This window comes from Lepidochelys kempii, chromosome 15 (genome assembly GCF_965140285.1).
Source record: "Lepidochelys kempii isolate rLepKem1 chromosome 15, rLepKem1.hap1, whole genome shotgun sequence".
Classification (NCBI taxonomy): Eukaryota; Metazoa; Chordata; order Testudines; family Cheloniidae; genus Lepidochelys; species Lepidochelys kempii.
The window spans coordinates 1489087-1630312 of NC_136394.1; the positions used below are offsets into that span (position 1 = coordinate 1489087).

The window sequence follows — 141226 nt, forward strand, 5'->3', positions numbered from 1 at the left end:
ACTTTCCTCTCATGCAAGTGCATCAGGATTGATTCTTTGAGGACCTGCTCCATGATTTTTCCAGGGACTGAGGTGAGGCTGACTGGCCTGTAGTTCCCAGGATCCTCCTTCTTCCCTTTTTTAAAGATTGGCACTACATTAGCCTTTTTCCAGTCATCCGGGACTTCCCCGGATCATTACAATTACAATTATTACAATCATTGTAATGTGTATTTGTAGGGGTTTTTGGCAGACTCAATAACAAAAATAATGCTACCTCCCCCCTCAGACCCCTCTGTCCAGGGCTTCGTGGGTCCTGGGGCTTGCTGTGAAAGGTGACATTTGTATGTTTGTTAATATCACAGCACACTAAGTCCCTACCTGGGAGGCTATGAAAAGTGATAAGTGATATTAACAAACATGCAAGTATCACTTTTCAGAGATGGCTAGTAAATCTGCTGTGAAAAGTGATACTTGCTTTTTTGGTCATATCGCTCTTCTCAGCAAGCCCCAGGACCCATTAAGCCCTGCATGGGGGGGCCGAAGAGGGAGGCAGCAGGGGCCACAGGCAATTGTGGGATGGATGCGGGGCAGGGGAGGCCCAAGAAATGGGGGGGAATGGATGCAGGGCCGGGGGAGGCAGGGGAGGCCTAGGGCAGTGGGGAGAATGGATGCTGGACAGGGGGGCCCCAGGGCAATGGGGTGGTGTGGATGCAGGAACAGGGAGGCAGGGGGTCCTGGGGCAATGGGGGGGTGGATGCGGGGCTGGGGAGGCTGTGGGAGCCTGGGGCAATGAGGGGGTGTGTGGATGCCGGGCAGGGGGGGCCTGAGGGCAATGTGGGGGGTGGATGTGGGGCCAGGAAGGCAGCAGGAGACCAGGGCAATGTGGGAGAATGGATACATGGCCGTGGGAGGCAGCAGGGGCCAGGGGCGATGGGGGTGGGTGAGGAGCCCCACTGTTGTGTGGCCAAAGCCAGGGCCTGGTGTCTGCTGCCATGCAGCCAGGGCCAGGGCTCAGTGCCCGCGGCCAGAACCCAGAGCTGGGGACGGGAACTGCGTGGCTGAAGCCAGGGATCGGAGCCTGCGACCAGGCAGACAAAGCTGTGGGTCAGTGCCTGTTAGGGGCTTATTCCTTCACCCACTTACTTCCCTGGTCCTTCTCGCATGAACAGAGAGCAACAATACCCAAAGTCCAAAGGTGCAAACAATTCAATGTTTATTGGGGGGAGCTTCCAGCAAGCATGATTCCAGTTTCCTTCCTTAGTGTCCCCCTTCCCAGCTCTGACACCACAGAGCCTTACACCTGTGCCCCTGTTCCCATTCCTGACCTTAGCCAAACATGATTCCAACTTCCTTACTCCCATTCCCTGTTCCCATTTCCCCCTTTAGCAAAATATGATTCCAATTTCTCCACCCCCATTCCCTGTTCCCATTCCCCCACCCACCCACCCACCACTTCCTGATTGATTGCAGACTATATAGCAAAACTTGAGTTCTGCTTAGCTATACCTTAACCAATCATTTTCCTGAAATTTAACTAACCAATCCTAACATATTGTAACATGATTATTTAACCAGTTATATCCCACCACCTTAATTAGTTTACACCCAGCAAAATCAATTATACAGCAGACGAGAACAATCACAGAACCAGACAGAGATTATACAGACAAACAATGGCAAAGTGGTTTCAGAGTAGCAGCCGTGTTAGTCTGTATTCGCAAAAAGAAAAGGAGTACTTGTGGCACCTTAGAGACTAACCAATTTATTTGAGCATGAGCTTTCGTGAGCTGTAGCTCATGCTCAAATAAATTGGTTAGTCTCTAAGGTGCCACAAGTCCTCCTTTTCTAATGGCAAAGTGGGAACTATAATGACAAAACAATACAGGAGTGAGGATTTCACATCCCAGCTATTGATAAGTGAGTTCTTGCCAGACAGGATGCTATCAAACTAAGTTTCCTTTAAATCTTCTAGGCACTTCCCTTTCTCTGGAGGTGATAGGAATACAATCCTGTCCTGATAATGCCTAACAGCCCAACAGCACCTTATTTTAGTGTGACTGGTGAGGAGGTGACCCGTCGCTTCCCAGCTTATGGCTGCCTCTGCTGCTTAGCCAAAGGCCTTAGCCTAAGAACAGGGCCTCAGACTGTCACAGTGAGAAACGGCCCTTACACTGGCAGACAGTGATTTTGATTCTTTCTTTTATACCTCTGTAACTAGCTAAATGATAAACATACACCTAACTTCTTAAAGTCTAGGCCTTTGCAGACAGGCCTGAATATCTATCTTCTAACAGCACCCAGGGCTAGTGCCTGCCGCCACACGGCCAGAACCCGGAGCTGGGGACGGGAACTGCGTGGCTGGAGCCAGGGATCGGAGCCTGCGGCCGGGCAGACGAAGCTGTGGGTCAGCGCCCAGGGCTAGTGCCTGCCGCCACACGGCCAGAACCCGGAGCTATGTGCCGGAGCCCAGGCGTGCGTGGCTGGAGCCAGGAGTCAGCGCTCGCTGCTGCGTGGCCAGGGCCAGGGCCGGCACCACGTGGCCAGAGCCTGGGAACAGAGCTGTGGGTCGGCGCCAGCTGCTGTGCAGTGGGGCAGGGGATCAGCACCAGGGGCTAGGCAGGAGTGGCTGGAGCCTGGGGCCAGCGCTCGCCACCGCACGGCCGGAACCGGGGGCCAGAGGCCGACTGAAGCTCTGCGGCCAAGGGTCAGTCAGTACTTGCTGCCCTGCAGCCAGAGCCAGGGGTTGGCGCCCAAAGCCCCATGCTTGGAGCCTGCTCCTGTGTGGCTGGGGGTCGGCGCCTGGGGACAGCGCCTGCCATTGCGCGGACGGAGCTCGGGGCTGGAGCCGGGAGCCAGCACCTGATGCCACGCAACTGGAACCCGGGGCCAGAGGCTGAAGCCCCGCAGCTGGAGTCCAGGGCCGAGTGGCCAGAGCTGCAGGTGGGGGGGCAGTACCTGCTGCCCTATGGTCTGAGCCTGGGGCCCCATGGCCAGGTTCCTGAATTCCCACTGCTGGAGCCTGCCGCCCAACCCCCACCCCCCAAGTGGGTCAAGAACTCGCCTTGCTCCTGCAGCGTTGTGCCCCACCTTTCTCCAGAGGCAGCGCAGGGCGGCGCATCCAGGAGCAACAAAGAAGGAGGGAAAGGGGCCGATGCTTTGCTTCCCCGCCCCCATCGCTGCCCAGGAGGCTGTTGTGGCCGCACGAAAAACCCCTGGTGGCCGCAGTTGAGAAGCGTCGCTCTAGAGGCCGGTGTTGGTCCCCCACCAAAGGTACTCGTACTAACATACCAGACTCGCGGCACCTCCGAGACCAGCCCGTTTATTTGAACAGAAGCTTCCGGAGCCCCAGCTCCCTGCACACAGTCCACTGCAGGCACCCGATGGAGTGAGCTTTTACTAAAAAGATCCATCACAAAATGGGGAGCCACTGAGCAGCTGTGGGGGCCTGGCAGGGAGTTCCAGGGTCCCCCAGCACCATGAGGGCTTGGAGCTCCAGGTTCTCCCTCCCTCTCAGCCCTGAGCTGTGGGGTCCCCCACCACCAGAGGCCAGGAACTGCAGGGGCCAGCCAGGAGCTGTGGAGTTCCCCCTTCCCTCTGGCACCTGCAGTGGCAAGAAGCTGCGGGGTCCCTCCTGCTGCCTACAGTGGCTGGGAGCTTCCGGGTCCGCCCCACTGCCTTGGGTGGCAGAGGTACCCTGTAGCTTCCAGCCGCCAGCAGGTGAAGTCATGGAGGTCTTCGGAAGTCTGTGACTTCTGCGACCTCCGTGATAAAATCGTAGCCTTAGTCATATTTTTACAGTACTGCTAAACTGTTTTTAACTTGGATATTTGCACTTTGTTTCCTGTCTCTTTGCACACAATAAAATATTTTTGGAAACTCTGAGAATATTTATTAGTTTATACTAAGCATAAATGAGACATTACAAAGTTGATTATGGGAGTCAGTAACCTTGACATATTTAAGATCTTTACACACCAGGCTCACTAATTCATAAAAGTATCACACAACACTACTATAGCTGACTGTTAAATACTCTTTTTAGGCCTTCCTTAGCTGTACAGCTCTACGGTTGGCTTTTCTAACAGCTGTTGTGTACTGTGGAGCAGGAGATGCTTAATGGCATTGCACACTTGGATGAGACTGGCCCTCACTGTGGATTTTCTGGACTGACTGCTCACTGACTCTTAGCAATCTGGTGTTGCAAGTTTCCAAGGTGTGATCGCCACTTGCTTCTCCACTGTCCTTGCAACTCTCTTTTGGTGTTCATGCGCTGGGATGAGCTCGGCACACAGATCCAGGAATATGGCCTTGTGCATGCGAAAGTTCTGCAGCCACTGCTCATCGTCCCAAACCTGCATTACGATGCAGCCCCACCAGTCAGTGCTCTTTTCTCCGCCCCAGAAGCGCTAAACCCCATGGAGATGCTCTGTGAATGCCAACAGCAACCCAACGTTTTCATCTGCAGCATCCACCAGCACCCAGTCATCACCCTCAGATCTCTCTTCTTCCTCCTCACCCCACCAGTTGCAACAGTACTTGTTGAAATTCCACAAATACAGTAGAATCGAGTGTCTGGTTAAAAAAGTGTATTGGACCTGCCAACAATCCAGCTTTCAGAAATGGAAATATTTTGCTCTCCAGAAGGCTGCTTGTAACAGGTTCCCCAATGTTAAGGTTCGTTCTGGAATGTCTGATTCCTCTGGGTTTAGTGTGCGTTTATAAGCTTGACAAGCCTAACCTGTTCTTTGACTTCAGTTGGGTCTGTGTTAACTGACAAGAATGGTACTTGTCCTGCAATGTCAGGCTTGTATTGTACAGGAATCGCCTCAAATACCCGAGAGAAAACAGAGCTTAAGAAATCAGTGGGTGGAAAGTTTAACTGCAGATATCTGATTCTGACAGGCACTGGCTTTCATTCTGGTAACCAGATCCCCGTGGCTCTCCTGTAACAGGATAGGAGACATGTATTTTTGTATTTTACACCAGCTGTATTTTCACACCATGTGAACATTTGTGACACCCTTTTACAATGAAAGGGTTGTTGTGAAAAAAGATGTTAGGGAAGTGTGGCCTGGTGGCCCTGGGCACAGGCCTGGCATCCAGGAACATTTTGGTTCTGGCTTGGACACAAATTCCCTCTATGGTCTAAATCAGGGGTCGGCAACCTTTCAGAAGTGGTGTGCTGAGTCTTCATTTATTCACTTTAATTTAAGGTTTCGTGTGCCAGGAATACATTTTAACCTTTTTTAGAAGGTCTTTCTCTTTAAGTCTATATATAACTAAACTATTGTCGCATGTAAACAAGGTTTTCAAAATGTTTAAGAAGCTTCATTTAAAATTACATTAAAATGCTGATCTTATGCCGCCGGCCCGCTCAGCCTGCTGCCAGCCTGGGCTTCCGTTCACCTAGGCCGGCAGGGGACTGAGCGGGGCCTGCGGCCAGGACCCTGGCTGGCAAGGGGCCGGCAGCCAGAACCCCAGACCGGCAGTGGCCTGAGTGGGGCCGGGACCCTAGACCAGCAGTGGGCTGAGCGGGGTCAATGGCTGGGACCCTAGACTGGCAGTGGGCTGAGCCACTCAGCCTGCTGCCGGTCTGGGGCTCCGTCCGCCGGCTCCTGCCAGCCAGGGTCCTGGCTGCCCACCCTGCTCAGCCTGCTGCCGGTCTGGGATCCTGGCCCTGCCCACATAGAGTGGGTACCTACCTCCTCCCTGGCTCTAGCCCATTCTCTTCCTCTCTCTCTGCACTGAGCGGAGGATTTGAGTGCACTGAGCACAGGGCTGCGGGTGAAGAAGCAGACTGGGGATTGGGGTGTAGGATCTGGCCAGGAGCTAGAATGAGGGAGGGGGCTCAGGCTTGGGGCAGGAGGTTTAGGTGTGGAGTGCTTACCTGGGCAGCTCCCATTTGGTGCAAGGGGTGCAGGTGGGAATGTGGAGGGGGTGGGTGCAGGAGCTCCCTTTGGTGTTCAGGGTGGGGGTGGGAATGTGGGGGGTGCAAGAGTCAGGGCATGGGGCTGGAGGCATGTGAGGAGGGTGCAGGAGTCAGGGCATGGGGTGGGGGGGCTGGGTATGTGTGGGGGTGCTGGAGTCAGGGCTGGGGATGTGAGGGGGTGAAGGGGTCAGGGCAGATGGCTGGGAGGGTCTGTGAGGAGGGTGCAGGGGTCAGGGCAGAGGGCTGGGTGTGCTTGGTGGTTGTAGGGGTCAGGGCAGAGGGCTGGTAGTTTGGGGGGTGCAGGGGTCAGGGCAGAGGGATGGGGGTGAGGGCTAGGGTCGTGGGGTGTTCGAAGCCCCCTGCCCAGAGCAGCTCACAGCATGGGGCTGGAGGGGATATGCCCTGATTCCACCCGCTTCCCCAAGGTCCCGGAAGCAGAGAGCGCGCTGCGGCTTGGCTTCTCCCCGTCCTGGGCCATCAGCTGGTCCTGGGCCATCAGCTGATCCGTGGCAGGGAGGGAGTGGAGGAGGGGCAGGACCCCAGCAGGGCGGGGGAAGAGGCAGGGGAGGGAGGGAGCGGAGGAGGGCCAAAACCCCAGCATAGCAGGGGAAGAGGCGGGGGAAGGAGGGAGCGGGGGAGGGGCAGGACCCCAGCAGGGCGGGGGAAGAGGCGGGGGAGGGGCAGGACCCCAGCAGGGCGGGGGAAGAGGCGGGGGAGGGGCAGGACCCCAGCAGGGCGGGGGAGGGGCAGGACCCCAGCAGGGCGGGGGAAGGGGCGGGGGAGGGAGGGAGTGGGGGAGGGGCAGGACCCCAGCAGGGCAGGGGAAGAGGCGGGGGAGGGGCAGGAGCCCAGCAGGGCGGGGGAAGAGGCGGGGGAGGGAGGGAGCGGGGGAGGGGCAGGAGCCCAGCAGGGCGGGGGAAGAGGCGGGGGAGGGAGGGAGCGGGGGAGGGGCAGGAGCCCAGCAGGGCGGGGGAAGAGGCGGGGGAGGGAGGGAGCGGGGGAGGGGCAGGACCCCAGCAGGGCGGGGGAAGAGGCGGGGGAGGGAGGGAGCGGGGGAGGGGCAGGACCCCAGCAGGGCAGGGGAAGAAGCGGGGGAGGGAGGGAGTGGGGGAGGGGCAGGACCCCAGCAGGGCAGGGGAAGAGGCGGGGGAGGGGCAGGACCCCAGCAGGGCGAGGGAAGAGGCGGGGGAGGGAGGGGGCGGGGGAGGGGCAGGAGCCCAGCAGGGCGGGGGAAGAGGCGGGGGAGGGAGGGGGCGGGGGAGGGGCAGGAGCCCAGCAGGGCGGGGGAAGAGGCGGGGGAGGGAGGGAGCGGGGGAGGGGCAGGAGCCCAGCAGGGCGGGGGAAGAGGCGGGGGAGGGAGGGAGCGGGGGAGGGGCAGGAGCCCAGCAGGGCGGGGGAAGAGGCGGGGGAGGGAGGGAGCGGGGGAGGGGCAGGACCCCAGCAGGGCGGGGGAAGAGGCGGGGGAGGGAGGGAGCGGGGGAGGGGCAGGAGCCCAGCAGGGCGGGGGAAGAGGCGGGGGAGGGAGGGAGTGGGGGAGGGGCAGGACCCCAGCAGGGCAGGGGAAGAGGCGGGGGAGGGGCAGGACCCCAGCAGGGCAGGGGAAGAGGCGGGGGAGGGAGGGAGCGGGGGAGGGGCAGGAGCCCAGCAGGGCAGGGGAAGAGGCGGGGGAGGGAGGGAGGGGGGAGGGAGGGGCAGGACCCCAGCAGGGCGGGGGGAGGGAGGGAGCGGGGGAGGGGCAGGAGCCCAGCAGGGCGGGGGAAGAGGCGGGGGAGGGAGGGAGCGGGGGAGGGGCAGGAGCCCAGCAGGGCGGGGGAAGAGGCGGGGGAGGGAGGGAGCGGGGGAGGGGCAGGAGCCCAGCAGGGCGGGGGAAGAGGCGGGGGAGGGAGGGAGCGGGGGAGGGGCAGGAGCCCAGCAGGGCGGGGGAGGGAGGGAGCGGGGGCGGGGCAGGAGCCCAGCAGGGCGGGGGAAGAGGCGGGGGAGGGAGGGAGCGGGGGAGGGGCAGGAGCCCAGCAGGGCGGGGGAAGAGGCGGGGGAGGGAGGGAGCGGGGGAGGGGCAGGACCCAGCAGGGCGGGGGAAGAGGCGGGGGAGGGAGGGAGCGGGGGAGGGGCAGGAGCCCAGCAGGGCGGGGGAAGAGGCGGGGGAGGGAGGAAGCGGGGGAGGGGCAGGAGCCCAGCAGGGCGGGGAAAGAGGCGGGGGAGGGAGGGAGCGGGGGAGGGGCAGGAGCCCAGCAGGGCGGGGAAAGAGGCGGGGGAGGGAGGGAGCGGGGGAGGGGCAGGAGCCCAGCAGGGCGGGGAAAGAGGCGGGGGAGGGAGGGAGCGGGGGAGGGGCAGGAGCCCAGCAGGGCGGGGGAAGAGGCGGGGGAGGGAGGGAGGGAGCGGGGGAGGGGCAGGAGCCCAGCAGGGCGGGGGAAGAGGCGGGGGAGGGAGGGAGGGAGCGGGGGAGGGGCAGGAGCCCAGCAGGGCGGGGACAGAGGCGGGGGAGGGAGGGAGCGGGGGAGGGGCAGGAGCCCAGCAGGGCGGGGGAGGGAGGGAGCGGGGGAGGGGCAGGAGCCCAGCAGGGCGGGGGAAGAGGCGGGGGAGGGAGGGAGCGGGGGAGGGGCAGGAGCCCAGCAGGGCGGGGGAGGGAGGGAGCGGGGGAGGGGCAGGAGCCCAGCAGGGCGGGGACAGAGGCGGGGGAGGGAGGGAGCGGGGGAGGGGCAGGAGCCCAGCAGGGCGGGGGAGGGAGGGAGCGGGGGAGGGGCAGGAGCCCAGCAGGGCGGGGGAAGAGGCGGGGGAGGGAGGGAGCGGGGGAGGGGCAGGAGCCCAGCAGGGCGGGGGAGGGAGGGAGCAGGGGAGGGGCAGGAGCCCAGCAGGGCGGGGACAGAGGCGGGGGAGGGAGGGAGCGGGGGAGGGGCAGGAGCCCAGCAGGGCGGGGGAAGAGGCGGGGGAGGGAGGGAGCGGGGGAGGGAGGGGCAGGACCCCAGCAGGGCGGGGGGAGGGAGGGAGCGGGGGAGGGGCAGGAGCCCAGCAGGGCGGGGGAAGAGGCGGGGGAGGGAGGGAGCGGGGGAGGGGCAGGAGCCCAGCAGGGCGGGGGAGGGAGGGAGCGGGGGAGGGGCAGGAGCCCAGCAGGGCGGGGGAAGAGGCGGGGGAGGGAGGGAGCGGGGGAGGGGCAGGAGCCCAGCAGGGCGGGGGAAGAGGCGGGGGAGGTAGGGAGCGGGGGAGGGGCAGGAGCCCAGCAGGGCGGGGGAAGAGGCGGGGGAGGGGCAGGAGCCCAGCAGGGGGTGGGGAGACCTTGCCTGCCCTCAGCAGCAGCTGCCCCCTCCCGCCCTGACTCCACCCTTTCCCCGCCCCCACCCCCAACTCTGCCCCCGCCCTGCCCCATTGGACCCCTCCCCCACATCCCTGCCTCTTCCCCTCCTGCCCGGCTGTGTCGCGGCCTGAGCGCTGGGAGCGAGGGGGCAGCGGCAGGCTCAGGGGAGGGGGCGGGCCGGGGCTGGGGGCGGCGGGGAGCCGCCGGTGGGTGCAAAGCACCCGCCCGTTTTCCCCGTGGGTGCCCCAGCCCCGGAGCACCGGGGGGTCCGCGCCGAGGACGGAGGGGAGAGCGCCGCACCCTGGCGCACAGGGGAAAACACCAGCGTCCCGGCGGCCTCCCCGGGCGCCGAGTCCAGCCCCTGCGGCTCCCGAGCGCCCAGCTCCCCTGTGCCCTGGAGAGACGCGCGCTGCCGGGCCAACGGGGGCGCGGCGGCGCCGGGAAGAGGAACCGGTTTCTTTGGGCAGAGCCCCCGGCGGGTCCCCCCCGCCGCGCCGCCCGGGCCGATGGCGGCAAAGCGCCCACCAGGGCCCCGCTGCGCCCGCCCCGAGCGCCCCGGCTGGTCCCTGGCCCGGCGCTGGGGGCCGGGCCCTGGCCGGGGCCGCTTCGGGATCGGGGCACAAGCCGGGGTCGGTCCTGCTCGGAGCGCGGGCGGCCCCGAGGGCCCCGCCAGCCCGGCTCTTCTGGGGCGGCTCGCCCGGGGCGGGATCCGGGGGGACCCTCCTCGGAGACCCGCCGGGGGCCGCGGCCCTGAGGGAGCGACGAGGACCCCGCGGGGCCGCCTTTCCGGCCGGTGGCGGAAGCGCCCTTTGACCCCGGAAGTGCCCGGCCGGGGGAGGCGGGGCTGAGCTGTCAGAGCCGGACGGGCCGGTAACGGGCTGGAGCCGCCGGTCAGCGCGCGGGGACCAGCCGGGGGGGGGCGGAGCCTGTGGGGGGGCAGGGGAGGTGGGGGGCAGCGGGGTGGCTGGGGGACAGTTGGGGGGCAGCGGGGTGGGGCAGGGGAGGTGGGGGGTAGCGGGGTGGCTGGGGGACAGTTGGGGGGCAGCGGGGTGGGTCAGGGGAGGTGGGGGGCAGCGGGGTGGCTGGGGGACAGTTGGGGGGCAGCGGGGTGGGTCAGGGGAGGTGGGGGGCAGCGGGGTGGCTGGGGGACAGTTGGGGGGCAGCGGGGTGGATCAGGGGAGGTGGGGGGCAGCGGGGTGACTGGGGGACAGTTGGGGGGCAGCGGGGTGGGTCAGGGGAGGTGGGGGGCAGCGGGGTGGCTGGGGGACAGTTGGGGGGCAGCGGGGTGGGTCCGGGGAGGTGGGGGGCAGCGGGGTGGCTGGGGGACAGTTGGGGGGCAGCGGGGTGGGTCCGGGGAGGTGGGGGGCAGCGGCGTGGCTGGGGGACAGTTGGGGGCCAGCGGGGTGGGTCCGGGGAGGTGGGGGGCAGCGGGGTGGCTGGGGGCAGGGGGACAGTTGGGGGCCAGCGGGGTGGGTCCGGGGAGGTGGGGGGCAGCGGGGTGGCTGGGGGCAGGGGGACAGTTGGGGGCCAGCGGGGTGGGTCGGGGGAGGTGGGGGGCAGCGGGGTGGCTGGGGGCAGGGGGACAGTTGGGGGCCAGCGGGGTGGGTCCGGGGAGGTGGGGGGCAGCGGGGTGGCTGGGGGCAGGGGGCCAGTTGGGGGCCAGCGGGGTGGGTCGGGGGAGGTGGGGGGCAGCGGGGTGGCTGGGGGCAGGGGGACAGTTGGGGGGCAGTGGGGTGGGTCAGGGAGGGGGGTAGCGGGGTGACTGGGGGCAGGGGGATAGTTGGGCAGCGGGGTGGGTCAGGGGAGGTGGGGGGCAGCGGGGTGGCTGGGGGCAGGGGGACAGTTGGGGGGCAGCGGGGTGGGTCCGGGGAGGTGGGGGGCAGCGGGGTGACTGGGGGCAGGGGGACAGTTGGGGGGCTGCGGGGTGGGGCAGGAGGTGGGGGGGCAGCGGGGTGATTGGGGCAGGGGGACAGTTGGGGGCCAGCGGGGTGGGTCCGGGGAGGTGGGGGGCAGCGGGGTGGCTGGGGGCAGGGGGATAGTTGGGCAGCGGGGTGGGTCAGGGGAGGTGGGGGGCAGCGGGGTGGCTGGGGGCAGGGGGACAGTTGGGGGGCAGCGGGGTGGGTTGGGGGGCGGAGCCTGTGGGTGGGGGTGGCTGAGAGGAGTGGGACAGTTGGGCAATGTGGTGGGTCGGGGGAGGTGGGGGGCAGCGGGGTGGCTGGGGGCAGGGGGGCAGTTGGGGGGGCAGCGGGGTGGGTCGGGGGAGGTGGGTGGGGGGCAGCGGGGTGATTGGGGCAGGGGGACAGTTGGGGGGCAGCGGGGTGGGTTGGGGGGCGGAGCCTGTGGGTGGGGAGGTGGGGGTGGCTGGGGGGAGTGGGTCAGTGGAAGGAGTTGGGGGCAGTGCCTGCATGTGGAAGCGGGTGGGGTGTTTCTTTAACAATATGTGTGATCTGTGTAACATCAGTGCAGGTTTGCAGCCACTTTCACAAGTCACTGGAGCTGTACCACCAAGTCCCTTATTTTAATCAGCATTGTTGTGTTATTTGATGCAGCATATGAGGACCAATGTGACCTCTTGTCCCCCAGGTGTCTCCTGTCCTCTGCACCTGAGGGTACATCTCCTGGGATCCCTCAGGAGATGCGTGACAAATAGCATTTCAGTGTGACAGGAATAAGACTCTCACTGGAGAGCAGTTCAGTCTCCCCTTGGCAGAGTTGCTTGGCTTTTACACTAGTCCCATCTGCTGATGCAGCCCCAAAGCTATACACAGGGAGTTGTGTCCTCAAGGCTTAAACCAAAATGCATAGAAAAATGCATATCTTACTCGTCTTTTTCCTGTTTAGCTCAACAATCTCTTGGTCAGCAGTCTAACTTTTGTCGGTACTGAGCATCGGTAAGTCCTGTTGACATCAGCTGGAGTTCTTGGTGCTTAGCACTTCAGAAAATTAAGCTGCTGCTTGTTTGTCTGTTTGTTTTTAAAGGTATGTGTATAGTAGATTTTTAAAAACAGTTTTTAGAAATGCAAGTTCACAATTTATTTTGTGTCAAAGACTGAAAAATAACGTAATTTGTCTCACAATAAAAGCAATATCCTTGTGGTTTTTCAGCCTCAGTGATTTATCATAGAAATGTGAAAATTCCTGCATAGCTATATTTTTAAAACACTGGTGTGAAGCTTACCATTTTAATTGCTTTTAGAATGCTGTAAATAGTTCTCTCCCCCTTCCCCCCTTCCACACAAGTACCGCACTGGTTGTATATTGGGATTAGCATGGTGAAATATATTTTTTGTTAAATGGATTTTATAAGAAATCCATTTGTCATAAGATCCATTTATCTAAAAGGTTAAACATTAAAGGTTTTGTCATCTAAAATTTCACGTGGCTAATGGACAAAAGCCTCAGCCTTTCAGGGTATGTCTACACTGCACCTAGGAGCAAGTCTCCCAGCATGGGTACACAGATTCACCCTAGCCAGGCTCAAGCTAGCGTGCTAAAAATAGCAATGTGGATGTTCTGGCACAGGTGGAACCTCGGGCTTTCAAGCCCATCTGATCCCAAGGCTTCTGAGCCTGAGCTCCAGCCTGAGCTAGAATGTCCACTTGGGCATTTTTAGTGCACTATCTTGAGCGCAACTAGTGCAAGTCTGTCTGACTGGCCTGGAGGTTTACTTCCAGCTGTGGTTGAGATATACCCAGAGTCTGTCATTTCCAGCTTACGCTTGGATGCTGCACTTGGATCCACTTGGGTGAACATGGCATAAGTGTGGTTCTGCCTGAGGATAAGGGTCCACAGACATCCATCTAACTTCAGGATCAGGGTCTTAAACTTTAACTTGAATACAACTTTTTAACAGCATTTGAAATAAATGATCGTACTTTTATAAAATCACAGAAATTAAAGTACAAAAGCTTTGTTGAGCTTGCAGGTTCCAAGCTTTTTAATATTTGAGACTTTTAAGGGTGTTTTTAATGGTACATCTTCTCTTGAATTGCCATAGCAAGGTTTTTCATTTAGTAGAACTAATTTTATAATAACAGTATCTGTGAGAATACAGGGGCTTGTACAGAATCAAACAAGCAATGGGCATAAAAGAAAAGTGAAAGCTCGAACATCTTTTCTAGTCTAATCTCATGTCCTTAAAATATATATATTATGTATATAATCATTTAATAAACTTGCTTCATAAGAACACAGAATCTTCTTTTGATAACATGTTAGCAGGATGTCTTATGACCGCCCTTAGAATTTCTGAAATCTGGACATAGACTATGGCGACAGGGCTCTACACAGGAGAGGTCTTAACAGGACTTTTCAGTAACCATGTGAGAATTTTAAGCATTTACACAAAAGAAACTACACCAACAAAAATTCTTTTTGGTGCTCCTGTGGATGTCTTTGTGAGTGCTTCGTGTAAATGCTGTAAAGAAAATATGGCTGTACTCTAAGTCATGGGGAGCTGCTTTTTCTGTGCCTATGCACCTAATCCTTGGATGTCTCCTGAAGTCTGATGTTTGGTGGTGTAAAGGTTTCCTTTGTTTTGATGGGGTTCCAGACTCTAGGGGTGCTTTTTATAGAAGGGGTGCATTTTAAACCTGTCTTGTTTTGTTGTTGGTTAATTGTTTCTGTAAACAGTTCCTCATATTGCTTTTATGTTGGTGTTTGCCAAAGACAGAGAGATCTCAGCACAATGCCAGTATTGCCCTTGGATGAACTCCAGCTTAGAGAGGCGGATCCAAAGACAGGGAAACTGAGGACTTTACCAGCATTGGTGAGCTGTGTAGTTTTTTAAATGAAAACATTCAACAAATCATTCTCTCATTTCAAGAAGCGACTTTAGCAAAACTGGCTCTGGGACCAAAATACAGTGAAACCCAAACAGCTTCCCTATAGGAGGAGGTTTTATTTGAAGTGAAATTGAAGTCTGCATGTTGTAGTGCATTGAAACTATTTGGGGCTTTTGTTCTATGGTGTATCCAAGTTTATTATAAATGTAGTCTTCATTCCGAGAATTGCTTGATGGATAGTGTTGATATTCCTGTAGTGGAGAGGAAACTTACTGATATTTGAAACTCAGTTTAGAAGTTTAACTCTGAGGTGAAGCATCAGTGTTGGTTCCTCTGTGCCACCACGTTCTGTGCCCTCGCCCATGTGGATTTGCAACCACAGGCTGAAGTCAGAGCTCAGTGCAATGCAAGCTGCACTAAAGGATGATAACCTGTTTGATTTCTGTATTGGATAGTCCAATCAGCTTGACTCTGGAAGGAGCTGAAGCAGCGGTATTGAAAGGGAGCAACATTTCAAAGGAATGACTTTGAGCTGCTGCTGCTGTTTCTTTTGGAGGTGTGGGAGAGTTGCTTGTCAGTGATTTATCTGAATGGGATACAAGGAGCAACACATACTGAACTGTGCAGGATTCTGAAAATATTATTGAAAAATAAGGATGATGCAGAACCACTGATCTGCAGTGTTTTAAAGATTAAAGAGCGGGGAGACCTGCCAGTGAACATAAGAGGATGGATTCCTGATAACTACACACCAGTTTCCTAAAAATATGAGAGATGTCCCTGGCTGCATAAATGGTTAAGAGGAATTCTTGTTGCTTGGTCCCTAATTTGTTAACACATTGTCTTTTTGCTTTCTGTAGCATCCAGAACTGAAAGCTGATCGGTCTTTTGTGCTATATAAACCACCCCCTAAAGTCAGAGACCCTGCTCTAGTGGAGGAGTTCTTGGAACGAGCAAAGTTCATTGCAGATGATCTGAACTGGCTTCTGGCTTTGCCTCATGATAAATTTTGGTGCCAGGTAACATTACTGAATAGATAATAAATAAAAACCTGTGACTTATATGAGTGCTTAGAAAAATAAGTAGGTTTAATTCATGTATCTGATGAAGGCTCATAATTGCCTTTTGTTGCTCGTACCCAAACATCTTTTTTTGGATCGTGTAACATTAAGATTGTAATATTTCCTTAAAGATTTTTGATAATGAATTTTAAAACTGTTAGTTTGGAATCAATGGACCATGGACTCCTCTGAACACCTTTGATTTCTTTGGCTTACTGTTGAATTTAAATACCATGCACTGCATATGTGTCATGTGATGTTGTGTACCACTGTGCATGCTTCATCTTTCCCTCTCCCCATTTGCCTTTGTTCTGTTGTATTAGGTCATATTTGATGAGACACTTCAGAAATGCCTGGATTCATATCTGTGCCATGCCCCTCGCAAGTTTGATGCATCGTTGGATTTCCCTCTGGAGGTGAATGACATCCAAAAATGCCTTCATCGGAGTGTCTTCCTAACCTTCCTCAGAATGTCCACTCACAAGGAGTCCAAAGTAAATACCTCTTCTTCTTACCCTCACTGCACACTGTATGGCTTACAAAAATTGATAGACATTTTGGGAAACAGACTGTGTTTCCTATTCATCTCTCCCGGCTGCCTTCCTTTTTTAGCCCCTATTTTTCTCATTCCAATAGTTTCCACAAAGATAGTCCACCAATCAGCAAAGGACAGAACTATCTTAAGTGCGTAATGATTTCATTAATCTGCTTCACAAAGGAAAATGCTACTCTTAATAATAGGTTAGCAAGGTGTGGCATTATAAATGGATAGTATAAGAGAATCTACAGTAAGTTAGCCTTTGCAGGGCTTCATAAAAGGTGTGAGAGACTGTCGGAGGCCCCTGTAGCCATGTGCTGGTGACCACTCTCATGCCACCTGCCGCCCTGGTCCAGGCATCAAGTCATGCAACCCAGACTGAGACTTCTCCCATTGTACTTTCTCCAAGTTTCTGCCTCTCCCTATGGTTGATTTAAAATTGCATCCAATTACAGTTTTCTTTGCATCATGATAAAGGGTGTGTGAGTGCAATGCTCATTAGCAGAGGTGGAAGTTTCACAAGGGCCTTAAAGAAACTCATTCTGTCCTCAGGTTTTAATAATTACTGACCTGAAATCCTCCTTGGTTTATGTCAGGGTTCCCTCCCCTCCCCCCTGATTCTGAACTCTGGGGTACTGATGTGGGGACCTGCATGAAAGACCCCCTAAGCTTATATTTTACCAGCTTAGGTTAAAACTTCCCCAAGGCACAAATTCCTTTCCTTGTCCTTGGACGGTATTGCTGCCACCACCAAGTGATTTATACAAAAATTCAGGGAGGGGTCACTTGGAATCCCTGTCCCTCCAAAATATTCCCCCAAGCCCCTTCACCGCCTTTCCTGGGGAGGCTTGAGAATAATATACCAATCAATTGGTTAGCAATATGAGCACAGACCAAACCCTTTGTCTTTAGGACACTGAAAATCAATCAGGTTCTTAAAAAAAGAACTTTATAAAGAAAAAGTAAAAGAATTACACCTGCAAAATCAGGATGGAAGGTAACTTTACAGGATAAATAAAAGGATTTAAAACACAGAGGATTCCCCTCTGGCTCAGCTTCACAGTTACAAAACAGGAATGACACTACCTTTTTAGCATAGGGAAAATTTACAAGCTAAAACAAAAGATAGCCTAATGCATTTCCTTGCCTACTTACAATTTCCGTAATTTTAGATGGATCATTCCAGGTATATTTTCAGGAAATATTGTACCTGCTTGGTCACTCCCTCCATACAGAGAGGGAACAAACAAAGAGAGCCACAAACAAATTCTCACCCCAGATTTGAAAGTATCTTCATTCCTCATTGGTCCTTCTGGTCAGGTGCCAACTAGGTTATTTGAGCTTCTTAACCCCTTACAGGTAAAGCGATTCAGTATAGCTGCCAAGGAGGGATTTTATGCTACCCTTTTCTTTATATTTATGACCGTTTATGCGTTGTCATGATGGTCAATTTCAGTCTGTTTTGAGAAAAGATCTCAGTGTGAGTGTTGGAGGAGTGGGAAGAGAACAGGTGAAAGAAGTGCTGTATCCTGTAGTTAACATCAATAAAAGTACTCCATACTTCTGCAGAGCCTTTCATCTGAGAAGGAATACTGTACAGACATTAATCAATTAAACCTCACAGCTCCAATGAGGTAGCTAAGTATTTGGGTAAATTGAAGTCAATGGTTTGCCTGTTGCCACACAGCAAATTAGTGAGAGTGCTAGAAATAGAACCCAGCAATCCTAACTCCCTGACCAGGGTATTAACTGGGAGAACACATGCTTTGGATGGATAATGTTTGCCATCATAAGCAAATCTTTCTTTTATTAGTCATTGCTTCCACTATTATTCTTTAAATTGCATACTTTCTCCATTTCAGAAGCAAAGAGAATTTTAGTTTGAAGACCTTTGTCATTTAGAATTTTAAAAACATTTCCAGCCTAACATGTTAGTTACATGAGTTACATCTGGAAGATGGAGTTGGTGTAGGGGTTTGGCGCACAGAGATGTAAATCAGGAGTCCTGGGTTCTGTTCCTATCTGTGCCACTGATGAAGTGATTTTAGGCAAGGAACTTAATTCCTCAGTGCCTTGGCTTCCAAATCTGTAAAATGCTTGCCTACCTCCCGGGGTGGTAGTCTTGATATCTTTGAGGTGCTTGGGTTAAAGATGTTCGACAATGCATAGGTATTACTGTAAATGCTTTAATCCTTGCAGAGTTAGGGTTACCATACATCTGGACATTTTTTCTTTTTTGATCCTCCACCCTCTGTCTGAGTGGATTTTTCAAATAAGAGGCAACGTCTGGATTTTTGTGACCTAACTAGCTGATGTTGCATCTCAGAAAGAGCTGTCTCCATTCCATGATTGGTCGCTGCAGCTGATTGGTTACTTCCTTGCAGCCACAGCTGCTGGATCCTGCCCACCCAGGCCCCAGCTCCCAGCCTTGGGGTGGGGGAGAGGCTGGGAGGTGCTGCATCCTGGGCCCATGCCAGTTACCCTGCCACGGTGATAGGGAGTGACACTGCCCCCCACCTCGAGAGTGAGGCTACAGGAAACCCCTGAAGCATCCCCCTCTTCCAGTACACACACACCCCTCCAGCATCCCCCAGATACCCCCTCCTCCCAACTCCACCTCCCACATTGTCTTCTTTTTGGGAACCTGAAATATGGTAACCCTATGCAGAGTAGAATATGGATTCTCTTTCAAGTTGTTAGAAGTTTATTTTGTCTTTTTTTTTTTTTAATCTGGTTTCTCTTGTTTTTAATAGGAACACTTCATCACACCTTCTGTTTTTGGAGAAATTCTTTACAATAACTTCCTGTTTGACATCCCTAAGATTCTGGATCTGTGTGTGCTCTTTGGGAAAGGAAATGGCTCCCTGCTTCAGAAGATGATTGGTTAGTCAAAGCTGGGGACAGCTTGTTGCTTGAGGCTTTCTAGTTGTTCTCTGAAAGGCAGGCATTGAAGGGGGTGGGATTGCTACTGAGTGAAGCAACCTCAGAACAAACTCTTCCTTCTAAAATAAGAAATTGGGATTTCTGAATAAGACAAGTTTTCTTTTACTTTCTTGTGAACCATCTTTATTTATGGGTGATGTGGAGAGGGGATTACACTTTGCTGTTTGGGAGAGCTAGGTTTGTTTCATAGTCCCTCTTGCTTCCTAGGGTAGATCTGCTACAGGGTCTCTTTATTGCTCAACAGTAACTCCTCTGGCTAGTTAAAATGCAGCTCTGAGACTGTAAAGGGACTCTGTGCTTCCACAAGGAACATGGACGATCCTGGGGGTGAGGAGAAAGTCCAGAAAGCCTTATTCTTTGCAGGATGAGGGAAGGGGGAGCAGTCTGACTGCTAAGATTGGTCCTTTTGCTCCTGTAGCTGGCAGCTAGACAAAACACACAATGTAATTGTTCTGTGACTACAGAGAACTTGAACTGGAAAAACAGAACTTGATTTTCATAGAGTCCCTGTTAGTTGCAAAGTATCTCAAAGCACTTTACCCACTGAATTCATCACTGCTCTGCCTGTGTCTGTGTCAGCAAACACAGCAGCAATTATACGTTTAGCAACAGCTCAGCCTTGGACATTAGAACCTGTTTTATGGTCAGAGGACGAGTTGGTCTGGACACTGCATTTATCCCTATTCTTTTCATAAGGGGCCATCTGCGATCCTTAACTTCCACCTGAGCAGGGCTGGTGGAGCACGTAGTTTTGGATACAATAAGATCTAGAATCCTTCATCTAAAATTCAAACCCAGACTGTTCTGAAGTTTGAATAATTTAACTTTTTTCCTTCCTTTGAAAGATGGCTATTATTGGATTTTTCATTCAATCCAAGCTAAAATGGGAAGTATGAGAAATCTTCTGACACAGGCTGTTCAAACAAGATTTTTGCCAAATTTCCAGGCCTCAGCACTTTGACTTTTGAATGCTGATCTTTCTCCTCTTTTTTTTTGTTTTTCTTTTTCTTTTTTCTTTCCAGGGTCTCTTGACATAAGCTCACTCTACTGTGCCCCAAATGCAGGAGACACCCCCCCAAAAAGGCCCTTTAGAGGAGTTATCAAAATGTTCTTTTTTCTTTTCTTTTTTTTTAAGTCTATGTTTCAAAAACCTAGTCTAAATAGTACATGCAATTACTGTGATTGTGTGTGCAACAGCAGTAATTGTGCACACAGATGTCCTGTGACATGTCTACCTGGCTGTTTGTGTATGCAATCATGGTGTCTGCATGTGCAATTCAGGTGTGCAAATGCATAAAATCAGATTTTTCCTGTCCTTATTCTTCTCTGTGAAACATTTTTCACAGGTCTTACACACATGTGTAAACTCTGCAAGAGGTTTGTCCTTGTGGTGGAACCATGGTAATCTGTACAGCATGTCTGGTAATTCATGGAAAAAGGGCAATCAATGTCTCTCCACTGCTCAGTTAAGATTTACAGCACTCTGCTATTCTGCAGAATATTTTGAAAAGATAATGAGAGCAATACCTAGTCTTATGTTATTAAGATAAGGCCTTGTTACCTTTAAAAAATATGCTACAGAACATTTGCTGGCATACATGGAATTAGCAATTAAAACTCAACTACAGCTGTCAAATAAAGGAACTAGGAGCATTTAGTGATATTATTTACTGACTCAACCAACCGTGCAGTGCTTGAATCATCTAGCGTCTTGGACAATGTGTTCTAATGAACATTCTCATTACCAGCCCTCCAAAGGCTCTTAAGCAAAATAAGATGTGATGGGATAAGAGGGAAGGTCCTCTCATGGATTGGTTAAAAGATAGGAAACAAAGGGTAAGAATCTATGGTTAGTTTTCAGAATGGAGAGTGGTAAATAGTGGTGTCCCCCAGGGGTCTGTACTGGGCCCAGTCCTATTTAACATATTCATAAATGATCTGGAAAAAGGGGTAAGTAGTGAGGTGGGAAAATTTGCAGATGATACAAAACTGCTCAAGATAGTTAAGTCCCAGGCAGATTGCGAAGAGCTACAAAAGGATCTTTCAAAACTGGGTGACTGGGCAACAAAATGGCAGATGAAATTCACTTTCGATAAATATAAAGCAATGCACATTGAAAAACATAATCCCAACTATACATACAAAATGATGGAGTCTAAATTAGCTGTTACCACTCAAGAAAGAGATCTTGGAGTCATTGTGGATAGTTCTCTGAAAACATCCACTCAATGTGCAGAGGCAGTCAAAAAAGTGAACAGAATATTGGGAATCATTAAGAAAAAGCATAGAAAATAAGACCGAAAATATCATATTGCCGCTATATAAATCCATGCTATGCCCACATCTTGAATAGTGTGTGCAGATGTGGTCGCCCCATTTCAAAAAAGATATAATGGAATTGGAAAAGGTACAGAAAAGGGCAACAAAAATGACTAGGGGTATAGAACAGCTTCCATATGAGGAGAGATTAATAAGGCTGGGACTTTTCAGCTTGGAAAAGAGACAGCTAAGGGGGAATATGATAGAGATCTATAAAATCATGACTGGTGTGGAGAAAATAAATAGGGAAGTATTATTTACTTCTTCTCATAACACAAGAATTAGGGGTCACCAAATGAAATTAATAGGCAGCAGCTTTAAAACAGACAAAAGGAAGTATTTTTTTCTCACAATGCCCAGTCAGTCTGTGGAACTCCTTGCCAGAAGATGTTGTGAAAGCCAAGATTATAACAGGGTTAAAAAAAGAACTAGATAAGTTACTGGAGATAAGTCCATCAATGGTTATTAGCCAGGATGGGCAGGGATGGTGTCCCGAGCCTCTTTGCCAAAAGCTGGGAACGGGCGACAGAGGGTGGATCACTCAATGATTACCTGTTCTGTTCATTCCCTGTGGGGCACCTAGCACTGGCCACTGTTGAAAGACAAGATACTGGGCTGGATGGACCTTTGGCCTGATCCAATATGGCCATTCTTACGTTCTCCAGCTGTACTGAACTGTTAGGAGATGGTCAGCTATATAGGAACAAGCACTGTACTTGTGGTGGGTATAGGTCAATAGTTCCACCCTGGGTGGTTACAAGTCTTATTTTTAGAGAAGATGCTGTGGATAGTACATAAGGACGTTGCTTGGTGTGAGGCTGCTTGTTGGGCTGAACGTTTGAATTAATCTGGAATGGATTTTTTCCTCCTCTTCTTTCAGAAAACATCTTCACTCAGCAATCAAGTTACTTCAGGGACTTGAATGAGACGGTGCCCACAATCCTACAGGTACTGCCTCTTTATCTGGCTTGGGGTGGTTTTCTGAGCCTCCAGGGGAGGCTCTGACACAGTCCCAGGAGGCATAGTTGCAGGCTGGAAGAATTGTTTGTGTTTCTTTGTAATTGATCCCCTGAATTATACCAGCCGATGTTAGATGGCTTTTATCTACAATGGTTTACTCACAGCTAACCCCCTCACATCCTACCTGTTTATGACACTATCCTTGCTGCGAATCCTTGGGACTTCCTGTGCTAGATAGTTCATATAGGAAGTGCCCATTTCCCCCTGCCCAAGTACAAGAGACTGAGACATTTACACTTGTGATCACACCCAGTAAGCTCACAGGAGAGAATGAAAATATCTTTGGGACCAAGATACATAAATTGCTCCTATACAGATATTAGCCAGGTCCAATGTTCTGAGCTTTCGTTGCTCTGAGCAATAAGAATTTCCCCACACTGACGTGGCTATGCTCGTATTTAATTTGAATATGAATCAAGGTACCTTGGCATCATTGCAATGGGAAAATTTGTGTTTTAGTCCTCAAACAAATAAATTTTAAAAAGTAATTTTGTCGAGACAGCTGGGATGGCTTTCTGTTCTCTCTGGTGTCTCCATCTCTATCACGCTTCGGATGTACTAAACTCAGCGGTCCAGGAGCACTTGTGTGAGAGATGGTGTCACATGTAAAAGTGCTCTGTGATGCCAGATTATCCATTCAAAACAGTTATTTGAAGGGCAGTGAAGATTCTGCCCATTGTATGTGGTGTATGTCTTGAAGCAATTACTTTGGGTTTACAGAGCTCTGCTTTGCATACTGTGTGTTAGATGTTTTGTTAATTAACACTATCACAGAAAGAGCATCGGGATATTTGCATGCACGCATATACCAGTCCAAAGTCCACTTGGTGATTTAAAGGAAAAGCAGTATAAATCCAAATACTCAACTTCAAAAATGCCTGTGGCCCCTCTGTTCATCTTATAGTCTGCTCTGTTGGAGGGAGGAGGATGGCAAATCTCCAAAGATGCAAATGTAATAGTTGTTTCTTAAGTTCTAGGCTGAGAGAGAAAGATACAGATAAATTTGTCCCTGCTTTCAGGTTAGGCAGCTCTCTATTGTGTGTAAATAGCAATGTCTTTTGTTCAGTTCAGCTGACAGTCATAAAAGGACTGCTGACGAGATAGAACACACTGGGTGCATTTGCCTGTCTGATGTAATAATGGTTTGCTCTTTGTGATCCAGGTGTTCAACAACGTTCTGCAGGAGTGTGGCTTGCAATGTGATGGGGCCTCAGCCAAGCCCCAGAAATTGGAAGAAAGAGTCAAAGTGACTCCTAGTACCATGCCTCTCCAGGTGGAGTTATTGCTGTAACCTTTCCCGCCGTGTACATAGCTTTTTTGCTAAGCTAACCACAGACTGTTAACCCGCATTGAGTCAAATGGTTCCCAGATACTTAGGTCTCATTAAGCATATGGCTCCTAGACATTGTTTCAGTGCTTATCATGTGACGGAGTTCCATATTCTTTGTTCTTCTATTCATTTTGGGTTGCCTTTCCCCCGATAAATTCTGGTATGACCTTTATTTCCTTTCCTTTCCAACCCCTGCTAAGCAGTGTGAAAGGGAATATTACGAAATAAAGCAATATCAAGGATCTGAGTAACTGCAAAATCGCTTTATGATGACGACCTTGCATTAAAATAGCCCCTTCCTTCAAAATTATTAGTTGTATAGCCATGGTGCAGGAAAGGGCCCCATTGGGCTAGGTGCTGTACAAGCGCATATTAAAAGAGTTTATAATCTAACGTAAATCTCCAGACATTTTAACAGTACAAACCATATATAGGATTAGTTTTCAAACTGTGAGGCCCACCCCCCAGTAGGGGCATGATGAGGTTATCGGGGGCACGAGGTAGGTGTGGGGTTGCAGCTGGCTAAGTGTCCGGGAGAGGGGAACAGCAGGGAGAGCACACAGGGAGTCCTGGTAGTGGTGGTGGAGTGCAGGTCTACCCCAGACTCACACCACGCTACCCTGCCCTGGCAGCAGCCACTTCCTCCCCTCTCTGACCACTGGGGACTCCCTGCGTGCTGTGCCCACTGCTACCCAGCCCACAGGGCCCAGATGCCTGGCTGGCCACAGCTCCATGTGTTTTTAAATCCTCTGAAGCCTGTAGGAGCGAGGGACTCTGGACTTGCGGGAGGGAGGGTGAGGAGCCCTGGTTGGATCCATGCCATGGTGTCGTCTGGGGATCATAGAATATCAGGGTTGGAAGGGACCTCAAGAGGTCATCTAGTCCAACCCCCTGCTCAAAGCAGGACCAATCCCCAACTAAATAGTCCCAGCCAGGGCTTTGTCAAGCCTGACCTTAAAAACCTCAAAGGAAGGAGATTCCACCACCTCCCTTGGTAACCCATTCCAGTGCTTCACCACCCTCCTAGTGAGAAAGATTTTCCTAATATCCAACCTAAACCTCCCCCATTGCAACTTGAGACCATTACTCCTTGTTTTGTCATCTGCCACCACTGAGAACAGTCTAGATCCATCCTCTTTGGAATCCCCTTTCAGGTAGTTGAAAGCAGCTATCAAATCCCCACTCACCCTTCTCTTCTGGAGACTAAACAATCCCAGTTCCCTCAGCCTCTCCTCATAAGTCATGTGTTCCAGTCCCCTAATAATTTTTGTTGCCCTCCGCTGGACGCTTTCCAATTTTTCCACATCCTTCTTGTAGTGTGGGGCCCAAAACTGCACACAGTACTGCAGATGAGGCCTTACCAATGTCGAATAGAGGGGAACAATCATGTCACTCGATCTGCTGGCAATGCCCCTACTTATACATCCCAAAATGCTGTTAGCCTTCTTGGCAACAAGGGCACGCTGTTGACTCATATCCAGCTTCTCGTCCACTGTAACCCCTAGGTCCTTTTCTGCAGAACTGCTGCCTAGCCACTCAGTCCCTAGTCTGTAGCAGTGCATGGGATTCTTCCATCCTAAGTGCAGGACTCTGCACTTGTCCTTGTTGAACCTCATCAGATTTCTTTTGGTCTAATCCTCAAATTTGTCTAGGGCCCTCTGTATCCTATCCCTACCCTCCAGCATATCTACCACTCCTCCCAGTTTAATGTCATCTGCAAACTTGCTGAGGGTGCAATCCACGCCAACCTCCAGATCATTAATGAAGCTATTGAACAAAACCGGCCCCAGGACCGACCCTTGGGGCACTCCACTTGATACCGGCTGCCAACTAGACATGGAGCCATTGATCTCTACCCGTTGAGCCCGACGATCTAGCCAGCTTTCTATCCACGTTATAGTCCATTTATTCAGCCCATACTTCTTTAACTTTCTGGCAAGAATACTGTTGGAGACCGTATCAAAGGCTTTGCTCAAGTCAAGGAATAATAAGTCCACTGCTTTGCCCTCATCCACAGAGCCAGTTATCTCGTCATAGAAGGCAATTAGATTAGTCAGGCATGACTTGCCCTTGGTGAATCCGTGCTGACTGTTTCTGATCACTTTCCTCTCCTCTAAGTGCTTCAGAATTGATTCTTTGAGGACCTGCTCTATGATTTTTCCAGGGACTGAGGTGAGGCTGACTGGCCTGTAGTTCCCTGGATCCTCCTCCTTCCCTTTTTTAAAGATGGGCACAACATTAGCCTTTTCCCAGTCATCCGGGACTTCCCCCAATCGCCATCCGTTTTCAAAGATAATGGCCAATGGCTCTGCAATCACATCCGCCAACTCCTTTAGCACTCTCGGATGCAGCGTATCCGGCCCCATGGACTTGTGCTCGTCCAGCTTTTCTAAATAGTCCCGATCCACCTCTTTCTCCACAGAGGGCTGGTCACCTCCTCCCCATGCTGTGCTGCCCAGTGCAGTAGTCTGGGAGCTGACCTTGTTCGTGAAGACAGAGGCAAGAAAAGCATTGAGTACATTAGCTTTTTCCACATCCTCTGTCACTAGGTTGCCTCCCTCATTCAGTAAGGAGCCGACACTTTCCTTCACTTTCTTCTTATTGCTAACATACTTGAAGAAACCCTTCTTGTTACTCTTAACATCTCTTGCTAACTGCAACTCCAGGTGTGATTTGGCCTTCCTGATTTCACTCCTGCAGTGTCCTGCTGACACCTGAGTGGGAGCTGTCTGCTCCCCTCAGTCACTTCCCAGATGGGTGGATGTTGGGGGTGGGGTGGAGTGAGGGCATGTTATGTGACTCCCATGTTGAAGGGGGAGCACAGCAAAAAAGTTTGGGAACCTCTGATGTAGAAGAATCATAGACTTTAAGGTCAGAAGGGACCATTATGACCATCTAGTCTGACCTCCTGCACAACGCAGGCCACGGAATTTCACCCACCAACTCCTGTAACAAACCCCTAACTTATGTCTGAGCTATTGAAGTCCTCAAACTGTGGTTTAAAGACTTCAAGGTGCAGAGAATCCTCCAGCCAGTGACCTGTGCCCTATGCTGCAGAGGAAGGCAAAAAACCCCCATGGCCTCTGCCAATCTGCCCTGGAGGAAAATTCCTTCTTGACCCCAAATATGGCGATCAGCTAAACCCTGAGCATGTGGGCAAGACTCACCAGCCAGACAACCAGGAAAGAATTCTCTGTAGTAACTCAGATCCCACCCCATCTAACATCCCATCACAGGCCATTGGGCATATCTACCACTAGTAGTCGAAGATCAATTAATTGCCAAAATTAGGCTATCCCATCATAACATCTCTTCCATAAACTTATCAAGCTTTGTCTTGAAGCCAGATATGTCGTTTGCCCCCACTGCTTCCCTTGGAAGGCTGTTCCAGAACTTCACTCTTCTCTTGGTTAGAAACCTTCGTCTAATTTCAAGTCTAAACTTCCTGATGGCCAGTTTATATCCATTTGTTGTTGTGTCCACATTGGTACTGAGCTTAAATAATTCTTCTCCCTCCATGGTATTTATCCCTCTGATATATTTAGAGAGAGCAATTATATCTCCCCTCAGGCTTCTTTTGGTTAGGCTAAACAAGCCAAGCTCATTGAGTCTCCTTTCAGAAGACAGGTTTTCCATTCCTCAGATCATCCGAGTAGCCCTTCTCTGTACCTGTTCCAGTTTGAATTCATCTTTCTTAAACATGGGAGACCAGAACTGCACACAATATTCCAAATGAGGTCTCACCAGTGCCTTGTATAACAGTACTAACACCTCCTTATCTCTACTGGACCTTGCCTGATGCATCCCAAGACCGCATTTGCTTTTTTGACGGCCATATCACATTGGCGGCTCATCGTCATCCTGTGATCGACCAGTACTCCGAGGTCCTTCTCCTTCTCTGTTACTTCCACGTAATGCGTCCCCAGTTTATAACAGAAATTCTTGTTATTAATCCCTAAATGCATGACCTGGCACTTTTCACTATTAAATTTCATCCTATTACTATTACTCCAGTTTACAAGGTCATCCAGACCTTCCTGTATGATATCCTGGTCCTTCTCTGTATTGGCAATACCTCCCAATCACTTTGGCTGCCACTGAAAATGGACCATGTCAGCTCCTTACGTTCAAACACTAATGTTGTGCAACCATTTAGGATAGAAGGGGAAGAATTCTGTATCCAGCTGGAGTTCCAGAGGGACTTAAGGAGGTAAATTGCCATTATGCAAAATGGGATTTGGTCAGGGCCCCCCTAATTTAACAAAAGTGCCTTAGAAACTTTAATGAGCATCAATAGTCAGACACTTTCATTATGCCTTCTGAGGGAGAAAAGGGCTAATATAGTTGTTGTCCTAAATTTTTGTAGACTATCTTATTTGTGCTGTGAGCTCAGACTCTCTTCCCACCCTCAAAAGAGCAGCTTTTCCGTGAACTCAGTGCGTTAGCACTAGTCTCAGAATATTAGGCTGCCAGGACAACTTGATGTGACTTTTTCCTCTTTTTGGATAATGAATAGTTCTTTCTCTACCAGGCATTGAAGGATATCGTGCTGTACTTGTGTGACACTTGCACTACCCTTTGGGCCTTTCTTGATGTCTTTCCCCTGGCCTGTCAGACTGTCCAAAAACATGACTTCTGTTACAGGTACGTGTCTAGCTCCTGACAGCTTGGCTTAGGGGAGTATAAATGCCGAGTGTGCTGTTTTGTCCTTTCCCTTTACATTTATCATTAAAAGAATAGGCTGCTCAGTTTATTCTGATGGTAGAGTAGTCTTTTGGAGAATAAAACAGGTCACTACAGGGGTTGCCCAGAGTTTCCCCAATTGAGGAGTACCTTGGCAATTTGCCAGGAGGTTGGCTTGTACCTAATTTCCATAAAATGGACCAGATTGCAGCCACTTCCTCAGTAATATTGCAGTGTGTCCTATAAAGATTTCAGGGTTTAGCATGCCATCGTCATCTGGGTGTAGGCAGCACTGTGTACAGGGATCGGTGGTCTCTGCAGGCTGTCCCTTTAATAAGGATGTGGGCAATCACACGCTAAGTCAGTCGCTTTGGCCACAATTGCCTTGATTGTGGATATTAATGATGATGTAGATTTAAAAATGTGGCTCATTACATTTGGTAAGATAAGAGGTTTTAAGCTCTAAGAAGTGTAGGTTGCTGGAGGGTTATCCCCATTGTATGTCGTCATGCTATTTACAGTAGTCAGATTATTGGACTGTTGGTGAATGTTTAGACTGGCCAAACAGCTGCACTATGGTGATTGGTAACCCAAGGGGAAAAAACAGTTGCTTTTAGTTCTGTTGTTGTTGTCTGAAATACACTAAAATGGCCCTGCCCTCTTTTAAGGGGATAGCTGCATTTTATTAATGCACTGTCTATCTGGACTAATCACTGGTTCTTTTGGGTATGGCAGGTGAATACTGATTTGCATGTGTCCCTTTCTGAGAATCTAAAAGGTTTCTAAATCATCCTCTTGTCACTCTTGCTAATCTTCTGTGTCCTGACCTAGAAGTATGAACTGGTTTCTGCTATGTTGTTAAACTGGTGTCCTTGAGGCATGTTAACATCTTGATATGAGACCAGTTATGAGCAGTGTGTGTGTATCCTCTACACACCATTTTGCAGTCTTAGCCTCTGTACAAAGAACTATAAACCATCAGTTGTAAACCCCTAGCAAATCATGAAGCAAACCCAGTTGTTTCTCGGTGAGGGCAAGTATATCTGCATCCCATGATGCTTTGTCTCTAGGTAAAAATGGTGTGTATGGGCTGTCTAGCTTTCAGAACCAGGTACTAGGCCAAAGTGGTTCCTTTGTTCCTTCCCAAGACCCAAAAGGAGCGTGTGTTCTCTCTCCCTGCAAATGGGACCAAGCATGTCTGCCGTCAAAGCCTCTGTGTCTAGCTCCCCTGATCTCTGCAGTATTGGAAAGAGGAGATCTAACAGAAGTAAGAAGGGAGTTCAGTTTGGGTGCATCAGTCTGTCAACTCTTCATGGGCTGCAGATGTGAGTGCAGAATGCTCTAGAGTAGCTCAGACCATTTGCCTAGTCAGCAGCAGGATGCTTTGAAACCATCTCATTCGGCTGCAGCTGTAGCATAAGTGCTGAACAGATCCAAAGGGAGCTGCTGTTTGCCAGCCTCACATCTATTTAGTTGTATTTCTGGGAATAAGCTATAATGAAACAAAGGTCAGAGCAGGAACTGAGGATCAGCGCTGGAACTGCTAGTAATGAGAGACTGGAGATATCGATATCAAGATTCCCATTTGATATGTTTTTTAATGAAGTGTTCTAAAAACATCTGTTGACAGTTCTTGTTTTATTACGTGTTTTTGCAGACTGGCTTCATTTTATGAACTCGCGTTTCCTGAGCTGGAATCTGCAATTAAGAGGAGGACATGTGAGGATAAGAGGTAAAAAGTGCAGAGAAGATTTGCTCATTCTTTTCAGAGAGAACCACCCCTACACTAAATTAAAACACTATTTCCCCTTCCACATCCATCTCCTTAGTCTCTCTCTGCCTTTCTTGGCTTCTTCTCAAGAGTCCTGAAGAAGAAGCTTTTCTGACTTCAAAAAAAGCCTCTTTCCCATCTGGTGGGATTTTTAATTAAATCCTTCCCTCCTTTCTAGGGAGAGGCTCGGCATAGTGCACTATCCCAAAGTAGTTGCATCCTAAATCTGTAATAAAGTGCAAGCATGTAAAAGAGCCGGTATACTTCCATTCATAGATTTGCCCCAATGTGTTTGAAAGCAGAGTTCTTGCTAAGGTGGTTTAAATACCATTTGCTTAGCTAGTGAGAACCAAGCGTAACAGTGCTTAAAAAATGTTTATAGAGCAACTTTGTTTAGAATATGTATTCAAACAGATTGTGAAATGGTTCTGTCTGCTCCTTGCAGCAGAGACAGACTGTGGGCTTGTTTACATGAACAGTTAGATCAGGGTCTCAAACTTTTATATGGCTGACCCCTTTCACACAGGAAGTCTCTGAGTATGACCCCCCCTTATAAATTAAAAGCACATTTTTTATATTAACGTTATTATAAATGCTGGAGGCGAAGCAAGGTTTGGGGGTGGAGGCAGACAGCTCGCAACCCCCATGTAATAACCTTGTGACCCTCTGAGGGGTCACGACCCCCAGTTTGAGAACCCCTTAGAGCAGGGTTGGGCAAACTTTTTTGGCCCGAGGACCACATTGGAGTTGCGAAACTGTATGGAGGGCCTGGTAGGGAAGGCTGTGCCTCCCCAAACAGCCTGGCCCCCGTCCCTTATCTGCCCCCTGACTGCCCCCCTCAGAACTCCTGACCCATCCACCCTCCCCCTCCCCCCCCCGGCTCCCTGTCCCCTCACTGCCCCGACCCCTATCCACACCCCTGCCCCTAACCACCTCCAGGGACCTCACCCTCTATCCAGCCCCCCCGCTCCCTGTCCCCTGACTGCCCCGACCCCATCCACACCCCCACACCCTGACAGCCCCCCCCCCCTGTCCCCTGACACCCCCCCCAAACCTCCGCCCCATCCAACTGCCCCCCAGGATCCCCTGCCCCTTATCCAACCCCTCCGCTCTCCACCCCTTACCATGCTGCGCTGCCCGGCAGGAGCTCTCAGCCCCACCGCCCAGCTGGAGTCTGCCACGCTGCCTGGCAGGAGCTCTCAGCCCCACCGCCCAGCTGGAGTCAGCCACGCTGCCTGGCAGGAGCGATGGGCCAGAGTGTTGGTGGTGCAGCGAGCTGAGGCTGCGGGGGAGGGAGGACAGCAGGGGAGCGGCCGGGGGCTTGGCTCCCTGGCTGGGAGCTCAAGGGCCGGGCAGGACGGTCCCAGGGGCTGTAGTATGCCCACCTCTGCCTTACAGTCTGGCAAATTGGGGTGTGAATCTACCCCATACTAGCCTGCTGGAGTCTGTCTGTGTGAACCCTGCTGATATGTTTAACAATTCATTAGAGTGCTTTGATCTAGTCCAGTTTCAAATTTCAGAGTGCTCGCCGTGTTAGTCTAGAACGAGGAGTTCTTGTGCCACCTTAGAGACTAACCAATTTATTTGGGCATAAGCTTTTGTGGGCTAAAACCCACTTCATCGGATGCATGCAGGGGAAAATAAAGTAGGAAGATATATATACCTAGAGAGCATGAAAAAATGGGTGTTGTGATAGCAACTCTAACGAGACAAATAAATTAATAGCGAAAAGAACGAGGAGTACTTGTGGCACCTTAATTGATAAGTCTTGTTAGAGTTGGTATGGCAACACCCATTGTTCCATGTTCTCTGTGTATATGTATTTTCCACTGCATGCATCCGATGAAGTGGGTTTTAGCGCACAAAAGCTTATGCCTAAATATATTTGTTAGTCTCTGAGGTGCCACGCGCACTCCTCGTTCTTTTTTGAGTTTCAAAGAAGACTAGCTCAAAGTGCTCTAACAGACTGTTAACACATGTCAGCAGGGTGCACAAGGTCAGTTAGAGTGCGGCAGGCTGGTGCGGGGTAGAGTCACACCCCAGCTCACCCTGGTCTAATGGTTCATGTAGACTCAGCTAATGCAGCTTCTCCTCCAAAGGGGGCAGGGCCCAAGCCACAGAGATGGGTTTTTTCTTGTGTTGAGACTAACTCCGTGCTCTCGCACTCTCGCTCTTTCTCTCTCTGAAGCTTACTGGCTGACTTGTGGAGGAGGCTCTCTCATTCCAGGAAGAAGGTGGTGGAAATCTTTCATATTCTCATTAACCAGATCTGCCTCCAGCCCATCTTAGAAAGCAGGTACAGGCACTATGTGGCTGAGACTGCAGGTCTACTGGTAGGGTGCTATCCTTAGGAGTGACCCCGTTACTTAATTGCTCCGTTGAAGAGTCCTGAGATTTCCAGCCTTACTGGTGAATTATTTATGATTTATATTGGGGTAGTGCCCAAAGGCTCCATTGGAATCAGAGCCCTGTTGTGCTGGGTGCTGTACAAAGATCTAGAATGAAACTGTCCCTGATCCAAAGCATTTACAAACTGGGCTTTGTTTTGACCCCTCCAGAGTGGGATAAGGCCATGTCCTAGTGGACATGTTCTTGTTGGCTACAGGATATTTTGTGACTTCTAGGCTAGTGCTTAGATATCATGGGGCTAAGCGCCTTAGCAACACCTGAAACACACAGAAATCCACATGGTGTTGTAGCTCATTGAAAAGAATGTTTTCAAATCTAGATATGGATGCTTTTGCCCTTATTCCATTTTCACCCCAGTGAAAAGCTAGCGTGTAATGGTCCTCATCCCTAGATCTCCAAGTGCTGTACAAAGGGGGGTGAAAAACGAGGAGTACTTGTGGCATCTTAGAGACTAACAAATTTATGTGGGCGTAAGCTTTCGTGGGCTAAAACCCACTTCATCGGATGCATGCAGTGAAAAATACAGTAGGAAGATATATATACACAGAGAACATGAAGCAATGGGTGTTGCCATACCAACTGTAACGAGACTAATCAGTTAAGGTGGGCAATGAGCAGAAGAAAAAAAACTTTTATAGTCATTATCAGGATGGCCCATTTCAAACTAGTTGACAAGAAGGTGTGAGTAACAGTAGGGGGAAAATAGCATGGGGAAATAGTTTTTACTTTGTGTAATGACCCATCCATTCCCAGTCTTTATTCAAGCCTAATTTAACCTTGTCCAGATTGCAAATTAATTCCAGTGCTGCAGTTTCTCGTTGGAGTCTGTTTTGGAAGGTTTTTTTGTTGGAGAATTGCGACTTTCAGGTCTGAAATTGAGTGACCACGGAGGTTGAAGTGTTCTCCGACTGGTTTTTGAATGTTATAATTCTTGACGTCTGACTTGTGTCCATTTATTCTTTTGCATAGAGATTGCCCGGTTCGGCCAATGTACAATGCAGAGGGGCATTGCTGGCACAGGATGGCATATATCACATTGGTAGATGTGCAGGTGAAAGAGCTTCTTATGGTGTGGCTGATGTGATTAGGTCTTATGATCATGTCCCTTGAATAGATATGTGGACAGAGTTGGCAACAGGCTTTGTCACATGGATAGGTTCCTGGGTTAGTATTTTTGTTGTATTCCTTTCCAAATACAACCAGATGGACATCATACCAAAAGGACTGAAGGTAAAAAATCCTTTACAATCTACATACCACACAGAGTATGCTGAGAGATTGTGCCACACACTCTCAAAGAAACTGCGGAACCACCTATCAACATCCCATACAGCAAATAGGGAAAGATTAAGAATGAGCTCTCAAAACTGCATAATCTCATAAAAAGCCAACCTTCCACACAAAGTTCCTCGTGATTGGACTTTACAAAAACTAGACAAGCCATTTACAGCACACACATTGCTTCTCTACAAAGGAAAAAGGACACTAAACTATCTAAACTACTATATGCCAAAAGGGGCCACAACAAGTGGTTCCCTTAACTCACCCAACAATATTGTTAATCTATCCAGCTATACTCTTAGCCCGGCAGAAGAGTCTGTCCTATCTTGGGGCCTGTCCTTCTGCCCCACGAACACGATACAGTTCTGTGGTGACCTGGAATCCTATTTTTGATGTCTCCGGCTCAAGGAATATTTCCAACACACCTCTGAACAGCACAGTAATCCACAGAAACCTTCCTACCAACACTACAAAAAGAAGGATTCTGTGTGGACTCCTCCTGAAGGTCAAAACAACAGACTGGACTTCTACATAGAGTACTTCCGCCAATGTGCACATGCTGAAATTGTGGAAAAGCAGCATCACTTGCCCCATAACCTCAGCCATGCAGAACACAATGTCATCTACAGCCTCGGGAACAACTTTGACATCGTAATCAAAAAAGCTGACAAAGAAGGTGCTGTCGTCATCATGAATAGGTCGGAATATGAACAAGAGGCTGCTAGGCAGCTCTCCAACACCACAATTCTACAGGCCATTACCCTCTGATCCCACTGAGGGTTACCAAAAGAAACTACACCATTTGCTCAAGAAACTCCCTGAAAAAGCACAGGAACAATCTGCACAGACACACCCCTAGAACCCCGACCTGGAAATCCTGGACGCCCCATCATCTCAGGCATTGGCACCCTAACAGCAGGATTGTCTGTCTATGTAGTCTCCCTCCTCAGACCCTGTGCTACCAGCACTCCCAGCTATCTTCGAGACACCACTGACTTCCTGAGGAAACTACAATCCATCGGTGATCTTCCAGAAAACTCCATCCTGGCCACTATGGATGTAGAAGCCCTCTACACCAACATTCCACACAAAGATGGACTACAAGCCGTCAGGAACAGTATCCCCGATAATGTCACGGCAAACCTGGTGTCTGAACTTTGTGACTTTGTCCTCACTCACAACTATTTCATGCTTGGGGACAATGTATACCTTCAGGCGACAATGTATACTGCTATGGGTACCCGCATGGCCCCACAGCATGCCAACATTTTTATGGCTGACTTAGAACAACGCTTCCTCAGCTCTTGTCCCCTAATGCCCCTACTTGCGCTACATTGATGACATCTTCATCATCTGGACCCATGGAAAAGAAGCCCTTGAGGAATTCCACCATGATTTCAACAATTTCCATCCCACCATCAACCTCAGCCTGGCCCAGTCCACACAAGAGATCCACTTCCTGGACACAAGAGATCCACTTCCTGGTGCTAATAAGCGATGGTCGCATAAACACCACCCTATACCGGAAACCTACAGACTGCTATACTTACCTACATGCCTCCAGCTTTCATGCAGACCACACCACACGATCAATTGTCTACAGCCAAGCCCTAAGATACAACCACATTTGCTCCAACCCCTCAGACAGAGACAAACACCTACAAGATCTCTATCAAGCATTCTTAAAACTACAGTACCCACCTGCTGAAGTGAAGAAACAGATTGACAGAGCCAGAAGAATACCCAGAAGTCACCTACTCCAGGACAGGCCCAACAAAGAAAGTAACAGAATGCCACTAGCCGTCACCTTTTGCCCCCAACTAAAACCTCTCCAGCACATCATCAAGGATCTACAACGTATCCTGAAGGACGATCCCTCACTCTCACAGATCTTGGGAGACAGGCCAGTCCTCGCTTACAAACAGCCCCCTAATCTGAAACAAATACTCACCAGCAACCACACAACAAAAACACTAACCCAGGAACCTATCCTTGCAAGGAAGCTCGTTGCCAACTGTGTCCACATATCTATTCAAGGAACACCATCATAGGACCTAATCACATCAGCCACACCATAAGAGGCTTATTCACCTGCACATCTACCAATGTGATATATGCCAACATGTGCCAGCAATGCCCCTGTGCCATATACATTGGCCAAACCAGACAGTCTCTACGCAAAAGAATAAAGGGACACAAATCAGACATTCAAAAACCAGTTGGAGAACACTTCAACCTCCTTGGTCACTCAATTTCAGACCTGAAAGTCGCAATTCTCCAACAAAAAACCTTCCAAAACAGACTCCAACGAGAAACTGCAGAATTGGAATTAATTTGCAAACTGGACACGGTTAAATTAGACTTGAATAAAGACTGGGAGTGGATGGGTCATTACCCAAAGTAAAAACTATTTCCCCATGCTAATTTTCCCCTACTGTTACTCACACCTTCTTGTCAACTGTTTGAAATGGGCCATCCTAATTATGGCTACAAAAGTTTTTTTTTTCTCCTGCTGATAATAGCCCACCTTAATTGATTAGTCTCGCTACAGTTGGTATGGCCACACCCATTGTTTCATGTTCTCTGTGTATAATATCTTCCTACTGTATTTTCCACAGCATGCATCCAATGAAGTAGGTTTTAGCCCACAAAAGCTTATGCCCTAATAAATTCGTTAGTCTCTAAGGTGCCACAAGTACTCCTGTTTTTTTTTTTTTTTTGCCGATACCGACTAACACGGCTACCCCTCTGAAAGGGGGGGTGAGTATCCTCATTTAACAGAAGGGGCAATTGAGGTACAGAGAGGTGAAGTGGCTTACTTAGGGCCATGTGTGCTGAGTCACGAGAAGGATCCAGACCCTGGGACTTTTAGGTCAGTGCCCTTTCCGCTGGACCATGCTGCCTCTATGCTGTTGGAATGAATGTTTGTAGACAACCTGCACCGAGCTGTTGATGTCACTGCAGCTCCTCTGATACTTGAATACTAACCCCAAATTATCATCAATACAATCTGTTCAAGGAGACGACATTCCGGTGGTTGAGGTGGAGCTGGGTTCAGTTCCCTGTGTGACCCTGGGCAAGTCACTTAGCCTCTCTGTGCCTCAGTTCCCATCTGCAGAACAGGGATAACAGTCCTGCCTTTCCTCAGAGGATAAGTGCGTTGAAGACTGTGAGTGCTCAGGCACAGTACTGTGGTAATGGTTGGGGGCCATATTAATACCTTAGAATTCAGGGGTTCTCAAACTTCATTGCACCGGGACCCCCTTCTGACAATAAAAATTACTACGCGACCCCAGGAGGGGGGACCGAAGCCTGAGCCCGCCTGAGTGCTGCTGCCCCAGGTGGGAGGGCCAAAGCCCCAGCCCCACCTCCTTAGGCGGGGGGACCAAAGCCGAAGTCCAACCTGAGCCTCGCTGCCCAGGGCTGAAGTCCTTGGGCTTTGGCTTTGGCCCCAGGCCCCAGCAAGTCTAAGCCAGCCTTGGTGACCCCATTAAAATGGGGTCGCAACCCACTTTGGGGTCCCGACCCACACTGCCTTAGGTAGATGGCAGCAACAGCAGCAAATGACAGAGCTGGGTAGTCTGGGCTGTCAGGAGCTGGGGTTATTGTGCAGGTGACACATCCTGCTTCTAGAGGGGTGTCTGTATGGCACCAATACACTGGCAGGAGCATTCTGGGAAGGGCGGCTTTCAGCCGTCACATCCGTTTGGCTCTGTGGTGATGCTCAAGGCACCGGCACCAAGTGGCGTTTGAGACTGTACAATAAAGTGGGCTTTGTTTGGCATATGCCCTCACACAGGTGAGCAAAAGAGAGATCACACATTGTCTGGGAGGTTCTGTGCCATAACCTTATATGGAAGGGTCAGTCTTGCAGGAATCTCAATGTACTTAGGAATATAAGTACCTGCCCCTCCCCTCCGCTCCCCACTCCGTTTTCACTTCTTTTAGGGCCACACACTGCAATCTCACTTGCCTTGCAGTATGGTTGCAATCCTATCAAAAGTCCTATTTCCTTAAGACCAAGTTCAGCTTGCTGAAATGGTCACTGAAGCCTCATGAGAAGGCTGGGTCAGTTTCATGATTTGCTGCTTTTTAAAACAAAAAGTCTCAAAAAATCCCACTGGAATGAAATCTGTTGAACAAGTGGGATTTGCTGTGGTGTAAGCGTGGTCCTCAGATGTGGCAAACATGGCTAGCAAGGCAGGTCACGGAGGTTCAGAAGGAGGAATGTGATGTTCTCAAAAGTACAGCTCGAAATTCAATTTCTCACTGTTCCATGGCGTCCTCTCTTACAGCTATGAGAATATTCAGCCCTTTATTGAAGAGTTTCTGCAGATCTTCACCTCAGTGCTTCAGGAGAGGAGGTAAATCCAAAAGAATGGGACCCAAAGGAGGAATAACTGTCCTCCCATATCTGTTCCCAGGACTAAAAGTGCGGAAGACATTGGTATATGAGGGACTTTGATGCATGTGGGAATTAGAAATCTTTCAGTCTAGCTAGGAAACGTTCTGTAAGAGAGAATTAGAACAATCTTTATTGTAGTGTTGCAGCGGATGCTGTGTGGTGCCAGAGGCTGTTATAATGCTTTGCACTTCTCCAGCACCTCTTGCTGTGGGCTCTCAAAGTGCTGTATGCATGTTAAGTATCGGGGGGAGCTGTGTCAGCAACAAGGAGTCGGGTGGCACCTTAAAGACTAACAGATTTATTTGAGCATAAGCTTTCGTGGGTAAAAACCCCACTTCTTCAGATGCAACAGATCTTTCTTCAGATCCCACTTCTTCAGATCCTTGTATGTATGTTAGTGAATTAACCATCATAGCTGCCTTGTCAGCTACCTTGTCAGACAATTATTTATCCCCAGTCTACAGATGGGGAAACCGAACCATAAATTTAAATGACTTGTCCAAGGACACACAATGAGTCAGTGGCAGAGATGGGAATCCAACCCAGATTTCCTAACTCCCCCAGGTCAGGTGTTTTAATCACAAAATTGTGCTCCTCTCTAACTGGGCATTGGGTCATTGGAGGGTCACAGCATCATGTTGAGGGTTATAATTGGCTATTGCGGTGCGGGGAGGTTGACTGGATTATGATGGAATGCAAAACTAGGCCTGGCGATAGACTCTGGAGTTTGTTTCTGGGTGTGAGATGAAGTGTCTGCAAGGTCGTGGGGTTCATGACTGCGTGCTGATGAGGTTACAGCAGTGCGTTAGGGTTTGCAGCAAGGGAGCCCTGCAGTTCATTCACTCCTCAGTTTGATTGATATACTTGCTTTTGTGTTTTCAGGTTTCTTCGTGACTATGATGAGCTGTTTCCTGTGGCAGACGATGTGAGTCTGCTTCAGCAGGCATCCTCTGCCTTGTATCCTTTTCTCTCTGCTGGTGGACACTGCACTGTGTTTTAAAAATCTGGTGGATGTTGTTAGCCCTGTCTACATTGGCGCACTCACACTTGCTACCTCTGATTAAGCTGCACCCGTGCCAGTAATGGTGGGGAAGCTGTTAGAAAAAGCCTAGTGTAGGCACAGATTTGGAGTCTTCAAAGAGCACATAACTACTCACATGTGGTGTCTGAACAGGTGCATCTGGACTAGAGCACAGAGAAATGCCCTTAATGCAGTCTTGTAGGGATGACACCCGGACAGCATATATCCTCCAAGCAGTGGAAAGTGCCTGGGAAGGTGTGGAGAGGAGAAAAACACCAGTCATTAAAAGCCCACCTCCACCAATGGTACCTGATGGAGCTTCAGCGATGGTGGAAAATGCTCCTAAGGACTCAGAAGGGCTTGATGGTGCATACCACTTGGAGTATGATGTGAGTATGGAGCTGCGTGGACAGGAAGGGTAATGGTTCTCCCCCACCGTCTCTACTTAACTGATTGTGCCTTGGTGGGGCGAGGAGTCTTGTTTGTTTCTTGGCTCTTGGGCAATGGCTGTATTCCAAATCCAAATGGACGAATCAAAACTGAATTGCTCCCACCTGTTCAATGCAGCATGGTGAATAAGCTCGGTAATGAGACAAACTGGGTTCTACTTTTGGCTCTGCCACTGGCCTTGGACAGATTGCTTAATTCCTTTTGTCTTGGGTTTCCTATCAACGTAATCCACCTAGTACTCATACAGCTCCCATCACTGACATATCTGAGCCCTTGAGTTGCTTGTAAAGCATTTTGAAGCTATAATGCATCATATACCTGTTAATATTATTTGAGGAAAAGATGCTGTAAAATATCCCAGCTCTCTCTGATTCAAAGAGCAGCATACCTAATTCTCAAAAATAAAAGGAGTACTTGTGGCACCTTAGAGACTAACCAATTTATTTGGATGCACAGTATGCATCCGATGAAGTGAGCTGTAGCTCACGAAAGCTCATGCTCAAATAAATTGGTTAGTCTCTAAGGTGCCACAAGTACTCCTTTTCTTTTTGCGAATACAGACTAACACGGCTGTTACTCTGATACCTAATTTTGTACTTGATGGACTCTGCCTAGGGCCCCATTTGGATTCTATTCTCATAACCCTAACTGCTCTCCTTCCCGGTTTCCATGCACACATGGCCTCTCTGTATTGTGATCCCTTTTCAGTAATTCCACCCCTTATGTTTGGTATGTACAGTGTGCTGGAGCAACTGCAGCACCCGCTGCCAAGGTCTCAGGGGTGGAGTTGGATTCTTTGATTTCTCAAGTGAAAGATCTGCTGCCTGACCTAGGGGAAGGCTTCATATTGGCCTGCCTGGAGGAGCACAGCTACAGTGTAGAGCAGGTGATCCACAACATCCTGGAGGATAGGCTGGTACCATCCCTGGACAAACTGGAGCGAACAATGCCAAGGTGGGCATGAGGTTTTAGTATGTTTGGTGCTGTTTTATTTCCAGTTGTGGGTTGTTAAAGGGACTGTTCTGCGTGATGGTTACTAACCACCCTGTGCCTGGGAAAAGGAATGAGCGGATGTTTCCCTCGGCAGGTAGCTGCAGTGCTAGCCGCCCAGTTCTGTCCTGCCTCTTCCCCGGTTTCCCTGCAGAGGCCAGAGGTTTTTCCACCCTGAGTTGTTGTACAACAGAGGCTGGGTCGTGTGTTGTGAAGAGACACACAGGATTGTCCACTGGACACTAAAATGAGACCTGTCAAAATCACGTGGTGGGAGACAATAGCTTAGCCCTGTACTAGGCAATAGTGCTGCCACTCTTCTATACAGCAAACCCCCAATCCATTACCTGCAAACGTTACTGATCGGCTGCAGATGGCCATAGTATGGTCCTTCATGAGTAAAATCCCACCAGTCCTGCACGAAGGGAGTATCTTCAAAGAAACTAATTCAAGTGGAATTCACCCTGCAGGGCAGAGTAGTTAAATTGTAAGGTACTAGAATTGTTCTCTGTGCAGAAATTGAATTTTAACCAAGGAGAAATTACAATTCAAATCCACTTTTATCAGAGTCCACAGAGCTGCCTAGCCTCTGCTGCCTTCTGGATGTTGCATGTGGGGGCTTAGGAATCATCCTCAGCAAGGGAACCCGCTTGGTTTTAGCTGCCTTTGCAGCTATAGAATATGCATGTACAGTTTCCAGCCGTGGTTCAGGATGTGAATGGTACGCTATGCCCAGTCATGCTCCAGAAAGGCATTAGCTGACTGGGTCTGGTAGGTCATTCAGCAGTGATGCAGTTTAAAAAAAAATGCAACCCTTATCAGAACAGTGATTATATAAAATGGTGGTTTTGTACATAACACCTTGCTTTTTATTCTCTTTTAATCAGATCTGCTGACTTTTCTGGCACAAACTACTTTGTATTTCTATTAGCACTGCAGAGCTAACACGGTTATGGGAGACTGGGTGGATTCTGTTTTGTCTCATGCATCATCAACAAAATTGTCAGCTAAGCGGCAAAGGCAGAATTGTAATTCCTGGTGATCTTAGAACAGAGCGCAGCTGAGTTTTTTCAGATTCCAGGCTAAGTATACAGCACCAGAAAAAATAAATGTAAAGATAATCCTCTTTTGACTTGTAAATTGAACAAATTTAATCTGGAAATATTTGAGACAGAATGAATATGGAACCATAGGGAGACCTACCTTCTGAAACCATCCTTAACAAATTATTGGGATCTCCTCCAAAGTGTAGCCCAATACATACATACAGTGTTGACTTTACCAAGTCACTTTGCTGAGCATAAGCATGCTTCAGTATTGAATACTCCAGCTTTGTACATTCTTAAAAGAAGGATTTTCTCCCTTTGCTTTCTCCTAAATGGGTTTGAGCCTCCCCATGGAGATCAGCCACATGGTTTGAGACTTCTATTCTAGACCAACATAGTATTGGATGTTACACTGGGGCTGTGAAACAGAAAATGACTGGAGCTATTGCAATCTGATGCCGTTCAGTTTTGTACTTTGTGCTGCTATGTATGGTTAAGGGATTGATGGAGTAATGGAAATCATGGCAAGAATGCACATCGACTGAGAGAATGTGGCCCTTCTTAGCTTTATCTTAGCGGCTTCTGTTGTGTCTCCTTTCTGACAGGCAGGTGAAGACAGAACCAACCCCTCTGGTTACTTCTCGATACAACATCTTCCAGGACGATGAGTTTGATATATTCAGCAGGGACTCAGTGGACATGTCCCGGGTACAAAAAGGCAGGAGGTGCGTATCACAGCTACAATCAGTTCTTTTGGACAGGGTGGGATAAAAGTCCATGGACTTACAGCAACAAATTTGATTAAGAAAATCCCATTGCAGTCCTTTGACAGTATATTTGTATGTCTGAGGCCAACTGGTAAAGTTATTTTCCTGATCACTTGTCCACAAGCAGCTAAGGCTAGAGATTTAGTTGGTTTTAACAAGAAAACATCATTGTCCCAATTTTTGGGCTGTGATCTCATTCTCGCTAGGAAATTAAAATGAAATAGTGCTGTGGCCTTTTTCTCTATTCAGCTTGTACCGTTTAACACTACAGCGCCATACTGCTTTTAACATCTGACTATGGTTTGGACTTTTATGTTTTCTTTTCTTTTCTCCATAAATTGCAAGGCCACTACTGTCACCAGTCTGAGCTCTGTGAGTCAGAAATGAGGCTAGGTAAAATTTGTTTCAAATTCAAGTACAAATATCAATAATGTCCATCTGGTTTGAAATCTAGCTCCGATAACACAATCTCAGTAATCTAGTTCCTCCACTAGGAGTTCCTGCCTCTGTTTCTCACATTGCTTAGCATGCAGTGCTGTGTCATGTACTTTGTTTGTTCAACCCAGTGCTTTTGGTATTGCCCTCCGTTGATTCAGGTTGTTGGGGATTTTCGCCTCAAAAGCCCAACAGAGTGGATCGATGCGTTCAAGGCATTATTCAAACATTTCTTTTAAATCAACCAAGCCTGTGTGTGGACCTGTCTTTAGATCTATACATAGCTGGGGAATGAACGATCGATTTGTAAATTAAACCGTCTGGCTGTGGCAGCATCAGCTAAGTTTGCAGCTCCAAGACTGTAACAAAGTCTTGGAGGAAAGGTGGGTATGCTAATATCTTTTATTGGAGGAAAGTCAGTTCCCTCCTTAAGTCCAATCAGACTGGGATTTGCAGCAGCAAGTAATCAAATTTATAGCTTCTTTTACTACAAATCCTACTCTGGCTTGGCTGTGTCAAGCTGTCCTGCATATAACAATCTGCTCTTTATACTCAAGAGAGTGAGGACCAACCTCAGGGCAGACTGTTAAGAACCAGGGCACAAACTCCAAATTGGCTGAGTTCTACACTTCAATTTCACCAACCAGTTATCAGATGTAAACTCCTCAGGCTCTATAACAGCCTAAACATAAAGTCACAGACAGTCCCCTTGCTGCCAGGTAAGACTACCTTTGTGATAGATGGTCCCTTGCACCAAGTATCACAGCAATATGTAGGGCAGGTCCACACTTAAAATGCTGCATCAGTGCAGCTGCAGCACTTAAGTGAAGATGCTCCTACACCAATGGGAGAGCGTCTCCCGTTGTCATAGTTAATCCACCTCCCCGAGAAGCGGTAGCTATGTTGATGGGAGAAGCTCTTCCATTTGACATAGCGCTGTCTACGTGGTGGTGGGTGGGTTTAGGTCAGTATAAGTATGTCACGCAGACTGTGGATATTTCACACCCCTGAACGACCTAGTTATAATGCTATAGGTCTGTAGTATTGACCTGGCCTTAGGCTGCTCCCAGTCCCAAAGGACCAATTGCTTACCTCAGGTCAATTGCATCTTAGATCTCACACCAAAGACAACACTCATAGTCCATCCTATAATAAACTATATACGGATTTAAGAAAAAAGGAAACATGAGAGTTATTTAAAAGGTTTCAAGCAGGGGAACATAGGTGCACACAAACACAGGTGCACACAAATTAGTTCCAATCTTAAGTTTCAAAAAGTAGTAGAAGCTTCTATAATAAGCAAGATCTCTGCGTTCTTTAGGGCTGACCCATGCTGGGCATTGTGGTTCTTTTGTTGATGCCTAGTAATCCTTGCCTGCCCCCTGCCCTCTCCTCAAGTCACAGCAGCAGAAGTTAGGGGGTTTTATTCCCTTCCCCCGTCTGCTTTGAGCTGCTGCTTCCAGCGATGAACTCAGCTGGTGGGAGGAATTTACTTGCGAGACTCATCTTCCTGAAGCGGGAAGGGTGGAGAGTAAACAGCAAAGTTGTTGGTTCTGGTTTAACATTCCCCTCTGATCTGCTGGTGTCAGTGGGCCTTCCTTGCGGGGCAGGACAGACCACCCTCTCTTGCAGACCAGCATTTCACACTAATCAGTGTCTCTCTTCTGTCTGAGACAAGGTGAGTAAGAAGTGGTCCAATATAAGGTATTACGTCACCCACCATGTCTCTCTAATATCCTGGGACTGACATGGCTACAACTACATCTCTCCTGTCTGGTGACTTACACAGTTATCAAGGCTTACAGTGCAAATGCTCAAATATTACCTTCCAATCTGGGATACAGATGTTATAAGTGAGTCCAGCTATGTATTGGTCAGTATTGAAGCGTGAGGATCTTGGCCTTAGTTGGCACCTGATCTGCCAGCATCACAGGCTGTCAAACGAAATTGTTGCTTGCCTCGCTGGCCAAAATACCTACCTTTGAACTGTCTCACTACAGCTGGAAAATCCCCAGACTCAGGTTATGTCTGTGCTTGTACCATTACAGCAGCACAGCTGCAGTGGTGGTTTAAGTGTAGACATTTCCAGCAGTTGACAAGAATGTGTGAGGAACAGCGGCCGGAGGGAGGGAAGGGGGGAATAGTTTTACTTTGTGTAATGACCCAGCCACTCCCAGTCTCTATTCAAGCCTAAGTTAATTGTATCCAGTTTGCAAATTAATTCCAATTCAGCAGTCTCTCGCTGGAGTCTGTTTTTGAAGTTTTTTTTGTTGAAGAATTGCACCTTTAGGTCTGTAATCGCGTGACCAGAGAGATTGAAGTGTTCTCCGACTTGGTTTTTGAATGTTATAATTTGTGACGTCTGATTTGTGTCCATTGATTCTTTTACATAGAGACTGTCCAGTTTGGCCAGTGTACATGGCAGAGGGGCATTGCTGGCACATGATGGCGTATATCACCTTGGTAGATGTGCAGGTGAACGAGCCTCTGATAGTGTGGCTGATGTGATTAGGCCCTATGGTGGTGTCCCCTGAATAGTATGTGGACACAGTTAGCAACGGGCTTCGTTGCAAGGATAGGTTAGTGGTTCTGTTGTGTGGTATGTGGTTGCTGGTGAGTATTTGGTTCAGGTTGGGGGGCTGTCTGTAAGCGAGGACTGGCCTGTCTCCCAAGATCTGTGAGAGTGATGAGTTGTCCTTCAGGATACATTGTAGATCCTTGATGATGTGTTGGAGAAGTTTTAGTTGGGGGCTGAAGGTGATGGCTAGTGGCGTTCTGTTACTTTCTTTGTTGGGCCTGTCCTGGAGTAGGTGACTTCTGGGTACTCTTCTGGCTCTGTCAATCTGTTTCTTCACTTCAGCAGGTGGGTATTGTAGTTGTAAGAACGCTTGATAGAGATCTTGTAGGTGTTTGTCTCTGTCTGAGGGGTTGAAGCAAATGCGGTTGTATCGCAGAGCTTGGCTGTAGACAGTGGATCGTGTGGTGTGGTCTGGATGAAGGCTGGAGGCATGTAGGTAGGTGTTAGGGGGCTTATTCCTTCACCCACTTACTTCCCTGGTCCTTCTCACATGAACAGAGAGCAACAATACCCGAAGTCCAAAGGTGCAAACAATTCGATGTTTATTGGGGTGAACTTCCAGCAAGCATGATTCCAGTTTCCTTCCTTAGTATCCTCCTTCCCAGCTCTGACACCACAGAGCCTTACACCTGTGTCCCTGTTCCCATTCCTACCCTTAGCCAAACATGATTCCAACTTCCTTACTCCCATTCCCTGTTCCCATTTCCCCCTTTAGCAAAACATGATTCCAATTTTCTTACCCCCCATTCCCTGTTCCCATCTCCCATGCCCATGCTCACCCACACCCACACCCCAGTCACTTCCTCATTGACTACAGATTATATAGTAAAACTTGAGTTCTGCTTAGCTATACCTTAACCAATCATTTTCCTGAAATTTAACTAACCAATCCTAACATATTGTAACATGATTATGTAACCAATTATATCCCACCACCTCAATTAGTTTACACCCAGCAAAATTAATTATACAGCAGACAGGAACAATCACAGAACCAGACAGAGATTATACAGACAAACAACAGCAAAGTGGGAACTATAATGACAAAACAATACAGAAGTGAGGATTTCACATCCCAGCTATTGATAAGTGAGTTCTTGCCAGACAGGATGCTATCAAACTAAGTTTCCTTTTACATTTTCTAGGCACTTCCCTTTCTCTGGAGGCGATAGGCATTATCAGGACAGGATTGTATCCTAACAGCCGAATAGCTCCTTATTTCAATGTGACTAGTTTGGGATGTGAGGAGGTGACCGGTCGCTTCCCAGCTTATGGCTGCCTCTGCTGCTTAGCCAAAGGCCTTAGCCTAAGAACAGGGCCTCAGACTGTCACAGTAAGAGAAGGCCCTTACACCAGCAGACAGTGATTTTGATTCTTTCTTTTATACCTCTATCACTAGCCAAGTGATAAGAATACACCTAAATTCTTAGAGTACAGGCCTTTACAGACAGGCCTGAATATCTATATCCTAACATAGCGGTCAGTAGGTTTCCGGTATAGGGTGGTGTTTATGTAACCATCGTTTATTAGCACTGTAGTGTCCAGGAAGTGGATCTCTTGTGTGGACTGGTCCAGGCTGAGGTTGGTGGTGGGATGAAAATTGTTGAAATCATGGTGAAATTCCTCAAGGGTTTCTTTTCCATGGGTCCAAATGATGAAGATGTCATCAGTGTAGCACGAGTAGGGGCATTAGGGGAGGAGAGCTGAGGAAGTGCTGTTCTAAGTCAGCCATAAAAATGTTGGCATACTGTGGGGCCATGCAGGTACCCATAGCAGTGCCGCTGATTTGAAGGTATACATTGTCCCTAAATATGAAATAGTTATGGGTGAGGACACAGTCACAAAGTTCAGCCACCAGGTTTGCTGTGACATTATCGGGGATACTGTTCTGACGGTTTGTAGTCCATCTTTGTGTGGAATGTTGATGTAGAGGGTTTCTTAATCCACAGTGGCCAGGATGGTGTTTTCAGGAAGATCACTGATGGATTGTAGTTTCCTCAGGAAGTCAGTGGTGTCTCAAAGATAGCTGGGAGTGCTGGTAGCGTAGGGCCTGAGGAGGGAGACTACATAGACAGACAATCCTGCTGTCAGGGTGCCAATGCCTGAGATGATGGGGCATCCAGGATTTCCAGGTTTATGGATCTTGGGTAGCAGATAGACCTTACCTGATCACTCTCGTTTCAGTGTGTGTGGTAACACCCATTGTTTCATGTTCTCTGTGTATATAAATCTCCCCACTGTATTTTCCACTGAATGCATCCGATGAAGTGAGCTGTAGCTCACGAAAGCTTATGTTCAAATACATTTGTTAGTCTCTAAGGTGCCACAAGCCCTTCTTTTCTTTTAACTTTTTAGTGTGGACCTGGCCCCAGGTTATCCCCCATCCCTCCCATCCCCATTCACCACATTCCACTGATCAGAGCACCAACAGACATCACATGCATGTGAGACTCAGCAATGCTCTATGTCTTCTCCCAAACCATTCCCTGCTGGCTGACCTCAGCTATGCCAGTGGACACCAACCGGTTGATCGCAATTGACTGGTTGATCCTAGAGGATCTCGCAGTCGATCGTGATCTCTGGTGGTGCAGCGGGGCGGCACTAAGGCAGGGTCCCTGCCCACCCTGGCACCACGCCACTCCTGGAAGCAGCAGCAGCCGCCAGCGCGGCCCCAGGGGCGGCGAGGCAGGGGTCTCCCTCTGCGCGCTGCTCCTGCCTGCAAGCACCGCCCACCCAGCTCCCATTGGCTGGGAAAAGGGAGCTGTGGCGGCGGTGCTTGTAGAGGGGGAAGCGGGCGGAGCGATGTGCCCCCCCGCCCCACCAGGGGCCCAGGGGTGTGTTGGTCCCTTCCAGGAGCAGTGTGGGGCCAGGGTAGGCAGGGACCCTGCCTCAGCTCCAGCCATGCTGCACCACTGACCAGGAGTCGCCGGAGTTAAGTGCTGCCCGGTGGGAGGCTGCACCCCAGCCCTGAGCCCTCTCCCAGAGCCAGCACCCCATATACCCTCCTGCACCATGAACCCCCTCCTGCATGCCAAGCCCTAGCCCTGACACCCCTCCCAGAGCCAGCACCCTGTACTCCCTCCTACACCCCAACCCTCTGCCCCAGCCCGGAGCCCCTCCTGCACTCAAACTCCCTCCCAGAGCTTGCACCCCTCACCCCCTCCTGCACCCCAACTTCTTGCCCCAGGCTCAGCCCAGAGCCCCCTCCTACATTGCGAACCCCTTGGCCTCGGCCCCAGCCCACAGCCCGCATCCCCTCCCAAACCCCTATCCCAGCCTGGTGAAAGTGAGTGAGTGTGGGGGGGAGCGAGTGACTGAGAGAGGCAGGGATGGAGTGAGCGGGGGCATGGCATCGGGGAAGGGGCGGGGTAGATCCTGGGTTGCCCTTAAATTCAAAAAGTGATCTTGGGTGTAAAAAGTTTGGAGACCACTGAGCTAGAGCCATTCTTTTCCCACCTGTTTGTCAGCACACGTCTTTTGCTCAACTCAGCCCCTTCACCCTCCACCTTGCAGAGACAGCTCAGATCTCTTGTGCCCTGCTGCTCCTTTGGTTCCCCATGTTGCTGTGGCCATCACTCTGCTCTCCTGGCTGTGTCTTCACTACAAAATAGGTGTGTTTTTTAGATCAGTTAAGCTAAGGCTGGGAGTTTATCACGGAGGGCATGGATTCCTTGACTTTCCATGACCTCCATGACTTCTGCAGCAGCCGGTGTGCCTGGCTCCGGGGCAGCTTAGGCAGCCCTTGCGCCGGGTGCACTGGCCACTGCTGGGGCAGTCTCGGGCCCCTGTGCCCCGCATCTCTTCCCCACAGCTGAGTTTGGGTGTGGGGGGGAGGGGGTTGGGGCAGGGTGAGGCAGGCGCTCGGTGGCTCCCTGGAAGCGGCGACATCCCCCTCGCTCAGCTGCTCAGCAGAGGCGTGGCCAGGTAGCTCTGTGCGCTGCCTCTGCCCAGAGCTTCGCAGCTCCCATTGGCCGTGGTTCCCCTGCCCCCTGCCCCCTCCCAAACCCAAACTCTACTGCTACTGGGGTGGGGGGGAGAGGAGGCGCAGAGCCAGGTAGGGAGCCTCGCAGCCCCGCCAACTTTCGCCCCCCCAGCACCAGCGCGGGTCCTGGGCCACGCACCGCCACCTACGTCTCACCCCCAAACAGCTGGACCGCCCTCCCAAGGGGCCCGTGGGCAAACCCCCCCCCCCCAAGTTTTTTTCACTGGCGTTTTTAGTAAAAGACATGGACAGGTCATGGGCTGTGAATTTTTGTTTACTGCCCATGATGTGTCGGTGACTTTTACTAAAAATATCCATGACTAAAACGAAGCCTTCGTTATAGCCCTTTTGATGTAAAATCCAAGTGAAGGTAGCTTTTGGTAGCTAGTTGGGCTCACCCATATACCCTCCACCTAGGGTTGACCTTGGCTTGGTACGTCAAGGTAAGAAATACAATGTCTTGTCTTCACTAGGAATTTATATCGAGATAGCTGTTTTGATGCCAAAACCATGCCTGTTTCGTGGTGAAGACATCCTCTGCCTCCCCTGTTCTCCTTGACTTGCAGGCAGAAAACTTGATACTTGCCCAGGCTTCTGAGCAATAGGGTTTCCTCCAGCCTCATCTGAGGCCTGATTTGGGTCTCAAAGATCTCTACTCTTTTTGCCTCCCTCCTTAAAACCAGAGAGATGTAAGTGTGGTGCTTGCTCTTTATCTTATTAGAGTTCTGTTGTTGTTGTTTAACATGATATTGCACCTGAAGACCACAACCTGGCTGGGCCCCATTGTACTAGTTCAAGGGTGGGCAAACTTTTGGCATGAGGGTCACATTGGGGAATAGAAACTGTGTGGCGGGCCAAGAATGCTCACAACATTGGGGTTGGGGGGCGGGGGGCCGGGTACAGGCTCTGGGGTGGGGCTGGGAATGAGGAGTTTGGGGTGCAGGAAGGTGCTCCAGGCTGGGATCGAGGGGTTTGGAGAGTGGGAGGGGGATCAGGGCTGGGGCAGGGGTTTGGAGCGTGGGGAGAGGCTCAGGGGGTGCAGGCTCTGAGTGGCGTTTACCTCAAGCAGCTCCCGGAAGCAGTGGCATGTCCCTTCTCCAACTCCTATGCGGAGGCACAGCCAGGCGACTCTGTGTGCTGCCCCGTCTGCAGGCACCGCCCCTGCAGGTCCCATTGGAGCGTGTAGGAGCTGGCGTGGGGCTATGCTGCGACTTCTGGGAGCTGTATGGTGCAGCCCCAACCCGGCCCCGACTGTAGCAGGGCCGAGCCGTGACGTTGATGAGAAAGCTGCTAGTCGCTCAGGCTGTTACCCCAGGGTGGATGGGGACTTCCAGCTAAAGCCTGGTTGCCCCCTGGGCTCCTGGCTCCCCGCTCCCAGACGGGCTGTGCCCTCCCAGCTCTTTGCTGGGAGCCCAGCTACACTGAGGCTCCCTGCTGGGAACCTGGCAGCTGTCTAGGCTCCAGGCACAGAGCTCATCGGTGGGAGCCCGGGTGGCTGTCTTACTCCCGGCGGGGAACTGAGAGCCTGGGGGGCAGCTGGGGTCCCAGTGGGGAGCAGAGAGCTGAGAGCCCAAGGCAGGACAGCTAGGCATCCAGCGGGGAGCTGTGAGCACAGGGGGGCAGCTGGGGTCCCAGCGAGGAGCTGCTTGTGGAATTGAGAGCCCAGGCTCTCAGCCCTTCTTAAGTTGCTGGAAGCACTCCTGGTGAGGATGTGTACGGACAGAAGGAGGGCAGTGTGGACATGAACCACCACAGTAATTACTGTAGTGGTTGTAAGTTGACCTATGTTAGGCATGGTCCACACTTAAAGGTTAGGTCAACATAGCTATCTTAGTCAGGGGTGTGAAAAACCAGCCCCGGACCGATACAGCTATGCCAGTCTAAGCCCTATGGTAGATGCAGCTCTGCCGACTGAAGAATGGGTATGTTGATGGAGCGGACTTGGTTCGGGGAGGTGGCGTTGCTACACCGGGGGAAAACCCCCTTCCGCTGGTGTACGGTGTCATGGTAGTATAGAGAGGCGGACACAGCTCTGTCAGCCTTGTTCACTTCAGTGCAGCTTTGTTGCAAAGCCATCAGGTCGTCTCAACAGGAAACAATTCCCGAATGCCTAGTCAGCCTCGTTGCTGAAAACCAGCAGGAGCTCCTAGCCCATCCTGCACGGTACACGTGAGTAAAGCAGAACATTTGCAGGGTCATTTCGAATTGATTGTAACTAAATTTAAGCACAGCAACAGAAACAGCGGTAGAAGCAGTGACTCATGGAGTAAGGGGAAGCAAACATTATCTAATTTGGGGATCCTGAATAGGAATGGAATTGATGGTCAGGGCAGAGGATGGCTTTCCCTACGTTTGCAAGAATGTCACAGGAACCTGGCAATTCTTGATATACCTGTTCATCAGACAGGTTCTTCCACTAGTAATATGAAGAGACTATGCAGATTCTGAATAAATTCTGGATTCAGATGTGAATTCCTCCTCAGGCTTTGGGAGCTGCAGGTTGTCCTGAGTAGACTGAGAAAGGGATTTCCCCATAAGTCTGCAGTAAGTTCTCATATGTGGTTTACAACCTCAGCATCACAAGGTCTTGATCACTGTACAGGATCAGTGGGTGCTCAGCATGTCCGAAAATCCAGCGTGAGGTATCAGGTCCCCGTGCAACTGAGGCATGCTAAATCAATGGCTGTATTTGAATATTGGCTGTACCTCTGTGTCTTGATTTCCCTGTCTAGAATATAGGTCTAACGCTAATATTACTTGCCTCACAGGGGTTGGATGAGGCTTAATTGATGGGTATATAAGTGATTTGAGATATTTAGATGAAGTGCAGTAGGAATGCAAAGTGGTGTTATTGTGGGGCTCTGATTTCCTGGCTGAGGCAGATCTCCCTGCTTGGTGGTTTTTTCTGCTGTCCTTTCCCCTCTGAATCCTGCTTTTCTAGCCCCTGTTTAGTGCAATACTCATAATCTCTCTGTGTAACCTTGTGCGCTCCTCATCTGTTTGTTTGTATGCAGCGGCTTTCTCTCATCCTACGCTTAGGTTGGAGGCTTTTTGACTTGAGGGAGTGTACAGCACCTAGTACAGAAGCAGTGCTGAGCCCTGATTTGTGCCTTTGGGCGCTACTACAATGCAGATACCTCACCACCATGAACCAGCGCTGCTGTAGCCTAGTGCTAAAGGGCACCATGCACCTGGACATGCTGCCACTCAGCTGCGACAGGTTCCAGGCCCTGACCACCTGTAGTTAGTCATGGTCCATGGTACTTTTGGGGAGAGTTTGGTCCTGGTCCAGCTAGAGTAATTGCATTTGGCTATTCTTAAAATCTCCTCTGCAGTCTCCGCCAGAGGTGGCAATCTCCATTCCTGTTCTGACCTGTTGCACAATCTTGCTGGGTGCTGTTGAACAGCGGTTGTGTTCAAACCAGAAGTGGCTGTTTTCGTTAGTGGGTCAAATAATCCTTTTGCATCTCCAGTACTTACCTCAGGAGGGGAAGCAGTGAGGCTTATGTTTGTGAGCTTCTTTGAGATGAAAGGTGCTAGAGCAGGATGAATAAAATGTAATCACCAGATGGTGCTTAAATTTCCATTTATTTAGAGTTGCTCTTTACAGCTAGATTTTTTTAAACTGCCTTTATTTCTTTCTGCGCCCCCCCCCCCCCCCGCCATGCAGGAAGGACAAAGATACGACAAAAAGTTTACTGAATGACAAGCGCCTGATAGCTGAGCAGAAGGAACGCTACAGCCAGTACAGTGTGATCGTAGAGGAGGTCCCTGAGCAGGAGGGGGAAGCCCAGTTCTATAGGGTTGACTATGAGGATGAATACGACGACACCTATGACGGCAACCAGGTGGGGGCGAACGATGCTGACTCAGATGATGAGCTGATCAGTAGGAGGTGGGTACAGCATCTTTGGCCAGCAAGAAGAGGATGGTTGGTATGTCCTGTAAGCCATGTGTCTGCACACTGGCACAGAGCCTGGGTGAAAATGCATGTCCTGCACAGAGGTCTCCACTGCCCATGCTTCTGCTCTCACCCCAGACAGAGGGGCTCAGAGACACCTCTCTGCTCTTTCTGCTCCCAGCCTGGAGGAGGGGTTTCTGGGTCTCCCCTTTCCCCTGCTGGCCAGGAAGCTTCTCCCAGCCATGGGAACAGGGAGTTGTCATGCTCCCCCTTCCTCCTGTACCCCTTCCCTCTCTCCATGTGTGGAACCAAATGCTGCCGGAGCTCAGTTTTAAAACCCGAGCGGGAGGCTTTGCTCAGAGAGGTTAAGCTTGCACTGAGAAAGTCCTTCACTCTGCACACAGAGGGGAACGCTGGTCATTGGGGACAGAGGGTGTGAATTGGCCTCTTATAGCTGTTTCTCCCCCCACCTCAAGGCAGAAAAGCCGTTGGGCAAACAGTAAGAAAAAGCTGGCCCCTGTTCTTGCTTGTTTGGCAATTCCTTGGGCACAGGCTCTTCTGTGATCTAGTGATTAGAGCATGCAACTGAGAGTTCTGGGCTCCACTCCACTGACTCGGCATGTGACCATGACCTCTCTGTGCCTCAGTCTCTCCATCTGCAAAATAGAGCTAATACTGAGCTGGCTCCCAGGGTTGTGAGGGTTAGCTGAGGTTTGGAACTGCAAAACATTAATTCTAAGAGCGTGGCTAGAGATGCGTTGGGAAAAGGAATGAGATTTTGACAGACAACCAAGTATGCACACCCACTCTTTCTCCCTATATCTCCATCTTTTGGAAGCTGTAAGCTTAACATTTCTCTGTGATTTACAGAGTAATTTTCCATCCAAAACAGCATTTTCAGGAAGCAGGAATTGTAAGATGTTAACAGACAGAGCTAACCCCATTTAAAAACAAAATATTGCTCTTCTCTACTTCTTTCTTCTTTTGGAATCTTCCTAAAGAGTTCTAGAGACTTGAATAAAAACTTTCTTACAGTTCACCTGTAACACCTTGGGGCTTGGTCTTCAGAAGTTGTGAGCACCCACCCTTCCCACTGGCTTTTCTGGGCGGTCTGAGGGTGCTCAGCATTCTGAAAATCAGGCCTGGGCGTCTGACATAAAACCAAGGCTCTTGTGCTTTTGGTTGTAAGTTTTAATTTCCTCAGTGACACGACCACAGATTTAAAATCAAATGGAATCCTTTAGAAGAACTACATTGGAGGCAGAAATAAGGGGATAGTTTTTCTCTTCTTCGCTCCAGGCCCTTTGCACCGCTTGAGATGTGCCAAGGGGCCATAAAGCCAGTGGGTTTTCTCCTGTGTGAAGGACTCCCCAGCGGGCGCAGTGCCGGCATAATGGGTGCAACTGAGGATCAGTGGGATAACCTCTGACCAATCGCAGCAGTTTTAAAGTGGGGACTGTTTTGAGCAGATACCTGATTTTAATATGGTGGCACATAAGGTGAGCTGATATGCCTACATACAACCCCCAGCCCCATCGCTGTCTGTGTGCTGAGGTCTAGAGAGAATTAACCATCAAATGCCATTGCTCTTTGCACAATGCTTTCTGGGTGGTCTCCTAGAGGAAGGCATGTTTTCTTTTGTGCAGCTCTGTTGTCCCTTGCATGTCTCAAGTCTTTTCTGCCTTTCTCCTCTCCCTTGCAATTTACCCAGTGCATGAAATGCCATCCTATCCCTGCCTCGAGGTGGCACTGGATAGTAAGTGTTTTAAGCTCCCTTTTTAATTTAGATTTGACAGATGTGAAAAGAACATTCCACAGGGAACTGAAGATGTGCATGTATAAAAAGGGAGAACTAAACAAAATACACAGCCCCAAATTCAACCTGGGGTAGTGTTGCTGCCTGTCCAGGTTTTCCCAGGATCATCCCTTTTCTGAGACAGCTGTCCCAAGAAATCTGTAAGGGAGCTCAGTACACACAGCCAGCTGGCCAGTTTTATGGCCTCAGGATCATCCTGGATGTCTGGATTTTTTGTACATCAGAGGTGGTGCCTGGGGGAGATCTCCATTGACCTCTGTGGAATGACAGTCGGGCTGCATCAGTGTATATGATCCTACAGGTGATGAAGTATTAAATATGAAATCAAGGATACACGTTCCACTAAGATACTTTTCCCTAGTAGTCTATATTCACCAATTGCAGATCTCCCGGAAGTCATTGGAACATGGCAAATTTGTCATTGGCTGCTCTCTTTCTTTCTAGATTTGCTAATTCTTGCTAACACTTGCTTTACAAATTAGGCAGGTCCATAAAAGCTGTGGATTTTACTTCTTGAAAGAACTGCCCTTCTGTAATTCAGAAGTGTCTTTAAAATATTCTAGTATCAGAATTGCCCAGATGAAATAGTACTGAATCTTTCACCTTTCTCTCTCAAATTCCCAGGCCATTTACCATCCCTCAAGTCCTGAGACCCAAAGGACAAGAGGAGGAGGAGGAGGAGGAAGTGGAGGAGACTGAAAAGGAAACAACAAAGGTTACTAGCTTAATTTGTAGGCTGATGGGAATTGGCACTAAGTTCTATTGTGTGCCCTGTCTATTTCACCTGTTGAAGCCCTGACCAGTAACAGTGTGGAAAGGGTTTCCTTTTCCAGAACATGAATCTGTTCGCATAGCATTGAGGCAGCTCTGCTTTTCTGGACTGTGAAGTGTCCCCCGAGTACAATTGCCCACAGCCTCCCCACCTAGGCATGTCACATGACTCTTACTCCTTGGAGAGGTGTGCATGTATCTCTGGAAGAGAGGACAGTGTGTGTGGGGCAGAGGGGAGGATCATTAAGGCTCTATTATTTTTATGGTTGTCATGGATTTAATGGAAATGGGGGGGGAGGGATAGCTCAGTGGTTTGAGCATTGGCCTGCTAAACCCAGGATTGTGAGTTCAATCCTTGAGGGGGCCATTTAGGGATCTGGGGCAAAAATTGGGGATTGGTCCTGCTTTGAGCTGGGGGTTGGACTAGATGATCTCCTGAGGTCCCTTCCAACCCTGATATTCTATGATTTGGCTGTGATGGCAGGGGGGAGACCCTAAAATCTCAGTGAAAACACTTGCAATTCAAATTTTTGGATGCTTTCACTTTGATTAATTTGGCATCTCACTTCAGTCGCTCCGTCACTGATCCTGGGGGACTACTTGGCTGTAATTAATAACTTCAGCTGAGGGATGCGGGGGACTCTCCCCACACCAGATAGCCACAAGAAGTCAGGCTTGTGTAGCTCCCCAAGTCATGCTGAATGCTGGTAAGACGATAATGAGATTAAAGACTTTATTTCCATCCCACAGCAGGACCATTTTGTGCAGGACCCAGCAGTGCTGAGGGAGAGAGCTGAAGCCAGACGGATGACTTACCTTGCAAGGAAAGGGTAAGACGGAATCCCTCTCCATGGGTGAATCGTGGCTCCATTGAAGCCAGTGGGAAAACACTCCGACAGTTGCACCTGGTCAGAATATTCCTGTCTGCCCAGGGCTCCAGCCACAATGGTATGTTGCATCTTGAGTTGACGAGAAGCTCCAGGTCTTAGGCTATGTCTACACTGCACTTTCATCATTAAAACTTTTGTCACTCAGGAGTGTGAAAAGAACAAACCAACCCCGAATAACAAAAGGTTTAATGGCAAAAGCGCCGTTGTGGGCAGCGCTCTGTGGGTGGGAGACGCTCTCCCGCCGCTGAAGCTGCCGCCTGTCGTCAGGAGAGCGGCTCCACGACGTGCCGTACGATGGCCGTGCTGCAGTGACTCAGCCATGCTGTGGTGAGGGGTTCAGGGTACACGTGGCCTCAGACCGTCCATCTTTTGAAAAAGTTGTTGGGAGTGACACATTTCCAACACCTTACTCAGCTTCCGCTTCGCTGCCTAGAGTGCAGCTACACCAAGTGGCAGGGATGCCTGGCAAGTCCCCTCGCTGGCATAGCAATGCTGCTGCTGCAGTTATATGGGGGAAGGGAGAGCAGGAACCTGCATAAGATTAGTAAGATTTTGGGGTACAGGAGCTTTCTAGATCCTCAGTAACTACCACAGGGGATGTCTGGACAGTACAAGGCTTCAGTGCAATATCTGGCTGGCTGCTGGCATGCTAAAAGCAGGAAGAGTGAGCTGTCATCATATGGCTGGTGGATAATGTTCAGATACTATAGAAGCGCTGCATAGCTCACTCATCAGGGGAGATGGCTGGGTGGATGGACTCCCCTCAGGTGTGCTCTCCCCACAGGATCCTTTGTCTTAGAAGGAGAAATTAGAGTTGTGATCCTGTGTGCCTTGTGCAGAACTTGTGTGATTCCCATTTTTATCTATACTTCAGGTACAAGTATGACAACACCCCGGCTGTTGTAGGGAATGTCAAGGGGCATGGACAGAGCCGGGATACAGTCCAGGAGCGAAAGAAGAAGGAAGCCAACAAAGGGGCAAGAGCTAATCATAACCGCCGAGTCATGGCTGACAGGAAACGGAACAAAGGCATGATTCCTTCGTGAGGGACTCTTAGCCCAAAGCATTGCGTTGGATTCAGGCCTTCACTTCTGAGGGCCTCCTGATCTTAAGTTACGGTGCAATACCCAGCCCTTCAATGTTAACTGGGATCACCCAGCCCTTCGGAGAGCTTTCCGTTTACAAATAGGAACTGCCCCTCAGGCAGGCTTGCTGCTGTGCTAGTTGTCAATACAGCTAATGCAGCAACCGCCATTCAGGATTTTTTAAAACTATTTGTAATGATTCTGTGAGAACTTTATTTTCATATAAGAAACACCCCCCCCACCCCCACCCCCCCAACTGCCTGGGGCATCCACTCAGCACAGCTAGGAGCACTTAGAATGAGCACTACGACTGGCAATGAGGTTTGCCTGCACCATTAGCTACAGCTGCCCACTCCACACACGTTGCCTTATCCTGCAGGAGACTCATGGGATGCATAGAAACCAACGCACAACAGCCCATTCCTGTTGCCGACAAAGCCCTAGGAGTTCAGCTGTATGGTGATGTACTTTAAATTCCTCTCCCTCCAGCGAGAAATGTGTATAAAAACATGCAGATAAAGAATTTGAATCTTTTGGCTTGGTGTTTTATACAGTTTCCGTCAATGAACCCTATCTAATTTAATCTGTCTGTATCTGTTAGCAGTGAACTATTATATGTCTGCAGTTAGGAGCTTGTTTAATGAAGTGAGGTGTGCAGTGGATATGCATGGACCAAAGCCCCTTTGAAATGCATTCATTATCAAGGCATCTAAAGCATGATGATTACAGTTTGCAAATAAGGGGAAGGCATGCAGTGATTTGCTTCTGCAGTCATAGTCCCCATAGCTACCTGTCACCACTCATTAAGCAGAACAGCTCAGATCATACCTGTCATGGGGAATGCTATGAGCTAGTAGTAAATAGCAATCTCTGCCTGCTGACAGAGGGCTCAAGAGAAACAATCTTGTCATAGAAAACATCACTTCTACAGAATGAGACTGTTCCTGAGGTCACTTTAATCTATTTGTAAGGTGCTCAGATACCATGGTGAGGGCTACCTTACAAGAGCCTAGACAGACATTGGAGATTGCGCTAGCTGTCTGTGATACAAATATCATTAATAGTTGTCACTAAATATCTGCACATTTAAAATGTGTTCTGCTCACCAGTAAACTTATACTATTTATTTTCAAATGTAGGATGAGTACATTAGCTCCCCACAAAAACAGGTAACAAATGGGTTGTGGTAGATTAACCTGCTCCAAAGAAAGTCAAGAGCAATTTATTTGTGGTGTATTACTGCCACTTAAAATGCACTGAGTTCTAAGGTTTCCAGCATTCTAGCCCTTGTTTCCGCATGTGTCGTACATGTTGCTTTTCTCCAAATACTGCAGAAGGCAGGCTTTCGTATTAAGCTTCGAATGCACATCCCTCACTGCCAAGTTATACGCAGGGGGAGGAGACTGTACAGCTATGTGACTAGTCCTCTAACACTGGGGTTGCTTTCAGAAAGGATGGAAATGGCTGTCACCATTATGCAAATAGATTAAAGCCCCTCAATGTTCAGAGGATAAGATTTTCTGCTCTATTCAACAGCCCACTAGGACATGGGGTAAAAGGAATTAATTTAACACTTGTGCTTTCCCAAAAGCCATTGTCAATAGCCATGGGAAACTACTTAACCCCTGTACTTTCAGTTATCCCGTTGCCTAATAATTTGCTTTTTGCCAGACTTGCTACTACACCTCCCCCTCTAATATGTATTCATTGCTAGGTAACTCTAGCTTCAAGGCTGCTGAAACCACCATCACTAGTTCAGCATAGCACGAAGCTATCAGCACTGCAGGTAGAACTTGCACTAGAAGCAAAGGTGGGCTTGGAGGTTTTTTTAGGTTATGAGATTAGCCCAGCAAGGCCTGAATCCTACCCCCTAGGGTGCCTCTATAAAAGTAATCTAGGGCTGCTAGGAGTCTACAGCAGCCATTTTTACTCTAACAAAATATTGGCAAATCCTCCTTACCCAGCAAGTGTAAACAGCACCCATTGTGGTTAATCTATTTTCAAAAAAAGAGGACTTGCGGCACCTTAGAGAGTCTCAAAGGAGCCACAAGTCCTCTTCTTTTTGCGGATACGGACTAACACAGCTGCTACTCGGAAACCAATCTATTTTCAGTATCCATAAAGCTTTTCTCCAGTTCATACTACTGCTGTAGCAAGCTTCATTCCACCTCAGTCATCCATCAGCAAAACATCAACTGCACATTATTAGTGGAAATGTAACAAGTAGAAAGACAGTTCAAGTGTAAGCTGCGTACGACTGGCAGGCAGCTTGGTTTGTACAGTACTGCACTGGACGGACAGGAGGTAGCTGTTTTCCATCATCCCCGTGCACTAAAACCAGATTCCCACTTTTCTACTTTTAAAGGAATCAGGTAGTTAGATAATGCTTTGTAACTTCAATTCCTGTGAAGGAAGAGGGTTTTTGGAAATAGGCAGCAAGGGGTCATGGGAACTGATGGCACTGCTATGAGTTAGGATGAGAGTGCTTCCCACATAGACAAAGGCACTAGTGCTGCTCCACCTAGCAGGCTAAGAATAGCACCCTGACACAAAACCAAGCAGGGCAGCTTGGGCTAGCTGCTTGCATACAATCCCACCTAACACCCCTGCTACAGGCTCACAGCATGGTAGTCTACCTATTCTGGGAAATGTTTTGCCTGCTGCTGTATAGACATGGCAATACTATAGTGTGACTGTAGCTATGTCCCTTCCCGTTGCTTGCTTTTTACCAGTCCCCCATGACGACATTTAGCTTTATGCTCCCAGGGCAGGCACTATCTGTTTAGCACCTTATGTTTGTATCAAACAGCAAAAGACGCCACCGCCTGCACCCCACTCCAGCATACTCCTCACGTAAGCGGAAAAGGCTGATCAGAACGCTTAAGACCCACTCGCTACAGCCCTCCCAGCATGCTAATGCAGAGCTCCAGTCCAACGCTATATTTAAAATGAGTTAGTCTCTTTTCAAGAGCTTATAGTGCTCACAGATGTGAGTAGAATACACCAGCTGTACATCCTATTTACAACCCCTTCATTTTAGCCCTTCTTCCCCAGGGTTTTTTTCTTTGTTTTTAAAGTGCAGCTCAGGCCAGCTGTCTGAGCACAAAGCAGCACTTCTCACTGAACAGTGAAGGATATTTAAAAATTAAAGATTTTAATTAAAATCAATACGACTGAGGCAGCCATCTTGCTGAACAAGTGCATATTATTTGTCAGCAAGCAAAGGCAAGATGGTTTGTCTGACATTAACAAAGATACAGCCCCAAAACCAGGTAATTTGATTACTAATTACTGTAGAAAACAAGATGTTTAAACAAAGAGACTAAAGTGCTGAGTACAACCAAGAGCTAAGTAAAAGATGGGTTTGAATGCTGGAGGAATAACTTTTAAATAAATAAAGTGCATTAAGAACATTTGGAGATACCATTTCTGGTTAGAGAGATTGGCTAGCTATTGCCTGCCTATTAAAGGCTATTGCTCCTGTCTGTACATTGGGTCTGAGTTATAAATTGGAACATTTACCAGGCAGAAGCAATAAATATTGACAAAGGCCTTCAGCTGTATATGTGCTTCCACTTTTTAGCTTACACTAAAAACAAACCACTTATGATTTTCCATACTAGTGCCACAGAAATAAGGCTTTATATGGCACGTTAATTTAGAGCCCTACATCTTGTAGTTAACAATAAACCCTTATTTACATATGGAGCACAGGGGAAGTTAACTGAACATGTAAGCACAAGAGGTATAGGTTAGTGAGTTTATTAGTTTAACAGGACATTTTAACACAACAGGAGTAAATCCTAAAGTCCATCAAGGTTTCTTCCACAGATGAAGCTGGTGATGTACTCCGGCTCAGATTTCTTCAGTCAGAAGCCCATTTTCATTCTTGGTAACTGGTATCGGGCAACTGAAGAGTTTGCACAAGAGGATACAGACACCCCTGCACGGCTCCTGCAGCTCTCACTTCATTTTTCTTGGGTCTCATACTTGTGCTTGATGTGTTTCCACAGTTTCTGCATTTGAAAAAACAGAAGCAAGAAGTCTTATGTGTATGTCCCAGTGATGATGGGCTGAATTTTTACTTTCAGCCAAAGGGAATGCCTACCAGTGAGGAACACACTGAAGTTTCCTGCCATTGCTGTCCCATTTGGGGTCTTGCCCTTGACAGCATATCCTAGTGGCATTTGTTTGGGTGACCACTTTGGCACATCCACACAATGCCTTACCTAGCCAGACCAGAGCACTCCAGAAATACCAAAGCACTTATTCCACAAGTCACAGCACACACTTGAAACAAGAGTTCTGGGGTAACTTCAAGAGGGAGAATTGCACTGTTCATGAAGCTGCCTCTTGCAGTGGACTGGCAGAATGAGACCAGGTCCCCTTCCTCTCAAGTCCCAGCATACTTGCTGCCATTTCTTCCTTCTATTCACACACCCTTTTCTGTATTTTGCTTAATATTTTTATAGTAGCTTTGCTCTTTTGTTCTATGGCCCCCCCTGTACCCAGTCACCAGAGGAGAGTATGATACTTGGAGCAGAAGCATCTATTGATGCCTCTTTGCCACATGTATTTTCCCAGGTGAGTGCCACAGGAGCCTGGAGCAGTGCACGGATGCCTCAGCCTGGGGCCCCCTACTCAGGATCTGCATTAGGTAAGCCACTCAGTAGCAGGAAGGGAATGTAGGTAGCTTTCAAGTGTATTTTTATAGGGAGGCAGTCTAGGATCATACAACTTTGCAGGTTCCTATTGCTGCCCTACTCTGTAGCCTTACAGGTTAAGAAACACCAAAGCATTGCAGCTTCTGGCTCCCCATTCACACTAAGGAAAAGCCACTGTAGTCAACACAGATTCAAGCTGGACCCAAAACAAGGTCTTTGGCCCAACCATCACAACCAACTGGTACAATAAATACTTGTAAGATTCCTGTTTGTGGGCAGAAAGGATCAGAGCATTTCTAATGCCTGGCCTAGACAGGATCATAGCCTCTTTAAAAGAGGAAAAGTCAGCATACAACCCTAGATGACAAAAATACCCTAAAAATTAACTGAATTGCTCAATTAAGAAAGTAGCTAAAGAAATACATGATTCCAGTTGGATATCAGAAATTTCATCTGGCTCCAAACTCCTGGAAGGAGCAAGGAAACGTGCAAATCATACACACTTTATATTTGGCTGTAATTTTGTATTTTGCACAAACTCTGGATGCTTTTAGAGTTAAAATACATACTTTTTTAAATCACAACTTGGTATGCTCAGGGGACAGTTACAGATCACTGGAGGATCAGGTAATGTGCCTATCACTGATTGCCATGGAATCCAGGCATTCATTAGGATTTTCCTGTCCATAGATGCAACTTAACTACAACCATGGCAGGTTTCTCCAAGTGCCACAACTACGCCTTTTCTTTTCCCAGCAATGACTTGATGATGCCTCTCGTCTCCCGCTGTGGCGAGTGCAGGCGGCTCGGGGCAGCGCCGCAGCCCGTCCCCGGCCCCTCGCTGCAGCCGCCCGCCTCCAGGGAAACCGGGGCATCCGAGAAGCAGGAGGAATTCGGTCCTTGTGCTGCGCCCCCGACGCTACAAGGTCTCTGACCGTCTCCCCCTCGGGCCAAGGCGGCCAGGGAAGCCGGGGGGGGGGGGTCGGTGGTTCGAGCGCGGGCCCGCGAAACGCAGGGTTGGGAGTTCGGTCCCCGAGGGGCCGCTGGGGTCGGGGCGGAAACGGGCCCCGCTGTGAGCCGGGGAGACCCGGGGAGTCCGGGACACGAGCGTGCGGGACCCCCCGCCCGTGCCCCAGCGCGGCCACGGGGGCGAGCCCGGGGCCGCGGCCTCCCCGCGCAGCCCCCCGCGCCCCGGGCCGGGGCAGAGCGTCACCGGCCAGGCCCAGGGCAGGCGGCGGCGGCGCGGCGCGGCCCGGGGATGCGGGCGGCCGGGGCCTCGCGTAGCGCACGGGCCGGCCTGACCTTGGGCCGCCCCGCCCGGCCCCGCCCCGCCCCGCCCGCCCCGGCCCGGCCCTGCCCTCACCCCGCGGTTGAGGCGCTCGTAGAAGGCGTCGGCGCCCTGGTCGAAGGCGCGCTCGAAGAGCAGGGCCCCCAGCGCCACGGTGAGCGCGAAGGCGGAGGTGCGGCGGAAGAACACGCTGTACAGCCGGGAGCGCAGCGGCATGGCGGCCTCCTCTGCCTCCGCCCGGGCTAGCGCAGGCGCGGCCTCCGCCCGGAAGTTATAGTGGGGCTCGGCGGCCTGCCGCGGGGGACCATGGGGCTTGTAGTGCGGCGTCGCGCAGCTCCACGCGGGTGGGGCGACCCACCTCGGCCTCGCTCTCGCTCTCGGGGGCAGACGCGGACTGCATTTCCCGGCCTGCACAGCGCCACGCTCGCCTCTGGCCGTAGTTCCCTCAGCGAGGAGACCTCTGGGAGATGTAGTCCCTTCGCTCGAAGGCGGGCGCCGGACGCTCGCTGGTGGCGGTAAAAAACGACAAGCCCCAGCAGGCCGCGCGGGTGCGCGCCGAGGGCGGTGCCGGGGCTCGGGCTGGGTGAGCGGCCGGGGGCGGGTCGGGGCAGCAGGCCCCGGGGAGCGCGGGCGGCGGCGGCTCCTGGCCCATCGCAGGGCGGCCTGGCTGGAGGCCTATCCCCCCCCACGCCCCCTCGAGCTCTGCGCCCCCAGGTGCCCCCCCAGCAGGCCGCCCCCCCCGGTGGGCCCCACCTCGAGCTCTGCGCCCCCCCGGCGGGGGGCCGGAAGCACCATTACCGCCCCGTCGAGCTCTGCGCCCCCAGGTGACCCCCCCAGTACGCCGCCCCCCCCAGGTGGGCCCCCTCGAGCTCTGGGCCCCCAGGTGCCCCCCCAGCAGGCCGGCCGCCCCCCCCAGGTGGGCCCCCCTCGAGCTCTGCGCCCCCCCAGGGGCCCAAGGGTGGGCCGCCCCCCCCCAGGTGGGCCCCCTCGAGCTCTGGGCCCCCAGGTGCCCCCCCAGCAGGCCGGCCGCCCCCCCCCAGGTGGGCCCCCTCGAGCTCTGGGCCCCCAGGTGCCCCCCCAGCAGGCCGGCCGCCCCCCCCCAGGTGGGCCCCCTCGAGCTCTGGGCCCCCAGGTGCCCCCCCAGCAGGCCGGCCGCCTCCCCAGGTGGGCCCCCCTCGAGCTCTGCGCCCCCCCAGGGGCCCAAGGGTGGGCCGCCCCCCCCCAGGTGGGCCCCCTCGAGCTCTGGGCCCCCAGGTGCCCCCCCAGCAGGCCGGCCGCCTCCCCAGGTGGGGCCCCCCTCAAGCTCTGCGCCCCCAGGCGGGCCCCCTCTCCTGGCGGGCGGGCCCGATCCCCCGTCAAGGCCAGCGCACGACGGCGCGCATCCGGCTGGGGCTCTCTCGGCCCCGCACCGGGCTGGCGTGAAGGGCTGTGCGAGTAGCGGTGGGTCAGGCCCAGTGACCACACAGAGGGAAGGTGGACATGCTGGGGATTTGAATACGTTTAATACAAAACAGGTCTTTATAATGTTAGCAGGACCTAAAGTACGTCTTACGTGGGGAGGAGTAATGAAACCTGCAGCCAGACAAAGAACAGCCTCTGGGTTTAGCGGCTTCAGTGTGTAGGGCTCGGCTTGCGACAGTGGGGGCTTGAGGCTATTTTGGAAGTGTTGGGTGCCCACAACTGCAACTGGATGTCGATGGAAGCTGTAAGTGTGTACAGCATCTCTGACAGGGCCAAGCTGTCTTGAATTGGGCAGCCCAGATTGCACCCGAGATCAGTAATACTGACATTTTCAGCACAAGTTTATATAGACCATCTGCATATTGTGTTTTACACAACACAACAGGCATTCTTGGTGATCGTCATACCGATAGAAAGAGTCTTGAATTCCACATGAAACAGCACCACAGATCATGACACTGGATTGCAATGGGTGATGAGCAGAGCTGAGAGAAATCCGTGAGGAAAGAACATTGGCTTCTGGAAATAGACGCCTAGGGTTAGAAGGGACCACGAGGGAGGCGTGTTAGATTTCATATATTGGGGGGGGGGGGTTGTGCACACGTACGCAGCTATTTTTTTATCGATCACATGTGAAAGTAAGAGTCGTTATCGTTCAAGAGCAGAGACTTCTGGTAGAAGGCCCAAGAAAAACATTAATTTTGCGGCCTGGTGCTGCGTCTACTTTAAATCACTGGAAGTTCTGCCATTTACTTCAGTGATTGCACAAGGAGGGTGAAGTTGCTTGGAATAAGTTCCAAGTTCCCATTTGCCCTCTGCTTATTTATATCAGAATGGTTCATTTTAAAAAGGGGAGCAGTTACACATTACCCCCATCAATTCAAACCTCAGCAGGACAGAGGTAAATCTGGGTTTAGAAGTGTATGGGGGAGGGGTATCTGGGGCTACATTCAAGCAAACTAAAAGGAAGAGGGGAAAATTCCCTTTAAAACCTCCCCCTCTCTCCCAGGGTTTCTATTTAATGAGTATCTAAATTGAATTTTAAAATGAATCTTAAAAACTGACATTTTTTCTGTGTTTCAGTCGTGTCAGCAACCCAGAAATGGAGTCCTGGCTGCAGAGCCATTTACTTTCCTTGATATTGTGCATAGTTTCTGTTGAGATCAGTGGAGGTTTCTTGTGTGGACCAAGGCTTCTGTCCGTGTCAGAGACATGGAGAAAAGCTGGAAAGTTGCCCAAGAGGTTTGGACACCCAGTTCCCATTAATTATCATGGGAATTAGGTGTACCTATCTATTCGATGGCTTTGAAAACTCGGCCACGATTTTTCAGTGGTACCTGCTGAGCATCACTTCTGTTAAGGCAATTTTCCTAATAAACCTATAAGCTATTCCCACTTGGCTGGATTTTGATCACAGTTATGCTGGTGTGACTCCTGACTAAATCCATTGAAATTGGTGGAGTTATTCTGGATTTGCACTGGTGTAAGTGAGATCAGAATCTCTCCTCTTTTCAGCGTGGAGAGATGCTGGCAGACTCCACTGGTTTCACTTGTTACTATAGAGATCTGAACATATTTATATTGGCAGCTGGGTCTCATAAGCTTGATATTTGGCTTTAATTGACTTCATGTCTGCCTAGATACCCTACCCAAGGTGGCTGAAATGGCCCTGAGCCTGATTATGAGGAAGCAGGAAATTGAGAGGGAGGCCCAGAAGCAATTTTCAGAGTCCAGCACAAAAATTCCGTTACACCCAGATGAAAACAAATCAGACACATGTTCTCTTCTGCATCTCCTTCCCCGTCCTTGGATTGCATGCACCTGTAAATGAAATCAGTGAAACTCCCCTTAGAGAGGAAGGGTGTGAGATTATGCAATGTACCTTGGATCTTTTCAACCACCCAGCACATGTGGGTATGCCAATCGCTGCACTCATTGGATTGTGCTATTGCTTTTTGAAAAAGTTGCTCTGAAAAGATTTTAAACTGGAACAATATTATTTTATAATGGGGTTAAGGCAGATGGACCTCTGCACCTGTTTAGGCTCCTTGATGTTGGTGTGGTGGCTCCACAGAGATCTAGGGGTCCACTTTGCATAGATCCAATTGCAAATATTACATTAAAGGAGAAAAGCCAGGTTAAAAAATATTAAGCAGAATTAATATTGTTATTAATTATTACAATGCTTAATAACAACCAAGATTATTAAAACTGAGGGAATTCTTTCTATTTGTACTTTTAACCAGTAATACTGTTTATTTTGTATCTATGCTTCATTCAGTAGGGAGAGTGGAAATAGCTTAGTCAATATCACTTTTGGTTCTAGTCATTTTCACTTTGATTCCCAGGCAGTAGGCCTGTGCTGAAGAGTCTGGATTGCAGCACTACAGAGGATTGTTAAAATCCAAACAAATAACTGTTGTAATTGAAATTTTATTAAGAAGACAAAAATATTTATTGATCTTGCTCCTTGTAAAAAAACATTTTGTTGTCTCCCCCCGCCCCCATTATTATCGAGTATCTGGTAAGCCTCTAATAGGTCTTTATTACATTTTTTCCCCATAGTTTGATTTGATACAAGAATTCAGGAGCCAGTACCACAAGGGATGTAAGGTTTGTAGAAAGTAGCATTTGCTGAAATTTACAAAAGTTCTCACTCTTTGCTGCTGCTGTTTATTTTGGGAATTAGTTTCTGTAGTTATGGGGCCAGAATGATGAAAAATGCAAATAAAGAAAAGTAAAGCTTTAAATTAATTTTCCCAGGGTCAGATGCTTTAATGTTTTCTGGACATAAAATTTGCACTGAGCTCCATGGATGTTTTGTGTGTGGATCCATTGCAGAAATCAAGCTCATTTTCCCTGATCTGAGATCTGGTTTTGAGCAAATTGGAGTAAAAATAGAGTGCAGAAGCAGGGGGGTGGAATCTAGTTTGGGTGAATGTCAGCTGCTGGCATATCTTCTGGAATCAGATGTCCGAGGGCTCTGAACACAGAAACTTAAAAACAACAATAAAATCCTTGAGTGACCCTTTATGTGGTGAAAAACTGTAAGAACTTTCCCCTACAGATCCCAGAAGCTGTCTGGCTGCTGAGATATGCCTAGTGCCAGATTCCACAGTTGGCTACAAAAGTTTGTATTGCGTTAGGTAGAAGAGGGTGACAAATGGTAGGTAAACGGGGATTAACTGAAGATGGGTTGTGTCTTCCAGGACTGCAGAGCAGAGCTTCAGGCTTCACCCTTGCAGAGCTTAAGAGCTCACCAGGGTTGCAACTCATGGCCATCCAAGCCATGGTAGCACTTTACTAGCAAGAGCTAGACTTAGCCATCATTCTAGATAGCATAGTTGGTTTCCCAGTAGGGTAATCAGAACCTGAGAGGGAGAGACACAGACCAATCCCATCTGGCTTATTCTTATCCTTGTATTTTACCATCCATCATGTACCTAGAGAACAAAGGGTGATCCACAAAGAGGCATTTATATTCAGTGCGTCTGATCCTCTTGCCTTGAGGTGGGGGTTTATTAGTGTGTGATTCCTCCAGTCCCTTGTATCTGTGCAGTGGCTGGCACAGGCATTGAAGAATCTTTCACTGGAAGTGAATGAAACAGACAGGGTTCCTTTCTCAGGCTCTGAGAGGCCGATAGATTGACTTTGTAGCAGTGATTTGTTTTGCCCTTGAGGTGCCCCTGTGGCTGGCAGACATGAAGGCTTGGCAGGATCTGTTCGAGCACCAATGCCCAGCCTTCCCTCAAAGGGATCACCTGTTGATGGCATTGTTCCTGCTGACTCTGGAAAACCTTCTGGGGGCTCTGGTCCTGGCCATCTTTTGTTTTTAAGTCTTTATTTCTTGTGCTAATTTCTGTGCCACGCTTTTCAGAGACTTGGTCATCAACGTTTCTGAAGCTGTGTAGGCATTTTCAGAGTCTATCTACCGATCTGTCCATTTTAGGCATTTGTAAGGTGTCCATCATGTTCCAAGAGAGGGAGTGTACAGCTGCTTCTGGTTGAGATTCTGTACTGCGCTTCCAGCAGGCACAGTGCAGCGGGAGATGGGGTACAGGTAGTGTAAGCCATCTTTGCACCGTCGGAATTTTGGCCTGCTCTGGGGACTGATGTGGCCCCAGCATAAATTAGAGCAGTCAGTTCCTGTTATAATTTTTAGATCTTGCCAATGGATCATAGCATAACATCCCTGTAGTGTTCAGTGCTACGGAGACTCATTTGACATGCCCCTACCCTCCACCAGCCTTTCCCCCGTGCCAGGGCATGTGAGGGAGAGGGGCTGGGCAGCATCAGGTTATATATGGTAGTTCAGTGCAGTGTCTGTGCCAGGGAAATTCTCTCCCAGCAGGCTAGGGGTTTTATATGATCCTTACTTGCTTCCAGGACAACTGCACAGGAGGTGCAGTGGAAGGGAGAATCCCTCTTGCTTCAACTTCTGAAGGTCTAGGAATGAAATCATTTGGGGGGATAAATTTGTGGTCTGGAAGGAGGAGAAAAGGATGGGGAGAGACTAATCCTGCATGTTGTAAGGCAGCATTAAACTCTAGCTAGATCAACACTGGACTAGGCAGTGCCAGCACGGGCTAATTCCTGGGATCATTCCAGCTCCCCAGGGGTAACCGCTTCACCACACCGGGGCTGCTGGGCAGCTTGTGGAGGTTCTCTGGCATTGCTGCTTGGACGATCTGGACTCCTCACAGCAGAGAATCCTAAGGGTAGGAGCAGTGCTGTGAGGAGGCAGTTCAGTGCCCGGTGTGAGCAAGCCTGTTTGCTCCCCCTGCTCGGTTTTTTTTCATTATTTTTCTGCCCCTGCAGATTTGCACCTTGGCAGTTGCCCCGCTCACCCTGCCCTGGTTACAGCCATGGGAAGGAGGTGTGTTTAGCCAGCCTCCCACTGCTTAGGGAGCAAGACACCATGGAAGGGAGCCTCCCATGCAGCAGTGCTGAGCATTGTCCATTAGGCCACTAGACTCAGAGCTGCCATGTCTTGCATGCATTAGTTTAAATTAGCCTGTCTCACCCCTTCCTCTCTGTCCCTCTCAAGTGTACACCTCCAGCGGGTACACATCCTTGTCCTTCGGGAGCAGTAGCTGTAAGGGTTTCCCTGGGAATGAACACTGCACAGCACTGACATCTATCTGATGCTGTTTTCCAGGCAGCACTGACCCTGCTCCACCCAGTGGAGGATAAATGGGGAAGAGGTATTTCTGTGACTACTGCGACCGATCCTTTCAAGACAATCTGCACAACAGGAAGAAGCACCTGAACGGGGTACAGCACCTGAGGGCCAAGAAGGCCTGGTATGACCTGTTCCGAGGTGGGTCCTGCCAACCGAGTTGAACCTTCTCTCAGGAGGGTGGTCATGGGAGGTAGTCAGTAAATGAGGCTGGATCAGCATCAGTAATCTGTATCCAGCATCATTCATGCCAGTGTGTCACAGGACGCCTCCCAGACTTGGTGGTATGACTGGCAAATTATTTCTGAGGCAGCAGTATCACACTGGGAAGAATCCTGGGTGTCCGGTGAGATTTGAAATGAGATGGAAAGAACCAGGAAGTCTTCTCCAGATGGTAGAAGTGCAAAGGGGAGGGCTCTTGCACCAACAGTGGCGAGGCTGAGAGAGGAGGCGTGTGCTGGATGAGGGGTGTAGAGAGAGAGTGCTGGAGTTAGGTGGTTTGTGAAACCCCAGAGGGCTACTGTGAACAGAATTGGGAGCTGGGGGAGGCAGGGATGTGTGATGGGGAGAAAAGGTGCTGATTTGTGTATATGGGGGTTCCGTGGCCATGCGGGAGGGTGGCACTGAGGGTTTGGACAGAAGAGGCAGACGCGGGTGTGTAGTTGTGGTGGAAGATGCAGCTGCAGCCCCAGAGATGCCCTTGTGTCTTGGGGAAATCACACGGCCTTTGCTGGGGCTCCCATGGGCCAGGAGTTAGAGACTGCCTCAGTCGGATAAATCACCCTTGTTGCTGGGTCAGGCACAGCATGGCGCTGATGGGCTTGGGCTGGGCAGGAAGTTTGCCTAGTTCGGTTTGGGTTGTGGAAGTTTAGATGACTATTGCTGAGCTTGGAAGGTCCACCGGGGTCCTGCCAGGGCAAGCTACCAAATAGCCTTACTGCTTTGTTCGTTCCCAGCCCTATCTCATGCTGCTGTCCCAGTGACCCAGCCCAATCCTGATTTACAGGGGTCACCTTCCTTTTGGCTATCAAGGACTCCTGTCTCCAGACTGAATATAGCCCGGGCATTAGTAGCTACAGTTTACGTTAAAATCTGAGGGAGTTGCCTCGACCAGGGCTCAGCTTGGCTCTCCGGGCTCATTCACTGCTAGGGGTTTCTTTTGGCACAATCTCAATAGTCGTTAAGGGCCACTTTTCCCGTGGTGTCCCCTGGATGCCCAGCATGAAGTGCTGGGGGCCCAGCTTCTAGAACTGCTGCGCACCAGTTTGAACCAGAGTCTGTCTCTGTCCCATGAGCTTTACAGACTATCTTTGCTCTGGCCTCATGCTTGATTTTCTGCTGTGTAGCTGGGGAGGAAGCATGTAGCAGAAAGAAAACAAGATCTTCCAAAGCCAGTGAGATGCAAGGGAGGAGCCTGCAGACAAGGAATGTGTTAGTCATCAGTTGTCTTATAATGAGCTTTCCATGGCTGTTGCTCACTGTGAAAGGGCTGCTCACCGGGCAGCTGACGTGCATGTGATTCTGGTGGGCTGCAGGCCCTTATGCAAGATGACCTTTCACCAGGTGGTTGATGTGCATGGTTTTCGGGTGAGATGGCTCTGCTCATTCCCATCTCTCTCATTCCTTTCCTTCCGCAGATGCTGCTGCTGTCTTGCTGGAGGAGCAGAGCAAGAAGCCCTGCAGGAAGTTTCTGCAAACAGGTTACGTTTTTGCATGGTGTCTTTCCATACAGTGATAACTAGGGTGTGCTAGCTCAAAAAATCTCTCTGCTAGCCAGGTCAGTGCTGCTCTAGGTTGGCCGGGAAGTTGAGCCTAACAGAGTATGGCATGGAGCTGCGGGGTGTGCCTGTGTGGACCCCCATGTGCACACGCATGTAAAAAGTTTTACTCCTGACGGCATTCTGTGGCAAAAAAATAGAAATTCTGTGCACAGTATTTTAAAATTCTGCAAATTTTATTTGTCAAATAAGTGTGGAGGCTCCAGCATGGCATTGGGGAGCACAGGCCACTGGCTGCACCGAGGTGGGAGATCACTCTGCAGCTCCCCCCAGGACGCAGACTCAGCCATGAGGCTACACCCAACCCTGACCCAGTGAAAGGACCAGGCCGGCCCCAGAAACATCCCAGGGCCCCTGCTCCTCTGTGCCAGGTGCACCAGGTGTAGGCAGGCAGGCTCAGCAAGGCCAGGATCCAAGTGTGGAGGGATCCAGGTGTGGGTTGAGAGGGTTCTGTGTAGGGCAATCTGGATGTGGACAGCTCAGTGCGGGATCCAGATGCAGAGGGGATCTGGATGCTCAGGGGTTTGTTGGGGGGTTCTGGGTGTAATGGTAATGGGACTCTGCCAGGGGGTCCAGGTGAAGGTGGTTAGAGCTTAGCGGGGCGGGGCTAGAGCTCAGCAGTGCCATCTGGGCATGGTGGGGGGTCCAGATGCTAGGGGTCTGGGGCTCAGTGAGGTTGGGGATCCAGGTGCAGCTGGTTGGGGATAAGTGGGGTGGAGATCCGGGTGACTCGTTGGGATGGTCCAAGTGCAGAGGGAGTGGGGCTCGGCAGGGGGGTTCTGGATGGGGGTGAGGCTCGGCAGAAAGGTCTGGGTATGAGGGGGTCTGGATGCATGAGGGTTTGGCAGCTGGAGGAGCAGCTCCCCGTACAATGATCCCTTCCCCTGCAGCTGAGGAACAGTGGGCCCAGGGTGGGGGGGAGTTTGCAGACCTTCCTGCAGCCTGGAGAGAAATCTGGGGATGGGTCTGACTCAGACCTGGGATGCTGTGTAGGGGAAGAGGAGGTCCCATCCTCCCCAGGCCATCCAGACGAGCAGCTGAGCCTGGTGCAGGGTAGGAGCCACCAGCAGGGTCTTCCCCAGTCCCGCTCCCTGCCCCACAGTGATTTACCTCTCTGCCGGCTGCGCTGGGCACCCAAAGCATACTGTTCGGGCGGGTTGCATGACCACTCTTGTGGCTTCCCTTTGCTTCCCTGTCAGAAAGTCAGTTTTCTGCGGAGAAGCAAAGAAATCAGTGGGGGACATTAATTCTGCGCATGCGCAGTGGTGCAGAATTCCCCCAAGAGTAAAAAAGGGAAGGCTGGAGGCTGTTTGTGCAGATGCATGGGGGAGACGTTGCCTGTTCCTATGCTATTTGGAGTGAGCCCTGCTCTAACTGCCTGCATTTGGGTCTTGTTCCAGGGCAGTGTGACTTTGGGTTCAACTGCAGATTCTCTCACATGACTGAGGAGGATCTGGAGAAGCTGAACGCACAGGTACAAGGTGAATATTGGGAGGAGGGAGGATGGAACAAGAAACTGTCAAGTGATATGTGAGAAGGACCGTGAACCCTGGCTTTAGAGTGTTGCTGGGGCACAAGGGGGCACAGAGGAGCAATTGTGCAATGACAGCCTGTGGGACTGGGCAGCTGCATGGAATGATCAGTGCAGACCTGTGCTGCCAGCCCCTCCTCACCATCCGAGCCTGTAACATTACTGGCGATGGGGCCACTTTGTATATGGATTCTTTCCCTGATTTCCTGGCACAGGGAGAGACCTGTGTGTGTTACTCTTCAGAGCTATCGCCCAGTAATGGGCTTGGGAAGGTGGTTTTCTGGGCCATATGGGTTCTCTGCAGCTTGGCTGGGAGAGGGCCTTGTTAGCCAGCTATATGAGTTGTCACCAGCAGGGGGCACCAGTGCATCACATCCCCCCAAACTCTCAAACTTTTGTGGTTCCCCCCAGCCCCTCCCCTCCAAACCCCGGGAAAGGTTGGCTAAGGTTAGCTGGCTCCTCTATGGAGCATGCACAGGGACCTGGATTTAGGGTTTCTGCTTCTGGGAGAGTGGAGTTTGGGATGGGGTAGGGGATTAGAAAGAAGATGCTGGGGGGCTGCTCCTGTTGGCCAGTCTTGGGGGAGGCCATGGCTTTTCCATGCTGTGATCCTAGATGATCCCCATCCCATCTAGCCCTGAAGAGAGGGAGGGCGGCTGCAACCCGTCCTGGGGATCATGACCTCCCCTGGCTAAGAACCCGAGGGTCAAGCATTGTTGACTTCCTCCAAGCCAGTCACTTGCCCAGGCTTCCAGGAGAGGTCGAATATCGCATTGATAACAGTCCAGCAGGGAACGGCCTCAAGTTGGCAAGTGGGGGGCTGCTAATTAGGGTGGGATTCTTGGGACCCCTGGCCTTTGCTCTAGATTTGAAAGAGTGGAAGGGAGAGGCCTGGCTGTGGCTGAGTCAGGCTGCATATACCCAAGGCTTCTCTGTGAATCATTGGCAGTCAGTAAAAATCCCTCCACAGGAGCCATGTGGGGCATGGAGAGAGCCAGCCACAGTTGCTACCCCCCTCCTCCCCCCTAAAAAAAAGCAGTGCCCATCTTGCCATCTCGCCTCCTTTTCTCTCTGCTCCTGCATCTCTGGGTGGTCAGGAAGTCAGTTCATCTGAAAGAAGCTGTAAAACTCCAGCCATTTAAAGTTATTTATAGCAGCAGGGAAAGCAACCACCATGGGTGGTGGATACCATAGACTGGGGGAGGCTGTGCCTCCCCAAACAGCCAGACATGGCCCTGCCCAGCTCTGCCCCTAGGCCTGGCCCTCTTCCCCCCTCCCCCCCCACTTCCCACTCTGCATGTGAAGGCGGCAGCTCCAGTCCCCCTGTGCAGTGGCCTCCCGGCGCTCCAGGGCTGAGGGGGCTAGCCTGGGGCCGGCAGCTGTGGGGTAGGGGGGCTCTGGTCTCCAGCAGGGGGGTGTGGAAGGGGTGGGGCTGAGGGCTAGCCTCCCCCAGCCAGCGGTTCATGCACTGCCCATGGCAACAGCTGCCCTGAGTGGAGCCACAGGGGGGAGGAGAGGATCTGGCAGGGCTGAGTGCCAAGTACATTTGTTGTTGATTATCGATTGGATGAAAGTGGGGAATTGAATTGACCGGCTAGGGGGACTCCTTGGAACTCTTGCCCTTGGCTTTACAAACCTAATCCTTGAATTAAAGCTATTCCACTGCAAGGAGCGAGCAGCATAGATGGCTAGAGACAGGCAGGGCTCTTATCTAGACTTGGCACCACTTGGAGGAGTGCAGTATAAATGCCTGGCTTCAGGGCTATATGCTCCTCTTGCTCCTGGGAGCAGTCTCAGTCATGTCAGTGGAAATCCTCTTGTGAGTAAAGGCTGGCCATGTGAGCTGGTTTGTGCTGTGATGAGAGACCCAGGGTGGTTTAATCTGACAAGGGCTGACAGGGAATCTCTGGAGATCATAGAATCATAGAATCCTAGAATATCAGGGTTGGAAGGGACCCCAGAAGGTCATCTAGTCCAACCCCCTGCTCAAAGCAGGACCAATTCCCAGTTAAATCATCCCAGCCAGGGCTTTGTCAAGCCTGACCTTAAAAACCTCCAAGGAAGGAGATTCTACCACCTCCCTAGGTAACGCATTCCAGTGTTTCACCACCCTCTTAGTGAAAAAGTTTTTCCTAATATCCAATCTAAACCTCCCCCACTGCAACTTGAAGCGATGGTTTTTAAGGCTGTGAATGAAGGGCACAGTGGAAGAGAGGTGGGATCTGGTTGGAGAGCACAGCTGCATGGCATGCAGTCAGCCGGCAGGATTCACAGGCTTGGGACATCGGGGTCAGATACTGTAGCTGGGCTTGGAAAATGGAGCCAGATGTCGGGAGAGTTTCAGAGACAGGGTAAAGTGGTGTTGATGCTAGGGGTCAGGTGGGAACAGACTCCAGTTAACCAAGTGTATCAGCCATGTGGAGTAGTCAGCATAGCCTTTCAGGAGTGCGGAGGCCAGGCCAGGATTTAGGACGGCCCTGCATGGCGGCACTGGGTAGCACAAGGCTGTGTTTGTCAGGAAGCTAGAGAGTTCCATAGGGTCTGTGTATCTGTCCCAGTAAAGAATTCCCTTTACATCCATTTTAAAGAACAGCATGGCCAGCAGGCCCCAGTGCCCAAATCAAAGGACGCAAGGGCCCTGATTTGTTTGGGCGCAAAGTTTATTCTTTGGGGGGACTTCAGCTCAGAATCGCTAATCAGCAGGCACTCCTGAGTCATTGCAATTTTAACACCTGGAACTCCATGCTGAAGTTTAAGGAGTTAGTATCTCCTGAGTCCAGAGAGGAATTTAGGGCTTTGGTGGATGAGGGCAAAACAGTGGCATGGACCTCGCTGCAGGCCTCCGCTGCATGTACTTTTTGTCCTCAGGGATTCAGATGAGGCAGATCTCCTGGCTGCAAGCCTCTGGCCTGCCACCAGAGCTTCAGCAAACACTGCGGGACCTCCCTTTTGATGGAGAGGGCCTGTTCTCAGAAAAGACCGACTCAAGGCTCTATAGCCTTAAGGATTCAAGGGCGACAATGAAGTCCCTGGGCATGCACACACTGGCTACCCAGAGGAAACCCTTCAAACCCCAGCAGCCACAACAACCTTCCTATCCTCCTCCTTGGCCAAGGCAGGACTTTTGTAGGAGGTGGGGACGTAATGGCAGGAGGAAGCCCTCCAACCCCCCATCTGGGCAAGGCCAGGGCCTCTCCAAGCCTTCTTTGGGCTCAAAACAGGCTTTTTGAAGGGATGCCTGAGGACGATGTACCGGACCTCATTCAGGATCCTACCCCACCTTCCTTGAATTGTTTATCCCATTTCCACTGTGCTTGGTCTCAGATAACCGTGGACCGCTGCGTCCTCCGCATGATGGAAATGGGATACTCTCTCCAGTTTTATTCCTCCCAGCCCTCCTTCCCCATCCCTCTTCAGGGACCCTTCTCACGAGCAGCTCCTTATTCAGGAGGTGCAGATGCTCCTCGCCATGGAGGCGATCGAGGAGGTCCGGAGGGAGCTAAGAAGCAGGGGGTTTTACTCCTGATACTTCCTAATCCCCAAGGCAAATGGGGGGCTTCGGCCCATTCTGGACCTGCGCGGATTCAACAAGTTCATGGTAAAGTTGAAGGTCCACATGGTCTCCTTGGGCACCATTATACCTTCCCTGGATCCTGGAGACTGGTACGCCGCCCTCGACATGAAGGACTCTTATTTCCACGTAGCGATTCATCCGGCGCACAGACACTTCCTCCGCTTTACGGTCAACTGCGAACGCTATCAGTTCATGGCCCTCCCCTTTGGTCTCTCCACGGCCCCCTGACTGTTCACCAAATGTATGCATGTTGGTCGTGGTGGCCTCCCTTCGTCAATGGTGGGTGCAGGTATACCCTTACCTCGACAACTGGTTTATCCGGGGACACGCCAGAGAACAGGTGCAGTCCCATCTCTGCTTGGTCATGGGCTCATTTCTTTGGTTGGGCCTTCTCCTCAACATGGTGAAGTCGACCCTGGAACTGACCCAGAGAACAGAATTCATCGGGGTGGTTCTGGACTCCATGCAGGCGTGAGCCCTCCTGCCAGATGCTTGTTTCCAGGCTATAGTGGGCCTTGTCCGGAGCCTTCAGAGCTTCCCAACCTCGTTGGCAAGAAGTTGCCCGAGTCTTCTTGGCCACATGGCTTCCTGCACATACGTGACCAGGAACGCCAGATTTCGACTCCGCCTGTTACAAGCCTGGCTAGCATCAGTCTATCGCCCAGGTTGACAGCCTGAGCTTGGTGGTCACCGTCCTGGAGCGGGTACTGGCTTCCCTCCGCTGGTGGCTAGATCTCCAGGTGGTATGCAAAGGAGTCCGCTTTCACAGCCCACAACCTTCCTTGTCCCTGGTCACGGATGTGTCAGCCTTGGGAAGGGGCGCCCACGTTGGGGACATTCAGATGCAGGGCCTATGGCCTCTGTCTGCGCTCTCCCTTCATATCAACATCCGGGAACTGATGGTGGTACGCCTTGCCTGTCAAGCTTTCCAGGAGCAGCTGCAGGGGTGTTGTGTGGCAGTTAACACAGATAAACCATGGCCACGTTCTACATCAACAAGCAAGGGGGGACCCGTTCCTTCCCCCTCTGTCAGGAGGCCATTTGACTGTGGGAATTCTGCATAGCCCACTCCATTCACCTGGTGGTGTCCTTTCTACCCAGGGTCTAGAACATGCTGGCAGACCACCTGAGCAGGTCCTTCTGCTCCCACCTGTGATCGCTTCAACCAGATGTCATCCACCCCATCTTCTGAAGGTGGGGGTTTCCCCAGGTCCACCCGTTTCCCTCCCGCAGCAATCGGAAATGCTTGGTGTTCTGCTCCTTCCAAGGCTACGACCCGGGCTCTCTCACAGACTACTCCTGTGGACGAGTTGACTATTTTACGCTTTCCCCTATTCCCCCTTGTGCACAGGGTCCTGCTCAAAGTGCACAGGGACAGGGTGTGAGTGATTCTGCTGGCTCCAGCGTGGCCCAGACAGCATTGGTTCACTGTGCTGTTGGAGCTCTCTGTGGACGCTCCAGTCCCATTGCCGCCTCTTCCCAGCCTGATTACTCCGGGTCCCGGTCGCCTCTGCCATCCTGACCTGCGATCTCTCCACCTCACAGCGTGGATGCTGCGTGGCTGAACCCTTCAGAGCTTTTCTGTTAGGAGTCTGTACAACAAGTACTGATGGGCAGCAGGAAGGCCTCCACTCGGGCCATATATGAGGCTGAGTGGAAGCAGTTTTCAGCGCAACACGCCTCCCCACCCCCAGGCGCCCGTGCCGCTCATTTTAGAGTATTTCATGGACCTAAAACAGCAGGGCCTGGCGGCTTCGTCTGTCAGGGTTCACCTTGCAGCCATCTCGGCTTTTCACCCGGGTGCAAATGGCCAATCTGTCTTCGCCAATTCCATGGTTGGTAGGTTTCTCCAGGGCCTGGACCATCTCTGTCCCCAGGTTCAACAGCCAGTTCCCACATCGGACCTTAACCTGGTCCTCTCCAGACTCACGGGGCCTCCGTTTGAGCCGCTGGCCACCTGCTCCCTCCTCTGTCTCCTGGAACATGGCTTTCTGTGTCGCTATCACGTTGGTGCGGCGTCTCCGGCTCAGAGTCTTTACCTCAGAACCACCTTACACAATCTTCCATAAAGATAAGGTGCAGCTTCGGCCTCACCCAGCTTTTCTTCCCAAGGTGCTGTCAGCCTTCCATATCAGCCAGGACATTTTTCTCCCAGTTTTGTACCCAAAACTGCACACCAGTTGCCAGGAGCAGTGGCTACACTCCCTCGATGTCCGTAAGGCCCTTGCCTTCTACATTGAGCGCACAAAGCCATTCAGGAAGACGACCCAGTGGGTCTCTTCATGGATCACATCCTGCATCCGGTGTTCCAACCCCACCCCTCACTGCTCTCTCCACAAGGGCCCAGGCCTCGTCGGCAGCTTTCCTGGCCCAGGTGCCGATCCAGGAGATCTACAGAGCTGCTACTTGGTCCTCAGTGTGCACTTTTGCTTGGCACTATGCCATCGTCTGGCACGCCAGAGACAATGTGGCATTTCGTAGAGCGGTCCTGCAATCCACGGTACTTCACTCCAACCCCACCGCCTAGGTAAGGCTTGGGAGTCACCTATTTGGAATCGATATGAGCAAGCACTCAAAGAGGAAAAGACGGTTACTCACCTTTGTAGCTATTGTTCTTCGAGTTGTTGCTCATATCCATTCCAAACCTGCCCTCCTTCCCCTCTGTCGGAGTAGCCGGCAAGAAGGAACTGAGGAGGCGCTGGGTCGGCTGGGGTATGTGTCCAGCGCCATGAAGGTGCCACTCCAGGGGGCTCCACAGCCAACCCACCGGGTGTTGCTAGGGTAAAAATTCTCCGACGGCCGTGCACGCGGCACGCACACACCTAATTGGAATGGATATGAGCAACACATCTCCAAGAATAACAGTTACAAAGGTGAGTAACCATTTTTTACGGAAAAAGAAAAGGAGGACTTGTGGCAACTTAGAGACTAACAAATTTATTTGAGCATAAGCTTTTGTGAGCTACAGCTCACTTCATTGGATGCATTCAGTGGAAAATAGTCTCTCCACTGTGTTTTCCACTGAGTGCATCCGATAGCTCAAATAAATTTTAGTCTCTAAGGTGCCACAAGTCCTCCTTTTCTTTTTGTGAATACAGACTAACACGGCTGCTACTCTGAAACATGTCATTTTTTCTGGCTTATCTCTCTTTGTAACAGATGCTGATGTCAGATGTTGAGAAAACCCAGCTTGACTCTCTGATCCCAGATAAGCTTTGCAACGCTGTCACTGTGCGAGTCAAAAGCTGATAGTTAGATCTATTCCTCCTCTTTCCCCAACTGAACAAACCTGATCTGGAAGCCACATGGAGAGAGAAGCTAAATCTGGAATCCCCTCATAGCGTCGTTAGAGAGGCACTTTACTCACTACAGCCACTCTTTAATTGGTTGTCATTAGGCTCTTAACCGAACCCCCCAGTCTTGCTGTCATTGCCGCTGTCCACTTGGCTGTGTGCTTGGTACATGCATTTTTATCACTGAGGCAGATGGGCTCAGAACCTTGCCTCTCAAGCTTAAACTGTAGATTCTGGCAAATCCACCTCAATTTTTGGGAGCATCCCAAATGCACTGGCACCTACGATTGTCCCAGGCAACACGGGATTGGGGAGGGGAAGGCTGCACAGGAAAGTTGGTTTAGAGGCTTGGATTTGACAGGAGTGCAGAGAGAAGGACAGAGCTAAATGTGTCTGATCCCTGCTGCCTGTATGTGGGTGTCTGAGAATCAGAGCACCTTGGCGCAGAAACTCATGTTGTTGAACATGTAGCTAGCTGGATGTTTTAATGTGAACACCAGGGGCCAGAGTCTCATCTCACTTAAACCCGTGTAGATCTGGAGTAGCCAGTGAGTTAGTCTGGATTTATTGTGGGGTAACGGAGAGCAGACTCTGGCTCCGTGGCTCTGCGGAGTCCCCCTGCTCCCATTCTGACTCAGCAGAGCTGAAGTCATGGAGATGCTTTGGGGCAGTTTATTCCATGAGTGCCCCCTGCTGGCTGAATAGTAGAGCAGCTTTGACAGAGGCCACTCTCCTGGCTGCTCTGAAAAGCATTGTTGAATAGAAGAAGTGGGGTAGAAAGGCAATCCCAGCACAAGGCAGATGCAGGAGAGAAAACTGTCTAAGTATTTCTGTTACCCTCATCACCATGTATCCAAGCACTGCACAATCACTGGTAGATTCATCTAAGTAGGAAGTGTTATACCCATTCTACAGATGGGGAAACTGAGACTAAAGAACTTGCCCATAAATGTCTGGTGCGTCATTGGCTGAGCCAGGAACTGAACGCAGGGCTCCTGAGTCCCCGTCCAGTGCCCTGTATACTGAACTATCATTTCTACCTCCCCTGTGCACCCCTTCTGATCAAGCCTTTGGTTTGGGAACATTCTGGGTGGCCATTCTAAATAGGAGATCCTTCCCCACTCTCTGGGGAGAACAGCAGAAGAACATTGAATCATAGAGTATCAGGGTTGGAAAGGACCTCAGGAGGTCATCTAGTCCAACCCCCTGCTCAAAGCAGGACCAATCCCCAACTAAATCATCCCAGCCAGGGCTTTGTCAAGCCTGACCTTAAAAACCTCAAAGGAAGGAGATTCCACCACCTCCCTAGGTAACGCATTCCAGTGCTTCACCACCCTCCTAGTGAAAAAGTTTTTCCTAATATCCATCCTAAACCTCCCCCGCAGCAACTTGAGACCATTACTCCTCATTCAGTCATCTGCCACCGCTGAGAATAGTCTAGATCCATCCTCTTTGGAACCCCCGTTCAGGTAGTTGAAAGCAGCTATCAAATCCCTCCTTATTCTTCTCTTCCGCAGAATAAACAATCCCAGTTTCCTCAGCCTTTCCTCATAAGTCATGTGTTCCAGTCCCCTAATCATTTTTGTTGCCCTCCGTTGGACATTTTCCAATTTTTTCACATCCTTCTTGTAGTGTGGGGCCCAAAACTGGACACAGTACTCCAGATGAGGCCTCACCCATGTTGAATAGAGGGGAACGATCATGTCCCTTGATCTGTGGGCAATGCCCCTACTTATACATCCCAAAATGCTGTTAGCCTTCTTGGCAAAAGGGCACACTGTTGACTCATATCCAGCTTCTCGTCCACTGTCACCCCTAGGTCCTTCTCTGCAGAACTGCTGCCGAGCCATTCGGTCCCTAGTCTGTAGCGGTGCATGGGATTCTTCTTTCCTAAGTGCAGGACTCTGCACTTGTCCTTGTTGAAGCTCGTCGGATTTCTTTTGGCCCAATCCTCCAATTTGTCTAGGTCCCTCTGTATCCTATCCCTCCCCTCCAGCGTATCTACCTCTCCTCCCAGTTTAGTGTCATCTGCAAACTTGCTGAGGGTGCAATCCACGCCATCCTCCAGGTCATTAATGAAGCTCTCCAGCAAAGATCCTCATTGCTGCATTTAGAGTGACACACAGCCAGTGGGATGAAACCAATCCCCCTTAGCAAAGGCTGCAAATTCCGGGTATGGGAAATTATCCCTCTCCAGCTGCTCACTGTGCAGCACATTGTCCTCATTAAATTTCAGCAGGCAGATGAATAATTGGTTGCCACCATTAGGATGGAGCGATTCTTCACTCAGCTGGCGTGATACTAGTTTCACACCCTGTCTGGAAATGTATAATGTTTTGCTTAAAAGCATAACGTAGGATGTCTTGATGCTGAGCAGGCATCTTGCGGAAGGGGCCAAGGGGTGGCACAGGCTGTGTTTCTCAGGAAGCTAGAGAGCTCCCAGGGTCTTTCTGTCTGTCCTTTATGTCCATTGTAGCTTAGTCTTGGTGCTTCTGTACCACAAGAAACACTACTGGCCACCGCCAGAAAGGCGAGACAGGACTGGATGTTTTTGTTTCCTTTTGTTAATTCCTGAGTCTTTTAAAAAGAAAAGGAGGACTTGTGACACCTTAGAGACGAACAAATTTATCTGAGCATAAGCTTTTGTGAGCTACAGCTCAGCCTGCATTCACACGTTCAGTGGATCTGGATGCATCCGATGAAGTGAGCTGTAGCTCACAAGAGCTTATGCTCAGATAAATTGGTTCGTCTCTAAGGTGCCACAAGTCCTCCTTTTCTTTTTGCGAATACAGACTAACACGGCTGTTACTCTGAAACCTGAGTGTTTTTTAAAGCTGCACTCCCAGTTCCATCAGCTGGAAACTTTAACCTAGGCTGCAGACTCCCGGAGCTGTGAGCATCTAGCAGGTTGTCTCTGCCTTGCCCGCTGTCAGGGTGTGATTGTGTTGTTAATGTCAGCATGGAGGATTAGATCCTGGCCCATGCCATGGCCCCTTCATGCTGTTCTGGGGGCAGAAAGCTGCCCTAACGGGGCAGCTGGGGATTCCCCCAGTGTGGGGCATTCTCAGAGCCATGCTAGCTGGCTCCGTACTCATGCTCTCTGGGCATAGGGCGCGTGCCACAGGAAAGGGTGTAACCATTGTACTCTGGCAACCTCCAGCTGGCAGAACAGTGCCTAGGGAGCTATTATCAGAATGGCGTAAGCTAGAACAATCTTGAGGCTGCTGTCTTATGCTGGGGCTGAACAGGCTCTTGGCAGCCCAAGGGATCAAGAGAGTGCAAAGGTAACAGTCACTTTCACCCCCTCCTCTTCTTGGCTGGCTGAGCAGAGGTTAAGGAAGGTTAGCCATCTTTCTCCAACCCCCCCCAAAATTGTGCTATGCTTTGAAATATCTGCTGCTGGCCCTGGTCAGAGTCCGGCTGCTGGACTAGACTGACCATTGATCCAGCAATCCCTCTGTCTCTGGCCTGCCCCGCCCCCCCCCCCCCCCCCCGAGTGTTTGGGATTGTGATGTGTTGAGCAACAAATTCCCCAAGAACTCTGAACCTTTTACACCCCTCAGTTTGCTAACTGCATCAACTGATACAAATGCTCCCATTGCAGCCAGCTAGCGAGGGCTGAGGTGTCTGGTTACTTCCTTGCCAACTGGCTAGACAGGTCCTTGGAAATCTGTCAGGGCTGCGGGTCAGCAGAGGACAAGTGCTGCAGGAGAGGACATTGACACCCTCCCAGATGCGGAGGCTGTCACACTCTCTAAATAGCTGGGCATGTCAGTCTCCATGGCTGGGCATGTGTCTGGCAATGGATGCTCCTGGGTATGCCCCTGGCCATGGCGAAGCCAAGCATCCAGATGCAGGTGGCCAGTGGGGAGGAGGGGCCAGATTGTATTGGAGAAACTGTTGACTCTGCTGCAGGGAAAGTGTTGCAGATAATGAGCAGTGGGTTTAATGGAGTGAACGGATTGCCGGGCTGGCGCTCTGACAGAGCCCTCTCTACCTTCTCTCCCCCAAACAGAGGAAAGGAGACCAAAGGAGGAAGGAGCAGAGGTCCCAGCTGGCACAGTCGAGGACTGGCTGGAGAAGAGAGCAAAGAGGCTGAGTTTTGCTCAGAGCAACAGGTATGTGAGGCTGGCAGTTCCCCCCACCCCAGTCAGAAGATGGTCCCATCCTTCACCCCAGCCTCCTTGAATATTAAAGATCGTGGAGGTTAGTCAGAGCAGACTAAGCTAGTGGATTAAGGTTGGTAGCCGGGAATCAGGAGACCCCCCTGGTGAGTTGCTGTGACCATTTGGGCAAGTCACATAAAGCCTGGGTTTTCAAAGCTATGCACGTGCGCTTGGTGTATGTCTTCCCTCCGCGCTTATGCAAAACTGGACTAGCACGCACAGAGCGGGGATGCATGCACTTGTAAACTGAGGATGGGTTCCGCTGTTGTGGGGAACTTTCCTGACTTGTACACACTCCCCTGGTGGAATGGGCTAGCGAAAGGATCGGAGTCCTCACTCCCACTCCCTTTACCCAGGGGTCTGCCTGACCTCAAGGGCTCCCCTTCCACTCTCCTGTATGGCAGAGTCCTCGTAACCCTGACAAGGTTGGGACCAGGATTCCTGGGGCGCTTGACTCCCAATCTTGTGGTCACTTAGGGCATGGGCTAGGGTGTCCCCACTCCGAGGGTCCTCTCTGCACTCTGGACACTTCCCTGACCCACTGATCATTACATATACACCTCTACCCTGATATAATGCAGTCCTTGGGAGCCAAAAAATCTTACCGCATTATAGGTGAAACTGCGTTATATCGAACTTGCTTTGGCCTCGAGCATTTCCGTTATTAATAGTCACTTCCCGCCCCCTGACTGACCCCTCAGAACCCCCGACCCATCCAACCCCCCCGCTCCTTGTCCGCTGACTACCCGCTCCAGAGACCCCCCCGCCCCAACCACCCCTCCCAAGACCCCACCCCCATCTAAGCCCCCCTGTCCCCTGACTGCCCCCCCGAGACCCTCTGCCCCTTCTCCAACCCCGACCCATCCAACCCCCCCGCTCCTTGTCCGCTGACTACCCGCTCCAGAGATCCCCCCGCCCCAACCACCCCTCCCAAGACCCCACCCCCATCTAAGCCCCCCTGTCCCCTGACTGCCCCCCCCGAGATCCCTGACTGCCCCCCTGTCCCCTGACTGCCCCCCCGAGACCCTCTGCCCCTTCTCCAACCCCTCGGCCCCGGCCCGGCACCCTTAACATGCCGCTCAGAGCAGCGTGTTGGAGCCAGATGCGCTGATCCGCCGGAGCGCGCAGCCCCGCCCCCCAGAGCGCTGCTTTACTGCGTTGTATCCGAATTCGTGTTCTATCGGGGTAGAGGTGTAGTTCAAGCAAATACAATTTATGAAACAGCAATCAATTTAAATAAGGAAAAAATGGGAAAGGCTAAAGATCAGCCCGTCCTGTGGCTCAAGGACATCTCAACCAGTGTTGCTGGAATGTCAGGGAAGTTCAGTCTGCCACTCACATGTGCCAGGCCTCCCTCCCAGGCCCTGGCTGTGCTGCAGGGATACCGCGGGTCGGACACTTGCTCTGGTGGTGGCCACACACCCTCAGGCTCTAGATGGCAGGACCCTTCTTCCCAGTGTCGGCCCCCACTTTGGGGTTATGATCCCCCTCCAGGTCTGGCCTGCAGGGCCTCTTCTCTGGGGCGGGGGCGGGGTCTCTCTGCGCTGGGCCCACTGTCCAGCGTCCCCCTCGCTCTCCCCAGCTGCTCACCACACCTGGCTCCAACCCCCTGGGCTGCTTCTCCGGACTCTCTGGCTCTGGTTGCTGCAGCTCTGCTCCCAGCATGGATCTGCTCTCTGGGCTGCTTCTGTGGCTTTTGCTGCTATGGCTCTGCTCCCAGCACTGACCTGCTCCCTGGGCGGCTGCTTCTCTGGTTCTCTCTGGCTCTGGCCGGTATGGCCCTGCTCTCTCCTTAGCTGGGCTCCACTCTGTTCCAGGCAGTTCTAGCTCACAAAGAGGACAGGACTCCTGGCCTCCCGATTCCCTCATTAGCCTGCCCGCCTTGTCAGTCAGGCTGACCTGGAGCATTGGCCTCTCCTAATTGTTTCTGGGGACTGTCAGTCTCAGGATCCTGATTTCCCATAGACCCTGCCCCTTTCTTTTGGTACCGGGAGCTAGCCAACCAAAAAACCCCACTGAGTTTTAGTAAGGGGCCAACAGTCCCCTTACACACTCATGGCTTTGAAAATCTCAGCCTTGCTTTCTCTCTCTCTGCCTTAGTTTCCCTGTCTAATGTGAGCTAGTGATATTTCACTCCCCTTTGCAAAGAGCTTGGAGATCTCTGGCTGGAAAATGCCACTGAAGTGCTGTGTGTCATTAACAACCCGAGTTCTGGGGACAGACTGCTGAGCCCAGCTTGGGGACAGCTTCTCTGCCCTCTGCTTGTCCTCCCTGCACAGCTCCTGCCTTCTGGTTTGCTAGCAGTGGAATGGAACCAGCCTCTCCCAATGGCATTCTGACAGCCTGGCATTGCCCGTTGTCTTACTCACCTGACTGTGCCGCAGGCTTAATTGGCTGTTGCTTGGTCAGGTGCCAGATCTCTTTTGTTCTTTTCTGCTTACTCTTGTCCCTTCTGCATTGGTCTGGGCATGATCTTCCTTGTGGAAGGTTTCTAGGTGTGCTGCTTTCCTTTTATCCCATCTGTCCCCTTGGCTGCTCTTAGCCCTTCAGCAGAACCTGCTTGCAATGAATAACTTTGGCACCCATGCAGTGCGGTCGCCCCTTGTGTTTGTCCTGTTCAGAGCTTTGCAGTGCCAGGTGAAATGGCTACAAACTAGTCCCTGTCTCCCTGGTCGTTAGAATCAGGCAGGGGGCATGGGATGCTGGGTGTTTTATTTGTTGAGCTCCTCTTTGCTCCAGTAGATGCTGCTGGTGCATCTGCCAGTCAGGAGCTGAATATCATTCATGTAAGAGCTTCACCTTCAGACCAACATGGCAAATGTCTGCTCCTACCAGCTACACTCACCCACACAAACAGCCACAGGATGCTCAGCAGCCCTTGCTATTTTGCTGTCCTGAGCAACTGTGTTCTGTTTTGTCTGGGAAGGAGCCTTCACTTTCCACTCTCAGATTCTTCACAGGGCGTTGACTCGCCCAGCTAATGTGTGGGCGGCCGAGAACGTTGGCAACAGGGGGCAAGTAGCCCATTTCCCTAGCTTATCCTGGGAAGGGTCTTTCTCTTTCCTCTGCAGTGTGGAGCATGGAGCACTAGCTGGAATCATCTGGGCACGTCTCACTTCATCAATTCCCTGCCGTTGCTGGGGCCTCAGGCATTGGTGGCACCTTGGTCTCTCGTGTTCTCTGCCTGTGGACTGAAATGCTTTGGTTTAACTGAAGTCATTGGGTTCAGTGTAGGGGTATCTGGGGGAGATGTAATGGCCTGTGCCACACAGGAAGTCAGACTTGATGATCCGGTGGTCCCTTCTGGCCTTAAACTCTATGAAACTCTCAGAGAGGTGACCCATTCTCTGAAAGGGTTGGACAGTGCAGTGGTGGGTACGTGGAGTTGAAACACACGTGCCCTCCAGCGCCTGCTTCATTTAGCTAGTGATTTGTGTGGCTGCTGGTGTCCGTAAAGGCCATCCAGCTCTTTTTAAAATGAGACTAAACTGTAGAGAAAGTGCCTTGGGGAGCAGTCTGCATTGGCAAAGAGATGGGACTAGGGGATCCAACAGGCTGTTTCCATCTCACCTACCAGGGAGAGCAGCTCAGGGGATGATGGAAAAGCTCTTGGCAGCAGCGTGCTCCTGAATGGTCTGAGCAGCTCCAGCATCCCCTGCTGATGTGCCTCAGTCCATGACCTGGGGGTGGGAAAGGGGAGCTGAGCTTCTGTCTCCATTTGCTCTGTGTCCTCTTGGCTGAGGTAACACCATGGGCCTCCGATCCTGCGGGAAATGAGTGGAGACCCACCAGCTTGCCTCACATAATCCCCCCAAACAGCCACCCATTCCCTTCTGGCTGGCTTGGCTTTGAAGTGATGGTGTTTATACAAGAGGCTCCCATCTGATCCTTATTGCCTGAGCCATGCAGTTCTCTGCCATCCTTTGGATAGGGAGACTGAGGTGGAAGGAAATCCATGAATAATTGTATCTAAGGTACATATATGGCCCCCATCAGCATGTAGTTATCTTCCCAATGCCCCTGTAATATCACCACTGAACAGATGGGAAAAGTGAGGCACGGAGAGGCTGAGTGACTTGCCCAAGTTCATACAGAGAATTGAACCCATGTTTCCCAAGTTTTAGGCTGGCACCCTAACCACTGAGCAACCCTTCCTTTCCGGAAGGCCTGCCTCCCACACAGTTCTTGGACCAATAGAACCATTTTGGTTAGGATGGTGACTTTTTTTAACCAATATGGTTAGATGGGTACAAGCTCTAGAGCAGATGTGGTTACATTGTGATAAAGGGGTCCTATACCGCTATAGTTTATTCCCCTTCCTGTGTGGGTATAGCTGTACCACTGTGTGCACTCTTACACTGGTATAACTGCGTCCACACTAGGGGGTCATGTGGCATTAGCCATACTGGCCTAGTTAAAGCAGAACAGCGTTTGTGTGGCCTAAATGTAGCAAAAGCAAAGTTACCACCAGACGCTGAAAGCATCTGCAGTGTCATCCAAACTCCAGAATAAGCTCCACCAAGGGGATGTAAACATTAACCCAAATCATAGAATTGTAGGACTGGAGGAGACCCCCAGAGGTCATCTAGTCCAGTCCCCTGCACTCATGGCAAGACTAAGTATTATCTAGACCATCCCTGAATGATTGTTCCACTTAGATTGCATGAATGCACTAAATGTTAATAGTCAATTCCAGCACATGGTCTGGGCTCTGACGGGGGCAGGGGAACTACGATTCTCTGGATAAGCACTATTATGTAAAGGAGCTTGATTACATTCATCCTGGCATAACAATTAAAAAGAGATACATGAGGATCAGAAGTAGAAGCCCCTGAGAATCAGTGAAAGCAGCTGTCAGGACTCATGCTGGAGAACAAATGAGTTGTTCTGAACTGAGGAATTGCTGGAAAGGGGGCAGGTTGTCTGCCAATTGAAGACTTAAAGGGCCAAGCGCATCCCTGTTCCAGAGATAATGGAGTGACACCTCAGCTGTCTTTGGCCCTTGATGTGCAGAATGATTGATTATCCTCTCCGGAGCGCAAGAGGCGTTCAGCTCTGGCATGGGAGTGCTGTGCTTTGGGCAGAGGGGCTGCCTGCTAGTGTTAACTGCAGATCTTCACCCGTTCAGGCCTGCAGTGGTGGTGTCTGTCTCTCTCTCTCTCTAGAACGTGCTGGCCCCAAACCCCCACCATAACAAACAGACCAGCCTGACACCCTCCCGCCCTTCCTGCAGAGCTTTGGGAAGCCAGCTCCCTGGAGTGCTGGAGGCTGGCATGCCTAGGGGGAAGAGTCAAGGCTGGGGCATGTGACAACTGCTCTAGCAATGAGCTATATAGCTGTGAGTGGAAGAGTATGTCATATTAAGTGGCTTAACTTTTCCCATCCTTGCTTGTCTGCAGCATCCTTAACTGATATACAACAGGGAGAGGGGGTGTGAATTTCCCAGTGGCTAGATCAGGAAAGGATCTCCCACCCAGCAGTGGGGCCTGTCATAAAGCACCCAGTCGTTTCAGCAGCTCCTCTCTGCTTGCGCAGAGATCCTTGCACGGGATTATTGCGGTGAAGATGGGGTATAGGTTGGAACTAGGAGAGCAGTAAAGCAGTGTATACAGGGATAAATGCTGCTTTTTCATTCCTTGCTCTTCACTGTAAAATGTCCCAGCTTTGCATTCCTCTGTTGTCTTCCCATTTCCCCACCAGCTCCCTTTCCCAGCAGAACACTTCCCTCTGCCCTCTCTTCTTCCCACGCTGCCTCCTGATCTGAGTCCCAGGGTTTCCCTTGGAAAGGCTGATCAGGGAAGGTTGGAGGGATGTATGGGTAACCTGTAGCCCCTCTGCTTATTTTGTTCACCAGCTGCTGCTGTGTGGCTCAAATCTCCCAAGTGTCAGATTTCTACTAGCTTCCCAGACAGCCCTATGACCCCTAATACTTCTGAAGGTTCATTTCTTGGGGGGGGGGGCAGGTCAGGTGGCCATTGAAAAACTAGGCTGATAACTGGGTGGGGGATGGGCAGAGGGAGCACCACCATGACTCATCCTGGCTGGATCTGACCTAATGCTGCTATTTCTTTCTCTCACCCAGTTCCCTGACAGAGAAGACATTGGTTTTTCAGTACCCCCCTGGCTGGCCTCCAATACAGGACCTTCCCCCATCCCTTCAGGCACCACCCCCTGGAGGATGGCCAGTCTTACCCAACCTCCAGTGGGGATGAAGGCTGCAGGGGGGTGAGATGGAAGAAAGAGGGGTAGATGTGTGGAGTTGTGCCTCACGGAGGGAAGAGGTGGTCTGTTTGCTGTAGGAAATGTTCAGTGTTACTTCATATATTTTTTGTAAGTGAATAAAAGTCACTTGACTCAGCAGTGGCTGGTCTGGGTGTGTGGCCTACTGGACCTGATATATTCCCCCATTGTGGTCTTTTCCATCGGCCCCTGGGTTGAGCTGACCACCTGGCACTTGTGTCCTCTGTGCTGAAATTGACTAACCTCTCAGAGCCCTAGCTTGTGTATTCCCTGCTCTGCATAGAGGATAAGTCCCACAAGGCAGCAGGGTTTTCCTGCCCCTTGGGGGGGATAAGGGTGCAAGGCCTTTGCTAATGGAGATTAGAAGGAGCCCCATCCTGTGGCCTTTGAGGAACAGTGCCAGCTCTACCTACCTGTGCAAGCCCCACGCGTGGGGCTGCGCTGGAGGCAGATTCCTGATGATGGTCAAGCCAACAAACCTGTGGTTAAAGTGGCATCAGTGAGGCAGCGTGTGCTGCTTTCACAGTGATTTTTGTCGTCTTTTAATAGTCTGTTGGGCCTAGAGTCTAGACATTCAGCTAATGAGCTCTCCAGCCCTGGAAATGCCTGGATTGTTAAGAGCCATATGCCGGGGAGAGCAAAGTGTTAGTTCCTACCTCTCTTGCCGTTTAGCTGTATTGTTTCTTCAGGACTCCAGCAGCCAGTTCCTATGGTGACCTGTGAAGGGAGGAAAATTGGGTTTTTGCCCTTGTTTAATTCTTTAGGACAAAAATGGCTGGAGAGGTTTTATTTCCCCCACAAGAAATCTTTTTTACAATAAAAATTCAGATCCTGTCTAGGTGGCAAGCCTCTCTAGTGCTAGGAGAACTGGTGGAATGGAGACAAGAACCAACTTGCTGTGATGCGCACAACAAACTTGAGTACGATTAGACAAACTCATGGGTAAGGATAAAGTATTAAAATAAGTTTAACTACAGAAAGATAGATTATAAATGATTATAAGTGGTAGGCATAAAGGTCAGTGTTTCCTTAAAAAAAAAAAATAGTAAACACGCATTCTAAATCCTAAACTTTCAGACGAAGCAATATTTGAATCAAGCAGTTTTTCTCACCCCACTGGATGTTTAGGCAGGTTATAGTTCTTAATACACAGGCTGAATTTCCTTCTCAGCCTGGGACCAATCTCCTTAGTTCAAAGTTGGTCTTCTGAGCATTCTTGTTGCCTTCAGTGTAGGTGGGGGAGGGGAGGGGTGGTCTCATGATGCCACTGTCCCTTATTTTATACTCTTAATTCATGTCCCAGGGAAGATACTGGCCCAGGCACATCCTGGGGAGCCTTGCTGAATCACAGATCTGAGCAACCCCTAATGTGTGGTGCTTGCACTACTCTCTCTTACAGACCTGTAAATCTCTTGTTTACATTTCCTCAGCTGGTCAATGGCTTGTGATGGTCGCTTAATATCAGTTTGGGTGTGGGTCACCACCTTCGTTGTCACTGGAGAACTAGCAGTGGGTATCTCCCAAACTCACAACACATTTCAATAACAACCATATAGCAAAATCTCATGCCTTCATACACACTCACACTAGACATTTTGTCGGAACAATTAGTTTCAGCAGATCATGACCTTTCATATAGTCTCTTACATGGCATGCTTTGTATGAATTACAACCATATACAAACGAATATGGGGGTTACAGGGTGCTACTCTGAGGTGCAGTGTAGCATACATTGCCACACTTACGTTGTGTCTAATGATTTTATTAAATGGAGTGAAATCTCTCTATACACACTTAATGGCCCAGGAATGTCTACTAATATTCAAAACAGCTGGACAGACCTGCTGGTTTATTTTTTCAGGTGAATATACTTTCTCAGTCTCCAATAAAAGGTAACCAAATATCTAAATATCCCTCTGTCATCTGTCTGTCTTGCTGACAAGCACCAATTTTTAAAGGTCTTTGCCAGTCTCTTCCGCCCATCTTTAAAAGGGGGGAAGGAGGAGCCAGGGAACTATAGACCCGCCAGCCTGACCTCAGTACCTGGGAAGCTACTAGGGTAGCGTTTTTCAAACTTCGGGTCGCGGCCCATCAGGCACTGGGTGGCTCTGGTCAGCACCACCGACCGGGACGTTAAAAGTCCCGGTGCTGCCCAGCTAAGGCAGGCTAATGCCTCCTTGTTTTGACACTGCGCTGTGCCCCGGAAGCGGCCAGGAGCGAGTCTGGGTTCTAGGCAGGGGAGCATAAGCTCCACACGCTACTCCCGCCCCGAATACCAGCTCCACACCCCAATGGGAACTAGGGGGGGGTGAGGGCATTGCCTGTGGGCAAGAGTCGCTTGCATGCCTCTGCCTAAGAGCTGGACCTGTCGCTGGCCTATTCTGGGGCTCAGTGCAGTCCTTGGTGCCAGGACAGGCAGGAAGCCTGCCTCTGCACCCCAGCTGCACCGCTGACTGGGAGCTGCCAGAGGTAAGTCCGTGCCCCAATCCCCTGTCCCAGCCCTGAACTGCCCCAAACCTGGAACCCCTTCCTGCACCCCAAACCCCTCATCCCCAGAGCCTGCACCCCCAGCCCAGAGCCTTGACTCCTTCCTACATCCCTGCCCCAGCCCAGAGCCCTCCCACACCCTGAACCCCTCATTCCTGGCCTCACCCCAGCACCGCAACCCTCTGCCCCAGCCCTGAGCCCCTCCCACACCCCAAACTCCTCATCCCCAGCTCCATTGGGTCATGGGCATCAACAATTTTCTTCAAACTTTTTTTTCCTGGGGACCTAGCTGAAAACCACTGTACTAGAGCAATGTATAAAACATTCAATTTGCGAATACCTGGATGATGAAGGGGTAATCACTAGCAGCCAGCATGGATTTACCAAGAACAAATCATGCCAAACCAGCTTGATTTCCTTCCTTGACAGGGTAACTGGTTTGGTGGATAGGAATGCAGTGGAGATAATATATGTGGACTTCAGCCCAGATTTTGACTCAGTCTTACATGACCTTCTGATAAGTAAGCTGGAGAAATGCAGGCTCAGCAGAGCTACTATTAAGTGGATATATAATTGGTTAAACAACCACAAACAGAGAGTAACTATTCATGGAATGATGATGAATTGGAGGGAGCTCTCAAGTGGGATTCCACATGGATCTGTTCTGGGCCTGGTGTTGAACATCTTCATTAATGCCATGGATGTAGGACTAGAGGGCAGACTGACTGAGTTTGCACATGACACAAAGCTGGGGGGGTTGCTAATGCTTTAGAGGACAGAGCTAAAATTCAGAGGGATCTGGATAAATGGGAGAACTGGGCTACAGCCTACACAAAGTTCAACAAAGACAACTGTGAGGTGCTACACTTAGGGAAGAAAAACCAAATGCACAAATACAGAATGGCAGGGGCAGCAGGTTTGTATAATTTTGGTGGTGCCCAGAACAGGTTTCCCCCCCTTGTAAGCCAATATATATTTTTTTAAATGTAAAAATGGACTGGAAACAGTAAGCATTTGAGTTTCCCAAAATTGCACAATATCACTATCGTAATAAAAATTGATTTAAGATTATTAACTTTATTAATACTCTTTTGAATACAGAAAGAACCAAGCACTCTTAGATCAATAACCCTAAAGGCAAATACTTTCTAAAATTAAAACCAAATGTAGCCCCTTCTTTTACGATGTTCTTCAGGAGGCAGCAAACGCTTTTAGTCGTCGGTGGGGGATGGGTTTGCCCCTTGCCAAGCGTGGGGCAGAAGTGGTGACTGCGGGTCGGGGGCCAGGATGTCACCAGTCCGACACTCCCCCAAGCCCCAGCTGCTCAGGTCCAAACTCCAGGAAGCCCCCTTGGAGTCGGAGTCCTCTCCCGGTGGGTGCTGGAGGGGAGGGGGCCATCATCACATGCGTCCGTCCCCAGGCGCAGCTGCTGCCGGTGCCACTCCCTTTGCTGTAGCTGGCAGCGGCTGGAGAGGGAGCCCAGCGCGGAGCGGCAGGGCAGCCGCCCGCTGCCCAGGGCGCAGGCAGGGATGCTCAGGTGAGGTGCAGGGGAGTGAGGGCAGTAGGTGGGGCTGGGGGAGAGATCTGGCCCTGAACATTGGTGGAGCCAGGCCCCCCATGCTCTGAATATTGCTGGAGCTTGGGCACCACAGGCCCATATCATTTGCTGCCCCTGCAGAATGGGGGATAACTGGCTTGGCAGCAGCCCTGCTGAGCAGGATCTGGGAGTTGTGGTGGATCACACTCTCCACATGAGTCAGCAGTGTGATGCTGTTACAAAAAAAAAAAAAAAGAAGAAGAAGAAAGAAAGGGGTTTCAGGTTGCATTAGCAGAGCCGCAGCATGCAAGTCACAGGCAGGGATAGCACCGCTCTAACCGGTGCTGGTGAGGCCTCCGCTGGAGGCGTGTGTCCAATTTTGGTCACCAATGGATAGAAAGGATGGAGAGAAACTGGAAAGGATCCAGAGAGGAGTGACAAAGATGATCGAAAGTAAAGGTGGAAGAAACTGGGTATGTTCAGTTTGGAGAAGAGGAGATTAAGGGGGAGGGGGGCATTATAGTGGTTTTCAAATACTTGAAAGACTGCCATTAGAAAAGGTGGAGAAAAGTTGGTCTCTCTTGCCACAGAGGGCAGGGCAAGCGGCCATGCGTTCAAGCTACAGCAGAGCAGATTTAGATCAAAGCTCAGAGAAAACTCCCTAACCGACAATGGAACAGACGCCTAGGGAGGTCGTCGAAGCGACTTCCCTGGAGATTTTTGAAAGGAGGCTGGAGAGCATCTGTCTGGGATGGTTACAGACACAACTCCTCCTGAATCGTGGCAGGGGTTAGACTAGATGACCCTTGCAATCTCCTCTAACCCTATGGCTCTAGGATTCTGTGAGCAGCAAGGAGACAGCTGGAAGGGCTTTGCTCTCCCACTTGGTCTGGTTGTGGGGCGAGAATGGGGTTCGTGCTAAGCAGTCTACAGATTCCCCACATATACAGAATCCTCCAGCTTCCTGATCCCAGCAGGAGCATGCTCGGACCTGAGAGGAAATGGATGAGGAAGGGACCTAAAATTGCCACTTCATCCCACCCCCTCCACATGCTGAGGGCAGCAGGCTGGACCCATCCATGGTGCCTGTATTCACTGTCCCTTTCATGCAAGATGTCACCGTGTTTCTTGTGGTAATGGGTTTAGGCCTCTTGATTCCTACTGACTTTTAGGTGACTGGAATGAAAAGGGGCTGGACAGACATCCAGGGATGACGACGCAGCTGCCTGGAACAAAACTGCTCTCTGCAGACCACGCCCACCCCTGCTGGTATCACTGCATCTGCAACCTCCAGAATTTAGGGGAGATCAAGGGACAGAAGAGATCAGTGGCCTGGCTGGTGCACACAGTGGGGAGGCAGGCATCCCCCTGTTACCACCTGCTGTCTCCCCTCCAAACCTCAGAACTGGCAGCCTGAACATAGCTGGCCACCTGTCTCTCGCTGCTGGGAAAGAGGTGATGCACTCTGTGCTGTGGCTACAGCCCTTCCAGCCTCTGCTTTGCTGGGGAAGGAAGGGGACAGATTAGTGCTGTGATGGAGCCAGCCCTGCATGGCTGCAAGCGTGGAGACAGCAGGACTCTGGAGTAACCCTGCTATAGTTATACTAGGATAAAACTAACGTTAGGAAGATGTGGATCAGGCCCTTTGGCTCTGCTCTCTCATGGAGCCAGTCAGGTCAAGCTGCAGCCTAGTCCTAGAGAGATGGCTGGCAACCTAGAGAGCCCAGTCTGGAGCAGTCTTTCCATGCTGGCAGCGCCCTGGTGCAGCCTCTCTCAGGTCACTGGGAGAAGGCCACACGGCGCACAGCAGGAGGGTATGTCAGGTTTGGCTGCATGGGGAGGATGGAGATGCTGGTGAAGGAACAACAGCGGCTGGGGCCAGGATCTTGGCCAACTCCTGTCTTGATGGGTGCTGTGCTCGTGCTGTGATGTCCAGGAGCTCGGCGCTGCACAAACGAGTGGATGCTCATGGGAAGCCATTAGCCTGACCCAGTGCCCATGACGTCTAGGGCTCTGTCACTGGTTAGTTAGTTAGGAACCGGAGAATTGCCGTATCAGGGAACAACCCACTCGTCTCTTGTCTCTGACAGGCCAGCTTCAGAGGCAGGTGCGCAAAACCCCCCAGCTGGCAGTTGTGGGCTAACCGACTCCCAAGGGACATTTCTTCCTCCCCTCAGGCAGTTAGAGGCTGGTTTGTGCCCCTCTGTAACGTAACCCTGCTGTGCGCATCCTCACTATCAATGTCTCAGCCTTTCCTGGCCCTTGTGAAACTCTTGCCTGGTGTTTTGAGAGTGGCTGATGTGCAGGCTAGTTGCTGTGATCCCAGCTCCTCCCTCCTCTGCAACTTTACAGTATCTGGTGTCATGGGGCTAGTGGGTGGGGCTATGTGCCAGTCTCCCCGTGCTCTGGCTGCGCAGTCTTCTTTTTTAGTAGATAGAGAACGTGGCCCCACTCTCATTCCCTCCTGGGGCTGGCGTCTCTCAGCGTTAGGTCTGGCTTTGTTTCATGCTTCGATTCCCTTTGTTCTGTGTTTCCCTGGATCAGCCCATGGGAGAACGTCATCCAGGCAGGCTGCTTACCTCTTTTTGCGCAATGGTTTGGGAGTCAAATATAAGGTCAAGATCTCAGGCCTGATCTCTGAGGTGCTCCATGGCCCAAGCCCAGCATATTGAAGAGAGCCATGAAAGTGCCATAATGGGGGCTGTGGTCAGCAACCTGTGGCACCATAGGACTCTCTACCATAAGGGTCAAGCTCATGTGTGCAGGATCCAGAGCTTTCTTGGAGGCTGGTCCCAGACTGTGGAATGAAGGCCCAGCCCACACCACACATGCCTTCTGCTCCAAGTGCAAGGAGCACCTCCCCAGCCTGCGTTCGCTAACACACAGAGCAATGTGTATGTGTTAACAACCCCCTACCAAAACAAAACACTGCACTGCACACCCCATCCTCCCTTGCTGAGAGACACACTACAACAGGCCAGCTGCTCTTCCCCATTGCGCAATGCATGCTCCAGAGCAACAGGCAGGAGGAAATAGGAGCAGGGTCATTCTCCCAAGCTCACAGTGTGAGTCCATTCAGGTCCCGCTGCAAAGCCCCATCCATTCCCCTGGGGATTCTTTCCTGAGGCTGTGGGGTGCACACAGAGCCTGGCTCTCTAGCCACCATCTCACAGGCAGTGTTGCCTCATAGCACCATGAAGGGTCTCCCTAAATCCTGGCCTGAGCAGCGAACACACACAACACAGCGGTCGTGCCCTCATTCATCCTGACACCCCAACCAAATTATCTAGAGGGGCAGAAAGTCATTTGGCTTGCTTAGGAACACACTCACCATGCACTGGGGGGTTTGACCCCAACTCAGAGTGAGAGTCCTCTGGATAGGGGAGCTTGGGGAGTGGGTGGAAAATTGAGAGAGAAAGGAGGATTAAAATGGGAGGGGAGGAAAAGCTCAGTGTGGGGAAACTCTTCTAGCTTCTGTTGCCTAAGTCTGCTACCAGCTGCTGAGCAGGAGAGGGAGGATGCAAGTGGTTAGGAGACCTTGGCTGACCTGGGTTCAATTTCCTGCTCCACTGAAGGCTCCTTAGGTCCTGGTATTTAAAGATACTGTGACAAAGCTCTGAGCCTGTATTGGTGGGTCCCGCACTTCCAGGCAGATTCCGTGGCCTCAGAAGCTGGCTAAGGCCCTCAATGTGACCTCCCTTTCCCAGTATAGTAAGCCCTATGGAAATAATGAAAAGGGGAGGAGCTCACTGGGAATCAATGGAGGGATGTGTAAAATAGTGTAAATCAATAGAAGATGTTTGGATGTGCCCCTCTCCTGTGACTATAGAAGGCTTATGCTCAGGTAGATTGGTTGGTCTCTGGGGTGCCACAAGTCTTCTTTTGCTCCTTTTCTTTTTGTGAATACAGACTAACATGGCTGTTACTCTGAAACTTTGCTATTGTTTGTCTGTATAATCTCTCTGGTTCTGTGATTGTTCCTGTCTGCTGTATAATTCATTTTGCTGGGTGTAAACTAATTAAGGTGGTGGGATATAACTGGTTACATAATCATGTTACAATATGTTAGGACTGGTTAGTTAAATTTCAGGAAAGTGATTGGTTAAGGTATAGCTAAGCAGAACTCAAGTTTTACTATATAATCTGTAGTCAATGAGGAAGTGAGTGGGGGAAATGGGAACAGGGAATGGGGGTAAGGAAGTTGGAATCATGTTTGGCTAAGGGTAGGAATGGGAACAGGGCCACAGGGCTAAGGCTCTGTGGTGTCAGAGCTGGGAAGGAGGATACTAAGGAAGGAAACTGGAATCATGCTTGCTGGAAGTTCACCCCAATAAACATCGAATTGTTTGCACCTTTGGACTTCGGGTATTGTTGCTCTCTGTTCATGCGAGAAGGACCAGGGAAGTAAGTGGGTGAAGGAATAAGCCCCTAACACCTCAGAAGCTGGCTAAGGCCCTCAATGTGACCTCCTTTTCCCAGTATTGCAGCAAAGGTCCCAGCTTATTGAGCTACTGTAACCGCAGGCCAGTCTGGGAGGTGGGATACCCACAGTCTCGGTTGCTCCTTAGAGCTCAGGAGGCACAGCTCAGGCTCCTGCCTGGACCAAAGTCTGCTTCCCCTCTCAAGGGGATCTCTGCAGAGCACGGGGGGGACCCGGGCCCACCCTCTACTCTGGGTTCCAGCCCAGGGACCCTCATGGTAGCAGCTGTTGGCTGCTTTCCCTTCACCACTGACGCTGCTTTGATTCCCTGGGCTACTTCCCCGTAGTCTCCTTTTCCAAGCTTCAGCCTTACCTCAGGATTCATTGGTACCATGCCTTGCCTCTTCTCCTCCAGCTCCTTTCACCTGGGCTTTTTTCTAGTAAACTGGAAAGAAGAGCTTTTAAGCAGTATGAGCGGGACCTTAATTGATTCCAGCTGTCTCCATTAGCCTAAGGGCCTTAACTGACCCTTTGCCAGTTAACTGGGGTCAGGTGCTGGCATTAGCCTAATGACCTTAACGAGTTAATTAGTGTCAGGTGTCTTGATTGGCCTGGAGTAGCCTTTGTTTGGCTATCCAGGGAACAGGGATCTACTTCTTGTGGGGCTGCTCTCCCCACCTTCCCCTTGGGCCTGGAGGGAGGCAGGGAGCTCCTGCTGCTCGGCCCTGGGCCCTGGCTGCTGCTGCTTCTCTAGCTGCTTCCTCTCTACTACCTGGTTGCTGCCTGGCTGGACCCCCCCAACCCTCAGTTGCTGCTGCTCCTGCTGCAGCCCCTTGGGGAGGGGGGGCTGCTGGCCTGCTCCCCAGGGGAGGGGAGGGGAGTGAGGGGCCCCAGCCCTGGCCCCGGCCCCAGCCCCAGCCGTTGCTGTGGACCATCACCACCACTACCACCTGGAAAGGTCCCTCCTGCCTGGCCAGCGGGCTGCCTGCTGGAGCCACGGCTGCTGGGCTTGCTGCCCAGGAGCTGCTGGAGCTGTGAGGTGGGAGAAGAGGATCCTTGGCTGCTGGGGGAGAGACTCTGCAAACCCCATGGGGGGGCTCCTAGACTGAGTAACTTTCCAACTGTGCTCTTGTGGTGGGGGTGTTGACTGTGTCTGTGAGGACACTGGGGGTGTGGCATGGAGCCTGCCCCCTCAATCCATCTGTGTCCCCCACCCTTCCCCCACCACCACTGCTGCCCCCTCCATCGCCCCCACCGGCCGCTCACCATCTGCCTCAGCTTCTGCCTCTGGGACTCAGCTGCTTGCTTGGCTTGCTACGTGCCCTTTTGCCACCATCTGGGCCTGGAGCAGCAATCAGCCTAAACTGCCTCTTTGCAAGTGCACGTCCCCCTCCCCTTGGACTGACTCCCCCCCCCCAGTAGACCCCCAGCTTTTCCCCTGATATTCTATCAACCATGCAAGATACTAACAACCTTCAACAGGACTTTATTTTCAAAGTGGAAATCTCTTTACTGAGCTGCTGCTGCACCCTCTGTAGCTTTCTCCCAGCCTCTCAACTCCTCCCCAGTTCTTCCTGTTTCCTGTCCTTTCAGACTCCCAACAGCCAGTGCTCCCAATTCTAACAATCACAAGCAATATCTAAACACCACATTCCCGCCTCTCTTAAGAAACTCTCCCAATTAAAATAAACATTATTGTTCTAACCACAGGAACAAATTTGAAACAAGACACAATACTGTTGGCAGAAATATGACACTGAAAACACTGTAGATACTACATAACATAGTCTCTAGTCCAGACAGGTAGTTGTCTGGGTCTGACAGGCCGTCTCTCAAGCCCCGGTTTCAGTGCAGTGCCTTGTTGTGTTGGTACTACGGTGAAGTCATCCAGTGCAGACGGGGTGTTGGTATAATCTCCTCTTGGTGCATAGGCAGGTGCAAGATAAGAAGCATTCCATACCCACCCATCAGAAAGTCGATAGGTGTAAGGTCCCTTCTTCTCGATGATTTTAAGAGGAGCTGTGGATTTATGGTCCCCTTTGCATAAAATTCCAGGTTTTCGTATTCTAACGAAGGAACCACACTCAAACTTTGGTTCCTTAGCACCCTGCCGCTTGTCTGTGAAAGCCTGAGACTTTGCTTGGTTCTGTTCAACTGTTTTTCTCACATCATCCTCGTTTGGGGCATCAGGTCATGCCTTTAACAATCCAGCAATGTTCAGCTTAGTATTCATCTGTTTCCCACGCAGTAACTCTGCAGGTGATCTTTGCATTGTGGCATGTTGTGTAGCCCGGTATGCTTGCAAGAAATCAGTAGTGAAGGGTATCCACAACCGCCCTTCCAGTTTAGCCATTTGCAAACTCTCTTTCAAACTTCTGTTAAATTGTTCGATTTCCCCATTGGCTTGAGGGTAATATAGGGATGACCTTCTGTGTAAAATGTTCCTCTGTGCTAGAAAAGTTTCAAACTCCAGGGAAGTAAATTGACTACCATTATCTGAAACCAGTTCTTTGGGGTTACCTTCCCTGCTAAAAAATGAAGAGAGGAACTTAATTACTGTAGCAGAAGAGATCTGCGATGTAAACGCTACCTCAGGCCATTTCCTGAAATAGTCTATTAAAGTGATGGCATAATGGCAGTCAACTGGAGCAGTATCAAAGGGTCCGACAATGTCAAATCGCCACTTTTTCCCAAGCAGATTCAGGAAGAGGAACAGGCTGTAATAGAGGGGTACATGTCACTGCTGTCTTATCATGCATTTGGCAAGTGACACAGGATTTTATGAGTGCTTCAGTTTGAGAGTCCATCCCTGGCCACCAATACAGATCCCGTAGTCATTGTTTGGTTCAGACAATTCATTGATGAGTATCGTGTGCCAGGTGTATGAGTTTTGACTGTAATTCTTCTGGCACAGGGAGCCGCTGTGTACCTCGTAGCACACAGCCATCAAACAAAGTTCATCCGGAACTCTAAAATAAGGCAGCAAAACTGGGTCAAGGTTTTTAGGGTGACTGGGCCATCTCTTTGTCAGAAATTCCCGTAGTTTTTGTTGAATTGGACACGCTGAACAAGCAGCTTGAAATTGTTCTCTTGTAACTGCAGTGAGAGCACTTGTAATAAGCACAACCATGACATCCTCATCCTCCGGTGGAGCACCTGGTGAAGGGAACGGCAGGTGAGAAAGGCAATCAGCAACCACGTTTTTGTTTCCAGGCTTATATTCCAGTTCATAATTGAAAGAGAGTAGTCTTGCAGACTATCGAGCAATACGATATCCCGCTCTTCCCAGTCCTTTCGTGGTGAGCAACGTTGTCAAAGGCCTGTGGTCTGTGCACAACTTGAACGTGCGGCCCCACGGGTAAGTTCTCCATTTTTCAGTAGCCCAGACACAAGCGCTTCTTTTTCGACTGTAGAATATTTCCTCTCAGCATTACTTAGTGTCCTTGAAGCAAATGCAACCGTCCTCTCTGTGTTGTCCTCTCGCAGTTGTGTGAGAACAGCCCCAAGGCCATAATCAGAAGCATCAGTAGTTACAATTGTGGGCAATGAAGAACTGAATAGTGCAAGTACTGGACTATGTACCATCAAGTCTTTCACCATTTTGAAACTAGCTTGTGCATCCGTTATCCACACTAAGGTTGAACTTCTCGATAGTAATTCCCATAACGGTTCAATGACAGAAGCATAATTGGGAATGAATTTTGCATACCAGGAGGTAAGACCCAAGAAGAAACGTAAGGTTTGCAAATCTGTTGGAGGAGGAACATTTGAAATTGCCAGGATATGATCTGCATCAGGTTTTAGTCCAGCCTGTGAAATTGTGTGCCCCAGAAAGGAGAGTTCAGTTTGCCAAAATTTGCATTTGGACCTATTGAGCTGGAGGCCTGCTGTGCTGATGCAGTTTAGTACAGACTGCAGGTTATTGTCATGCTCCTCAGAAGTATTTCCAAACACGAGACTATCATCCAGTTAGCATTGAACTCCATGTTGATTCTTCAGAATCAATGACATCATTTTTTTAAAGGCACTTGGGGCAGATGCAAGACTGTATGGAACACATTTAAAATTAAAGAGTCCCTCATGTTTAATAAATGCTGTGAGGTCTCTTCTATCTTCATGCAACATAACCTGGTGGTAGGCACTCTGCAAATCAAGAGTAGAAAGCATCTTTGGTCCACGGAGTTCTGCAAATACTTCTTCTATGTGAGGAAGAGGATGGCTGTCAATCACAATAGCTTTATTTGGCTCCCTTAAGTCCACATGAAGGCGAATGCCTCCACCCTTCTTCTGCGTCACTACTATGGGTGAACCCCATTCCGAGGAGTCAACCTCTTCAATAATCTCCTTTTGAACAAGTTTTCTAAGTTCCTCTGAAACAGCTTCCCTGACTGAAAATGTTAAGCGCCGTAACTTCTGTCGTACAGGCATCACATTATTCCGCATTTTAACTTTATGCAGAAACCCATAAGCACAGCTGAGTTTCTGTACAACCTGGTGTTGGGTCCCAGCTGAAACTGGTGTGTGTACCGCAAGAGTGCTTTTCTGAGGAAGATCAGTTCATCCATTAACTACCCTAAGATTTAAAGCAGCCAATAAATCTCTGCCAAGGATAGGAGTGCCTTTGTGGACAATGTAGAACTCTGCAGTTACACAGCAATCATCAAAAGTAACTATTACTGGCAGGCAGCCATGTACTGGAACATGGTTTTTCAAATAGCACACCAAGTGAAGTTTGGGATCAGTAAGAGGCACATCTTTAAAGTAATGCAGAGAGATGGAATCAGGTAGTATAGATACTGCTGAGCTAGTGTTCAGCTGAATAGAGTGTGATTTGCCTGAGGGTATGGCGGAAACGTTTCCAGTGCACTTTATCTGTTCTGGAATATGTGCCGTCCACGCTCAGCACAGTAACATCTGGTATTGTAACTGCATGCGCCTGTTGATTGAACTGGCTACTGCGACATACTTTAGCAAAATGTCCAATCTTTTTGCAAGGATTGCACTGAGTTACTTTTGCTGGACATCCTGTGTAGCTTGCAAGGTGTTGTGGGGATCCAAAACAAAAACATGCTTTTACTGTATTTTGAATTTGCTGATTCAGTGGTTTTTCATTAGTTTTCCTCTTGCAATTGTGTGTCTGCAGTGGTAGTGAACTTTTCTGCAAAGGAGTCACAGCCTGAACTGTGCCTCCTATATCCATGCTCATTATTTTGGCTTCAGCTGTAGCTGACTCAATCTGAATAGCAATGGTTATTGCTTTTTCTAGTGTAAGCTGTGGTTCTAGAAGTAAGTGTTCTCTTACATGAAGCATGGTAGTTTTCTCAACGAGCTGGTCTCTAATCATCTCATCTGCCATATTCCCAAAGTCACAAACTACAATCAGATTCCACAGGGAAGCAATATAGTGCATTGTAGTTTCCCCTTGTTTCCGCTCACGCTGGCGAAATCTGTAGCGATTAGCTACTACATTCACTTTTGGCACAAAAAATTCTTTAATGCAGTGAGTGCAGTCTCATATTTATCATCTGTAAGGGGAAAAGTGTAAAATGTACACTGCCCTTCTGCTCCAAGGCAGTGGATTAGCAGAGCACGCTTTCTTACTTCAGAAATCTCTGTAGCACTGATTGCAAGCAGATAAGTCTCAAACATATGGATTTGTTGCCGGCACAGAGGCAAGCAACAGCGGGGTTCGTTGCCCGGTGTGCGTCACACCAATGACCACAACGGGGTGGAGAAGCAGAGAGTTTTATTTGAAGCTTTAAATAGGGACACAAGGAGACTGAGCTGTCTCAAATCCTGTGCACCAGAGACAGGTTACACTGTACAATTTATGCCTTTTTTTTAATTTAATTATGTAAGCATATACAACCAATTATTTGTTGCCCTGTACAATAGCACAGCCAATTATTTAAAGCAGCCAGTTATTTTTTTTTTATTAGCATTATTTGTGCCGTGCCTTATGTGGTTATACTTGCCACTAGTTTTTGCTAATTATTTCTTTTTTATTTATACATTTACTTGGCCGAAGCTGGTTTTGGCTAGCAAGCTATGTGCAAACAGGTCTGTTTGTGTGTTAGCTGCCGCATAGTTTTGCAGGGTTACAGAAAGTTCAAGGAATGGAGGAGCTGAGGTTTGCCTGGGCCTAGAGCAGGAGGGCTTCATCGACACTCGTGGTCTTCTACCCTCCCGAGTTATCTAGCGTAGTGCCCAGTGTCTCCAACAACTCCCTCCTTTGAGAACACTTAACAAGCTTTTGACTGAGTTTTTTTTATATTTTGAGGACAAAAATTGATTAAGCGCTAAGGAGTTGGAGTCACTGATAAGAGGATACAATGGGGTGTCTGTGGAGCAGGAGGTGCAAATTTTACATAATAACGCTTTACAACAAGCAAGAGGAGAGTAATAATACACAGCGCTGCACCTGTGAACAGGAGACGAACAATGCCTCCCCCTAGGTTAGGCAGCCATTTCCAGAGTGAGTTAAAAATAGTGGGCTTTTTTGGGGGGGGCTTTTTACTGGTTAAAAGCCTGTTTGGCTGACAGAATGTGCTTGTTAATATTTTGTGCATTTTTTGGGACATAAGTGCAACATTTGTTTCCAATGAGGGCACACACCCTGCCCTGAGAGGCCAGAAGATAATCTAGGGCCTGGTGGTTTTGCAGGGACAACAATCAGAGTTGATAAAGCTCTGAGTTAAGGCTCCTCTCTATGGCCAAGGTGTCATTGGCAAACTTGGTGAGGTATACAGAGAGCTGGCAATAGAGCTTGGCCAATCTACCCACCCCATATGCTGGGATGAGGACCATACCAAATCTATTTCTTTTATTAATGGGTACAGGGGTGGCATACAGAGACCGCCGATGCCGGGGACGGCCCGACGGGGCGGGGTAAGGTATCCCAGATAACAGCTTCCGTGTCAGCGGTGGGGTAGCCATTTATAGGCTGAGTTACCACAGATGTAAAAGGACTGTCCATTAGCTACCATGCCATTGTGGCCCAATTTGTCGACTGCGGCTTCTAAGGGGGAATAATATTGAAGCCCTTTGCCTGTGTTTTGGCCAAAACTATTAAAGAGAGGAATAGTTTGGTATTTGCGGAAGGGGACAAATAAAACTGACAGGTACTGTCACCGGCAAACCAGGTGTGGTTAGCAGTGGCTTTCTGGCGATAACAAAGGAGGCCCAAGGGGACGGAGCCTAGCCGGATGGGTTTGGGGGCGTGGGTCGCATTCTAGTAGGGTTTCCAGGGGTTATTATTGCTGCTAAAATTTGCCTTTTTGGTACAGTTTTTTGTTAGGGTGGGCTGTGTTCGCAACTGAGTGGCATTTACTTTTAACCATTTAGTCGCAGAGGTCCGACCAGTTGTGGGGGGTTGCCTCCAGGGGAAGCCGGCTGCATGGTAGGGGATTTGGGAACATATTTAGCAGTTGGAAAGATTAAATTCACGGGCAAAAGCTATTTTTAAGGCCTTATAGGGGTTTATATTTTGATTAATAGTTTTTATTTATTTTTTTTTTAGAGAGAGGGAGATGGGGAACACCAGGCAAATGACACCCACTATGAGGGACTTTATGGTGTATATGCCCTTTTAGGTTTTTTTTTTTTTTGCTTATGTTTTTTTAAATAATAACTTGAGTTTAAGATTGTCGGAGGGCGAAGTGGTGACGGGCTGGACGGTCCACCGTTCCGCTGGCAGAGGAGTAGGCACCGCCTTCAGGCGAGAGTGATGGGTCCAGTTTTTGTGTCTTTTTATTTTTGCCGCCGTGTGGAAAACCAGGAGGACGGTGTGCGGTCCTTTCCATTTTTCTTGGAGAGGCTTGTCTTTTCAGGTATGAACAAGCATGGAGTCTTCTGGCTGCAAGGAATGGATAGGGGCATCCAATGGAAGAGGCTGGAAGTCTTTGGTGTACCTGTGGAGAGAAAAGAGAACAGCAGACGGAGAGCACATATACTGAGACAAAAAAACACTCCCCATTTCCCACTCCCCTGCCAGAACCGGTGTCCCATTCATAGGCCATGCCCTTTCAAACATAATTTTAAAGGGACTAAGCCCTAATTTACCCTTTGGGAGAGCGCGGACGTGGAGCAGGACAAGGGGTAGAGCATCGGGCCAGCGCACGGAGGCTTTTTGGCACACCTTTGAGAGGTGTTGCTTAAGGGTTTGATTGATACACTTCACTATGCCACTGGCTTGCGGTCTCCAGGGCGTACGGAGTTTTCAGGGGATCTGTAAGGCATTTGAGATGTTTTGACTGATTTTTGATGTGAAGTGAGTCCCCTTGTCAGATTCAATTTATTGGGGCAGTTTGAAGCGGGGAATAATTTCCTCAATGAACTTGAGGGCCACCGTTTTGGCAGTGCAATTACGGCATGGGAAGGCTTCAGGCCATCTGCTGAATCGATCCACCAAGATGAGGAGATATTTGAACCCTTGGGTCCGGGGAAACTCAGTAAAATTTATTTGCCAAACCAGTCCGGGGCCCGGAGTGGGTTTCAGGGTAGCTGGTGGTACTGGATGTCCCGGTCGAGGGTTATTTTTTTGGCAGACTAAACAGTCAGTTTGCACCTGGGTAGCCAGGGGTCGGAGCCCAGAAGTCAAGAAGTATTTTTCCATCAGCTGGATAAGGGCTTCTTTGCCGACGTGAGTAGTTTGGTGTAGTTTCTGCAGTACTGGCCGGATCAGGCCCTTCAGTAGGAGGATTTTCCCTTCCGGGGAATGAAGCTACCCCTCCTTTTTCTGGAGACTGAGTTTGTCAGCTAGTTTTTTTTTTTTTTTTGCTAGAGTACTGAGGGGTCGGAAGCTCCCCCGCTGATGGGATAAGGGCATGCATATGGGCATTCTCAGTCTTTGGGGATTTCAGGGTGGCGGCATGCTTAGCTTTCCTATTTGCCCGGGCGTTTCCCCGGCCACATTCTGATTTTCCCTTTGATGGGCCCTACAGTGCATCACCGCCTCTTTTGAGGGGAGTTGTACGGCTTCTAGGAGCTGGAGAATTTGGGGCCCGTACTTGACTGGGGAGCCTTGGGCCGTCAGCATTCCCCTTTGCTTCCACAGGTCAGCATGAGCATGCAGCACTCCAAAAGCATATTTTGAATCTGTAAAAATATTGACCCGCTTTCCTGTTGACAGCTCGAGCGCATGGGTGAGGGCTACCAGCTCGGCAAGCTGGGCAGAGGCCCCGGCGGGCAACCCCTTGGCCTCCACGGTATCATGGAGGGTCACGACAGCATAACCCACCCTCCTTTGCCCATTTATTACAGTGCTGCTACCATCGGTGTACCACTTACAATCCGCATTTGGGAGTGGTTGATTCTTTAAGTTTGGGTGGCTGGAGTATTGGGCATTTATGATATTCAGACAGTTGTGTTCCTGTTTTTTTGTTTCTGGCAAAAGGGTGGCTGGGTTAAGGGAGGGGCAAGGCTGCGGGGTGACTTTGGGGTTCTCTAAAAGCTTAGCCTGATACCGAGCAATTCGAGCCTAGGTGAGCCAGAGACCATCCTTAGCGTCCAACAGGGCCCGGACCATATGGGGAGTATACACTTGCACGGCCCCCCCCAGTGTTAGCTTTTTAGCTTTTCCAAGTACTAGGGCAGTGGCCGCGACCACCCATAAACATGCCAGCCACCCCTTTGCAACTTGATTCAGTTGTTTGGAAAAATAAGCCATGGGATGTTTCCAGGTCCCTAACAACTGGGTTAGCACTTTCAGGGCTACCGCTTTTTGTTCATGTACATATAATTGAAATGACTTAGAGAGACCCGGCAGACCCAGGGCTGGAGCCTTTATTAGCTTTTTTTAAAAAAATTTAAATGCTTTGTTATCTTCTGGGGACCAGTGAAAGGGGTCGTGATTTGTTCCCTTGACGCAGTCGTACAACGGTTTAGCCCATAGTCCAAACTCTGGGATCCATATTCTGCAAAAGTCTGCCATACCCAGAAATGCCCTGAGTCGTTTACGATTGCTTGGGGTAGGAACTAGCATACAGCTTCCTTTTTTTTGTTTGAAAGCTGGCGCTCCCCTTGCCATATGTGGAACCCTAGGTACCGGACTTCTGGGAGGGCGATTTGAGCCTTACTCCGTGCTACCCGATATCCTCGGAGTCCAACAAAGTTTAGGAGACCCACAGTGGCTTTAAGGCAAGGGGATAGGCCTACAGTGGCAATTAACAAGTTATCTACATATTGCAGAAGGAGGGCCTCCTCCATATTGTCCCACTCCTTTAGGTCCCTGGCCAGAGCCTGGCCAAAGAGGGTGGGGGAATTTTTAAATTCCTGGGCCAACACTGTCCAGCAAAGTTGCTTTTTAACCCTTTTTTGGTCCTTCCACTCAAAGGAGAAGATCTTCTGAGATGGGGTGTTTAATGAAATGGTAAAGAAAGCGTCTTTCAGATTGAGAACCGAAAAATGGGTATACTGTCCCCCTATGTAGGCCAGTAGTGTATACGAGTTCGGGACAAGAGGGTGCAGAGTCTTAACTGCCCTTAGGTCCTGTACCAGTCGATATGTGCCATCAGGCTTTTGTATGGGCAGAATGGGAGTGTTCCAGGCTGACTGGCATTCTTGAAGGATGCCGTATGTTAGGAACCGGTCTATAGTTTTTTGCAGTCCTTTTCTGGCTTCCCTCTTGATTGGATACTGTTTGACTTGCACCGGGCCCTTCTCTGGCATGAGCTGAACAGTAATGGGGGTTTGGTGGGTGGCCTTTCCTGGGACCCCTGATGCCCACACTAGGGGTACACCTGGTCCTCCCACTCACTCCATTCTGAGGCTCGCATAGCTGAGGGCTCGACTGCAAGGGTCATGATTCGTGCATTCTCGGGGGGTAAGGTAAGGGTTATTTCGTCCTCGATAAAATGCAGGGTGGCACCTAAGCGACAAAGCAGATCCCGTCCCAGCAGAGGTGTTGGGCACTCGGGGAGGTAAACCAGCTTGTGGGAGATAGTCCTGTTTCCCAAAGCGCATTCCGCTGGGGCATATACTGGGCACTTGGTGTTTCTGCCTGTGGCACCCACCACGGTGACGGAATCTGCCACTGGCAGCTGAAGGGGTCGGTTCACGGCAGTTCATGCTGCTCCAGAGACCATTAAAATATTTATTTTTGAATTTTTTACCTGCATCTTTACTTGGGGTTCCGGGGGCAGGGTGGTCCATCTCCCCTGACACCCCTATTCTTGTTCCCCTGCCGCCATCATAGGGGCACATTCCTTCTCTGGGCATTCATTTTTCCAGTGGTTTTTTTTTTGCCGGCATAAGGCACACTGATTGCGATCCAGCCGTCTCTTCTGCGGGCCCGGACGTCCGCGTCCATGGCCCCTTCCTCCACAGCTACTTCCACTATTTCGAGGCCTTCCCTTTGTGCTCGCTTGCACTGCTGCTACCATTATTTTGCATTGCCCTTTTTTGTTTTTAGGCTATAAGCTTGGTTTGCAGTCTCTAAAATTTGTGCCATGATCATACCCATTAAGTCCTTTTTTTTTTTTTGCAACTTTCTCTTAATGTCGGGAGCTGCCTGGCTGGTAAAAATGCCCTTTATAATTGCCTCAGTTGCCAGGTCATCAGGGTTTGCTTTAGTATTTTGCCGAATGGCATTTTGAATGCGCTGTAAAAAGGCAACCGGACTCTTTTTCGGTTTCTGTATTATTTCATACGGTTTGGCCCAATTGTTGTGTCGGACAGCTGAGTGTCGGAGTCCATGCAAAAGTAACTCCTTGTAGGAGGTGAGACAGGTCATGTGTACGTGGTCTTTAGGGTTCCACCTGGGATTTGCCAGGGGGACCATGGCTGCAGCAGCTGGGACGTTATTTGGATTCCTTTTATGTTTCAGGTATGCCTCCTCCCTTGCCTCAGCTATAACCTGATTCTGCTTTACCTCAGACAACAAGATCCTCAGGAGGATATTACAGTCATCCCAGTCCGGCTTGTGACTACTGAGGCACCCCTTGAAGACTGAAATAAACCAGCTTGGGTTCGTTGAAAATTCCCCAGCCTATGTTTTAAAAGCTGCTAAGTCTACTGGATTAAAGGGCATGTGGGTGTAAACTTGCATAGTGGTGGCCCGGAGCCTGTCTGCCCCTGGGCGAGTCACAACGGTTTTGGTAATCAGGGGATAGAGTCCCTTCGAGGGGGCAATCTCTGGAACCCGAGGTGCCCTATCTTTATAAGATGGGGGTGTTAGGGCCGAAGGGGACACCGAATCTGCCATTACAGCTTGGGGAGGGGGGGGCTATGGGGACTAACATTAGCTACTACCAATCCTGTCGGAATCAAATTACACCGCTGCAAAATATCTGCTCTATTTCTTAAAGCCATAAATGCTTGCGCATACATATGTTCATTTTATTTACCCATTTGCTGACAAAACAGGATTAATTGGAGGATCATATTATAACTAATTGACCCTCCTGGCGGCCGCCTTTCCTGGTCCTCTAGCTGATATTGAGGCCAGTCTACTGTACAGAACCTTTTAAAGTTGTTTTTAGTCATTAGATTTGACCCAAACTCTTTCCAGTTTGCTAGGATGCATTTAAGGGGCATGGACTGCACGCTGCCTGTGGTACTCTGTCCCTGTCCCATGTTCCTGGGCGACACTGGGCATCCCCAGGTCTTAACAGAGAAAAATCCAGACCTCTGGTCGTCTGTTCCTACCTTATTCAAGGGACTGGTTCCCCACCGTTTCCTGCAGTTGCTTCTCCACTATATGAGTGCGTTGCACCGTTGTGCCCTCCGGGGTCGATCAAATCGCGTCTCCTCCAAGGCCTCCCGATGAACTCACCGGTGCGCCCTGGGCGTCGGTTCTCGCTGCAATCTGTCGACCGCCGGGAGGGGTCCAGGCAAGGCTAAATAGCAGCCTCGAGCCCCACATTGGGTGCCAAAAACTGTTGCCGGCACAGAGTTCCTGAGGCAAGCAACAGCGGGGTTCGTTGCCCGGTATGCGTCGCGCCAATGACCACAACGGGGTAGAGAAGCAGAGAGATTTATTTGAAGCTTCAAATAGGGACACAGGGAGACTGAGCTGTCTCAAATCCTGTGCACCAGAGACAGGTTACACTGTACAATTTATGCCTTTTTCTTTACTTAACTATACAAGCATATACATCCAATTACTTGTTGCCCCATACAATAGCGCAGCCAATCATGTAAAGCCTCCAATTGCTTTTACTGCCTGCATTACTCTATGGGGGAGGCCCGGTGCTACCTCTGCCGGGCGATGGGGTACGTCCGGAGGGACAGCCCCTTGGCCCAACACGGAGGAGCGTCCGGGACCCCTGAGCCCTGGCAGGGCACCGGCCCTGTCATCACCGGCCCTGTTTGCTGCCCGGCACCCGGAACCGCCCCTCCTCCTTCCCAGCCCACCACTGCTCCCGCTCAGGCCCTGGGGGCAACCCCCTCAACATGCCCAGACAAGCAGGAGGGCCCCGCCTCTGCTGTGTGCAGTCTGGTGGGGCCTATGGAGGAGGGTGTGGAGAGATTACTACGGGCCATGGGAGACGACCCACCCCAGAGGGAGTTTTCCCTCTCTCATGCCTCCCCCACCTCTACCTCCCAGAGTTCCCGTGCCATTGGGCCTGCCCCCTGGCCCTACCCCTGTTCACCAGCCCACCGATGATACCATGGAGGGCTGGGTCCGAGTTCAGGGGAAGCGGGGCAAGTGGAAGGCTTGAGCTCCGCTCCTCCCATCCAATGCGGAGGCCCCTTGTAAGACCAGGAAAGGGGCCACTGACACCGAGCCTTCTGCCTTGCCCCTGGGTGCATCCCATCCACAGGAGCCAGCTGGGGATGACGTGGCAGCAATGGAGGGTAGCACTGCCCCTCCTCTACAGTCCCTCCTTGAGGGAGCCTCCGATAGAGCCTCTCCTGTCCCCCTGCCACCTAAGGCCCCTGCAAGCCCCGAGGCGTGCAACGCTTTGGGCACCAGCAAAGAGATCCTCGGGATGGTGGGTGGCGATCTTCCCACCATCGAGGAGATCGAGGCCCTGGGCTTGACCCCAATCACTCAGGGGAAGGACGACCCTCTGCCAGTGGGCCTCAATCTGGGCAACCTTGCCCTGGTCCCCCTTTCACTGTGCTCCCTCCCCTCTACCACTGCTTCTGCTCCCGCCTCCGAGGGACCCCTGGACTCTTCTGCCAACCCAGCCGCAGATGGGAACCTGCTACCGGCCGCCAAGCCAATCGAAGTGACGGCCAGTGCCACGCGGCCAGGACCAGAGTTACCAGGGGTATCCCTCACTGATGGGGGGTGGCCGATCTCCTTCCCGGGTGGGGGTCCCACTGCTGCTTGTCCATCTGACACCGCCGTGGCTGAAACACCCACCATAGAGCCCAAGCCTGGCATCACCAAGGGCCCCCTTCCCACTCCACAGACCCCTGAGCCTGGCCGAGAGGTGTCACTCCCCAGTAGCTTGGCTGCTGGGGCCCAGGATCCCGCTTCCACACCTCTACCCAACCCTGCCCCTGACCCCTGCCCTGCCCCTTCCCCGATGCCACCCCTGCCCCCTTCCCCTCCACCTTCCGTGCTGCTATTGCCGCCCCTGGGGCCGTCTCCTTCCCCTTCTAGGATGATGACCCCCAGGGGTCCCGACCCCCTGTCCCGACCCCCTAGGGGCTGCTATTTTTCCTCCACCCCCCGCACTGAGCCGGGGTCTGAGGCAGGCTGCATGATGCTGGCACATCGGATGCCACGCCGGGGGTCTGCCTCCTGCCTGCCCGTCTCGGTAGGCCACGGGGCTTCAACAGGGGCCCCGCTGGAGGACGGCCTGGGGCCAGCGACCCCGCCCCCCAGTAGACTGTGAGACAAGCTGCGAGAGTTTCTCCAGGATGCCCGTGGGTCCCAGAACAAGGTGCAGCTCACTCTCCAGCTCTGAGGGGACTTCCATGAAATCCTCCGGGCTGTGAGGGCCCTTTTGCGGGAGGGTAGAGGGACTGGGAGGCTGGGCGCTTCAGCCTACCAGCAGACCCGCTGCTTCCGTGACTCCCTGCTTACTTACGGGGTCAGTCACGGATTGCTGCATGGCCCAACAGTGGCCGCGAGCGTCCCTGCCGGTGAGGATCCCCCCCAGCCCTCCCTAAGGCACCCACCACCTTCGCCGCACTAAACACCCGGGGCTGTAGGGTGGGTCTACACGGATGCCAGGTGCTCTTCTTCCTTCTGGAGGGGGAGTACGCTGTGATTTTCCTGCAGGAGACCCATATGGATCTGGCCGCTGAAGACAGCTGGCAGCTGGAGTGGGGGGAGCGGGTTTATTTCAGCCACCTCACAGTTCATACGGCTGGAGTGGTGACCCTGTTCTCCACCGGCCTATGGCCCGAGGTGCTGGGGGTTGCCAAGGCTGTGCCGGGCTGCCTGCTGCACCTCTGGGTCCGCACGGAGGGGCTAATGGTCAATCTCATCAAGGTCCATGCCCCGACATCGGGCCCAGAGAGACTGTGATTTTTTCAGCAGGTGTCCGCCTTCCTTGGCTCCTTGGCTCCTTGCGAGCGCTTGGTCCTGGGTGGGGACGTTAACACCTCCCTCAATGAACGGGACCACTTGGGGGCTGAGCGGTGTCCGGCCACCGTGGACGTCCTCCGGGAGATCGTTGACCGTCACTCCCTGGTGGACGTCTGGCGCGACCACCACCCAGACAACATCTCGACGTTCACCTTTGTCTGGATGGAGGCCCATGCGTCGCATCACTCCCAGTTGGACCGCATTTATTTGTCATGCTGTCACCTCTCATGGGCCCACTCCTTCAGCGTCTGGCTGGCCCCATTCTCGGATCACCATCTGGTGACCATGACAGCCTCTCTCGCGCGGAGAGGCTGGGGCTGGCCTATTGGCATTTTAACAACAGCTTGCTGGAGGAGATGGGTTTCATGGCGTCCTTCCGGGAATTCTGGCCAGGCCAGGACCTTCTACGCGAGCCTTTTCTCCCTGGATCCGACCAATCCTGACACTTGTAGAGTGCTCTGGGACGAGCTCCCTACGGTCAGAGTGGGTGACCGGGACCGGCTAGAGCTGCCCCTCACTCTGGCCGAGCTCTTGGAAGCCCACCGCCGCATGCCCACCAATAAATCCCCAGGCATGGACGGGCTGACCGTGGAGCTCTACCGCGTGTTCTGGGATGTCCTTGGCTCAGACCTTGTCACCGTCTGGGCCGAGTCCTTGAAGAGCGAGTTCTCCCCCTGTCATGCAGGCAAGCAGTGCTCACCTTGCTGCTAAAAAAGAGGGACCCCTGCGATCTTCAGAATTGGCATCTCGTCTCGCTTCTCAGCACGGACTGTAAGGTCATAGTAAAGGCCATCTCACTGCGGCTGGGGTCCATGCTGGCGGACATGGTCCACCCTACACTGTCCCGGACTGGACCATCTTCGATAATCTGTACTTGGTCCGGGATCTCTTGGAGCTTGGGTGTAGGGACGGCCTGTCATTTGCCCTTCTGTCCCTGGATCAGGAGAAGGCGTTCAACAGGGTGGATCATGGGTATCTCCTGGGCACTCTTCTGGCATTCAGCTTCGGACCGCAGTTTGTGGGTTTTCTCCGGGTGCTGTACGCCTCTGCAGAGTGTCTGTTCAGGCTCAACTGGACCCTGACCAAACTGGTCCGCTTCGGATGCGGGGTGTGTCAGGGGTGTCCGCTGTCAGACCAGCTGTACGCTCTGGCGATCAAGCCCTTCCTCTGTGTTCTCCACCGGAGGTTGACGGGGTTGGGGCTCTGGGAGCAGGAGCTGCGGCTGGTCCTGTCGGCGTACACCGATGACATGCTCCTCGTGGTCCAGGACCCAGGCCACTTGGTGCAGGTGGAGGCTTGCCAGGCCATCTACTTGGCAGCCTCCTCCGCCTGGGTCAACTGGATCAAGAGCTCTGGCCTGGTGGTCGGGATTGGGTGGCAGGCGAGCTCCCTCTCACCCGCGCTTCAACCTCCTCCTGGCACTAGCCAAAGTAGCCATTTACACCACCAGGAAGAGGATGGTAGACGAGAGGGAGCTCTGTGACTGTGGGGCCTACTTCCGCTCCTCCCTGGTCTCACACATCCGGGCAGAGTTTCTCTGGGCAGCGTCCGCTGGCTCCCTTGACACCTTCGAGGAGCAGTGGGCACTGTCCGGGGTTCTCTGCTCGGTGTCCCCATCTGGTTCCCTTTGTTTAGCCCTGTGACCTCACTCCCATCCCTGTTATATCTTTAGTTGTCCCATGTACTTAATTGAGATCCCAGACCTTGTGGATCTTCCCCTTAGGCTGGGGGAGGTCCTTTAGTAGTGGGTGGGCTCTGCCCACCCATCTCCAGAATCCCAACAGACTGAGGCTGATATACATGCTTTCCACTACTCACCCTCTATCTTTCTGGTCTGAGTCCGTCACAGTACGTAGCAGTCCCTGGATTCAGTATATCAACCCCTACCTGCTTTAGGAGCCCAACTCTCATTTTCAATGAATTTAGGCACTTAGGCATCTAAACCCCACCAAGATTCTTAGGTGCTTAAATCCCTTTGGAAAAATGAGATTCTGGCTCCTAAATCAGTTAGGCATTGTGACACTGAGCTCCACGACACCTGAGCAGTTGTAAAAATTTGAGTTTAAGTTTCTGGCTCAGATTCTTAAAGACATTTAAGTGCCTAAGTCTCCTTGGTTTTGATGGGACTTACTTGCTTAAATGCCTTTGAGGATCTGTGCCTCAGTTCCGTCTCTGTGCAATGAAGACGATAGCACTATCCTACCTCACAAGGGTCGTGTGGGGCCAAAGATTAAAGACTGTGACGTACGCAGGTGGTACAGTAATGCGGGCCAGAGAACTACTAAGATTGTCCTGCTGATGTGAGCACAGTACTGAGATGCAGGGAGATGTGTCTATGGAGCAAATGTACTAGCTCATAGAATATCAGGGTTGGAAGGGACCTCAGGAGGTCATCTAGCCCAACCCCCTGCTCAAAGCAGGACCAATCCCCAACTAAATCACCCCAGCCAGGGCTTTGTCAAGCCTGACCTTAAAAACCTTTAAGGAAGGAGATTCCACCACCTCCCCAGATAACCCATTCCAGTGTTTCACCACCCTCCTCATGAAAAAGATTTTCCTAATATCCAACCTAAACCTCCCCCACTGCAACTTGAGACCTTGTTCTATCATCTGCTACCACTGAGAACAGTCTATATCCATCCTCTTTGGACCCCCTTTCAGGTAGTTGAAAGCAGCTATCAAATCCCCCCTCATTCTTCTCTTCTGTAGACTAAATAAGCCCAGTTCCCTCAGCCTCTCCTCATAAGTCATGTGCTCCAGCCCCCTAATCAGTTTTGTTGCCCTCTGATGGATACTTTCCAATTTTTGCACATCCTTCTTGTAGTGTGGGGCCCAAAACTGGACACAGTACTCCAGATGAGGCCTCACCCATGTTGAATAGAGGGGAATGATCACGTCCCTCGATCTGCTGGCAATGCTCCTACTTATACAGCCCAAAATGCCTTTAGCCTTCTTGGAAACAAGGGCACACTGTTGACTCATATCCAGCTTCTTGTCCACTGTAACCCCTAGGTCCTTTTCTGCAGAACTGCTGCCGAGCCATTCGGTCCCTAGTCTGTGGCGGTGCATGGGATTCTTCTGTCCTAAGTGCAGGACTCTGCACTTGTCCTTGTTGAACCTCATCAGATTTCTTTTGGCCCAATCCTCCAATTTGTCTAGGTCCCTCTGTGTCCTATCCCTACCCTCCAGCATATCTACCATGCCTCCCAGTTTAGTGCCATCTTCAAACTTGCTGAGGGTGCAATCCACGCCATCCTGCAGATCGTTAATGAAGATATTGAACAAAACCAGCCCCAGGACTGACCCTGGGGCACTCCACTTGATACCGGCTGCCAACTAGACATGGAGCCATTGATCACTACCCATTGAGCCCGATGATCTAGCCAGCTTTCTATCCACCTTATAGTTCATTCATCCAGCCCATGCTTCTTTAACTTGCTGGCAAGAATACTGTGGGAGACCGTATCAAAAGCTTTGCTCAAGTCAAGGAATAACACGTCCACCGCTTTCCCCTCATCCACAGAGCCAGTTATCTCGTCATAGAAGGCAATTAGATTAGTCAGGTATGGCTTGACCTCCCCCGATCGGCATGAGTTTTCAAAGATAATGGCCAATGGCTCTGCAATCACATCCGCCAACTCCTTTAGCACTGTTGGATGCAGCGCATCCAGCCCCATGGACTTGTGCTCTTCCAGCTTTTCTAAATAGTCCCAAAGCACTTCTTTCTCCACGGAGGGCTGGTCACCTCCTCCCCATGCTGTGCTGCCCAGTGCAGTATTCTGGGAGCTGACCTTGTTCGTGACGACAGAGGCAAAAAAAGCATTGAGTACATTAGCTTTTTCCACATCCTCTGTCACTAGGTTGCCTCCCTTATTCAGTAAGGGGCCCACACTTTCCTTGACTTTCTTCTCGTTGCTAACATACCTGAAGAAACCCTTCTTGTTACTCTTAACATCCCTTGCTAGCTGCAACTCCAGGTGTGATTTGGCCTTCCTGATTTCACTCCTGCATGCCTGAGTGATATTTTTATACTCCTCCCTGGTCATTTGTCCAATCTTCCACTTCTTGTAAGCTTCTTTTTTGTGTTTCAGACTCATCATGTTTAATCTGGTTGCCTGCTAGCAGCTTAACCAGAGGGGGAATCAGACCTGTTCCTGCAGCATGTCTGGGGAGAGTGCCTCTTTAGTTAGCCCTGCGGCAGCAGGATCCAGCCCCGTTGCCTGCAGCACCAACATGTAATTAAAGTGTGTATACACATGGGTCTCCAGGCTCAGCCCATGTGGATAAGCTGCTGTCTTGAGGGAGGACAAAACGTTTCCATTGCTGCACTGTGCTGGCTTGTAGAAAGTGGTGTTGGAGAGCCATTGCCCTCTGATCCCACCTAGGGTTACCAAAAGAACCAAAAGAATTTGCTCAAGAAACTCTTTGAAAAAGCACAAGAAGAAATCCGCACAGACACACCCCTGGAACCCCAACCTGGGGTATTCTATCTGCTACCCAAGATCCATAAACCTGGAAATCCTGGACGCCCCATCATCTCAGGCATTGACACCCTGACAGCAGGATTGTCTGGATATGTGGACTCCCTCCTCAGGCCCTACGCTACCAGCACTCCCAGCTATCTTCGAGACACCACTGACTTCCTGAGGAAACTACAATCCATCGGTGATCTTCCTGATAACACCATCCTGGCCACAATGGATGTAGAAGCCCTCTACACCAACATTCCACACAAAGATGGACTACAAGCCGTCAGGAACAGTATCCCCGATAATGTCACGGCTAACCTGGTGGTTGACCTTTGTGACTTTGTCCTCACCCATAACTACTTCACATTTGGGGACAATGTATACCTTCACATCAGCGGCACTGCTCTGGGTACCCACATGGCCCCACAGTATGCCAACATTTTTATGGCTGACTTAGAACAACGCTTCCTCAGCTCTCGTCCCCTAAAGCCCCTACTCTACCTTGCGCTACATTGATGACATCTTCATCATCTGGACCCATGGAAAAGAAGCCCTGGAGGAATTCCACCATGATTTCAACAATTTCCATCCCATCAACCTCAGCCTGGCCCAGTCCACACAAAAGATCCACTTCCTGGACACTACGGTGCTAATAAGCAATGGTCACATAAACACCACCCTATACCGGAAACCTACTGACCGCTATTCCTACCTACATGCCTCCAGCTTTCACCCAGATCACACCACATGATCCATTGTCTACAGCCAAGCTCTACGATACAACCGCGTTTGCTCCAACCCCTCAGACAGAGACAAACACCTACAAGATCTCTATCAAGCATTCTTACAACTACAATACCCACCTGCTGAAGTGAAGAAACAGACTGACAGAGCCAGAAGAGTACCCAGAAGTTACCTACTACAGGACAGGCCCAACAAAGAAAATAACAGAACGCCACTAACCATCACCTTCAGCCCCCAACTAAAACCTCTCCAACACATCATCAAGGATCTACAACGTATCCTGAAAGACGATCCCTCACTCTCACAGGTCTTGGGAGACAGGCCATTCCTCACTTACAGACAGCCCCCCAACCTGAAGCAAATACTCACTAGCAACCACACAACAGAACCACTAACCCAGGAACCTATCCTTGCAACAAAGCCCGTTGCCAACTGTGTCCACATATCTATTCAGGGGACACCATCATAGGGCCTAATCACATCAGCCACACTATCAGAGGCTCGTTCACCTGCACATCTACCAAAGTGATATATGCCATCATGTGCCAGCAATGCCCCTCTGCCATGTACATTGGTCAAACTGGACAGTCTCTACGTAAAAGAATAAATGGACACAAATCAGACGTCAAGAATTATAACATTCAAAAACCAGTTGGAGAACACTTCAATCTCTTTGGTCACTCAATTACAGACCTAAAAGTTGCAATTCTTCAACAAAAAAACTTCAAAAACAGACTCCAATGAGAGATGCTGAATTGGAATTAATTTGCAAACTGGATACAATTAACTTAGGCTTGAATAGAGACTGGGAGTGGCTGGGTCATTACACAAAGTAAAACTATTACCCCTTGTTTTCCCCCCCTCCACCTCCCACTGTTCCTCAGACATTCTTGTCAACTGCTGGAAATAGCCCACCTTGATTATCACTACGAAAGATTCTCCCCCGTCCCCCGCCCCGCTCTCCTGCTGGTAATAGCTCATCTTAAGTCCATTCAGTCCTACTTCTTGTTCAGCCAATCACTAAGACAAACAAGTTTGTTTACATTTAAGGGAAATAACGCTGCCTGCTTCTTATTTACAATGTCACCAGAAAGTGAAAACAGACATTTGCATGGCACTTTTGTAGCCGGCATCGCAAGGTATTTACACGCTAGATATGCTAAACATTTGTATGTCCCTTCATGCTTCAGCCACCATTCCAGAGGACACGGTTCCATGCTGATGATGCTCGTTAAAAAAATAATGTGTTAGTTCAATTTGTGACTGAACTCCTTGGGGGAGAATTGTATGTCTGCTGCTCTGTGCTTTACCCACATTCTGCCATGTATTTCCTGTTCTAGCAGTCTCGGATGATGACCCAGCACACGTTGTTCATTTTAAGAACACTTTCACTGCAAATTTGACAAAATGCAAAGCAGGGACCAATGTGAGAGTTCTAAAGATAGCGACAGCACTCGACCCAAGGTTTAAGAACCTGAGGTGCCTTCCAAAATCTGAGAGGGACAAGCTGTGGAGGATGCTTTCAGAAGTCTTAAAAGAGCAACACTCCGATGCGGAAACTACAGAACCCGAACCACCAAAAAAGAAAATCAACCTTCTGCTGGTGGCAGCTGACTCAGATGACGAAAATGAACATGCGTCGGTCCGCACTGCTTTGGATTGTTATCGAGCATGGACACATGTCCTCTGGAATGGTGGTTGAAGCATGAAGGGACATATGAATCTTTAGCGTATCTGGCATGTAAATATCTTGCGATGCTGGCTACAACACTGCCATGAGAATACCTGTTCTCACTTTCAGGTGATATTGTGGACAAGAAGTGGGCAGCATTATCTCCTGCAAATGTAAAGAAACTTGTTTGAGTGATTGGCTGAGCAAGAAGTAGGGCTGAGTGTACTTGCAGGCTCTAAAATTTTACATTGTTTTATTTTTGAATGCAGGGTTTTTTTGTACATAATTCTAGATTTGTAAGTTCAACTTTCATGATAAAGAGATTGCACTACAGTGCTTGTATTAGGCGAATTGCTATATACTATTTATTTTGTTTTTTTACAGTGCAAATACTTGTAATCAAAAATAAATATAAAGTGAGCACTGTACACTTTGTATTCTGTTGTAATTGCAATCAATATATTTGAAAATGTAGAAAACATCCAAAAATATTTAAATAAATAGTATTCTATTATTGTTTAACAGTGCAATTAATTGCACAATTAATCACGAATAATTTTTTTAATCACACAATTAATCACAGTTAATTTTTTTAATCGCTTGACAGCCCTAGAGGAAATGCTGCAGATGGGCCCGGGAGGATTAGGTTGATTCATCTAGTCCTGCTGCTCGAATGTCAAAGCATAGCGGAGCCAGGGCGGGGTGTGCATGTGGTGTAGGAGTACTGCGCTGCTTTCTTCTGAGTGGCTGCAGCTAGAGTTCGGAGCCCGCTGCCTTTGGAACAGAACAGCCCCTGAATTAGTAAGGAGCCAGCCCAGCTGATGAAAAACACAAGCAAATTGAGTGCGCAGACTCAGTAACCCCTAATGCGGGCCCAGCTGGAATTTATTCCCCAGACAAATGGAAATCAAAGCAGTAAAATCAACTCTTTTTCTCTCAGGATATTCTGTGGGTTTTGGAGTGTTTTAAAATGTGGCCTCCTGCTGCCATTTCAAAGTGTTTATATCTTTCTTGCTTGTGCTCAAGCATGCTTGTGTCTGAGACTGTCCACTTGGATCAGTCTCGGCTCCATGCTTCCTCAGAGTGGCCCAGTGTTTAGGACACTAGTTTAGGATTTAGGAGACTATGGGCTTGGCTACACTTGCAAATTAGAGCACATTAACTCAGTCCCGGGCGCCCTAACTCCTGAGATGTCCACACTGGCAAGCACGTAGCGCGCTCGGGCTCCACATCTGGAGCACTCCTGGTGATCCACCTCCACGAGAAGCATAACGCTTGCTGTGTCCCCCCTGGAGCGTCACGACGCCAGTGTGGACGCCCTGGTCTATTAATGCGCTCTGATCGGCCTCCAGAAGTGTCCCACAATGCCTGTTCTAGCCACTGTGGTCATCATTCTGAACTCTACTGACCTACCTTCAAGTGACCACCTGTCAAACTCAGACCCACCCTTTAAATCTCTGGAAATTTTGAAATTCCCCTTCCTGTTTGCTCAGCCAGGCGTGGAGTGCTCTCAGCAAATCTTTCCAGGTGACCATGCCTCCACGCGCCAGGCGATCCCCAGTATGGAGCAATGCTGAGGTCCTGGCCTCATCAGTGTCTGGGGGGAGGAAGCTGTCCAGTCCCAGCTGCGCTCCAGCCGTAGGAATTACGATACCTTTGGGCAGATATCAAGGGGCATGAGAGAAAAGGGCCATGACCGGGATGTACTACAGTGCACAGAGCCGGCCCACAACAATTTGGCACCTGAGGCGGGGAGCTCAAATGACGCCCCCATGCCCCTTCACTTGGGTCAAAACTTTGAAAGGTCTCAATTCTGCCTTCTTCCTGTTCTACTCCTCTCATGGTGCTGCTCTATTCCTACCCCAATAAAGGAGAATTAACAACTTAAAAAGACAAGGAGTACTTGTGGCACCCTAGAGACTAACCAATTTATTTGAGCTGTAGCTCACAAAAGCTCATGCTCAAATAAATTGGTTAGTCTCTAAGGTGCCACAAGTACTCCTTGTCTTTTCATAGAATCATAGAATATCAGGGTTGGAAGGGACCTCAGGAGGTCATCTAGTCCAACCCCCTGATCAAAAGCAGGACCCATCCCCAATTAAATCATCCCAGCCAGGGCTTTGTCAAGCCTGACCTTAAAAACTTCTAAGGAAGGAGATTCCACCACCTCCCTAGGCAACGCATTCCAGTGTTTCACCACCCTCCTAGTGAAAAAGTTTTTCCTAATATCCAACCTAAACCTCCCCCACTGCAACTTGAGACCATTACTCCTTGTCCTGTCCTCTTCCACCACTGAGAATAGTCTAGAACCATCCTCTCTGGAACCACCTCTCAGGTAGCTGAAAGCAGCTATCAAATCCCCCCTCATTCTTCTCTTCTGCAGACTAAACAATCCCAGTTCCCTCAGCCTCTTCTCATAAGTCATGTGTTCCAGACCCCTAACCATTTTTGTTGCCCTTTGCTGAACTCTCTCCAATTTATCCACATCCTTCTTGTAGTGTGGGGCCCAAAACTGGACACAGTACTCCAGATGAGGCCTCACCAATGTCGAATAGAGGGGGACAATCACGTCCCTCAATCTGCTCGCTATGCCCCTACTTATACATCCCAAAATGCCATTGGCCTTCTTGGCAACAAGGGCACACTGCTGACTCATATCCAGCTTCTCGTCCACTGTCACCCCTAGGTCCTTTTCCGCAGAACTGCTGCCTAGCCATTCGGTCCCTAGTCTGTAGCTGTGCATTGGGTTCTTCCGTCCTAAGTGCAGGACCCTGCACTTATCCTTATTGAACCTCATCAGATTTCTTTTGGCCCAATCCTCCAATTTGTCTAGGTCCCTCTGTATCCTATCCCTGCCCTCCAGCGTATCTACCACTCCTCCCAGTTTAGTATCATCCGCAAATTTGCTGAGAGTGCAATCCACATCATCCTCCAGATCATTTATGAAGATATTGAACAAAACCGGCCCCAGGACTGACCCTGGGGCACTCCACTTGACACCGGCTGCCAACTAGACATGGAGCCATTGATCACTACCCGTTGAGCCTGACAATCTAGCCAACTTTCTACCCACCTTATAGTGCATTCATCCAGCCCATACTTCTTTAACTTGCTGACAAGAATACTGTGGGAGACAGTGTCAAAAGCTTTGCTAAAGTCAAGATACAATACATCCACTGCTTTCCCTTCATCCACAGAACCAGTAATCTCATCATAGAAGGCAATTAGATAAGTCAGGCATGACCTTCCCTTGGTGAATCCATGCTGACTGTTCCTGATCACTTTCCTCTCATGTAAGTGCTTCAGGATTGATTCTTTGAGGACCTGCTCCATTATTTTTCTGGGGACTGAGGTGAGGCTGACTGGCCTGTAGTTCCCAGGATCCTCCTTCTTCCCTTTTTTAAAGATTGGCACTACATTAGCCTTTTTCCAGTCATCCGGGACTTCCCCCTTTCGCCACGAGTTTTCAAAGATAATGGCCAATGGCTCTGCAATCACAGCCGCCAGTTCCTTTAGCACTCTCAGATGCAACTCGTCCGGCCCCATGGACTTGTGCACGTCCAGCTTTTCTAAATAGTCCCTAACCACCTCTTTCTCCACAGAGGGCTGGCCATCTATTCCCCATGTTGTGATGCCCAGCGCAGCAGTCTGGGAGTTAACCTTGTTCGTGAAGACAGAGGCAAAAAAAGCATTGAGTACATTAGCTTTTTCCACATCCTCTGTCACTAGGTTGCCTCCCTCATTCATTAAGGGGCCCACACTTTCCTTGGCTTTCTTCTTGTTGCCAGCATACCTGAAGAAACCCTTCTTGTTACTCTTAACATCTCTCCCTAGCTGCAGCTCCAGGTGCGATTTGGCCCTCCTAATTTCATTCCTACATGCCCGAGCAATATTTTTATACTCCTCCCTGGTCATATGTCCAACCTTCCACTTCTTGTAAGCTTCTTTTTTATGCTTAAGATCCGCTAGGATTTCACCGTTAAGCCAAGCTGGTCGCCTGCCATATTTACTATTCTTTCGACACATCGGGATGGTTTGTCCCTGTAACCTCAACAGGGATTCCTTGATATACAGCCAGCTCTCCTGGACTCCTTTCCCCTTCATGTTAGTCTCCCAGGGGATTCTACCCATCCGTTCCCTGAGGGAGTCGAAGTCTGCTTTCCTGAAGTCCAGGGTCCGTATCCTGCTGCTTACCTTTCTTCCCTGTGTCAGGATCCTGAACTCAACCAACTCATGGTCTCTGCCTCCCAGATTCCCACCCACTTTTGCTTCCCCTACTAATTCTTCCCGGTTTGTGAGCAGCAGGTCAAAAAAAGCTCCCCCCCTAGTTGGCTCCTCCAGCACTTGCACCAGGAAATTGTCCCCTATGCTTTCCAAAAACTTCCTGGATTGTCCATGCACCGCTGTATTGCTCTCCCAGCAGATATCAGGAAAATTAAAGTCACCCATGAGAACCAGGGCATGCGATCTAGTAGGTTCCGCGAGCTGCCGGAAGAAAGCCTCATCCACCTCATCCCCCTGGTCCGGTGGTCTATAGCAGACTCCCACCACTACATCACTCCTGTTGCTCACACTTCTAAACTTAATCCAGAGACTCTCAGGTTTTTCTGCAGTTTCGTACTGGAGCTCTGAGCAGTCATACTGCTCCCTTACATACAGTGCTACTCCCCCACCTTTTCTGCCCTGCCTGTCCTTCCTGAACAGTTTATAACCATCCATGACAGTACTCCAGTCATGTGAGTTATCCCACCAAGTCTCTGTTATTCCAATCATGTCATAATTCCTTGACGTCACCAGGACCTCCAGTTCTCCCTGCTTGTTTCCAAGGCTTTGTGCATTTGTATATAAGCACTTGAGATAACCTGCTGATCGCCCCTCATTCTCAGTATGAGGCAGGAGCCCTCCCCTCACAGACATTCCTGCCTGTGCTTCCTCCCGGTATCCCGCTTTCCCACTTACCTCAGGGCTTTGGTCTCCTTCCCCCGGTGAACCTAGTTTAAAGCCCTCCTCACTAGGTTAGCCAGCCTGCTCGCAAAGATGCTCTTCCCTCTCTTCGTAAGATGGAGCCCGTCTCTGCCCAGCACTCCTCCTTCATGGAACACTCCCATGGTCAGAATCCAAAAGCCTTCTCTCCGACACCACCTGCGTAGCCATTCGTTGACTTCCATGATTCGACAGTCTCTACCCAGGCCTTTTCCTTCCACGGGGAGGATGGACGAGAACACCACTGCGCCTCAAACTCCTTTATCCTTCTTCCCAGAGCCACGTAGTCCGCAGTGATCCGCTCAAGGTCATTCTTGGCAGTATCATTGGTGCCCCCGTGGAGAAGCAGGAAGGGGTAGCGATCCAAGGGCTTGATGAGTCTCGGCAGTCTCTCTGTCACATCGCGAATCTTAGCCCCTGGCAAGCAGATTCTTGCGAATACAGACTAACATGGCTGTTACTCTGAAACCTAACAACTTAAAATGCCTTCTTCAAAAATTTTAAGTAACACTTAACTTTCAAACGCCTGAACAGCAAATGTAACTTTTCTTGTCTGCCTAGTAAACACTGGCATTTTTATCTGTGTGAATACTCAAAGTGGTGCTTTCCGTGCCTTCTTGGTTGCAAAGATTTGAACTGCTTCCAGAAGGTCCACAGGCTGGGCCAGCTCATGCTCTGTTGAGGTGGTTGCAAGGCCGACCAGCCTCTCCTGTGTCATTGTGGAGCGTAGATGTGTTTTTATTAACTTCAGCTTGGAGAAGCTGTGTTCTCCACTGGCAACTGTTACAAGAAGTGTTGGAAGTATGCGCAGAGCAACAAAAGCATTTGGAAAGAGGGTGGTCATCTTATTTGTGCACATATATTCCAGAATAGCCTTTGGAATTGATCCTGCTGAAATGTATCTTGAAAAGGCTTTCAGTTCATAACCTAAATCACTCGCAACAATATCGCGCATGTCATCACGTGTCAACACTGTCTCTAGTGCCCTGCATTGCTGGTGTAGGTCTTCTTCAGGTATAGTGAGGAGTTTTGGAATATCATGCAACATCCCAAATATACTGCTGTGTTCCTTGAGCCGCATGAAACGTTCTTCAACTGACTGTATTGCACAATCTAGCACCTGGTTAAAAAATTCAACTTTGAATTGTTGTTTGGGGTCTCTTATGGGATTATCCCGTGCCTTGTAATCAAAATGTTTTCTTCTTCAGTGACTCTTGTATTCTTGAATGGGTGGGAAAATCGCTTCAGTGTGAAGTTCCTCTGCCAACTTCTATGCACTCTTCAGAACGTTTTGAAATCCCTCATCTGACCGGTAAGACTGTAGGTATGACTTTGCTTTGTCCAGTTGTTCCTTTGCTCCAGATATATCAAGGTCAACACCTTGGAGTCTCTTGTTTACAACATTTATTTCAAACAGTATGTCACGCCACAACACTAAGCCACACAGAAATTTGAAGTTAGGTATGTTTCTGATGATTCCATTTCCCTCTGCCACTGTTCTCCCATGAACAGTTCCTGTCATAGCCTTATCCTCCATAATGGCAACTATGGCATCATCTAGCTTCCCAATTTGGTGTTTGATAGGCTTTATTGCCTCCACTCGACTTTCCCATCATGTGGCACTCAGTGGTTTCAGTGTCAGAGAGGATGTTCCCAGATGTTTCTTCAAAATTTGCCATCGATGAGTTGATGCAGAGAAAAATACATAGATGCTTTGAATTACATTAAAAAATTCAGCAGACGCTCACTAGAAGCTGATGCTGCATCACTGACCACCAAGTTCAATGAATGAGAACCTGCATGGGAGAAAAAAAGCTCCAGGGTTTAACTCTCAGATCCGTGTCTGTGCTCCTCTGTTCTTTCCTCTCAGGTTGGCACCATTATCGTAGCCCTGACCTCTCATGTCAGCTATCGCTATTCCCGTATCTTCCAGCTTTTTAAGAAGCAAACTTGTCATACCAGCTCCTGTAGTATGATCAATGTCAATAAATTCTACAAAATGCTCTGACAGTCACCATTGCAGGGACATTTTCACTAGGTTCTGTTGTTGTTGTTACAAAACGCACCATTAAAGTCATTTGTTCCATATGGCTGATGTCAGGTGTGCAGTCCAGAATAACAGCGTAATCTCTTGCTGACTTCAGATCTGCCACAATCTTCTGTTTGACTTTTGTTGCCAGTAACTGTATGATCTCATTTTGAATTGTTTTTCCAAGGTAGTGGGGGGTGTACATTTCTTGGGTGGTGACTCTTCTTAGATGCTCCTGGAGTACAGCATCAAACTCAGCCATCAGCTCCACAATCTTAAGGAAGTTTCCATTGTTTGGCACATACAGCTGATCTGAAGTGTCATGCAGTGCTAGGTTTTGGGTAGCAAGCATTCTCACAATACAATGAGCCTTTTCAGAACTTTTTGCCAGTAAAGATACTCAGATGCAATCGTCTCTTGATGCTGATCATCTGTGGTGGCTTTTAACCTTAGTCTCATCTCAAGCTCTTTCCACCTATGGAATGCTCTCTGGTGATTTGCTGCCTTCTCATGGCATGCCAGATTTCTAGCCAGATTTTTCCAGTCCTTTGTTCCTGTAGAACCCAATGTGGCTGGAACATTAGACTGGAAGAGTTGGCAACAAAACCAGTATGCAGCATTCTGCGGTTTTGAGTACATAAGCCATGGCCTCTCCACTTTGTCACCACTGGGATTTCACGCCAGTAATGTGTTGGATGGAAACTTTTATTTTCATTGTCTTTGGGGAACATGAAGTTTTTCACTTGCTGTGGCCCATGCAGTACAAGCAAGTCCCTCAGGCTACTGCTCAAGTGGATCCACAGTCCTCGATCCTCTAGACTTAAGGAACTAAACTCAGCAGCAGCTGTTTCTTGCGTCTCCACCACACTCTTCTCTGAGCTACACTTTTCTTCGGGAATGTGCATGGCCACATCCATTTGAGATGGAGATACGGATGCTGCAGTAGCTGCCAGGTCACCTGCACTCTGACTGACTGGAAGATCAGGCATCTCCTCACCACTCACATCCTCACTGGGGCCGGAAGGCTCACCGTGAACATTTGTGGCTATGTATCTCAGGAGAGCTCCTTCCTGCTTAGATAGAAAAGCTTCCTTTGCTTTCTTTCTTTTTCTGAATGCTGCCCCAGAGGGGAGTTTTCTTCTTTCACTCGTGACTGCTGTTCTGGTCCAGCTATAGTGGCTCCCAGCACTCAGTTGAAGGGGACAAATAAGCAGGCCGGTAGCAGGGCCTGAGTGAAGGAAGATATCAGTGTCTTAAGGGCCTAACTGGCTCCTACTACTTCAGTTGGCTGCCTGTTCTCCTCAAGTGGGTTCAGGGAAGCAGCAGGAAACAGGAAGCTCCCTGGGAAGCTGGGGTTAATCAGTCCAGACCCTGGGGGGGCTAGAAAGGTACATAAGAGTTTCCTCCTCCTCTCTCCCCTTGCAGCTCCTGCTGCTTTCTGTGATTCCCTCTCCCCTTTTCTCCGGCCTGCCTGTTCTGTCTCTTGTGCCCTCCTCCCTCCAGCCGAGCGCTCCCCCCTCTCTGTGCATCTCCTGCAGAGAGAATCCAGATGCACCAGCAGCAGACACCATTTTCCATACTCTGGGTCCTAGTGGCGTCCCCCCACCCCCCGTCTGGCACCTGAGGTGGCCGCCTCAGTTTGCCTCCTGGTAAGGCCAGCCCTGACAGTGCAGGGTTAAAGTGAAGAGCTGCGGGATGCCTACCACAAAGCGTGGGAAGCAAACTGCAGCTCCGGTGCTGCCCCCATGACCTGCTGTTTCTACAAAGAGCTGGACGCGATACTTGGGGGCGACCCCACCTCCACTCTGAAGACCACCATGGACACTTCAGAGCCCAGTTCAACAAGGCAGGAGGAGGAGGAAAGCGGGAGCGAGGGTGCTGAGGAGGAGGGGGACAGCCCAGCATCCCTAGATGCATGCAGCCAGGAGCTGTTCTCAAGCCAGGAGGAAGGTAGCCAGTCACGGCAGCTGGTGCTTGGGGAAGAACAAGCACCAGAGGAGGTGCCTGGTAAGCAACTTTTATTTGGGGAAGGTAGTTGTTTGGTGCGGGCTCTTGGGGCGAGGAGCATTAGGGCTGCATGCATGCCTGGAAGCTCTCTCACATCGCGGTAATCGGCCTCAGTGATCTCTTCAAAGGTCTCATGCAGAAGCCGGGCAATCCGCTTGCGCAGGTTCCTTGGCAGAGCTACTGTGCTCCTTGCCTCAGTCAGGCTAACTTGTCCGTGCGACTGTGCCATGGGGGCGGGGGGACCATTGCTGCACACAGGCATGCTGCATATGGGCCAGGGCGGAAGTCGCATTGCAGTAGAAGACCCTCTCTTGCTTCCCAGGTCATCCTCAGCAGCGAGATCTCTTCCAGGACGAACTCATCCTATGGAAAATGTGGGGAGAATGTTCAGTTTAGGGGCCCCCTGCAGCTGTTGGCTCTCCCCAAGGCACAGAACCCCAGAGGACAGTACAGCCATGAAACAATCAGTCCCCCTTGTTCCTGTGCTGACTCACCATTTTGGGGCTCCTGTGGGTTATGTGCGCTCGCTTTGGGATGGTCAATTTCTGCTATTGTGTAGACTGTGCTCGCCCTTAAGTATGGCCGAATCATTGCTCTGTCTGGTGTGAACAATGGTGCCTCTGTTAAGTGTTGCATTTTGGCTTTACAGATGCAACCTTGAGATCCCAGCCATCCTTGTTATCAACGGCTCAAAGACTCCCAAGAATCAGGAAGCGTCCACAAAGAAGCAAAGAGGACCTGCTGCCAGGGCCGGCTCTAGGCACCAGCAAAACAAACCAGGCTGCCCCTTGAAATGTGCCCTGGACGCCCCAGCTCGCCTCCGCTCCGCCTGCTCCCCTGAGTCCGCCGCCACTGCTCTGCTTCTCCCCCCTCCCTCCCAGGCTTACTGCGAGCAAAACGGCTGTTTTGCGCAGCAAGCCTGGGAGGGAGGGAGAGAGGGAGGAGAAGCCGAGCGGCACACTCAACGGTCATTCTGCACTGGCTCAGCCTGTTGTTGACAGCAGCAAGGAGCAGTTCAAGGCTCCCTGTGTAGGGTTCCATGAGCCGTGGCATTAAAGGGTAAGCGGGGCATCCAAGGATCACAATGGGCATTTCAATGTCCCCTACAGTGATCTTCTGGTCTGGGAAGAAAGGCCCAGCTTGCAGCTTTCTCAACAGGCCTGTGTTCCGAAAGATGCATGCGTTATGCACCTTTCCAGACTAGCCTGCGTTAATGTCCATGAAAAGCCCATGGCGATCCACAAGCGCCTGGAGAACCATAGAGAAATACCCCTTCCGATTTATGTACTCGGTGGCTAGGTGGGCTGGTGCTAGAATTGGAATATGCATCCCATCTATCGCCCCTCCTCAGTTAGGGAAACCCATTTGTGAAAAGCCAGCCACAATGTCATGCATGTTGTCCAGAGTCATGGTTCTTCTGAGCAGGATGCGATTGATGGCCCTGCAAACTTGCATCAACACGATTCCAGTGGTCGACTTTCCCACTCCAAACTGGTTAGTGACTGATCGGTAGCAGTCTGGAGTTGCCAGCTTCCAGATTGCAATCGCCACCCGCTTCTCCACATCAGGGCAACTCTCAGTCTCGTGTCCTTGCGCCGCAGGGTGGGGGCGAGCTCCTCACACAGTCCCATGAAAGCGACTTTCCTCATCCGAAAGTTCTGCAGCCACTGCTCGTCATCCCAGACGTGCATGACGATGTGATCCCACCACTCAGTGCTTGTTTCCCGAGCCCAAAACCGGAGTTCCATGGTGGTGAGCATGTCCGTGAATGCCACAAGCAAACTCGTGTCATATGCGTTACTTGAGCCGATATCATCGGAGCCCTCACTGTCACTTTGGAGTATAAGGAATAACTCGACTGCCAAACGTGACGTGCTGGCGAGACTCGTCAGTGTACTCCTCAGCAGTTCGGGCTTCATTCCCGCAGACCGAAAGGGAAGACAGAGCACGCAGTACAAAAACCATTGAAAGATGGCGCCAAATGTGGACGGAAGCACAGGGATTGCTGGGATGCGAACCGATGCATCACGGGGTGTAGGGACAGGACCCAGAATGCCCCCCCTGCCATCTCCTTCCCACAAGCCAGAACGCCAGAATGGGAAGAGGTGCTCTGTGGGATAGCTGCCCATAATGCACTGCAAATGTGGCCATGCCAGTGAGCTGTCAGCTGTCAGTGAGGACAGACTGCAGTGCTTTCCCTGCTACACTCTCCAAGGGCTGGTTTAACTCTCAGTGCTCTACATCTGCAAGTGTAGCCATGCCCTGAGCTTCAATTTCCTGCTCTGCCACAGACGTCCTGTGTGACCTTGCACAAATCACTTTGCCTCTGTCCGTAAAATGGGGGTAATAGCCCTGCACTACTGCCCAAAGGGTGTGCAAGGGAAAATACAGCAAAGACTGTATTTGGGGGGACGGATAGCTCAGTGGTTTGAGCATTGACCTGCTAAACCAAGGGTTGTGAGCTCAATCCTTGAGGGGGCTGTTTAGGGATCTGGGGCAAACATTGGGGGTGGGACTAGATGACTCCTGAGGTCCCTTCCAGCCCTGAGAGTCTGTGGTTCTATGACAGTGAGATGCTCAGACACTACAGCAGTGGGGTCATTACAGGGCACCAGACTGCCAACAAAGTGCTTTGAGATCTTTGGGTGAAACATGCTGGAGAAAGCTGAGAGGATGGTTAATAAGTACAATCCCCAGCAAAGTTCTGCAGGGAGCAAGGTTCAGAGATTCCAAGGCCAGAAGGGACCACTGTGATCATTTAGTCTGACCTCCTGTATCACACAGGGCAGAGAACAGCCCCACCATAATTCCTGTTTGCACTGCCAGAGCTGACCGCTCTGTACCACTGAGAGATTACTCCTCACTCACCCCTTAGGAGCTGGGTAAGTATCATTATCACCATTTTACAGATGGGGAACTGAAGTATGGCGAGAGGAAGGGATTTGCCCAGTGCAGGATTCATGTGTTGCTAGGCCATCCCCTTACCCCTAAGGATGCAGTCTCTGAATTCCAGGCAGTCTGCACTCATCACAGATCTCCTGTCAAGCAGCAAGCCATGAATGGGCAAGCTAATGCCAAGCCATTTACCTGCAGCTTGGTGCCAGGATTTCTGCCAGGGCTCTCTGATGAGTCTCTGAGGCTTGTACCAGGTCTCTCAATACCTGACTCTGCAGCTCTGGGAAACCCGTTTGATGCAGAGCTGGTGGGAGGGGGCATGGAGCACAGGAGAGCTTCTTGTTGTGGTGTTGTCAGGACCCAGCGCGAAAGCTCTCCCCTTTGTGCTCGTGCCAGAGGCAGGCACATTATGCATGTGTTTCTGCAGAGTGAATTCTTAAGCACTATGTCTTCCCAGACGCACGCCGCTTGCTTGCAGAGCCTGTGCATAATTTATAGAGAGGCTGGTAGACTGTTCTTTCCCCACCTCCTCCTTTGTAAAAGTCTGATAGAAGCAGCTCATATTCCCAGAGCCAAGGCATAAAAAATCACTGGCCTCCACCTGCCCTGTGGATTATTTTTCACTGTCGGATGACTGTTGTCACGACAACAGATTAGGTGAAATGGGATATATGGCACCTCCGTGACTTAATAAAGTTTTACAGATTGGGCGTAGGGAAAGAAAGCATTGCATTAGATTTAGCTGGCTCTGCCTGTGTCTTCCCGCCGCCCACCTCTCTCTCTCCCTTGCTTTCTCTCAGGATGGAGTCCAGGAATCCCTGCTGCTAGGAGCATCCTAAGGAACTGTACACGTGAGCGTTTCTCCTGCAACTGCAAGTTCCTTAAATCACACCCACCATGGTCACCCAGCCGTGTATACATGATCTCCTATGATTGTTATGGGTTGGGTTACCCGAGTTATGGGTCAGATAGAAACGTCGCCTTTGCCTGACAGAACTGTGAAGAAGCCATTGTAAAGTGGCTGAAGCATTAGCCCCAAACACAGGCACATGGAAGAGCCTGAAGAGAAGGGGAATCTTGTGGCCTCAGGGGTTTCATATGCAGTGGTGAGGGCGTGGGTTGGCGAAACTGGTTTTTCTCTGTGTGTGGGAGAGAAACACAGCATAAGGGGAGAGACACAGAAAGACAGAAGGAGAAAGAAAGCCAAACAGCCACCGCCTGGAAGCCTAGAGAGAGGCTTTCGGTTGGGTTGAGAGAGGCACTGTTTGAGTCCTGTGGTCAGGGGAACAAGACTTGGCACATTCTTATCAAAAAACCAAAATTACATCAAAAGAAAAACCTGACTCTTCTTCCCAAGTTCTCCTCCTAACTGGAACAACCTGCAAGACCCCATATATTTGGTTATCTGTTTGGGTCAAAAGGGGCAACATTATTATGGGAGAATCTCAGCTTTCATTAAAGCTTGGAAGGAAAGTTCTAGCCTGCCTGGTTGCAGAGAAAAGTTTTAAAATGTGACCCCTAATGAAGATAAGAACAGCCAGACTGGGGCAGACCAATGGTCCATCTAGCCCAGTGTCCTGTCTTCCGACAGTGGTCAATGCCAGGTGCCCCAGAGGGAATGGCAATTTATCAAGTGATAACAGAACAGAACAGGGCAATTTATCAAGTGATTCATCTCCTGTCATCCAGTTCCAGCATTTGGCAGAGGTTTAGGGACACCCACAGCATGGGGTTGATAGCCACAGATGTATCTAACCTCCAGGAATGTATCTAATTCTTTTTTTGAACCCAGTTATACTTTTGGCCTTCATAACATCCCCTGGCAATGAGTTCCACAGGTTAACTGTGCTTTGCGTGAAGTACTTTTTGTTTATTTTAAACCTGGTGTGTATTAATTGCATTGGGTGACCCCCAGTTCCTGTGTTCTGTGAAGGGGCAAATAACACTTCCTTGTTCACTTTCTCCACCCCAGTCATCTCCCCCCTTAGGCGCCTCTCTCTTTTCCAAGCTGAACAGTCTCTGTTTTTAATCTCTCCTCGTGTGGAAGCTGTTCTACACTCAGGATAATTTTTCTTGCCTGTCTCTGTATGTTTTCCAATTCTAATATTTTTTGGGGGGATACGGTGACATGAACTGCACACAGTATTCAAGGTGTAAGCATACCATGGATTTGTATAGTGGCATTGTGATATTTATTGGCTTATTATCTATCCCTTTTCTAATGTCTCCTAACATTCTGTTTGCTTTTTGGATGCCACTGCACATTGAGCAGATGTTTTCAGAGAACTATGCACAATGACTGTAAAATATCTTCTTCCATGTTAACAGCTAATTTAGAGCCCAGCATTTGATATGTATAGTTGGAATGATGTTTTCCAGTGTGCATTACTTTGCTTTTATCAACATTGAATTTCATCTGCCATTTTTATTTGAGCATAAGCTTTCGTGAGCTACAGCTGACTGCATCCGATGAAGTGAGCTGTAGCTCACGAAAGCTTATGCTGAGATAAATTGGTTAGTCTCTAAGGTGCCACAGGTACTCCTGTTCTTTTTGCGGATACAGACTAACACGGCTGCTACTCTGAAATCTGCCATTTTGTTGCCCAGTGACCAATTTTATGAGATCCTTTTGTAACTCTTCAGTCTGCTTTGGACTTAACTATTTTTAGTAATTTTACATCGTTGGTGCCGGCTTGCAAAAGACAGATGAATCCTGGGATCCAAAGAGAGGAATCATGGAAGTTTGCTATCATGACCCCTGAATCCCAGAATTCCACTGGCTTCCAGCAGGTATCTCACAACACACTACAAGAAAAATCCCAGAATGCAAAGAGCCCAGCAGCGGGACAAAGTGCCCTTGTTGCCAAGAAGGCCAATGGCATTTTGGGATGTATACGTAGGGGCATTGCCAGCAGATCGAGGGACGTGATCGTTCCCCTCTATTCGACACTGGTGAGGCCTCATCTGGAGTACTGTGTCCAGTTTTGGGCCCCATACCACAAGAAGGATGTGGATAAATTGGAGAGAGTCCAGCGAAGGGCAACAAAAATGATTAGGGGACTGGAACACATGAGTTATGAGGAGAGGCTGAGGGAACTGGGATTGTTTAGCCTGCAGAAGAGAAGAGTGAGGGGGGATTTGATAGCTGCTTTCAACTACCTGAAAGGGGGTTCCAAAGAGGATGGATCTAGACTGTTCTCAGTGGTAGCAGGTGACAGAACAAGAAGTAATGGCCTCAAATTGCAGTGGAAGAGGTTTAGGTTGGATATTAGGAAAACCTTTTTCACTAGGAGGGTGGTGAAGCACTGGAATGGGTTCCCTAGGGATGTGGTGGAATCTCCTTCCCTAGAAGTTTTTAAGGTCAGCCTTGACAAGGCTTGACAAGGCTTACTTTGAGCAGGGGGTTGGACTAGATGACTTCCTGAGGTCCCTTCCAACCCTGATCATCTATGATTCTATGATTTTTTGAAAGCATTATGGGATACTTGCCCAGAACGCTGAGCACTTATTTTGAAATACTCAGTGCTGTGTGTATGGCTGATCCAGACGGAAGTAGATAATAGCCAGCCATGTGGACGTAACTATTTTGGAATAGTTATCTGCAAGAATTAGTGTGCACCACCCTGCTCCACCCACTCCTCAGTGCAGACAAGTCGTAAGTACTGAGATGTTGCTGTCTGGTCATGGGCAGATGGTCCCAGGCTGAACTGCTGGCACATCCACAATACATTCCTGTATTCATGATGGCACAGGGAAGGGGTGGGAAACTCACATTCTCAGTGTCAAAGAGGCATGGCGTGCAGGCATATGGCTGTCTTGGGATGGGCTGGAGGCTGGCTGGGGAGAGAAGGGCAGAGTTGAGGTTGTCTGGGTGACTGATCATTAAGCAGTGTAACTTCAATGTTGCATTTCTTTTTTGTATTTGTTTTTAAATTAGGATGCTCTAAGAAAAGTTCACCTAAATTGCTGATACATAGTTACAGTCAACTTCAGATTCCCCAAGCTTTTTAGGCTGGGAATTTCCTGTGTTTTCTGAGTGGTTCAGTGACAGCTGGCTTGGAACACCTTAGTTCTGGTCACTGTTACAGCTTGTGCTGTTCAGCCAGGCAAACCCTAGAGTAAAATGCACCCAAGGTCTGCTTCAGTCTCTCTCATAAAGCCTTGACTCCATATTATAACCTCAGCCATTTTGTCTGTGCTGTGACCCTGCGTTAGGAGTGGTGGTGACAGTCTTCCATTCCCTGCTGTTGTTCACCCTCTTCATATGCAGCCTAGAACTGCCTCCTAACTTTATGAAGTTCATAAATGATGTGGCGAGCTTTGTGAGTAGGAAAATTGGCCAGGCCCCTTGGAGTTTCTGTTGCCCTGGGTGACCTTCACTTTGGGTTTGGGGAAGAGCACAGCAACCTTGATGCCATTCTTAAATGTGAGCAAATCCCAAGTAATTAAATCCAGACACTCTCCACAAACTCCTCCTCGGCACAAGCCCCTTTCAGGGCCACTAGGCTAAAACAAGCCTGGAGTTTCTAGGCTACGTGGTTAGCCTAGGCTATGTGAATTACTTCTCTTTATTTTTAGCACTGTATCTCAGAAACAGCTTGTCAGATCCACTGTAAATTTGGCAAAGGAATGCTGCTTCGGCCAAACCACAGCCCCACCAGGTTTGAAGTGTGTAACTTTTGGAAAGAGTTGAGAAGGGGTGAGGTGGAATGCAAACGCAGGGTTAGACTAGAAACCTGACTGCTTCAGTCTGAAGAGACCAGGGTTGCTCCATAGCTATATCTCAGTCCCAGCCCCTGCAACCCACTAACCTCTCGCTGCACTCCCATCCTCCCCCAAGGCTGAAGCGTTCATAACTCAGAACTACACTTGTAAGGTATGTAAAACAATAACACCTCTAAGAAGATTTTCCTCAGATGTCTGCCGAATGAAATGTGACAAAGGATAAATAAATCCGTGGGAGGGCGCAGGGCACAGAGGTGCCTGGGAACTGATTTTAATTAAAAAATGTTTTTCTTGTAAAATCTTGTGTGATCTCTCCCCATAAAGCACAAGCTGGGGGAGTGGATAAGCAGGATAAAGCTGTACATACATCTGAGGGCTCTGAAGACATCCAAGCTATTGATATGTGCATATAACCTTATAGCTCTGAGTTACCTATAGCATCCTATAAATTACAGGCTTTTATAGCCTTATATTTTACTGTGTGGTGTCTGGAGACATAATGACACAAGGTATCATCGCCTGAGATGATGCGCAAACAGTTATGGGCTAACTTGTAAAAAGGGTATTGAAAGAACTTGCCTGATTGGCTGGGAAAGTTCTGAATGTGCGAGTCAAGAGCAGGCCGTTGTCATGCTTGAGTGAGAGGTGCCTGACCTGGGGAGCACTGGTGGGTGAAGCAGCAAGCGCTGAGGCCTGCAGGCAGCTGGATGTGCACATCGGGCGGGCTCTTCCCCTCATCTCCAGCTGCCAGACTGGATCAGAAAGCAGTTACAAATACACCAGGCCCTTTCCTAAGGTTACTTTCCCATGGAAGCGATTGCTATGGTTGCCATGGCAGTACAGGGAGGGGGTTGTGTTATCATAGAATCATAGAATATCAGGGTTGGAAGGGACCCGTGAAGGTCATCTAGTCCAACCCCCTGCTCGAAGCAGGACCAATTCCCAGTTAAATCATCCCAGCCAGGGCTTTGTCAAGCCTGACCTTAAAAACCTCTAAGGAAGGAGATTCTACCACCTCCCTAGGTAACGCATTCCAGTGTTTCACCACCCTCTTAGTGAAAAAGTTTTTCCTAATATCCAATCTAAACCTCCCCCACTGCAACTTGAGACCATTACTCCTCGTTCTGTCATCTGCTACCATTGAGAACAGTCTAGAGCCATCCTCTTTGGAACCCCCTTTCAGGTAGTTGAAAGCAGCTATCAAATCCCCCCTCATTCTTGATTTTTGAACAAGCCCTTTCACTGGCCAGAGGATGGCCAAGGTGATAAGCAAAGTTCTTATGTTTCCAGGGCTGGACTGAGCTGGTACCTGGTGAGATGTGTCACACCCGCACTTCTCTGTGGTATCATCGCTGTATGGAGACTATCAGTGTGACCCTAAGAACTCCTCAGTGCTCACTGGCAAAGGGCCGCTGTTCTGTATGAGTAACTCCAGAGAGGCCTGACGAACTCACTACACATGGCACACCACTTTCAGAGCATTTAGCGATCAAGAATATCATGTAAGATCTTAACTGAAGGCCAAGATCACACTGGTCATTAATTTCATTGTGAAATGCATGTATGTGATGGGGTGTACAAACCCCACACTGGACAACAAGGGGTTAAGGAACTACGCTGGGCCCAGCTAGCCCCGCCCTGCCCCGCCCCGCCCCACCTGTAGGAAATGCTCCAGCTGGAGGAGGAGTTAAAAGGAAGGGGAGCAGCTCATTTCGGGGCTGCCCAGGGAGAGAGCAAACCCGCACCCTGAAGCTCCAGCAGAGGAGAGCAGAGGGAAGGCAGAAATCTCTCCCTCCGAAGGGAAGGGAGGACCTACCATGGAGACAGCCGGAGAGGGAAGCATTCCCCTCTCCTCCTCCTCTGGACTTTGGCAATCCCCTTTATTTTCTTGGGTTGGACTCCCCCAGCCAGGGAAAGCCCTTGGACTGAACAGGCCCAGGAGGGTGGGCAATTATCACCACATGCCACCCCCAGAGGGTGTCTTGTGGTGGGCAGACACCATTCACGCTGCCTTAACACGGCTGGCGAATTTGGGACAATCGCAGGGGGAGATAGGAAGTGGCCCAGGGAGGGCAGCCTTAAGCAGCCTGGGATGTCAGATAGTGAGGGCCCTGGGTTAGAGACTGGGCCTAGGCTCCCCTACCAACAGCAACCCTGCAGGTCATGGGCCTTAGCCGTGACCACTAGACAGCACTGCCCCACAAACCAACTCCCAACTGAGGACCATCACAATGTATAAACGCCATGTAAGAGGGGTGTGTGTGCGTACTGAAAATATGTTCCTAAGAAAGCCCAAATCAAGGCAGTGTTGACAAACAGCTGTCTGCCAGACAGTGGATGTATATTCACCTGTCTGCCTCAGCTCATGTGCAAATTAAGCATCATAAACTAGCATAATGGACCTACATTAGCATACAAAGCTAAGGATGTGGAAGCCAGCACACCAGGGATTAAAAACAGAGGGGTATCATAGAATCATAGAATATCAGGGTTGGAAGGGACCTCAGGAGGTCATCTAGTCCAACCCCCTGCTCAAAGCAGGACCAATCCCCAACTGAATCATCCCAGCCAGGGCTTTGTCAAGCCTGACCTTAAAAACTTCTAGGGAAGGAGATTCCACCACATCCCTAGGTAACACATTCCAGTGTTTCACAACCCTCATTGTGAAAAAGTTTTTCCTAATATCCAACCTAAATCTCACCCACTGCAACTTGAGATCATTACTCCTTGTTCTGTCATCTGCTACCACTGAGAACAGTCTAGAGACATCCTCTTTGGAACCCCCTTTTCAGATAGTTGAAAGCAGCTATCAAATCCCCCCTCATTCTTCTCTTCTGAAGACTAAACATCCCCAGTTCCCTCAGCCTCTCCTCATAAGTCATATGTTCCAGTTCCCTAATCATTTTTGTTGCTCTCCGCTGGACTCTTTCCAATTTTTTCACATCCTTCTTGTAGTGTGGGGCCCAAAACTGGACACAGTACTCCAGATGAGGCCTCACCAGTGTCGAATAGAGGGGGACGATCACGTCCCTCGATCTGCTCTCTATGCCCCTATTATACATCCCAAAATGCCATTGGCCTTCTTGGCAACAAGGGCACACTGCTGACTCATATCCAGCTT

At 50.3% G+C, this 141226-nt stretch overlaps 3 protein-coding genes across 19 annotated transcripts; 2 read left to right on the forward strand and 1 right to left on the reverse strand.

Annotated features, from left to right (window-relative positions):
- Positions 1–9777: 9777 nt before the first annotated feature.
- On the forward strand, positions 9778–58010 carry ASCC2 (activating signal cointegrator 1 complex subunit 2). Of its 11 annotated transcripts, none has more exons than XM_073313073.2 (20): positions 9785–10090; positions 12042–12179; positions 13869–13968; positions 14845–15003; positions 15369–15539; positions 18337–18466; positions 21726–21793; positions 23028–23138; positions 27727–27839; positions 29536–29610; positions 31838–31945; positions 37635–37703; positions 38627–38701; positions 38968–39154; positions 39955–40169; positions 41857–41976; positions 52684–52908; positions 55355–55445; positions 56252–56331; positions 57266–58010. In XM_073313073.2, exons 3-20 carry the CDS (start codon positions 13888–13890, stop codon positions 57435–57437), a joined length of 2250 nt encoding a protein of 749 aa, XP_073169174.1. In that variant the 5' UTR covers positions 9785–10090; positions 12042–12179; positions 13869–13887; the 3' UTR covers positions 57438–58010. The 11 variants fall into 11 exon arrangements, with proteins under 11 accessions (XP_073169185.1, XP_073169174.1, XP_073169180.1 ...); XM_073313079.2 differs by having other exon boundaries at positions 13873–13968; XM_073313075.2 differs by having other exon boundaries at positions 12042–12091.
- A 3212-nt stretch (positions 58011–61222) lies between these two features.
- On the reverse strand, positions 61223–63699 carry UQCR10 (ubiquinol-cytochrome c reductase, complex III subunit X). Its single transcript, XM_073313092.2, has 2 exons — positions 63504–63699; positions 61223–61492 (listed from the first exon to the last, which is right to left on the reverse strand). The coding sequence occupies exons 1-2, from the start codon at positions 63642–63644 to the stop codon at positions 61445–61447; spliced, it is 189 nt and encodes a 62-aa protein (XP_073169193.1). The 5' UTR covers positions 63645–63699; the 3' UTR covers positions 61223–61444.
- Positions 63700–64021: 322 nt separating this feature from the next.
- Positions 64022–90767, forward strand: ZMAT5 (zinc finger matrin-type 5). 7 transcript variants are annotated; one of them, XM_073313087.2, is made up of 8 exons: positions 64031–64252; positions 64959–65133; positions 67455–67502; positions 70048–70209; positions 71706–71768; positions 73247–73327; positions 84260–84362; positions 90493–90767. In XM_073313087.2, exons 4-8 carry the CDS (start codon positions 70083–70085, stop codon positions 90620–90622), a joined length of 504 nt encoding a protein of 167 aa, XP_073169188.1. In that variant the 5' UTR covers positions 64031–64252; positions 64959–65133; positions 67455–67502; positions 70048–70082; the 3' UTR covers positions 90623–90767. The 7 variants fall into 7 exon arrangements, 6 of the variants coding, with proteins under 6 accessions (XP_073169191.1, XP_073169190.1, XP_073169188.1 ...); XM_073313086.2 differs by having other exon boundaries at positions 64962–65133; XR_012155088.2 differs by lacking the exons at positions 64959–65133; positions 90493–90767 and adding an exon at positions 80111–80182 and having other exon boundaries at positions 64022–64252; positions 84260–84345.
- The last annotated feature ends 50459 nt before the right edge of the window (positions 90768–141226 follow it).

What these genes read in the sequence shown, in the direction of transcription:
- ASCC2 (XM_073313073.2), top strand. Translation starts at nt 13,888, where the DNA reads ATGCCAGTATTGCCCTTGGATGAACTCCAGCTTAGAGAGGCGGATCCA. An exon ending in CTAGTACCATGCCTCTCCAG is followed by an intron (nt 23,139 to 27,726) that starts GTGGAGTTATTG and finishes TTTCTCTACCAG; the next exon opens with GCATTGAAGGATATCGTGCT. An exon ending in CTGGAGCGAACAATGCCAAG is followed by an intron (nt 40,170 to 41,856) that starts GTGGGCATGAGG and finishes CCTTTCTGACAG; the next exon opens with GCAGGTGAAGACAGAACCAA.
- UQCR10 (XM_073313092.2), bottom strand. Translation starts at nt 63,644, where the DNA reads ATGCCGCTGCGCTCCCGGCTGTACAGCGTGTTCTTCCGCCGCACCTCC. An exon ending in ACGAGCGCCTCAACCGCGGG is followed by an intron (nt 61,493 to 63,503) that starts GTGAGGGCAGGG and finishes TTTCAAATGCAG; the next exon opens with AAACTGTGGAAACACATCAA.
- ZMAT5 (XM_073313087.2), top strand. Translation starts at nt 70,083, where the DNA reads ATGGGGAAGAGGTATTTCTGTGACTACTGCGACCGATCCTTTCAAGAC. An exon ending in CTGGTATGACCTGTTCCGAG is followed by an intron (nt 70,210 to 71,705) that starts GTGGGTCCTGCC and finishes TTCCTTCCGCAG; the next exon opens with ATGCTGCTGCTGTCTTGCTG. An exon ending in CAGGAAGTTTCTGCAAACAG is followed by an intron (nt 71,769 to 73,246) that starts GTTACGTTTTTG and finishes GTCTTGTTCCAG; the next exon opens with GGCAGTGTGACTTTGGGTTC.